Below are 144,179 nucleotides of genomic sequence, written 5' to 3' on the forward strand. Positions count from 1 at the left end.
GTGCCTTGATTGGAGGCTGCTGGCCTGGGGACGCTGTAGGTTGGATTAACTAGATAATTGGTTACGGATGCATATTTGGATTTCTCTGCTTGGCCCTAGGTTGGAAGTGGGGACAGAAATTAGAGAAGCTGTCAGTAATCAAATCTTAGTGATTTGGAGTTGACTGTTGCAGACATTCCTGCTCAGCTTCCTGGTCTGGCTTCTGCAAACCTGACCTCTCGCAGGCTGCTTCCTGGGCTGGTTGTGGATAATGGCTTGCTTTCCTGCGCTTATTGCTGTGGGTTGTAAGTCAGAGTTCTGTTTTTATGTATGGTCCGTCCATTATCCATTTGTATAGTCAATCTGTCTATAGCCTTAGCCTCAGTTTTTTCTTGTGTAAAAATGATGTTAATGCGGTTCCTCCAAGGCTTACAAATTAAGAATTAGTCAGGACAGGAGACCCTGGGCGGCGCAGTCGTTAAGCGTCTGCCTTCGGCTCAGGGCGTGATCCTGGCGTTCTGCGATCGAGTCCCTGCTTCTTCCTCTCCCCCTGCTTGTGTTCCTCTCTTGCTGGCTGTCTCTGTCTGTCAAATAAATAAATAAAATCTTTAAAAAAAAAAAAAGAATTAGTCGGGACAACATTTATCAAAGTTTTTGTTATATAATTGGCTGTTTGTCTAATCTAGGCCCTCAGTGGGCTGCAGGTAGCCTTCTAACATTAAAATATTAGTCCGTAAGAATAAACTTCTTTACAGTGAATTAAAGTTATTTTCATCCATCACATTTCTTCCCCGTACACGTGATCTAATCAGGACGGAGAGAGAACGGGACTTTGTTCGGAACAGCGCTTCCCCAGGTGGCCTCACTGTGTAGATGGGGTGGCTGAGTGGAAAGGTCTGATAAAACCCTACACTGCCAAGCTTAAAGTAGAGGATAAGAGCAGGAAAACGCTATGCCTTTTTCAGTGTTTTGCAACATGAGTCCATGTGATAAGGTGAGAATGAGATCATTCTAATTGTCTGGTGTCTTCTATGTTATCAAATCCTATCGGGAGGCAAAGATTGCGTTCTGTCACTTCTCACAGTTGTGGCTGCAACACTTCTCTGACAAACGAGACTACACTGACCACGGAAGCTGCTGAAACTGCTCTGGGTTTTGTTCCTGAGAATTCATTTGTATTCATGTTACTTGGGACTCCTGTGTCTTGAATCCCAGGATTCCTCTTTCTCCACCATGACAGATTCTCAGCTGTTTTGCACTAACTGCTTGCCTCTGCTGTTTTCTTTATTCACTCCTGGAATTCCTGTTCGATGTTCAGTGGACCTCCTCATTCCATTTCCGTCCCTGTCTCTTAGTCCCTCTTATTTATCGTCTCCTTTATCTTCCTGAGCTGAGTTCTGGGTAAACTCCCGAGAGACAACGTGGCACAGTGGCTGGGTGCACAGACTGGAGATTGCCTGGAGGAGAAGCCATCACCTCTCTGTGCCTGTCTCCTTGCTTGTTCCGTGGGGACAGACAATACTATCCACCTGCCTATGCCTGGTGTGAAGACTGGTGGAAGCTTCTCAAGCATTGCCTGGCCCACATGGAACACTGTATAAGATTCCGTATTCTACTCCAGTTTACTAATTCCGTCTTATCTCATCTGCTTAATTGAGCCACTGAGGTTCTAATTTCAATTTTTTAAAAAATGTCTAGGTCTGTGGATTCTTTTTCAAATCTGCCCTTTTTCTACAGTATCTTCTTGGGCTTTGAGTCCTTCTTTTAATCATTTGAAACATTCATTTTATGTTCTCTGATTGTTCTGTTCTCTTCATCCCACTTAGAGCAGGAGCTGCTGTGCAGTGGAAGGCTCTGGCAGCGCTGTTCAGTCCAGCTTTTGCACGAGACACATTCGGAGCTGGCCAGCGTGGTACTCGTTAATTACGCGGGGCTGGGGCTGTTGGGCACCGGAATGTGGCTGGACTGACTGGGGTATACAGTTTTTATGTTATCCAACTGTATTTAGAAGTAGACAGCCACCCGTGGCTGCTGGCTCCTGTACCGGACAGGGCAAATGGGCGATCTGCCCCCTCCGTCGCGGTGCCACCCCTCGGACCTTTGTTCACCCACTCCAGCCACAGGAGCCTCTGGGCTGTCGCTAGAACCTGCCGGGGACATACCCCTCCTGAAACCTTTGGACTCGCCGCGCTCTCTCTTTCTGGAAGGTTCTTGCCCCAGATATCTGCACGGCTCAAGCTTTCACTTCAAGTCTGCGCTCCGACCGCATCTCCCGGAGCTCTTCCTTCCTCTCCCTGTCTGAAGACGAGCGTTCCTCCCCACACAGCTCTCCTCTCCTGCTTTACTGCTCTGGGTACCATGGATCCCTGCCTGGCACGGCCACGGGGTTTCCCGGCGCTCCCGCTGGACCCCGTCCCGCGCAGGAAAGGAGGTGTGCGTTGTGTTCCCGGCGGGTCCCCAGCACCTGCAGCGCTGCTCCGTTACTCTTGGCTCGGTGAATGAACGGGCCGAGTTCTCGAGGCTCTGTCCTGGTCGTCGTTTCTCCTGACTCTTGTTCATGGTGGTTTGTGTCTTTACATGGTTTCAAATATTTTATCGTGAGCCCTTCCGTAGCAGGGCGTTTCCCTCCTTGTGAAAACCTCATGATAATGGCCTTTCTGAGTGGTTTTGCGCTTATATCTGTCAGGTACACCAGGGAGGGTTGCCAGACAAAACAGAGGATATCCAGTTAAATTTGAATTTCAGATAAACAGCAAATAATGTTTTTAGCGTTGAGTATGTTCTGTGGAATATATGGGACATATGTATACTAAAAACTATTCATGTCCTGTATTTTTATTTGCTGAGTCTGGCAACACTAACACTAGGAATCTATCAGCCCTGCACCAGTTTTTAGTTTAACTTTTGGGTCGGTGGTTCCTAGAATGTGCTGAAAATGTAGACCCAAAGCCGCGTGTGAGGCACAGGCCCCGGTTTTCATTTCCCAGGGCTGACTGCGCTGGTCACGCCGGGCCGTTCATCCTTTGTTGCCAGTTTTATTGGGCAGGTTTGTTTGGGTTCACCCTTTCACTGTTCCAACTCCCTGTCATGCTGAACCCCAAACCTCGTCTCCTATCGTTTCAAGGAGGTTACCTACCCAGCACCTGAGTAACCAGCACCCTCCCACCACCCCCAGGATGCTCAGGGCCTCAGCGCCAGTGCTGGTCACTCTGTTTCAAAGTATCTTCTTTAATTCTGATACCCGGGTATTTCCCTGTATTTCTTGAGATAAGTGGGGCCTTTAAAAGAATTCTGATTTGATTTTACGTAACACCCCTAGGAACTTACAGGTTTTCATCTCATCTTGCGGGAGTGATGCCTCCCCAGCAGGCAGGAGATGGTGCAGGATTTAGAACCATATAGAGCTCAGGTTTAACCTGGGATTTAGCCTTTAACTAAATGATTTCAAGCACATTATTGGTGCTCCGTCAAACAAGAGGCCATTAGCCTCAGGGGGCTGTAATGCCGGGTGGTCTACAGGAGCAAACCGAAGTCTAAACCTGGAAGTGCCTCAAGGTTTCGGAATTGAATGCTAGGGACAACCAGAGACAAAGAGCCAACTAGGATTAAAGCTGTAGCCAACCAGATAATTTCCTTTCTTTGCTCCTACATGTTCTCGAAGCCTTTCCCCTGGCCTCTTCTTTCCCCTGGCCTCTTCGGTGCAGTGCTCCTAACCACTCCTGGTCTGGCGCCACCGGATCAGAATCTATAAATGCTCAAATAAATTTAACGTTTTTAAAAATGCCTCAGTTTATTTTTTAACATTGGTGATTTCTAAACCCACTTCTTATTCCCTAAGGCGGAAATGATTATACGAGGGCTGCTGTGAAGACGAATTTATATCCGTTTTACTGTACATAAGTACGGTAGGTGAGCAATAAATATTAACTCCTCTCTCTGCGCCCAGTGTGAAGTCTAAACCGTCCTCCAGCACCACTTCCCTTGGAGTCCCTTTCAAGCAGAGGTGGCCTTTTCTCTTCAAGAGTTGCACTGGCTGCGGCCAGGGGGCAAGGCACACCTTCCCCCCGACACCCACTTCCCACCCATTCTCACTTTCTCTCCTGCTTGCAGAATCCTCTCCGCGATACTCCTGCCCCCTCTTATTCCCGCTGTGGCAGCTGATGTCCCCCAAGCCATGCTCCCATTCACTGAGGCCTTTTGCCTGGCTCAAGGTCTTCTCCATCTTTCCCTGTGATCACACTGGAAATTCAGCGTCCGGCGGGGTTCTGATGTCTCCTCTGGTAACCTGCCCTCCGCGGATGGCCGCACTCCTGCGGTCGGCAAGAACTCCAGCTCGGAGACCTTGCTAATTCTGTCTGCTCCAAACCTCCTGTTCTTCGGATTCCTCACCTTTCATCCTACTTACGCACTGACCTCATGAAGATATTTGATGCCCAGTCATCAAACCTTTTAAGTTGCATTTCCTTTCCATCCAGCACATGAACTGTTCTCAGCATTTTCGCGCTGCTGTCTTTCCAGGAACCCCAAACCTTGAGGCCCCAACGACAGAAGTCCCCCTCAGCATACCACCTGCTCTTGTCCATCACGGCAGCAGGAAAACATTGTAACTGTTCACACCGGGGCTCTTACCAACCCCTGGGTTCCCCACTTCCCTGGGGCCCTTTACTCCTCAACCTTATCAAGCTGATCTTTGATAACTGCCCCTCTGCAACTGTTCCAGGCATGTCGCCACACTCCTTCCCCTCATGGTCCTGAACATCAGACCCTGTACCTGCCTATCCATCCCTCCTCCCACAAAAACCTGCATCCACGCCGGTCCTTTTCTTCTTCCCTCCTGTGTCAGTGGGAAAGGGTCTCAAAACCTTCGCTGGTGACCTAATCCCCATTGGCTTCTCCCTCATCTCAGATTTTGCTCTAGGAATTCCCTTCTCCCTTGTCTTCACCTTCTCCCTCTCAACTGGTTATCTTCCTCTTGGCCTATAAACTTGTTTAAATCTCAAGTGTGAAGAATTCTCCTTACGTGTCCCCTTTCTGCCCCGGGTGATGTAGCCTGGCATGTTTGTGCCTCCACTCCTGTTCGTTCCTGTCTGATGTAGTCTTTGGTTACACATGGTTATGCGCTGGCTGTACACCCAGAACGCAGTACCTTTCCATTTCCAGCCGTCTTTGGCATCCCTTTAGGGCATTTTAAATGGTTTTCTTATAAGTATTGCACATTTTTAAATTTATGCTTAGGTGTTTTCTTCTTGTTGTTGCCATCAGAAATGGTACCGCCCCCCTCCTTTTACAGATCAAGACCCGGTATGGCCTTAGTGGAAAAAAGTGTACATTGTGCAACTGGACTGCCTGTGTTCCAATTCTGGTATCACTGTGTAAGCAAGAAAGTATTTTACCTTTCTCTGACTCCATGTTCTTATTTCTAAGTGGAGATACTGGTAGAATATATTTCATGGAGTTGCGGTGAAGATTACAAGGGTTACTACGTGTAAAACCCTTAGATCCGTGCCTGACCCATGGTGGGTACCATGTTGGTATTAGCTATTATAGACCTATTTTTTTAATTAAAAATATTTTTAAATATTAAAACATTTTTTCTTCCTCTTTGTTTATATTTTATTCCTTTACTAACTTTCCTTGTTTCTAGTTTTTAGTTGATTCTCCTGGTTTTTCTGGGAGTGTGATCATGTCTGCCAGTAGTGCTCTTGTGAGCTCCTTCACAATATTCATAGATACATTTAATTCCATTGGCAGCACCTCCCCGACCATAGTAAATGCTTCTAGTGTCTCCCAGCCCAGCATGATGCTGGCTTGGGGATATCAACAGATTCTGCTGAGGTGTATATTATTAAGAAAACATCCGTTCATTTCTTTTTTTTCCTCACCAAGAATTAGTGTTGGATTTTCACCAATGACTTTTCAGCATCTGTAAGCAAATGATTTTTGGGGTGCCTGGGTGGCACATTCGATTAAACGTCCGGACTCTTGGTTTTGGCTGAGGTTGTGATCTCAGGGTCTTGGGATGGAACCCTGTACTGGGCTCCAGGCTCAGCAGAGAGTGTCTTAAGTTTCTCTCTCCCTCTGCGCACCCCACCCCCGCACCGTATGCTCGTGCACTCGTTCTCCCAAATAAGTCTTACACACACACACACACACACACAAACACACAGCAACTGATTTTCTTGCCTAGGACCCCTTTCTAGACCCAGCCATATGATTGATTATATCAATGGATATCCTAACAGTAAACATTTAGTTATGGTGTGTGAGTCTGTTAAACTGCTGCTGAATTCACATCAATAACATTTTATTTAGGATTTTTGCATTAATGTTCTTTCAAGAGATAGGCCTTTTCATTTTCTTTGTATCAATCTTAATCAGGTTTATTAGCTTGACAAAAACAATTTCATTTTCTCCTACTGTTAGTTCTTTTATTAGGCATTGAAATTATCTGCTCTTTAAACATCTGGTAGCGTTGCCTGTGAAATTCAGCATGTATTTGTGATAATTTGGGGAGGAGGCAGCACTGACAGTTTTTTCCTTGGAAATCTGTTTAGATTTTAAAACTTCATTCGGTTTTTTTTTTTTTTTTAAGATTTTATTTATTTATGTGACAGAGAGACAGCCAGCGATAGAGGGAACACAGCAGGAGAGTGGGAGAGGAAGAAGCAGGCTCCCAGCAGAGGAGCCCGATGTGGGACTCGATCCCGGAACGCTGGGATCACGCCCTGAGCCGAAGGCAGACGCTTAACGACTGCACTACCAGGCGCCCCCCCCCCTTTAAGATTTTATTTGAGAGAAAGAATGCACACGCAGGAGGAGGGGCAGACGGAGAGGGAGAAGCAGGCTCTCCACTGACCAGGGAGCCCGATGCGGGACTCAATCCCAGAACCCGGGGAGCATGACCTGAGCCAAAGGCAGATATTTAACCGACTGAGCCACCCAGGCACCCCAAAACTTCATTCAATTTTGGTAAATTACATTCTTAGAAAAGTTTTCAAATTTATTCATATAGAATTGAACAAAATAGTTTTTTATCACCCATTCAGTTCCCTGTTTTTATGGTTATTTTGTACATTTGCCTTTACTTTCGTTTTTCATTATTAGTTTAGCCAGCAGTTCATCTATTGTCTTTTTCCCCTGAAAATTAGTTGATTCTTTTTGTTTTTAGTTCGGTTTTTCTGCTTACAGAAGCAGATAACACATTTGTTACAGCCTTCGGCAGAGGTAAAAATGCCCTTACCAATGGTGAGACTGACACCTTCCCAAATGTCACAAATATCCCTGAAGAACGTGGGACCCCTGTGCACACAGAGTGAGGGAGGGAATGCTCCCGTCTCAAGGCTCTGCCTCTGCCACGGAATGTGAGGCGTTCCTACAATCCAACAGCCACCCAACTGCAGAAAATCAGTTTCTGGTGCAATTCAAATCCAGCTCAACTATCATTTTAAAAAATCAAAACTAAATCAATCCTAGGCTCCGTAAAACCTTGCACCATCAAAAAAACCCAGAAATAATGACTGGGGGAGAAAGACTGAAAAGCTGATAGTTTCATCTGTATTTCCCTTTCTCCCTTCGAATGTGGCCTATTAAAGTAGAATCAAGAGAGGGGTTTGAGTCCTGGCTGACACCTACTAGGTATGTAACCCTGGACGAGGAATATAACTTTCTAGCTCTCAGTTTATTCATCCTCCCAATACAAAGTATTTTATTTGACAATCTTTGTAAAACCTTCCAGCTCTAATAGGCAGAAGTAGAATACCATATTTGGGGTCTGCTGCCCCCTGCTGGCATTTTGACAAATTGCAAATATTACCATTCCAAAACAGACTCCAAGTTTGTGTATTTTACATTTTGTAGATCTAATTTTCCTTCTTATAGTTCCATTCATCTATCTTCCTATTTATAAGCCAGAGGTCTTTTACAATCAAATACCATCTTAACTTGAACTTTAAAGCAATCTTGTTACTTTTGCTGTTCAAATCTTCCTTCTCAAATTCTTTCAAAGTTTTGTTGCAACCTCCCAATCCTGTGATGGCTTTTTATAATTTTCTTGTGGTTCTGTTAATTTTTGCTTTATACAATTTGAAGTTATTTTAAATTAGTATATACAAGGTTCAAATTACTTTAATTTTGTAGTGAGTTGATTCTTTAAGAATTGAAATAGCTTTCTCTATCCCTGGTAATGCTTTTTTTCCCCCCTTGAAGCCTAGTTTCTCTGATATGAATAATTATCTTGGCTGGCCTTTGGGGAATATATGCCCAGTGTAATTTCTTTATCATTTCACTTTCAGATTTTCTGTGTCCTTACGTTTTAGGTGTGGATTATTTTTTCCAGTCTGAATTCTTTAACAAGTGAGTTTAGTCCTTGATCAAGCCATCTCAAAATCCAATCCTAGTAACACATTCTTGTCACCTGCCAGTATATGCTAGCTAATTCTTTCACTTTTGATGTCTCATCTCTTTTCTCCCTTACCAGGCCCAGCACATCCACAGCCAGGCTGTGCTAGGATTTGAGCCTCATTATTGGCCTGGCAGCCAAGAGAGGAGATGGGGACAGTTACTGTCTGAGGGGATGGGGGTGCTAGAGGGACCCACAGGACTAAGCATAGAGCTGCATTCACAACGATGACATTACAGAGAAAGAACACCAAGCAAAATCAGCAAAGGGAAAAGGCACATGAGCAAAGTCCAGAGGAAACCAGGCACAAGCTCCAAGAGTCTTCTTCTAATTAAGTCACAGAGGATGAGCTGAATTCCTCCAGCAATGATGTGTAACACATAAAATACTGTCCACCAGGGAAGCTTGCCTGAGCCTGGGCAAGCCTGCAGTCTAGGGTTTTTATTGGGCTCAGTCACACAGGCAGTCTCTGCCTAGCACGTATCAAAATTCCAGATTCCCAGAAGGAAAACAGGTGTTCAACATAAATCTTATTGTTTGTACAAACGCTTCAGGCACAATAAACCACCTATCAGTTAGGGAATGGGGGGGGGGGACACTCCGGAAATCCAAATTGCTGGATACTAGCCACAGGTGAACTTTGTAGGTAGGCCTTTTTAAGGATAACAGGCTCAGGCACAGCATCTATGAAATATTGAGTAAACTGAGCCGTGACCTCATGCCAACCACTTACCGGTTAGGAGGTCACCTCTTCAGCCTCTGGGTGGGAGATGAGCCAGTTCCTCATCTATTAACCTGTTTCCTCACGTCCCACTCCTGGTCCACTTGTGTTAGCTTGGGTCCTCCAAGGAGCAGACACCAAGACCAAGAAGGGATCTGCTGTGTAACAGATTTATTAGGAGCAATGCTGGTGAGGAAATAAGAGAGGAAGTTGGGTTTAGTGAGAAGCTGGAAGCAACCAGACCCTAATGCAGGTATGAGCTCCACTGAAGGAGGGAAGGTGGGGAGGAAGCCACTCGGATTAGAATGTAATCCCGTGGGAGCCTGGCAAGACCATCAGGGAGTCCTCAAGCTGAGGGCAAGGGGTCATAATACCCCCATCATGACCAGTCACTGGCTGGCAGCCCCTGGAGAAGCCGGGATGGATTTCAGAGTGCCGCAAGTGGGGAGCCTGGAGTCCCTGCGCTCCTGCTGGAGATCTGGGAGACGCATTCTCCTGGCCGCTACCACAGGGGCTACAGCTCTCAAAATACACCTGAAAAAGATTTAGTATCAAATACTTAGCACCAACAGCGCATGGTAACTTGCAATACTTTTAGTTAAAAAAAAAAGTTACAAAACCACCTAAAATAGAACACTGATTAAAAATGAAAATGTAAATAATCTTTTACAATTCATAAATTGAACAACCTCCTTGCAGAATTCTGGGGAAAAGACTTTTCCAAACTGCTTGATGAGCTGGGAGCTTAAGCTGACAAACAGCATATTGTATGAGGCCTAAATCAAGGTTAATCAGTGACAAAAAATAAGTATTTCTGAATGTTCCTAACTCCAGTAATTTTCTGAAATATGATTTGTATTCATCAATACTAAGTAAAATACCATGTGTAAGTTTCTCTTGCTGTTTGACCTCAGACACCCTTAAAGCAAAGGCATTGCTACACATTTTATACCTTGTCCTTAGGATTATAAGTGACCACAGGTAACACTTCTGAAGCAAAGAAACAGAAAAATGTTTACAGATGTTTCTAAAAATTATTTTACACCTATTTTGGCACTTCTCAACTATATGGGCTCAGATGATAAAATGGAAGAATGTCCTCTTACATGGTATCTAATAGATTCGGTTTTTTAATTTGTTTCAATGTTATCCTCTTAGAGAACACGGGCTATCAAAATCTCTAACACAAAACTAATCCAAGGAGACTACAGTCTTTGCCATCTGCTAAGTTTCAGCAAAACGCTGGTCCCACAGTTGCCCTGACAGTTCTTTCCAACCACCATGTTTTTAACTAACCCAGAGTAAACAGTTCCTATGATCACACAGTTAATTCCTACCAAAAAAAAAAAAAATTGTTCCACTATAGTAAGTAGGTTTCAGCCTTTGCGTGGACTTGATGGTCTGTTAGTACAAATGACAGAAACTGCTAGAAATAAACCAAAATATGTAATGTGAAAGAAACTTAAAATATTTATTTTTTAAAAAATGAGATCAATACCATTTTAATGTAGAAGATGCCATCTTTATTTACAGGCTAATAAAAAAATATTAAACTCAACTAGATATAGTACATTTGTCATAAATCCTATGGATCTGAGGCCAACCCTACGTGGAAGACTGAACAAGCGGAATGGTGGAGTACATAATAAAGATGTCAAATACTGTGCGATTTACACATGAATCAATGCATTTTATTTCTTAACATGAAAACAAAGTCCACTGTGTGGGGAGTAAAACCAGCACCAAGCACAAGCCGTGTTACCTTCTGACAGTTATAATTACCGAGACTCACAACCTTTCATTTCTCTTACACCTGTTTTAACAAGTCTCATAACTCAAATGTTGTTGCTCCATCATATTCCTAACAGATACCACAGTAGAGAATTTTAGAGGCTAACATGTAAATACACACACACACACACACACACACACACACACAACCCTCACATTGCTGAACGTTTTTTCTCAGCTCCGCTGTTTGTATGTGCATTTGTAGATGTTTCTTTTTCCTTTTTAACTGTAATGGCTCTGCAATAGTTCTCTCCTTCTCTGTTTGGTTTTGTAATAGAAACTTGGGTGTTAGGAATTTCTTCCCTATAAATATGAAAATATACAAACTGCTTCTCATTCAGTCTATAATTCCTAGCTCATCTCCCAGAGACCAATATTCTAAAATGAACTTTTAACTGGGTGCTTTCTAAACATCTGCCAGGAAGCTCCCAGTCGCATCTGAGCAACAGGGTCCTCATGCCGCCTTTGCAAACCAGGGTGAAGCAGGAATGAAAACGGAACCGACTTAGGCGATCTTAAACTCCCCAGGGAATTTTTCCTTCTACTCTTCAGCCCTTCAAAGGAGTTTATGTCATAACCATCCCATATGATCCATATTACACAGCGTCTCCAAGGAGATGCCAATTCCAGGCTCTTAAAAAATTCTTCATGGACTTTTTAGATTGTTTTCAGAAATTAAAAAGTTTTAGCTAGTATCTCCTAAGGATTCCATCTAGTAGATAAAGAATATTGTCTGGAAAAAAACAAAACCAAACCACCATGGTCATCCCATCCCAGGCTGCGTTTTAAAAAACAAGAACATGTTTTCAGATACACTGCAATGGAAATTTTTTTGGCTAAATGAATGTACTGGCTCAACTCCAGCTTGCAGATCTCATGTCATGCCTGGGGTATGTGTTTGGTGTAGGGGGACTGCATAAGGAAAACGACATTTTTCTTTTAAGAGGCCTAGCCCGTCAGGAGCAAACAATAACATGTAGCTTACTTGGTTGTACAATTAAACACTAGCTTTTGCTGGGAGGCAACGTTATGCTACAAGGTATTTTAATATCAGTAACAATATACACTATGAAGTGCACTTCTGTTACAAACTAACATGGAGATATACAGATGAACAAAACCACCCAAAACAAACCATAAATGAGCAATAGTTAAAACATAAAATTTATAAATAGCAAAACCACCAAATAAAGTATATACATTGTATAGTATACCTATGAACAAATATATAATGCATCTAGGAAAGACAAAAAAGTGTGTTCTGTATCAGGTAACAACTGAATATTAGACATGAAGATACTGGTAATACTCTAAAAGCCTTGTAGGCTTGTCCCCCACTTAATAGCCCCTTAAACATATATCCTTTAAAAAAATCAGTGATATTGGCAAAATTATCACCTCTTTAAATGCAATGTTTTCACTTTCCCCAAGCAGGGTACAGTGGCCTGCAAAGCAGGAAAAAGAGAGCAGGCCCTCCATGCTTAATCCTGGGATAAGAGAATTAACAAATCCGTAGTTTGCATATGAGAGCACTTTAGTCAAGCAAACACTGAGATGAAAAGCCAACCCAAACAATTACTGTATCAAAACGTCTTCGCCTTACCTTGCCCATCAGTGCCTCGGCTTTTTAAATGATTGGCAAATAAGTTACTTTGAGAGAAAACTGCTGTGTAGACGCAATGTAATTCACTGACAAATAAATCTGAGCTTTTACTGCCAGAAAAATGTATCGTTAAGTACCAAGACTATCACAAGAAGACAAACTTTATGAACAACTCAAAATGTATAAAACTGTCTTTTGTGGATCCCAGAAAAAAAAACACTGGAGTCTAAACATTAATAATGTAATGCTCCAATACCATGCACACAGATCAACATAATTGAGGACAGATATTTTACACTCATCTGCATTTCTTTTAAAAACCAGGAAAGTACAATGTACAATAACTTTTGAGGAAGTACTTCTAGTGCAGCATTGATTGATAAAGGATTGCTTAAAGAAAACTATTTTGTACTGCATTGAATAAAGCTGAAAGGCAAACTCATTACAATAAATGATCAAGAACTGATTTAGGTATCGGGATGCACAATAAATTAAATTAAAAAACGAAAACCATTCTTTTAGTTAAAAAAAAAAAATTAAGTCAAGCCTACATTTCTGCAATTCACTGAGTTAAGTTCTGTCTCTGAAATACCACACTTAACATTCTGGAATATATAATATGAATTCATTTATTCTCTTGTATTTAAAGGCTATTTCTTATAAAATTCCGGTTAGCACGGACCTTCTACTAAATGGAAAAGGAGCCAAATAAAACAGTACTGCTTCATTTGGTACTTAAGAGCCTAGTAATACCCCTTTGGGAAACACATGCTTTGGTGCTTTACAATTTTAAGAAAATCAAAGTCGCTTTACATGCAATAGCTAATTATGGTATACCACAGAAAACAGGGAGTTTTATGCATTTAGAATTGTTCACGTGAAGCCCTGAGGTACCCGCCTTTCATTTAGGCTACAAGCCTCCCTTGATCTTGTATAGTCTTTGTCACCGTTTCCCTAGTGCCCCAAACTCAAAAGAGTCTGATCAACAATCTTGTCCGGAGATACAGTCAGTTTAGTAGGATTTTTTGTGATACAGACTGTGCAGATCGTCTAGTTTGGAAGCACTGTCTTCGACGGGAGTTTCACTGGAAGTTCCTAGGTCTCCATTTTCATGTCCATCAGCTACTGCCTTCTTATTAAACCCTGAAAGAAAGAGAAAAAAAGCAGATATTTTCTAATCCAAAAAAAGTCTTGTAACTTTATTGAGCAAAGACAAAGGAATGCCCACTATAAGTAATGAGGTAAATAATGGGGCCCCAAATTAATCAAGTTAGTAATTTCTGACAAAGGGATGCTTCCTTCTTCTGGCAGATATCAAACACTATACAGATTTTTTCACATTCTCTATTGGACCTATCACAAAATTATATATAATTTCCTACCATACTTGCCATGAAACTTAGAATACACACAATCGTAAAATTCAGTTAATTCTACTTACACAAATATATAATGAACAGTCAACTATGTGTTTCTTTTACATTTTGCTTTCAGATTATTTAACTTAAGTGCACTGAGGCACATGCTGCTAGCTTATTGCTAAAAATCTAAGTTGTTGGCAAGACAATGTCCAGATAAAATTTAAAACAGATTTTGGTTTATCTAAAAAATAGACACTAGGCTTGCAAATAAATCAGAGTTGATTATGTCATCTATTTAGTAAGCTATGAAGTATGGACATGTGGTAAACAATAACCGATAGATACATTTTTTGTGATTTGAGTCCATTAATAGTAATAAATCATAAGAGCATACATTTTGGTTATCTGAGTCACATTTTAAGTGGTCTGCAATTTACACAGGTAACAGAGAAGTCTTTTAGCCTCTGCTGCAAAAAAGGAAAGGAAAGAAGCCTTCTAATCCAGGCAAAAAATAGTAGAAAGGGTGAAAGACAATGAAATCATAGGGAAAGCAGCCCAACAGTGTAAAGTTTTGACATATTGCCAAATCATTTTGCTCAAGATGCATGGGGAAAACAGAACTGTTACTGCTGTCTACGTGTAGATAATTCATAAAATCCAGGCTTACCATAAGAACACTAGTTCATCACTATATAACTCTATGCCAGAAATTCTCATTTTTGGTTTTCGGGATGCCTTCACACTCTTAATAAGTACTGAGGAATCTAAAGAGTTTTGTTCATGTGCTTTATTAATGTTATGTGGGTTACTGATGTAACCATATTAGTAACTGAAACTTCTGAGAAATCTAAAAAAATTACTACTTTGTTAAAATGAAAATAAGCCTAACAAATATTAACACAAATAACATATTTGTCTTAGTGAATAATCTTAAAGTCTGGCTTTAGGGGCACCTGGGTGGCTCAGCAAGTTAGGCCTCTGCCTTCGGGTTGGGTCATGGTCCTGGGGTCCCGGGATTGAGCCCCAAATCGGGCTCCCTGCTCAGCGGGGAGACTGCTTCTCCCTTTCCTGCTCCCCCTGCTTGTGCTCTGTCTCTCTGTCAAGTGAATAAATAAAATCTTTTAATAAAATAAATAAATAAAGGTCTGGCTTTATAGACGATAGCTGGATTTTCTTATTTGCCTCTACTCGATCTATTACAAGTATATAAAAAAGTTCACCCTCACACAGATACATAGTTGAAGGAGGGAGGAGTAGTTTTAATAGGCTTTTCGGATAACTGTCCATATTCTTCTTTGTTTTATACCAAAATTGGACACCACAGAATCTGAAACCATAATGTTAATATCCACTTGTCTATCTTGCCGTATGAATGGCTCTTTTACCCATGCAGGATTTTGTAACATCACACATTGGTCATTTGAAAAATATCAGATCACTGAGTTACGTAGCAATTCCACAAGTTGACATGTTTCATTTTTCCTATATCAGAAAAAATCACACTTATTAACATCACCACCAATCTTACCACACAAGTTTACTGTTGGAAGGCTGTCAAGCTCATAGTGATTGATAAATGTTTTACAAAATTCTAATTGTCACATAAAAGCTGAAATTTTTATCACTGGCAATAAATACTGTCAGTTGTTTCCCTGAAGTGATGGACTCACTTGTTCCTTTTAAAGAAAATGGCTGCCAAACAGTCTGAACAACCGTAATTTGTCAGTCGTTCTTCAAGTCAAAATCGTCTTCCATCAAAAAAATGGCCAGTTCAGCTAGCTACTTAATCCCTTAGTGCTTCTCTTTGAGACCAGCATCTTAGTTCAGCATGTAGACTCAGTGCCGTATGCATACTTCCCATCTCATAACACACAGTGTGAAAAAGACATGTATTCAAGGGTCGAGATTTAATAAAATGAACAGTTTTACTATTTCATGAAACTGGCATTTTCTTCTCTCTCTCTTTTTTTTTTTTTTACTCTGAGTAGATGGCAAGGAAGAAACAATTTAGTAGTGGTACCACTTTAATAGTGGGCAAACATGTATCTACCATCACTGCTTTTGCACCATCAGTGCAAATATCAACTCAGAAAAAACCACAAATACTGTTTTAGCATTATTGCGAACAGTTTTGAGAGGGGGGTAGTTTGTTTATTTATTTGAGAGAGAGTGTGCATGCACAAGTAGGGGGAAGAGGCAGGAGGGAGGAAGAAGCAGACTGCTGTGCGGGGAGCCCAACAACACAGGGCTCGATCCCAGAACACCCTGATCATGATCTGAGTTGAAGGCAGAGGCTTAACAGAATGAGCCACCCAGGTGCCCCTATTATGAACAGTTTTTATCTCATGAATTCCCTAGAAGGGTCTCAGGTAAGAACCACTGCTCTATGTAAAAGAAAGGGCTAGAATTTTTCTTTAAAATATGTGTAAATAAAGCAAAGGAACTAAACCAAAAATCCTCAAGATCACATATCCTAATTCTAATAATAATCGCAAGACAATGGTCTAATAACATATTCATATTAGTCCACAAACCACTGTACTATGAGAGAAGAATTTGCATGAACAAAGCAAGATGTCAGTAAGATGTATCTACTCTAAAAGGCATATATATCAGTCTTTATTTCAGAATCTAGAAAACTTGACATTTTTTTTTCAAGGATCATTTGAAGTTCAGTAACTGGTAATACACTTGTCTTAAAGTCCAAAATGAACCTAAGAGAACTTCTATGTCAGTAACATTTTGGCATAGTGACCGGTATGCAATAAAACTATAAGCAAAGGAGAGCTATTCAATCTGTTAATGATGATTTTCCCATCATTAAAGAGCAGTGTTACTGAAGAAATCTAAAATCTTGTATGTTAAATGTTTATTAATAATAAATACATTAATAATAACTTTTAGAGTGATGTTTACCTTGCAGCACTTTGATTTCCCCGCTTGTGTCTTTGCAGCTAGCACCAGGATGACTGCCCCCCTCTAACTCATCGAGGTACAAACGGTAGCGATGGCCGCTCTCATCTTCATACTCCACATTTTCATCATCAGAGTCCACTTCGGGAGCCACATAGACTACTTCAAATTCAATCTCTCCTCTCTAAAATGAAAAAAGAAAATGAGGAAGTCAGGTTACTATAATTATACTCAGAAAAGGGTTTCCAAATTCCTTGAGGTGAGTGATAGGCATGAGGAGAAGTAGTCAGACCTCAAATGTAGCTCCTTTCAAGACAACAAATAATGAAATTCCAGAATCTCAAAAGGTAGAAAAGCACACAGAGGCCATCACGTCCAGACCAACCCCATGAATCCTCAGTAATTTCCTTTTAATATTACAGTAGCTCTTAGTACTTTTGTAGACCTAAACTACAAATGAATGCTTAACTACTCAACTTACACAATTTTAGAACAAATGGTCAGTTTAAAAGTCATTCTGCCATTCTGTACTTGACATAGCAAATCCATCTAAGTAGTCAGATATTAAAGTTGCACTCAAGGGCATCACACAAACTTTTCCTTGACTGATTCCAGAAACCTCTACACAATGATTTCTTGTTTCTTACTGAAAAGGTCTTGAGCCTCTACTTAACTTTCACTGAGTACCACAGTGTTAATAGTAATTATTATAATCGTTATTTTATTTTCTGTGTGAAACTATATCCTTCAATCCTCAGAATAACCCTACTGTAATATAGTCTCTCTTACATGAATGAGAAACCTGAATGAGTTCTGGAAAGAGCAGATAATTTTTCCAATATGATGAGTGAGCAAGTAAAACAGAAAAACAGAAATTTGACTCCAAAGTCCTTGCTCTTTCTACTAGACTAAATGTATAATATTTGGGGGCACCAGCTGGCTCAGTCAGAAGAGCACGTGACGCTTGATCTCAGGGTTGTAAGTTCAAGCCCCAGGTTGGGGATAGAGATTACTTAAATATATAAATTTTTTAAGAATACTTAAATAAATAAATGTAATATTTGTACTGCTATTCTTTTTTTTTAAGAGTTATTTATTTTAGAGGGAGAGAAAGTGCAAGCAAGGGGAAGTGCACAGGGAGAGGGAGACAGATAATCTCAAGTGGACTCCCTGCTGAGTGCGATGTGGGCTGGATCTCAGACCCTAAGGATCACAACCTGAGCCCAAGCCAAGAGTCAGATGCTTAACTGACTGAGCCACCCAGGCACCCCTGTACTGCTATTCTTTAATAAAACTCATGATCAAGTAAAAAGTTACAGGTTATTTTATGTTTAAAAAACATTCCAAGTCATTTAATAAGAGACTACAATCACTACACACAAGTCTGGTAATTGCAACTCTGAAAATTATGGCCTGCCTTTGCTCCAAAGAAAGCATGCCGTTTTTTACTGCCACTCACTAAGTCAGTCTCTTTGGTGCTCCGCTTTCCCGGCAGTTTAAGGTTATGTTTCAGAATTTTAATATATGCTTAGCATTTCCTTAAAAGTTGGTGACTGCCTGTTTGTATTTCCTTTACCACAGCTGCCATTCATCTCACTCTTATGCTACTGGATATGGCCAAGTTGGGTTGAGAAAACGCTAACTGAAAGAGGTTAGGGTTGCATTCTGAGATCTCTCTTAGTAGATAATGCTTACAAATACCATCTGAGGGACAGAGAGGGATAATGAGGTAGTCTTCCATAAAGTTCTAGATTAAAGAATTAGATCTGTGGGTGGCAGTCATGGAGACAGATTTTAGGCTTAAAATGAGGAAGACCTTCCTAAAAATCAGCAATGTACAACAATAGAATGGCCTACTTTATCAACAAGTCCCCCACCCTGTAAATATTAGTGATATTGTAGAGATTTATACAACGTGTAGTTGAACCAAACGAGCTGTAAATTCACCTTCAACTTTGAGATTCAATTCTACACTGATGATCCAACAAACATCTCAATGTACTATCAACATCTTTCTAATTTCTTCAACCTTCTTCTTGAAGGAAAAAAAGAAAACAAACAAAAAAACCCATCTTAAGTAAACTTGGTAACAAATAAGACTTGTGGGCATGAATCCCAACTCTACAATGTATTCTCTCTGCAACCTTGAGCAAATCATTTAATCCCTAAGAACCTCAGTGTACTCATTTTAAATAAGAGGGCTGGGCTAAATGATTTCTAAGGATTCTTTCAGTTCTAACATTTATGTCTGTAAAACCAATCTGCTTCTACCAGTGTGTTTTCTAGAATACCTTTTATTTGTATAGTGTTTTAGTCATTACTGATGTTTTGCTTTCTGAGTACCAGGTCCTGTTCTGAGCACCTTATATGAATCAACATACTTAATCCTTACAGCTCTCCAATAAGGGCACTGTAGCAGAGCAGAGGACTTTAGTAACTTGCTCAAAGTTATACAGCTGTGGAAAAAGGCAAACAAAATCTTCTTCAGTAAATCTGGCTGAATGTCTTCTACAAGAGGCCCAAATCAAAGGGAACTAGTATCTATATATAAACACTTTACTACTTAAGACGCCCCAAATACTGGAAGTATAAAATATTCAGTAGATTCAAGAAGAAACAATTGATAGATCCAATTTCAACTACATAAAGGGAACTTACCTGCTGGGAAAGAATGGTTACAGCTTCTTTATGCTTTGTGTCCCTTAGGTTAACTCCATTAACAGCCAGAATAGCATCTCCGACGTGCAGTCCTCCACATCTATCAGCAGGTTGCCCTGGGTGGATCTCAGAAATGAGGATTGGAACACCATGTTCTTTCCCACCCTAACAAAAAAAAAAAGGCAGTCAATTAGTTTACTCTTTGTACAGAGACTATTCTAACAATAAAATATCTTCTTAAAAATAATTTCCTGTATAATTTCCTGTATAAATGCTGAGTAAAATATTATTTGCTACTTAGGTAATAGTAAATATATTATTACAAGTATCAGAGTTATCTCTGAATAAAACAGTAACATACATTGTGCTTTCTAAAACATATGCCAAAGCCAAAAAAACAAAAACAAAAAACCAAACCCAAATCAAAAACAATTGGCTAAACTCTTTTAAACATAAAAATATTTTACGTATTAATAGTCCACAGCACTATCAGATTTTATCAAATCTAAATCACTATAAGACTTACCATTGTTTTATGTACTACAAAAATCATTGAAAGAGTGCAAGAAGAATCTCAATTTCAGAGATATTAAAATGTGAAAAAATATGCAAGAATTGATAAAATGCAGTTATTTGCTACCTTTCACTTTTTAGCTTGTGATATAATTATTTGTGTGTGTGTATGTATTATTGTGTGTATGTGTGTATGTGTGTATATACATTATTATTTGTGTGTGCATGTATGTGTATATATATGTATTATTTGTATATGTGTATATATATGTATTATTTGTGTATGTGTATATATATGTATTATTTGTGTATGTGTATATATATATGTATTATTTCTTCTAAAATTCATGCTCTTTGAGGGCAGTGCGTTAAAAAAGGTAGGCAGGTGTTCAATGAATACCTATCAAGTAAACTTCCTATGATAAAAATAATTTCTACAGTGAGCAATACCAAAAAGCAAATGAACTTATGCAGTATCTAAGTATTACCAAATGAAAGACAGAGTAAAGCCATCCTATTCATTCTTCTGGAGAAAAGCACTATAAGGACAGCAAAATGACTTCAAATATAGGTACTTTATAACAGGCTGCTCTCAGAAATGTTGCCCAAGACAACTGTTTGGAAAGGCACCAAATTTAGAAAGGAAGAGTATTTAGACTCAACCGCCAGTGAAATCTGACAACAAAGAAATGAGACAAGAGAAAGATAACACATACTCGAGAGAAAGGAACAACACAATCTGGAGCCATTTAATATAGAAGAAACTGTCATATCCATTCTCAAAGGTCCTAGAGGCAATCAGAGCATATTGTACAAAACTATAACCCAAGTCATAATGAAAATGCTAAATTATGCTTACTAAAGTAATAATTTCACTAAGTAATACTTAATAGTCATTAGGAAGATTTACATACAAAAAAAAAGTTTACACAAAAGTGTTCGTGCCCAGGGGAATAAATTTAGTTATTTAGAGAATATATCCAGAACACTCTGTGTCCCAAGGATGCCCAACACAGAAGCATGACTATACTAGTTAACTACAGAAGAGGAGACTGGAAGCACTACTTCTTACTGTAATTGAAATGCCAAGGCCTTCATGATCTTCCTTAAGGAGGAGAACTTTTCTAATTGGACCAACACCCTGGCTTTTCTTTAAAGAGTCTTGATCCTTATTGGGGAGAAAAAAAAGAAGAAAAATTAGTACTATTTAAATGAAATATCAAATAGAGTAAACCCACACTATATAACTCGCTTTTAGAAATCTTCATTAATTTCCTGGAATGGATACACAGTAAAGTGTTAGGAAAATAATTAACAGATAAAATGAAAATAGTTGTTCTGTTAATATAGTGAAACAGATGGATGATTTTCTCATGCTTTTGTCAGTTTAATATTGATTCATCTCCTTTTAAACTGTAGGACATTACAAATGAAACTACTTCTAGGAATTAACTGATAAGCAAATATCTTCCAGAAATAAAAGTAGTAAAATGTTTATTTTCACTGGAAAATATCATAAAGATCTACATCATTTTTTTATAATTTTTATTTTGTTATATTAGTCACCATACAGTACATCCCCACTTTTTGATGCAATGTTCCATGATTCATTATTTGTGTATAACACCCAGTGCACCATGCAGTATGTGCCCTCCTTAATACCCATCACCGACCTATCCCAGTCCCCCACCTCCCTCCCCTCTGAAGCCCTCAGTTTGTTTCCCAGAGTCCATAGTCTCTCATGCTTCATTCCCCCTTCTGATTACCCCCCCTTCCTTCTTCCCTTTCTTCTCCTACCGATCTTCCTGCTATTTCTTATGTTCCATAAATGAGTGAAACCATATGATAATTGTCTTTCTCTGCTTGACTTATTTCACTTAGCATAATCTCCTCCAGTCCCGTCCATGTTGCTGCAAATGTTGGGTAATCCTTTCTGATGGCTGAGTAATATTCCATTGTATATATGGACCACAACTTCTTAATCCGGTCATCTGTTGAAGGGCATCTCAGCTCCTTCCACAATTTAGCTACTGTGGACAATGCTGCTATGAACATTGGGGTGCATATGGCCCTTCTCTTCACTACGTCTGTATCTCTGGGGTAAATACCCAGTAGTGCAGTTGCTGGATCATAGGGTAGCTCAATTTTTAACTTTTTAAGGGACCTCCACACTGTTTTCCAAAGTGGTTGTACCAACTTGCATTCTCACCAACAGTGTAAGAGGGATCCCCTTTCTCCACATCCTCTCCAACATTTGTTGCTTCCTGCCTTGTCAATTTTTGCCATTCTGACTGGTGTAAGGTGGTATCTCAAGGTGGTTTGATTTGAATTGATGGCTAATGATTTTGAACATTTTTTCATGTGTTTGTTAGCCATTTGTATGTCTTCATTGGAAAAGTGTTTATATCTTCTGCCCATTTTTTGATTTGATTATTTGTTTCACGTGTATTGAGTTTGAGAATTTTAAAGATCTACATCATTTTAACTAATTTGTAGAATTAAAAAAACAAATTGCCAACTGGATCATTAATTACTTTTCATTCTGTTGAGCTCTGGAGTCTACCTCTTAAATAAAAGACTTTGCTCCATAAATTATTCTATCTCTGGTACCTTTATTCTTTCCTTCTCTGCTAAGCTCCTCCCTTGTCCAGCATATAAATAAATTCTAAGCCTCTTCTACCTTTAAATACTGACCATGTGAAAACAAAAACAAAATTAAAAACATGTCAATTATCTACCCTCTTCTTTAGCTACCACCTTCCCTCCATCTCTCCTTAACCTTCACACAAAGTTAATCCCTACAATATCTTCTTCCTTGCCTCCCACAATCATTATTCCAGTCACTGTAATTAGGATTTTACCCCCACCTGCTTTATTAAAACTGTCTTCTTTACAAGCACTGGCAACCAACATGGCTATATTCAATGTATGCTTTTTAGTCACTATCCTACTTAAACCTTGCAGAAAGTTGATATTGTTCACTACCCCCTTCATGAAACCCTCTTTTCCTTGGTTTCTTTACTAGATGGATTATATCTGACAGCTCCATTTCAGACTCCCTCCCTTGGTGATCATTTTTTTCCCTCCTCACTCCATATAGAAGTTTCTTTCCATCCTTGGCCTCCTATTCTTTTTATTTTCTATATACTTCCCTAGGTTGTTTAATCAATTTTGTGGTTTGGTTATAACAGATAGATGATTTACCTAATATTTCTTCAACTCAGACTTCTCCTAAATTCCAGGGTCATATATCCAACTGGATATATTTTGTTTGTCCCAATGGCACCTCAAATACTACATATCTAAAACAAATCTCATATTTCCTTTTCCTCTATTTGCTTTATCAATGAATGTCATCATCTCATTCAACTGCCCACACCAAAAACCTACACTCTTCCTTCTCACATAAGCAAAAGCAGTTAATCACTAGGTCCTCTTCATTCATTTTTTTTTAAGTAGGCTCCATGCCCAACATGGGGCTTGAATTCAAGACCCTGAGATTGAGAGTCACATGCTCTACCAACTGAGCCAAACAGGTGCCCCCAACTCTTCTGGATTCTAATTCTCTCAAACCTACCCTTCCTTTCAAATATACTTCCCCTACGTTCAAGATACTATAGTATCTTTCTCATGTACTTTCTTGACTCCAGTTAGTCCCTTTCCTAGTATAGCCTCTTCACTATACAAAAGTAATTTGTCAAAATAATGTTAAATCTTGAGTCCACCATTTTATTAAAAAATCCCCTGATTATCACATTAAAAGTTCCCACTCCTTTAGGTAGCATGAAATAACTTTTGCCATCTGGCCACTGCTTGGAAATTTAATGGTCCCCAATGGTCCCCAATGTGCCAGAGAAGACAATGGCATAAGTGCTTATTGCAATCCCCACTCTTCTCCCACCAACTTCACGTACATGTCAATTCTTACAATAATCTTCGCAGAGGCTACAAATACTTGAACTTGTTTAAGGCCATGGTTTATCTGGTGCTAAGATATGTAAGCCACCAGGAAGGAGTCAGACATGCTTTTCCTATGGAAAGGCTTATATTATCAGACAGCTGTAGTAATGAAATTTAATAAAGATTTATCCAGATAGAAAAGCTCTTGTACAATGGTGGCTACAGACGCAGACAGTTGGACGTGGATCTCAAATTTCATCTTAATTCAAGACGAAACAGGTGGAAATGTTCATTCAGAAACGAGAGTTGAATCTGGTTACCAAAAATTTCCTTTAAGAACTAGCCCCAAAACACTTGGCAATTTATCAATATGACTACATGTTCTCTGCTAAGCTTAAAAAAAAAAATTTAAACATGCCTAATCATGACCCAGGAAAATTCTAAAATATGAGCCAAAGTCAGAGCAATATGTATTTGCCAGCAACAGTTCAGTTTTCAGAAATACCACTTTCAGGGCAAGTCAACCAAGAACTTTCTGTATCTGTTCCAAATACATTTAATTCCACTTCCCCTTTTTAAATAATGGTTTTAAATACTATCAGAATAAAAAACATGGAAAGGACTTCTGACTACAGGAAGAAGGAAGAGGGTGAGTAAGTAAGAAACAGTAATGAAGCAAACGTACGTGGCCTGGAGGGGCCTGCATTGGTCGCTTCAGGTCATTACGTCCCCTACAGGCTCTGATCACAGTTTTGTGACGATGCAGATGTATTTCAGCTTCCAACTGGTTCCAAAGTTTATCATGAGCCGGTCCCTTCATATCTCGTCCTAGTAACTGTATTTGTTGGACCCTTTATATTGAAAAAAGAGTTAATTCAGTTAGTTTTCCATTATTATAATTTTTATGACAGAGAGAATTCAGAAAAATTACTGAACACAAGTAGCTTTTGCATAAATCTGTTCGTCATAAAACTAGTACCTTCAGGAACCTCCTGAGGTCTCTCAGATTTGTAAAGTACCTAAAGTCTGAAAAGAACAGATGTCTTCAAGAAAGAACTAGTGTTTTTAAAAAAGAATGAATGAGACCTTTTCTAATCATATACTTAATTCAAATACATCTAAAAACAATTCTTGAGACTAATGTCAATGAACGTGTTTCATGGCTTACACACAATCAGGGTAGGTCAACAAACTTAGATACTATTGAATACTAGGACTTTACAAGAGTCTAACTGTACAAAAACATTTCTTTTAATGATTGTTTTTACAAAATTATTATTTTAAATACAGCAAAAGTTACTAGAAAATGTGAACTTCAACGTAATTTAAATTATTTTTATTTGCTCCATATCAGTTCTTAATGTGATGTCAAAACAATGAGTAAAAAAGTATTTACCAAAAATAATAAATTACCAAAGTCTGTGAATAATTAACTGTAAGAAATTAATGCAAGCAGAACTCTGTATTATTATGATAAAGTCACTGTCATTCCAATGTGTTTGGAGGTTCAAGAAAGATTACGTTTCAATGATCACAGAAAGAATTCCTTATGGAAGTCATGCTGCACGTGTGAACGTCACCTTTTACAGTTTCAAGGCAGGAAATGGCTGAAAAGTGCAGATCTAAAGTTATTAGCATTTCCAAGTAAGTTCCTATCAGTGTGTATGTGTGTGTGTGTGTGTGTGTGTGTGTAAACCAGAAATACTTACGTAGTATGGGTAAATAAATCTGCAATATATAATGCTATCAATATTAAGTTAACAACAATAAGCTAAAACCAACTGTAAAATAACTCTTAAAATAGGATTCATGTTTCATTTACCACAAGAGGTAAGAGTCAACCTCATTAAATATTCAATTTGTTACCTAAGAGTACAAGGTACTCATTTTTTACACACCTTCCCGCCAGTTCCTTATCCAAGTACTTGGCAGCCAGTCTTGCCCCATAAACTTCAGCCTGGAGAACAGCTATATGTCTACGAAGGGCTTCATTCTCTTTTCTCAACAACTTCACTTCAGCTTCAAGTTGAGCTTCTTTCATTTTTTCTTTTTTGTTTGCTTCAAGCTCTCTCTCCTATTTTAATTTAAAAAAAAAAACAACACAATGTGATGAAAATACTTTTAAGGCTTTTTAGCAACAGACCATGTTCCTTAAAATACATAAAAGCGCACACAGTCTACAATACCAACAATGAAAGCATATGATAAAAGTTACCACTTCATTTCTATAAAATGGAACACACAAACAAAGATTTGGATCCAATTCTTTTTAACTAGTACCAGAAGGTGTTGGAACCCCTTCCACATAAGATAATTCCATGCCTTGGGATACTCCGACACTGAGAATACTAAGACAATTAGTCTTCTCTAAGCTCATGTCATCATATCCTAATAGGAGTGGCTTCAGTGAATAACTGAATGTGCTCTCTGTTTACTTTCTAAAAATGACTCAAGAAACTAGACTAAGATAAAAATGATCACTCTGGTGGTTGTACCCAAACATTTAATTAACTTTAATGCAACAACTCTTTTTTGTTGTTTTTGTTGTTTTTTAATTATTTTTTTTATTTTTTAAAGGTTTTATTTATATATTAGAGAGAAAGCACAAGCAGGAAGAGCGGCAGGCAGAGGGAGAAGCAGGCTCCCTGGTGAGCAAGAAGCCCAATGCAGGACTTGATCCCAGGACCCTGGGATCACGACATGAGCCAAAGGCAGACATTCAATGGACTGAGCCGCTCAGGCATCCCTAATGCAACAATTCAGTAAACAAGTCAAAATCCTTCAGTTACACAGATAGATTCTACAGCTAATTTACCTTAGAGGACTATAAGAAACTTATACTGTTTAAATTAGAACAGATACTCTAATTTTTTAAAGAACGTTTAATGGTCGTGGAAAAATGCTGGTAACAATGCATTGGAACATTTACACATTAAAAAAATTCTCTACTTAGGGGTGCTTGAATGGCTTAGTCGTTAAGTGTCTGCCTTCCGCTCAGGGCGTGATGGGATCGAGCCCCATATTGGGCTCCTCCGCTGGGAGCCTGCTTCTTCCTCTCCCACTCCCCCTGCTTGTGTTCCCTCTCGCTGGCTGTTGTCTCTCTCTCTGTCAAATAAATAAATAAAATCTTTAAAAAAAAATTCTCTACTTAAGCATATCTATGGTGTAGATTATCATTGAATTTGGGGATCTGATACATCTATCTGTCCATATGTCAAAGTGAATGAAGTTAAAACGAATGTTTGCAGAGGAAAACAAGGCCCCACCTGGCTCCAATGAAGTAGGATGGACATCCATTTTTAGCTCTCATAAAAGGATGCCATCCTATGCCCCACTTGGGAGATAGTCCATATATGTGAATTACAGGTGTTAGCCAGAGTATAAAACCTCAAGATCTTTGCCATCTAATTTTTATCACAAGTTTACACATGAGAAATAATGTTCAATTTACCTTAAAAGTATAAAGTACAGTATGTCTATTCCTATAAATCAGGAGTGACAAATGTTAAATGCCTTTAGGACCCAAGCACAAAACACATAGGCCGATACAGGACGAAGTAGAGTGGGAAATGGAAGGTACAAACTCCTGCCTAAAGGCAGTCGAATTCAAATACACAACTCTGTGGCCAAACAAAACTCTTCTGAGAGCTGAATAAGGGCCCTGATAGATAGATATTTTAAGTGTTATTTTTGGATCAAGAAAACTATCCAAACACTGTAAACTTCCATTTATCCTAAGAAGGGTTTTCACTGCCTTACGGAACTTCTTTTACAGACTCATGATACACAGAAGCTACAAACCTTGTGAAATGTGGCTGTATTTGTTGACGAGATGTGGAAGACACTGTTCGCTGTGTCCCCTTTGTGAGACTTAAAGATCTAGCTCAGCACCAGAAAAAAATGTTTCTCTTGAGCAAATGGCAAGTGATACTGTTTCTATTGTATGGGTACTGATTATTGTAATTATTTCCCTTTTTATTCTGGATATTAAGAAGCTGAGAAACAAATTTAAACAAACTTCTAACAATTCTGGAATATATGTTGGTACTGATTTAACTATGTGCTTTGGTCTACTGTTTTGACAATAAGTAGATCAATAAATGATACAGTTAAACATCAATATATGATATATTTAAATACAAGGCAGTGAGTACACAGTACACACACAAAACATATACAAGCTAAAATGAGTAATTACCAAGCAGCAGATATATTTATTACCTTTGATTAAAAATATTTGTTACTATTATAAATAGAGGAAGATTAATTAGCAGTCTTTTTCAACTTCTGTAAAAAATATAACCATTAGACCATAATTTCTAGACACTGTTTTTCAAGAATTTGAAGAACTAATAATCTAGAATCCTCCTTTTACATCAACTTTGGAATTATTAAAATCGCAATTTATTTCAGAACCTATTTCCTAAAAGCAAGTATCAGCTCCAAAAAAACCCCACAGTTTGGATAACATGAACAAAAATCTTTTTTATGACATTTACTGAAGTTAATGCTGTTTGTTTCAGAAAAAGAGTTCCCAGAAGACCAAGTATTCTTTGGTTTATGGACTAAATAAACTTTAGGTTGAGAATTATCTACTTACAATTACTTTGATGAGCTATTTATTACAATATTTATGAAATCTGAGAAACACATATTGAGTCACGATTCAAACCCCTAATGAATCTGACAAACTCTCAGGCCTGAAAATAACATTTGCAAGCATGACTAGGACTAAGAAAACTGAAGTTAATCACTTTTAGTTTTAAAGAAAAAATATATATCTTTGGTTAACCTGTTTAATAGGTAATAAGCAAGAAGCTCATTTTGTATTTAGAGAGCCAAACAGTATTTTTTCAAAAGAAATAAAGCCATAAGACAAACTGGAACCTGATTAGGTTAGGATAGTGAGGATAATACTAAGTATTTATATATTGTTATTTTCTAAAATAAGTTCTGGTAAAGAGTTTTAAAATTCAGTTGTTTCAAAGGCCACACAATTATTCCAAGACTGCTAAAGAATTATAATACATGCAGTGGATAAGAAACCAACATGCACATTCTTTCTCTGGGGATAAATTCAAATAGAAAAAGAGGAAAAAGGTGGGTCTGCTTAATATATCTTCCAAATACTCAAGTGGGAAAACCAATTGCTCTTTTGAAATAGAGGTTTGCGCAAGTTACAAGGCTCAGAAGTTGTCATTAATTGATGGGTTCTGCAAATAATGGTTATAAATCACAAACAAAAGAAAAATCTTTGACAACGTGTAGTGAGAAAAGAGCAATGGGCCACCAACTGAACTTTTCAGGTACAGGCAGATTAAAAAACTATCATCATGAACGTCATTTCCAAATACAAAGTGACAACATGTAATACGCAAGTAAGACACTAAGAACACTTCAGCATGACATATTAAAGCAAAACAGAAACAACATACTTACCAGTTCCTCCACAGAGGGGACAGACTTAAGATATAAGAAAAAAGTTCGATAATTAGAAAAATATCAAACAAATGAATTTATCTAGTGGTATAAAATTATTTTAAGGAAAATTCCCATATGTTGAATATCATTTGAGTAAAGTTCATTTAGAACAAATATATTTGCAAATCCATAAGCAATAATAACTACATAGTGTTAGATTGAAACTTTTTGTTTCACCAAAATTAGTCCAACCTACCTGGTTCAGTGCCTTTCCATTATAGCACCTGTTTCAGATCTAATGTTAAAACTTCAAGTAAATTCTTTTCTAGTGAAAAAGTACATTGTTTCTCAATGTTAACATCAAACATCCCAAAGAGGCAGCGAGAAATCTGACTCATTTCAGTTCACAGAACAAGATTACTAACTTAGATTCATAAAATTTCTGAATTTAAACGGTTTAAGGAGAATGTACATATTCAATTAAATAAATTCTAACATCAGTATTAGAAACCAATCAAATCAAATGAACTGAAATCAAATGTATGACTTAAAAATGTATGACTATCATCATTTCATCTCCTGCTCTCCCAAGCTGTATCTGTCTTACTGCTGTGTCCCCTGTGGTCAACAAAGTATCTGGCACATAGTGCATCCTTAATACACAGGAGGTTAAGCTGAAATGAGACCAAAAAAATTCTACTTAACCTGTATTAAGAGGGCAAAGGTTAATTGTGGAAAATGTCTATACTGAGTATTATACAAACATTACAGAACATTCAGTGGCAGGAAAAATGCTTATAAGAGCAACAGAAAAAAATGTGCCACTGATTGGCACCTAATTGCATTTTCCCCTTCTTCCTTAATAACAGAACTCCAGTTTGACTGTAGGTGGCCATGTGACCAACTGAGAGGCTGAAATGCAAGTTGGGATTGCCAATGAGACGGCTAACTGGATGGGCAAAAATCGCTGAGGAGGACTTCGTGAAAAGTTCTTTAAAGAAGGCTAATGCAGCCTGAGCGTCCTAATGCAGCAGAAGCGTCCTTTTGCCCTTTTCATCCTTCCCTCTTGCTGCCTGGAATGAAGAAATCCTAAGGACGGAAGCCATGAGCTAAAAATGGCAGAGCACAACAACAAAAAGCACCCGGGATATACCTAGTTATATCTATAGAGCTTTCATATCAGCTCTGGACTACCTATCTCGGGACTTGAGAAAAAATAATTTGCACTCTTCAAAAATAATTCCAGTGTTATTTAGATTTCTGTTATATGCAGCTGAACTTAATCCTAACTGATCCAATACGGCAAAAAAAAAAAAAAAAGTTTACATGTTATAATCACAAATATCTTTTAAATGTATTTACATAGATATTTTCAAAGTATCAACTGCTTATCAATTGGTATTATCACTTCTCACCTCTAGGTAATGAGACTGTGGATGACCATAAAGATCTTTACATTTCCTGCGTTTTCTGAATTTCCCACAATAAGCACATATTACCTTCTATATTCAGAGCCTCATTAAAAACTGTCCTTTTCCCCGTCTACAATACACGTAAGTATATTTACCTTCTAAACTACTTACCAGTTTTGCCTTAATGGTACCAGAGTCAACACTCTGACCAGTTTTAGCATGGAGCTGAAGCTGGATAGAGTGCAGCTGTAAAAGCTGATCGTGGACTTCCTTCTCCAATACAACCTTCTCTGCCTGGGTCTCTGTCAGTTCAGATTTCAGATCTACCAACTGGGCCTTTAAAACAATAATGAAAAACATCAAGTAAGCTAATTTCCTTCATTTTGACTCTAATAATTATTCAAAGAGGACACAGAGAGACCTTTAAAATGAACAGATGAACACCAGAATGAATGATGAACTGAGTTATGAGACATCCAACTAAATAGTCATAAATTCAATAGCACAGGTAGGATGATTTGAGTGGCAAGAGAACCAACTCCACCATAAACGGTATCTTCTTTCTTTAAAATAAAGTTTGTTTGCTTGTTTGTTTATAATCTGTACATTTATTTATAATCTCTACATCCGTGTAGGGCTCACACTCAAAACCGCGAGATCAAGAGTCCCATTCTCTTCCAATTGAGCCAGCCAGGTACCCCCTTAAACAGTATCACCCTAATAACAAAGAATGCTACTTCCATTTTACTTTGCCTACTTGAAGAGGGCTTTTCACTGTTTCACCTTTACCTACAAAGTTTATGTAAATATAAAGGTATCAGATGGTTCATCATCCTCAGGGATAACATATGTGCCACAGTGGTCCACTAACATTAATGGTAATTAAAGGAGAGGCAAGTGGCCACCCCAGAGAATACTAGTGCATATCAATCAACCCACTAACTAGTTAATTATTTTAGGTGCTAAGGTGGGAGCCACTGAGGTCACAATGAGCCTAAATATCAGAATTAACTGTAAGTAACAGTTCTGCTATAGCAGAACAACTCCTCAGAACCACTTAGCCATTCAAGTTGAATTTTTATTTTTCACAATTGATGTGTTTTACAGTTGTGCACGGGATGTGTTTCTTGTGGGTCTGGTCTTCCCAACTGGCCGATAGATTAAAGCTCAAGAAAAGGCCTGAGTTTTCTATTTAATTCAACATAATTATACTAAGCATCAAGGGGCTCAATGAGAAAAGTGTGGAAAATACATTTAAAATTATAGATGATAATTATATATGTCTTGGAGAAGCTTTCTTATCAACTGAGGTGATGTAAATGCAAGCCCACTAAAGAAAAATGTGGCAAGTTACAGATATATTTAGAATGGGTCATCCCAAGGAATTCAAAGCAAAGGAAGGTTTGAAGAGGGTCAGTGAGGGAAAGAGAGTTCAGAAGTGCTTTGAAGTGACAAGGACAAAATAGAAGCAGTAAAGCAGTCTAGAGATGGAAAGAAGACTAGGAGAGGCAGAAAGAAACCAGAAGCAACTTCGGTTAATTCTCTGGGTATAGCGACCAAAGGACTGAAATACATCTCTACATCCCAACAGCACCAATCCGTACCTAGTACATAAAAGATGTTCAAGAAATATTCTTGAGTTGAAATGAATTCTAAAACTAGCCCTGTGCTTCCAGATAAATCACTCTGTCTTCACTGGTTTCCCCAATTTTAAAACAGGGATAATATCCACGGCTTTGACTAGTCTCATAAGATTATTAATCTTAGGCATGAAAGCACTTACTACAAATATGAAGATGTTACTATCAAGAAGATTCGACTACTCCGAGAAGTCCTCTATTGACAGAATGCCCAAGACCGGACAGGAAAGTGAAGCTGGATAAATGACTAGCTCTGGATGAAAGACCAAAACTGAGATTTAAGCCCACTGAAAATCACTACATGCTCTCAATGACATTTTTGCTTTTGTTTTAATGACGGCTTTATTGATATAATTCCCCTACAATAAAATGCACTCTTTTTAAGGTGTACGATTGAGCAGTTTTTAGTATATTCATAGAGTTAATGCAACCATCATCACTGGATAACTTTGAAACATTTTCTTCCAATGACATTTTAGCAACATGCTATTTGCAGGAAAGGTGCAGATAGGGACATTACCAACACCCTATCGTAGCTTTCCAAATGACATGATCGTGGTAATTTAGTAAATGAAAACAAAGCATTTCACGATGCTGAAAGGAAATTGTTGGCAACACAGACTGAATGTCCAGTGGAAAATTAGATCAACAATGACAAATATTTCAAGCTTAGAGAACAGTGAAGCCATTGAAGGAAATAGTAAGATCAGGATGGTAGCTTATTTAGACATGAGGGAGGAAGACAGATGAGTTCAGTTTTACACGTTTGATTTTTGTGTCAGCCATGACATAATCAACAGGAACTATCCCACGGAATGTTGGAAATAAAAAAACGAAAAAAACAAGTGATTAATCGGGACTAGGGTTGGCACAAGAAGCATGGAGACAGGAATTTATATCCTAAGACTGAATTAGAGAGAAAACAGATGGCCAAGGACTGGGGCTTGGGTAACAACCAGAGGTAGAAGAAAAGAGGTGGCATGCTCTAAATATAAACCAAAATGTTTCATAATATAAACACTGCTGCATCTTGCTTGTGTTAATTCTTAGAGATCGCTCCATATCAGAAGAACTTCCTCATTCCTTTTTATAATATTTTCATTTATGTATAACTTACATCAGAGAAGTACACACACAATGAATTCCAAAAAATAAATGTATCTATTGAACTACCACCCAGATAAAGAAACAGGGCAGTACTAGCGCTCAAGGACTCTCCTTGTAGCTCCTTCCCAATCACTACCTTCACTTTCACCCACAGACATAACCATTAGAGTGATACTCTGAACTCTAACATCACAGCTAGTTTTGCCTGGTTTTGAATGTTATATAAATAGAATCATATGGTACGCATTCACTCATGCCTGGCTTTTGCCTTAAGATTATGTTTATGAGATTCATTCATGTTTTGTACAGCTGCAGTTCATTCATTTTCACTATTATATAGTGTTCACTAAATGATTATACCAAAATTTATCATTTTCATTCTTTTTGATGGATATCTATGCTGTTTTCCAGTTTTTGACTATTAAATTGATATTGGTATGAACCTGTCTTTTTGTACATACGCAATACACTTCTATCAAGTAGATATCTAGGAGGGAAACTGCTGGTTTACAGTGTATGTATATGTTAAACCTTGATAAATAAGGCCAGTTTTCCAAGTGATTGTGCAACTAACATGCCCCCCACATAGGAGAACTCTGACAGCTTCCCATCCTTGCCTTCACTTGGCACTGTCAATCTTTTTACTTTTAGCCATTCTGGCAGGAATGCAGTGGAATTCCATCACGATTTTAATTAAACCTTCTTGATTACTAATAAGGTTAATCACCTTTTTCATATTTTTATTGGCCATCTGGATATTCTGTTTTGTGAAATGCCTATCAAGTCTCTTGCCTATTTTTCTACAGGAGTATCTATTTTTTTCTTATTCTTGCAAGCCCACTCTCTCTCTCCCCCTCCCTCCAAACACACACACACACACACACACACACACACACACACACAAACACATTAAGAGCAGGGGAATGGGCAAAAAGGGGTGAAGGGGAATGAAAGGTACAGGCTTTCAGTTATAGAATGAGTAAGTCACAGGATGAAAGGTACAGCATAGGGAATATAGTCAATGGTATTATAATAGCACTGTATGGTAAAAGATGGTAGCTACACTTAACGCTGAGCATGGCAGAGCATATAGAGTTGTTGAATCATTATGTTGTACACCTAAAACTAATGTAACATTGAGTGTCAACTATACTTCAACTTAAAAAAAAAGATTCAAATGCTAAAAGAAATAATTACGCTAATAGTTGACTCTGTTCTCTAAATATAAAAAATATACACAAGAGATTAAAGTAGAACGTCATTTCCATTGCCTTCTAAAAGTGTATGTAACAGTTTTCACACCATGTCTTTCACAAATACTCCTAACTGAAAAACTTAGAAAAGAAAACAAAAACCTTACATGTATGATAAATATGTCTTACAGATCTTCTTCCATTTAATAAAAACCATGCCTACCAAAAAACTTACAAACATTTAAAATCACCTCTTACTTGACAATGTTCAGTACATTTTGAAGACTGCTCCTTTAAAGTACAAATAAGTCTTGGGGCGCCTGGGTGGCTTAGTTGGTTAAGCGTCTGCCTTCGGCTCAGGTCATGATCTCAGGGTCCCGGGATGCAGCCCCACATTGGACTCCCTGCTCAGCAGGGAGTCTGCTTCTCCTTCTCCATCTGCCCCCTCCTTGTTCTCTCTCTTTCACATTCTATCTCAAATAAATAAATAAAATCTTTTAAAAAAATTAGTGTCTGGGGGCGCCTGGGTGGCACAGCGGTTAAGCGTCTGCCTTCGGCTCAGGGCGTGATCCCGGCGTTACGGGATCGAGCCCCACGTCAGGCTCCTCCGCTATGAGCCTGCTTCTTCCTCTCCCACTCCCCCTGCTTGTGTTCCCTCTCTCGCTGGCTGTCTCTATCTCTGTCGAATAAATAAATAAAATCTTAAAAAAAAAAAATTAGTGTCTGGAAAGTCCTTCTTAGTTCAAAAAGAATAAAAAACTCAAAAACCTATAGGTTTTTATAGTCTTTGAAACAAAGTAATCACAAAAGGAAAACAAATATTTGAATAATACACACTCTTTTTGAACAATATGAAGCTTATGCTAAAGTGAACCTATACCCAGAAATAGTTTAAAATAAGCCATTTAATCTATCACAACCCTTACCTCTTTTTTCATTACAGTGACTTTTATTCTGTATTTATCTTATTCTTTACAGTGTTGTTTAATACATTCCTCTATGCAGATCTGGAATATATTCCTCTATGTAGATCTATAACTGAAAGTTAGATCTAAAGGTTTAGTTAAGGGTGCCTGGCTTGCTCAGTCATTAGAGCATGTTGACTCTTGATCCTGCAGTTGTGTGAGTTCGAGACCCATGCTAAGTATAGAGATAACTTAAAAATTTTTTTTTTAAATCTTTAAAGGTTTAATTAGGTTTACTTAATTAAATCTTTGTGACAAGGGGTATGCAGTATGTTTCAAAAGGCGAATACTGCCTGGTCATCCCAATATGATTTATCTTTCAAACCAAAAATTTCATGAGTTATTAATAACTGAGTAAAACAAGTTAACAAAGAAGTTAAAAAGGCATAAGTGGTATTCATTAATTAATTTGGCAGACTAATATTTAAGTCAGAAATGATTATAATTTTAAAAGGGCAAGGAAAACAGGGTAGTACAGAGGTCTTTTGAATGTGGCCTATTACAAACATGGACTCTTCATTAAGATAAATAATTTTTGAAGAGGTTACCTAACTTAAAAAGTAAGTAAAAATTCTTTACAAAGAGAAGCCCAGGCTCTCTGTTTCTCCTTGTTCAACAGACAGCTGCATCTTTTTGTTCAGTACCAGTGGGATTTGGATTGGGCCATCTTGGGTACCTGGTCACCACGACTGCTTTTAACTCTTGCAAAGTTGACACTGTTGCCATCAACGACCCCTTCACTAACCTCAACTACATGGTCTATGTGTACCAGTATGACTTCGCCCACGGCAAATTTAAAGGCACAGTCAAGGCTGAGGACAGAAAACTTGTCATCAATGGAAAGCCCATCTCCATCTTCCAGAAGGGAAATCCCTCCAGCATTAAATTGGGTGATGCTGATGCTGAGTATGTTGTGGAATCCGCTGGTATCTTTACTACCATAGAGAAGGATGGGGCTCACCTGAAGGGTGGGACCAAGAGGGTCATCACCTCTGCCCCTTTTGATGATGGCCCATGTATGTGATGAGCATGAACCATGAGAAGTATGACAACTCCCTCAAGACCATCAGCAATGCCTCCTGTACCACCAACTGCCTGGCCCCTCTGTCCAAGATCATTCACGACAACTTGGGTAACATGAAAAGACTAATGACACAGTCCCATGCCATCCATGCCACCAAGAAGACCGCGGATGGCCCCTCTGAGAAGCTGTGGCGTGATGGCTGAGGGGCTGCCCAGAACATCACCCCTGCTTCTACAGCGAAGGATGGAGGCAAGGTTATCTGGGACCTGAATGGGAAGCTCACTGGTTTGGCCTTCCATGTCCTCACCTCCAACATGTTAGTCATGGATCTGACCTGCTGCCTAAAGAAAACTGCCAAATACAATGATATCAAGAAGATGGTGAAGCAGGCATCAGAGGACCCCCTCAAGGGCATCCTGGGCACCACTGAGGACCGCGTTGTCTCCTACAGCTTTAACAGTGGCACCTACTCTTCCACCTTCGGTGCTGGGACTGGCATTGCCCTCAATGACCACTGTGTCAAGCTCATTTCCTGGTATGACAATGAATTTGGCTACAACAACCAGGTGGTAGATCTTATGGTCCACGTGGCCTCCAAGAAGTAAGAGCCCCCTGGACCACCAGCCCCGGTGAGAGCACAAAAGGAAGACAGAGCCCTCAGCTGCTGGAGAGTCCTTGCCCCAAATTATCCCCCAATACAATGAGAATCTCTTGACCGTAACAAGTTTCCCTCCTAAATCCTCTGAAGAAGGAGAGGGGCTTAGGGAGCCCTACTTTGTTATGTACATCAATAAAGTACATTGTATCTACCAAGAAAAATAAAGTAAAATAAAATTCAAAGCCCAATTTTATTTTTCAAACAAGTATTTCAAATTTACTCTAAATTTAGTAATATTTAAGTAACTCTTTTCTTGTCTAAGATGTAAGCATTTTAGTTGCTAAGAAAACAGTCATTGATAAATTTTATGTCAAGATTAGAAATTTCCATATTTTATTTGATGGTTACATTCCTAACATCACCAAATTATAGAAGTTAAAGAGATCTTAGAGAACATAAAGACTATGATTATGACAATTACTATTTTCATAATGAAACCAAGGCCAATCAAAATTGTTTTTATATCCAGGACTACCCAACTGGTCAGCAGCAAAACAGCACTTTGAACCCAATTACTCACAGGGCAAGGCAGTGGAAGTGTTATCAAGCAGCTGGCCATAAGGGGAAAGAATGTGTTTCTATAGCTACAATACACATGTTTAACTTACTAACAATATTCACAGCTACCACAAAGCAAGTATCTATATACCATATGGCAGGCATATACACACCATACATTAACTGTAATTCTTACTCTCCAAGTTTTTTCTTAATAGTTAAGGAAACTGGAAGTCAGAGTTTAAACAATTTGCCCAAAATCACACAGCTAATAAGTAACAGACTCAAAATCAGTCTGATCATAAAAAAGCCTGAGTATCTTTCACCTGACTGTCTTACCCTGGCAACACTAGAACTAGTAAAGACTGAAAGTTGAAAGGAAACAGCTGATTTCAACATTCAACTCTTACTTAAATTTTCAAGCAATATCCCAAAAATGCTTTAAAAAGCAAAACCAAAAACAGTTAAAAACTATGTTAAATACAGCCTTAATTTGGGATAAAATTTTCACTTTCCTACATTTGATCTTGAAGATTCATTTACAGAAAAAATAAAACAAAGCTGACCATCAAGACATTCTTTTCCTCGACAGTAAGGATAAAATGATCTTATCCTAGGAGGGTCTCCGGGCCTTACTTAATACCACGGCCTTCACTACACCCAAGCCATTAAATCAACCACTGATGAGATTTTCTAAAGCAGTGATTCTCAGCGTCTGGTCCAGCCCGAATGGAGTGTGGAGACAGATGAAAATTTAAGGCATATTTCGCAAGGTAGGAATGAAGTATTCCCAAAAAAGAAAAAGACAGAGAAGTAGTCTATCTAAATAACATTACAGCATTATCACCCCCACTTATCTGTATTTAATGGAGCTGTTACTTTTCTATTTGTCATCTCACACTCTTTCAAACACCCAAACTTTTCCAACAAGATAATTCCTCTCTAAAATAATCCGTCACTACTGGATTCCACTGTGTGGCACCAAAATCAAAGGAATTTTTGTATTTTAAGTTTCCTATTTTTCCACTTTGTCTAGACTTTAATCCTCTGTCCATGTTCTCTTCTAAAAATACACAAGTTATATTTTTTTCTTTCTAAACATAAACTAGTTTTTATTTAACAGTCTTATGGATAAAAATGCCAATTAGTTTACCTTAAGCACTCCCCAAAAACCTCTAGCTCAGGAGAAGATCAAACTGAGACAAGGAACCAGCAAACCTCATATTGCACGGCAGGGAACTTGGATCTAGATCAATCATTAGTTTCAGCATGTCCTTCAGCTCTTTCAGTAACACATTTTAGAGGGCCCAAATAAGAACCTAAAAAAATCTGGTAAAACAACTTCATTTTGCACATGAAGAAACTAAGGCCCAGAGAGATTACGTGAGTTGCCCCAAATTACAAATGGCATTAAAACGCAGACCTCCTGACACCCTGTGTAATCCTGGCAGTAATAGGGAAATGGTGACAAAGCAGCGCAGGAGCTCCAAATGAGATCACATCCCCAAATCTCAGACAGACAGGGCTTTAAGCAAGAGACTCAGAACACCCTCATCTAGCCAGCAACCCCCCCCCCCACACACAGGGGCTCATGCATATGCACAAAAAGACACACACGCAGGCACAGACATGCATGCACACAAAAGCATACATTCCCCAAGTTGCTTAAGAATTACAGAGAAAATAGTTGACTCCAAATAGCAGTTAACTGTAATGAACAACAGCACAGAAAGCTGCTGACAAAGAAGTAAATATAATTTCACATTTACCTATAAACGTTTCCACACCTTCTGTCTTAAAGTACGTGTACGAAAGGTCATCACTAAAAGGAAACAAGTATGCTTTTAAACGTCTATATTTTTTTTATGTTTGGAAATGGAGTTTAGGATGACAGATTAGAATTTAAATCTCTAGCAATTATGCCATTTAATACCAATATCTAAAATGGATCATCTATACCCACCTACTTCCCAAAAGGCTTTAAAGCTCATAAGATAAATAAATGTAAAAAACAAACAGATAGACATGGCACAATATCACTATAAAAATATCATCCTAATACTGTTTTTGTGTATTAAATTTAATACTAGTTTCCTATAAATAGAAGACCCTTTATATATTATATAATTCTCCTTGTCTCATTAAAAGAAGCAATGCCATTTTATCTGGTGAAACTCTCTCTCCCAGACCTAAACTTTTAAAAGAAAGTATCACAGAAATTGTTGCATAAAGGATCCTGCCCGACAGCAGAAGCAGAACAGAACCATATTCTTCACGTGGCCTTTTCTCCTGTGACAAAAGTCAAGGGGATAATGTAGCTTACAAAAGGATTTTGATCCATTCCCTGGTTTTTCTTCTTCTCCTTCCACATAGCAGAACAAAGTCTTAGAGCTAATATGAGTTAACACTCAATCTCCCTCTGTTTTCTCTTTCTCCGTATGCCTAAGGTGGTCAGCATTGCTCCTACTACCCAAGATTACAGAAAGCCAAGAAGTCCTATTCTAAAACAAAGACTGTGACCAAACAGAAAATATATTCACAGGTCAAATATAAAAACCTCTGCCGCCCCTTGAGATAGGAAATAATGTTCCTCTTGACTGCAAGTCGGCTGCTGAGACAGTCTGCTCATCTGGCTTACAAAAGTTCTGTGAGAAAACGCCACCTATTTGTTCTAATTTCCTCTCGATCTCAGCATAAGGACCACTAACTTCATCTGTCATCATATCTCTCCAAACTGCTCTGCAGCTTAAGACAAGCAAACTTATTTTTATTTTTAAAATACATTCGTTCAAAAAGTATTTATCAACCACCAACCATATGTCAAGCACTTGGCCAGGTTCTGGGGATACACTGGTAGATGAAACATATGTGGGTCCTGCCCTGCAAAGCTTATGGTGGCCTTGTGCAGGAGGTGGTACGTAAAGAAAATGAATGCCATACGTAATAATAGCATAACTAGACGCCAGGCACTGTTTTGAACATATGCATATTTTAATTGTCTTAATCCTCATGCTAAGCCTCGAGAGAGACAATTTTTTGTACAGAGAAGGAAACTGGAACACAGAGAGGTTAAGTAACTTGTCCAAGGTCATCACAAGCAAGTAATATAATATATAATTACAAAGCATAAGCTGTATGAAAGAAACAAAAAGAAGGGAATTAGCGGGGTGGAAGAGTATGGTCCTTCTGGGAAGTGTTCCCTTTACTATCAGTGCAGCAGTTCTCACAGGTCTGTGGGACCTTTCCAGGGCATCCACAAGATCAAAACTATTTTAATAATAATAAAACACTATTTGCCTTTTTCACGATGCTGACATTTGTACTAACGGTGCAAAAAGCAATGATGAGTAAAATGATAGCACTTTAGTACAAGTCAATGCAGTGTTCTCTTCACCACTACGTGCTCACAGTTTAAAAAAAAAGTTCATTTAAGAATGCCCATGATAAAGCAGTATAAATTATTAATTTTTAAAGTCTCAACCCTTGAGTGCGTCTTTTTAATATTCTGTGTGATGAAATGGGAAGTGTCTGTAAAGCGTATATGCTGCATAGCAAACCATGTTGTCCCAAGAAAAAGCACTTATGCAATTGCTTGAGCTGCAAAACCAAACATTTTTTTTCATGGAACATCATTTTTACTTGAAAGAAGAGCAAATACAGTTACTAAGATTAATGTATTTAGTGGAAATATTCTTTTTTTAAATTTTTTTTATTATATTATGTTAGTCACCATACAGTACATCCCCGGTTTCCGATGTAAAGTTCGATGATTCATTAGTTGCGTATAACACCCAGTGCACCATGCAATACGGGCCCTCCTTACTACCCATCACCGGTCTATCCCATTCCCCCGCCCCCCTCACCTCTGAGGCCCTCAGTTTAGTGGAAATATTCTTGAGAATAATTAAGTGAATCCGTTACTTCAAGGCAAACAACCAGCAGCAATGATAAAAATCTGTGTTTTCAAATGAAAATTAGAATTTTGGAAAAACTGAATCCATCACCATGAGCTTGAGAGATTCCAAACACTTAAAGATTTTTCTAATAAGACTGGTAATATTAACAAATGTGACTTTTATTTTATTTTTTTAAAGATTTTATTTATTTAATTAATTTATTTGACAGAGAGAGAGAGAGCGCGCACGCACAAGCAGGGGAAGCAGCAGGGAGAGGGAGAAGCAGGCTCCCCACTGAGCAGAGAGGCTGATGTGGGGCTTGATCCCAGGACCCTGGGATCATGAAGTGAGCCAAAGGCAGACGCTTAACCGACTGAGCCACCCAGGTGCCCCAAATGTAATTTTTAAAATATTGTATAATGAGATGTGCCCACATTTAGAAAATCTGCATAACTCAGCAAACCAGTATTTTCAAAATGACCAATCCATAATGTCAACACCATGACTTAGTAAAAGAGTCACTCAATGACTACACATTATTTTATTCTAAGAGTGGATGAAAACTTCACTGAAAAGAGTTTTAGACTCCACACACTATAACTAACCTTTAAGAAATTACCTTTTCAAAAAAGATTTTACTTATTTTGTGTGAGAGAGAGAGAGTATGCATGGACTGGAGGTGCAGAGGGAGAGAATCTCAAGCAGACTTCCCACTGGGCTCAGAACCCAACTCAGGGCTGGATCTCATGACCCTGAGATCACAACCTGAGCCAAAATCAAGAGTTGGACGCTTAACCAACTTAGCCACCCAGGCACCCCAAGAAATTACCTTTTAATATCAAAGAAAAATATCCACAACTATCTGAAAAGGTTATTAAATACTTCTCCCTTATCCAACTATTTATTTCTGGTGAGGTCAAACATTCTTTCTAGGCTATAACCCAAACCTTGTATCACAACTGTTTGAATGCAGAAGCACATATAAGAATCCAGCTGCCTTCTGGTAAGCCAGATATTTAACAATAATTTTTACATGTAAAACAATGCTACTCTTTTTTTGAAGTTATTTTCTCATTAAAAATGATATTTATATTAACATCTCATAGGCTTACTGTTGCTATTTTTAACTGATGCAATAAATATTTAAGGTTTTCTCAGTTTTAATTTCTAATACCGTAAACACCAATAGATATAACTCATAAAAAAAAAAAAACACCTTTTTGGGGACCTCATAATTTGTATAATGTAAACGGGTCCTGAGACCAAAATGTTTGAGAACTGTTGTCTTAGAGTCTGAAGAGAGGCCCATGTGCCTAGACCACACAAAACAAGAGAAAAGAATAGTAAGATAGGTCATTGAAGACATATCCACAGGTCAGATTATACAGAGCTTGTCAGCCATAATGAGGAGTCTGAATTTTATTCATGGTATAATTGAGAAATTTTAGGCAGAAAGACATGATCAAATTTATGTCTCAAAAAAGGCAGCTGTGTGTAATAAAGGAGACAAAGTGAATGAACTAGGATGGGGGTGGATTTGAAATAGAAACAAGTAGATAAATCCGTGATGTGTTTTTGAAAGTTAAATTACTTTGATGTTAACCACAAAATGAAGTCCCAACAACATGAAATGTTTCTTGTTTCCATTTTAATGTTAAAGAACTCAGTTGCTCTATGAGCAAACTGGAGGTAGGGTGAGGAGATTCAACTCACCCATTATTTTAAAAATGTCACAAGCACACTAAATCCATACACAATACTCTCATATAATGATGTTTAATGTTATTTTAGTCACAGTTTCAATTTTTTCTTCAAGTGGAATACCATGAAACATTAACTCACAAATCATATCCTGGTGAATTACATACAGGGAATTAATGAACTTGCAGATTCAGTCATTCAGCAATGTGGTGGACACTGCATTAGACACTATGGATATTATAAGACAGACACCAGCCTGGCTCTCATGAAACCTGTATTATAGAATGATTACTGGTAATCCTGGGACGATTCATGGCAGAACACTAAAAGTGTTTCAAACAATTTATTCATTCAAATAAACATCTATTGAGTACATGCTGTGTGCTGGGATCCGGAGACAAAAAGATGAATAAGACATGAATTCTGCCCTTAAGAATTTCACTGTCTGATAAAGAGATAAAATGACATTTCTAATTATGATGGAGAGTGTCATAAACACTATTTTAGAGGCATGTGTGATGTCCCAATTCAAAGAGAAGTGAAAAAAAAAAAAGGAAGTGAAAGTCTGGGTGATGTATGCAAGTGCTGAATCACTATATTGTATACCCAAAACGAATATTACAATGTATGTCAACTAACTGGAATTTAAATAAAAACTTAAAAAAAAAAAAAAAGTGAAAGGGTCAGTCAGAGAGGAGAAATTCACCCCAGTACTGACTGGAGATCAGCTAATATATAGAGTAGGGAAAGGTCTGAGAAATGAAAACCCCTCACAACTGAGAAAAGGACGTAAAAAGGTCAGAAAGGTTGGTATTTAATGTGTGAGTTTCAAATTTCCAATTTTAAAAAGGAGCCAGCAAAACACCAATTCTGTAATCCACATGTAAGTCAACCGGATAGCCATACGCAAAGGAATGTCACTAGTCAATAAGGTTTGAAAGTACAACAGGGAAAAAACCAACCAAATGTTAGAAACCAAAATGGGTTCACGAAGAGAAAATGTTCCTACCTGAAGTCAGCTTTCACAAAGCATCTGATGTTGAGATTATTTTACCTAAGCCATCATCCTGACCGTCAAAGAGCTTACCTTCTAGAGGTAAAGAGCTGTGGCAACCACTAGTGAGAGCGCAACGTAACCAATTTAACAGTCCGAGTTAAAGGTGTTGCCAGCCTCTGCCTATAGAGAGCAGAGATAAATGGGGTGAGGACAGCCTTCAGAGATGGTGACGTAAGTGGTACCTTGGCAGATGAGTGGGTGTGTGATACTGTAGACAAAGGGGACAGAGAAGGCATTATACACAAAAGCCTATGTTAAAGTCACGATGCCATGCAAGAGCGAGGCCTATTTAGAGAACTGCACACACACCAGTTCTATGAAAAGGCAAAAGCAACTACAAAGGGGTGACAAGGGATAAGGACACACACACTGGGTGGGCACTGACTGCCATGCTAGAATTTGAATTTTAGCCAGTGAGTAAAAGGGGAGTATAAAAAGAAGAGTGACCAGAATCAGAGTTGCCCTTTTTTTGATATGAACCGTTAAAATGAAACATTTTAGAATGATGTTGACAATGAAAGGATGGTTTGGAGTGGGTAAGAAGCAACTAGGAGACTATGTTAGGAATATGCAAGAAAGGATAAGGACCTCAACTATGCACAATCTCCTAAATTCAACTCATTATCTTTCCTGCCAGACCTGTTCCTTCCCCTGGATTCCTTACTTCAGTAAAACGGTCTAAGTCTCCTAGGGCTATCATAACAAATCCCCACAAAGTTGGTGGCTTAAAAGAACAAAAATTTATTCTCTCACAATTCAGGATGCCAGGGGCTCACAATCAAGGATTGGTTCCTTCTGGATGTCCTCCATGCCTGTCTCCCAGTTTTTGGTGGTTGACAGCAATCCTTGGCATTTCTTGGCTTGTAGACATGTCATCCCAATCTCTGATTCTTTCTTCAGATAGCCTTCTTCTCAGTGTCTCTGTGTGTCCTGAGTGTCTCTTATCAGGACTATCTCATTGGATTTAGGGTCCAGTCTAATTTGCTATGATCTTATCTGTACATACATAACTATCAAATCCTGTTTCTACTTCTTTAATTGAAGATTTTCTCCTTTTCTTCATCCCCATTACCATTTTCGTTTCAGTAACACTCTTGTCTACATACCAAACTCCTTGCTATGGCATTGGATTATTACTGTCATCTCTGTGCCTATTACTAACCAAGTAAGCATTGCTGGAGAAAGTCCCACAACAGGGCAGACTGGTTGTACCATGAATTTATGATAACTAGCTCCAAGTAAGTCCCCAAGGTTGCCTGGCAGTCCTATTTCTCTGGCCAGCTGGCTCTCCCACTCTTCCCTAACTATTTCAAATCTTTTCACTCTCTCCAAGCTCTTATTACTCTCACCCACTTACAGCTGTTGTCCCAGGCTCCAATTTTACAGAGAATAAAGAAACCATCAGACAAAAACTCTCAACCTCCCACCCTCTGCTCTCACTGTTTCCCTCTCCTTCAACACCGTCTCCCTCTGCCTTAAAGTACAACAGCTGTCCTTTCAACGTACGGCCATTCTCTCTACATGTATCTTGGATCTTCTCTTTGTTCAGAAACCTTACTAATACTAATTATCCCTCTCTTTTGCTAGAATATTCAGCTTTCCTCTCAATTAGATACATCTCATTGGCTTATAAACACGTTTAATTTTTATAACAATACGTCCCCGTAACCCCATACTCCTCCTTCCCGCTATCTATCCAGCCACATTCACTCTTTCTGCCTGCTTTTCTCTCGACCTCCTCCTTCACCCCACCAGGCATAAATGCCTGTGTTTTGGAGAAACTGATTTCTCTAGTTCTGGAGGTTCCTTACTTAATTCTGAGTAAAATGGGAATAATAATAATAATACTAAACCTATCACACAGGACTGTCATGGGAATTAGATTAATCAATATAAGCAAAACACTTAAGAGTTTGGCCATTAGTAATTAATTGATCAGTAAGTTTAGCAATATAGTTATTGTTAATAATAACTCACATACATCTACCCATTCAGCCAACTGACATCTTTGGAGTCATCCTAAACTCCCTCATCCCTCCATTCCAATCCACTTCTAGACTGTTTATTTTTACCTCTCAGGTCTCTTCTGTTCTGAACACTCGCCTCCATCCCACTATCCTACCCTGCACTATCCTTCCTACCCTGCACTATTCTACCCTCACTACCTCTCATATGGATCAGAATAAGAACCCCCTAAGTGATTCCCTGTGTTCATTCTGTTCATTATCCAAAACTCTCTCCTTACCCTAGCTTAAGTAAGCTATTCTAATCTCATACCCGAGGTTACCATCTAGTTTAAAACATTTCCCAATGCTATGATACAGCCCCCCAAATCTACTGCATGGCCAATAAAATCAAGTAGATATGGTCCCTACCCACCTGTTCAAACTGATCTTGCATCTCATTTCTCTGGCCCTCTGCTCTCGTTATACCTACCAACTCTCTTTCAGCTCTTCAAGTGCATTATGGACTTTCCCGTCACAGGTATCTTCCACTTTCTGTTCTCTCTACTGGAAGACTGAATGATATTCCTGTATCTTGTGGCCTAATTAATTCCTACCTATCCTTTATGTCTTAATTCAATAGTCACTTCCAAAAGGAAGCCTTCCTGATCCCCCAGAACAGGCTCTCATTATTCTATGTACCTTTCATAACACTCATCAAAGTTGGAATTTCACACTTATGTGATAAATTATTCCAATTAACTAACCAATAGAATCCAAGCTCTGTAAAAGAAATGACTGTGTCCATTTTCGCTCTCCATTGTATCCCAAATATCCAGTACAGCATCTGGTACCATAATTAGTGCTCAATAAATACATAATGAATCAATATTAACCTTCAAGTTCAATGCTACAACATGGCCTCACTGCTTGTTTAAAACCAGGACAGCTTTAAAGCAGTAAAAGAATAGTACATCATTAGTTCATTATAAACATGTCTCTAGACCAAAGTTAAAAGTTTCTCCACTGATGGCTGTGAACAGTAAATTGCTTTAAAAAGATGTATACTGATTCAGCAATTGTTGACGGAAAGGAGGATGTGACAGATGTATTGTTTTGCTGTTATTTTAGAGAAGCGGTAAAGAGGCAGAAAACTGCATTTCCAGGTAGAGAGATGGGTTTTTCTGAAGTACTGGTTCTCAATCTTTGTTCTCCTCCAACACGCTAATACTACTGTTACTACTACTCCTCTTACTACTGTCCCAATCAGTACCTGTTACTCCAGCACAGCCATCACCAAGTAGCTTACCATAGCAGGAATTCTCAAGCAGGTGGGTAGGGCAAGTAAGAGAGATGTGAGTAATTCGAAATGGCACTACCTCAATATATTGATATTCTTTGCCCTCCCCTTCCCCTTATAAATAGCCCTCTCCCCAAATATAACTTATGGCAAGCAGCAATCACATAGATGTCATTTACATTGTATTTTAAAATATAACCTATGATTTTTTTTTGCAGCTAAAATTGTTTTCCTAACTACTATATTAATATTAAACATGGTGTTACCTAAAGACACAATAACTGGGCAGAAGAAGGAGCAATCTGCAAAGACACTCAAGGCCAATTTAAATATAAGTTATCACTGGAGGTATCTGTGTTTTGATTATAAAAATATTTTATTATGGTAATATGGTTTAAAGTATTAATCTCTAAAACCACTGAAATTCAGTGCACACCTGTTATATCAAACCATAAATGTTCTCAAATGCTATACCTTAATGTCCATATCCTTAAAACAAGAGAACTAACTCAATCCACTTATTGAGAAATAAAACAGAGCTAGAAAGTATGAAAATCTTTTCTAAGATTTCAGGTGACTGTTAATAATATATGAAGCAACCTCTGAAATTCTGCAGATAATCCAACAGCAGATCTACCTTGAAAGGCACTACTGACAATGAACCTCTCTCCTCAGCAGTACATAACCGATTCCATGAAAACTGTAACACCTGCTAAATGTAGAAAGATTAACCCCCACAAACAGATAAGTCAAATGTAAGTGAAAAAGACACAAAAACAAAATGTCCCCTCCCCATTTTCTAAGATCTTTTAAGTCAAGGGTTTCAAGCATGTTGAAGAAATATGCTCACATCATGACAGGCTAGCGTTCCTTATTTTGAGAAATAACGCCACCTCCTAAGCCAGGATGTGGAGTCAGAATATGTAATTACAATTTCTGAGAAAAAGAACATACATAATTTATTAAAGCTCTGTAATACTCATCTAAAATAAAGATGAAAAAGACTGAGCACCATCCCCTACTCTCAGAATAATCCTTTCTCCAAAATTAGATTTTATATTTGACATCAAAATATCACCGTTGAAAGTGTCCTTTGGTCATTTAAAAAATCAGGTAGATATTGTTTCATTTTTAAAAAGCTTTTTATCCTCAGTAGATACTTGCAGTTGTAAATGATATGAAAGTTCTCATGTGGCAAAAGCTACTCTTGTTCTGTTATTTAAAGCTAAAGTACTATTTCTAAAAACCATTAAATGCATTTTCACCACCTGAAAAATAAACTATCTTCTAGAAATAACCACTAATCAAGAAATCAAGAAACATCTTCATATACCTAGAACAAGAAGTGATTAGCTTCCTATCAGCACTTCCATTCCAACCTTTTCAAAAAGGATAGAAGAAATGAACAGTTCTTTCAACAAAATTTCTGATTTGCATCTATGCTAATCACAGATGAATTATACCACCTTTTTCATGGCTAAATGACAGGGAAGAAAAAGAATGTTAACCACTAATCATAGAGAGGATATACATCTGATATTCATATTGATTTGAATCCAATGGGTACTCTCAGTCATTACAACTGATAGCAATGATGATTTCTTAGGAAACCTAATGTTCAAAGAGCTTTGCACATTACTGATTATCCTATTTTTATCTATTTTAAAATGCAAGATTCATTCTCTAAAATTATCTAGTTAGAAAATGCTCTTTATGTAATATTGTTAATCTCCCATGTTTCTCAATACTGTAATAATGCATTAATTTAACTTTCTGCACAGTGTAGTAGGATTTTTCGTTTTTTTTTTGGAACCACCACCACTCCACCCACAGCCACAACCACAACCAAGATTAGAGACTAAAGCAAATGACCATTCTTCACACGCTCTCACAAATAAATCCAAATTGCGAAATATAGTAAAGGACAAACAAAACCTCAATGTTATAAGTCATTTGAAAAATTGTAGAGTACTCTGGTGGTATCTGCCTGTAATTTAAAGACCAACTGTACACTGAAAAGGACACTGATACTATCCTGTTTATCCCGCTAAATTTTCCTAAGAGCTCTGATAGAATTTCCCTAAATTGTTCCTGCATGCAAGGAATAGTATGTCTGTGTGCAACAACAAATGTTGATCTGAAATAGTTAAAAACAATCAAAACTCTGTCTGATGATACACAAACCTAGTTTATCAATGTGAAAATCCATAGAAGCACTCAAATGTTGCAAGGTGGGCTAAGATATTCTTAGGACTGACAATCTTTGAGCTGAAGTCTTCGGTTTGTTAATGTTATATGCACAGTAGGATGGTGTAATCAGTTCCTGTTTCCTCCTCATAGAGATAATAGGAAGGTGGTTGACAGGACCCCGGGACACTCACAGGTCGATCTACACCCCTTTTTCTACAACTTCGCCTCACTCTTTTCCTTTACACATACATACACACGCACTCCCCTGTCACATTTGAAGCCCAGGTGCCCCAGTGGGTAGTTTTCTAGGGTCGTTTCCCCGGTGCGTTAAATGGGATCTGATGACTGGGGCTGAATACCACCTCCTCCAGGGCCCACAGCTCACCTCTAGCTTGTGGTTGATTTGGGACACTGTCTGGGCTTTATGGCAAAGCTGCGCAAAGCAGGAACTCAGGCTGGTCATCTTCTGTCTCCCCTCATAAGTGATGTCCGCCTGGTCCGGATCGATCTCACCCAGGAGCAGATCCACATCCACGAAGGCCTTGTCGAACTCCTTCTCTAGCACCTCCAGCCATCGGAACATGGATACCCCGCCGGGGGAGACCCCCACGGCGCAGGAGGCGCCCCCTGGGCCCCCTCCAGCTCCTGCCGGGCACGGGCCGCCTGCCGACATGGCGCCGTCTAGGGCCTCCCCCGACTGCTACTGACCCCCGCCGCCCAACCCGCGCGAGAGGAACTGCTGGGACTGCGGGGACCCCCGCGCACGCACGCTCCGTCAGTCCCCTCCTTTCCCCTCGCGCGGCTAACGCCGGCAATGCAGCCCCGGAGTAGCAAGAGCAGTGAAGCTAAGGCGGCGGCGGTGGCACACGGAAGAATCGGGCCGTCCCACCTCCCGGCCCACCCCCGCTGCGCATGCGTAGCGAAGACCTAGGCGGACGCAACCTGGAGGGATGAAATGGGCGGGGCTAGGATGCGACCTTGGCCTATGAACAGCCTCTGCTTGGGACCGGCCCGTCAGCGGCCATATTGACAACTGGCAAACTCCTGGTTGAATCCCCGAGAAACGGGAACGCATCGTGTTTGCTTCCAAGTTGGAAAGGCCCGAGGAAGAGAGGGGTGTCCACGTCGCAGACATGAACGGCTTCCGCCCACTTGGGCGGGAGCCGTTCTAAAGTCCTCCGTGACAGTTGCTGCAGTGACGTCCAGGGGCAGGGAAGGGAATGTGAGGAAGGGCGGTGTGAGCATGCGCAATGGCCACGTTTTACCTTTCCATTACAGTTCCTGTGGAGGGTGAGGTGGGTGGATATACGGGCTCTTCTTGCTTAACCAGACACTAAATTCCGGGTGGAAACTGCCTGGAGCTGCGCGTTGAAGGACAGCGGCCGACCAGGTTTTGCTGAATTTATGCGAGACCTTTTGTCTTGTGATTAAGAATCCGGCAGACCAGGGTTCAAATTTTACACCCTGTCACCTATTAGCTGTCCCATTTGGTTGTATTCTTTAACCTCAAAGCCTTAGTTTCTAAAATTTATTTCACTCAGTAGTAAGGTTAAATGCTTAACTTAAGTGATTGGCACTTGGTATTCCTTAATATTGCACCACAGGTCATACGTTTCTAAAGGAACTGTTTTTAAAAGTGTACTTATTTCAACAACTGAAGTGTTCCCACAGTGACATTTCATAAAAACAAAACGATGAATATTCATAAATTGATAAATATATTGAATGCAGAGCCCCGTTGAGGCTTTGGAGACACACAAGTGAGATGTGAGCCTCACCCAGGCAGAGCTCGTAAGCTAGTGAGTTTAACCCTCACAGCTACAAACTGTATTTGAATTTTGTAGTACTTTGGAGGGTTTACAAACTGCTCTTTGCCATTAGCCCTATTCACTTCTAGAGTAGTCCAGTCTTAGAAAGGGAAGGAGAAATCAGAGTACGCTGGTGAGAATGGTCTGTCTTGCATTGCCTAAGGAAATAATTTTACTAGCCTACTATAGACTCCTGTGATATGGAACAGACTCTTCCAGTTGATCACCACCAAAGCCTGCATTGTGTACCCCTCGCCAACGCAATGACATTGAGGAATAAGAAATCATAGCTCTAGTTTGTTCTCTGGGTACTGCAGGGCACACTAAGTAACATTGGTCAATAAAGTCCTTTGGCTTCAACAAACTTAGCTAAGCAAAACTAACTGTGAGATATTTGCCTTTAGTTTAAATAGGCACCTTCACATAGGTTTTAATACACAATAAATAATATAAAACTAAAATATGCATCTTTTCTCATTTCATTCCAAATTAACTTTATTTTCATCTGCAATATTTCCAAGAACATCATCACTACAGTTACCAAGGTCCCAGCCACTTTCTCTGTACATATTATAGTTAGCAATGCATTTTCAGGAATTTGAAGTAAATAATTTAAAATTGGAGGGAAGCACATACATGGAATCACATTAAGAACAGCTTTCAGTTGTTGAATACATACTGTGTGTAAAGCATTATGCTATTTGCTTTAATTCTTTGACACAAAATCATATGAGGTAGTATTATTCACTTTTTAATAGATGATTTAACAGATGAGAGCTTAAGTATCTTGGTAAAGTTGTACAGCTAATAAGTGAGGTGAGATTTCAATCTAGTGGTCTCTTCCTCCAAAGTCTTAGCTATTAATCATGGAAGATAGAGGGATGAGGGAATATATTTCTTTTTGTATAAGTTACCAGCATAATAAATTGGCAAATCAATCCAAAAGTTTTTCTCTTTTCTTTTCTTTCTTTTTTTTTTAGAAGGCAGAAGGAGAGAGAATCCTAAGCAGGCTCCATCCCAGCACAGAGCCCTAGTGGGGCTTGATACCAGGACCCTGAGATCATGACCTGAGCCAAAATCAAGAGTCAGCGCTTAACTGACTGAGCCACCCAGGTACTCCTGTCCAAAAGTTTTTCTAAAAAAATATATATATATAATTTATTCCCACTTATAAGCCATATACAAATCTATTAATATGTAAGAAATATTACCAAAAAAGTAATTATAATGCTCATTTTCTGTTATCATTCTCTTTAGTTTGTATGGACTATCCTTGGAAATACATTCAATTTCTTTAAAAAGAAATACCATTCAACTTCCTATAATACTTTGTGGGTATGGCTGAAATGCATTTTAAGTGTTTATGCTTCCTGTGCTCTGATCCTTGGTGAATACCCCATTTTCAGGATTGTGAACCCAGTTCCAGTTCTGTTTACTACCTTCACAATTTCAACAAATCACACTCTCTGCGTCTCAAAATACTTTTATCTCATGTTGTCCCTTCTCATGATCCCACTAGGTAGCAGTTGCCACATCTCTGTGTGCTTGCTATCTTGGTACTATGTGACTATTTCAATGTTCACAAGGTGCCCTCTATGTAGACATTATCTTTGGCCCACCTCTACTGGGGAATTTGCATTTCTGCAAGTCACAACCTAATATGGAAGGGAAAAGCAGGGTTTGACACTCAAGTGCTGCCATCTGTTGTCAGAGTGCTTTGCCTACATTTATTGCCTTCCCCCACCCCCATTGATAAATTTATTTATTTACCTATTTATTTATTTTTAATTGACTTATCTTGACCTACTCTAGAATTTGGAATTGTATGTAATCTCAATTCCTGTGGGATTTGTTTTCCTAGAAATAATAAAATGTTGATGCTTCTGTTTGCATTTGCATTGGCAGAAACTTCCAATAACTGTTCCATGAATCATGCTAATGTGATTAAAAATGTCTAATAGAACTTAAATGTGACAGTTTTGTTTTAGGAACTTATCCCTCCAGAAATCTGCCACAAGGTATTTCTGAGAATAAATAGGGTGGGAAATGAGGAAACTGTGAAAAAGAGAAGGTGCTAAGGATTTCTTGGGTGAGTACTGGTACTTAAGCTGTGAGGTTAGTGTAGAGTTCAAACATGTATCAGAGCATCTTCGATCGCAAGTCACTGTGTTGAATGGCCAGAGAAGATCCACTCTGGACCAGAGAGGGAGACTACCATTTATTAAACTCTACTGTGTGCCAGGCCCTGTACTAAGCTTTGCAGATTTCATTTAGTCTCTAGTAACCCCACCAGGAAAAAAGAAAAGGTAAAGTAAATGATGTGGGTTGCTATAAACAGTTGTATGATGAATAAAACCAAGGAAAATCCACTACCATTTTACTTGAGCAATGTGGATAAAGTCTTGGAATATCATGTTCATACGTATTATTTATAATATATTTATTCACATTTAATAACAATATGAAATTTCGAGATAGGCATAGTGAAGAAGTAAATCTGGGCAACCAAAAGTGATTTCTGAGCCTTATTCTCCTTCATAATTTCTTTTCTATATACATATAGAAAAACTGTTTGCCCTCTTCTTAAAACTTGAGAATTTTGGGACAGTGATTTAGGATTAGCTCAGACACCTCTTTCAGGAAATCTTCCTTTTTTCTTCTCATGTGGAGCTATAGATACCATCACCATTCAGTTTCTAGCAAACACCTGCTACAACACTCATCATATTTTTTTTGGAGCCCCTTAGACTGTGAGCTCCTTGCAGCAGTAACTGTATCTTACTTATCTTTGAATTTCAGGTCCTAAAACCGAACATAGAATATGGTTGGGATGATGCAAGTATTTGTGGAATCAGTTTAATAATTAAGATATTACAACAGTCTACTTAAGAATCTAAAAACTGTCACTCTTCAAGACATAGCTTTGATACCTGCTGGAGAGCATAGTTAAACATATTTTTATATTGGCACAGGAGTTAGGAATATCTACAAAATACAGTTTGTCTTTATTGGAGTAATGTAATTGGAGTAAAAATTTGTCTTGAGTGTCAAACCCTGCTTTTCCCTTCCATATTAGGTTGCGACTTGCAGAAATGCAAATTCCCCAGTAGAGGTGGGCCAAAGATGATGTCTACATAGAGGGCACCTTGTGAACATAAGGAGTATTTTTTCTCAACCAAAAGAGAAAGGTTTATTTAACAATGATCTGGTTGATTTGACTAATAATGCACCCAGTATAATTTAAGCTTTGAGAATTATTTTACCTATTCCATAGTTAAAACTTATGAGTGACTACATTTTTATGTTGCGTACCCAAACCTAAAGACAAAACATAACACAAAACAATTTTTGAAATCTCTAGTACTATGTTTTTTCCTTACTCAAGACCAACTACAACTGCTTTTCCACTTGTTACCTGATTTACATTCTTTATTTACCCTTTCCCACAACTCCAGGTTTGATTCAGCATTATCTAAAACCACCATTTATCAACAAAGGTCTCAGTGTTTACTAATCATTGATTCTTCCTCTTTCATCCACTGTCAAGTCACTGTTTATTTCTCAGATTGTCTGACTTTACAGGTCATACCTAGACTCCCCCTCATTTATGTTTCTTATAGATTAAGTCTACAAGAGGCCCAAAAAATTGCATTCTGAACACCATTTAACATTAGTTATCTTTTTTTTTTTTGCACTTAGATTAACAAATATAAGAATACCTTAAATTATCTCCTTAGAATTTTTATAGTCTTCCAAACGAACCAGTTAGAAAACTATAGGGAAGCAATCATACAAAAGCCATGTCACAAGAGTTGTTGGAAATGGAATTTGTTTGGCCCCAGTTGATTGTAACTCGTTCAGAGGTAATGAAGATGAAAAGACTTTTATAGTGGATGTTCATCACTATACATGGGGGGCTGCCCATATTTGAGCCCCCTTTCTCTGTTTAGAGAATTCCCTACCTTTTGTAACTTGGATATGGTAAACAGAGTCTTCTTCCCGTAACGAACTAAAATTGTCAGACAAGCACACTCTCCCAGCTCTGTGACAGGGGGCACATGCATATGATCTGGGGTCAGCTAACCAAAATAATCCACCTGGAATTTTTACCTTGGAGACTGAGTCAAGGCTTGGGACAATTCTTAGTTGGGAGGAGAGATGGGACTGGGAGTAGCAACATCCTTTATCAGTAGCAGCGGGGACACACAATTTCTGGTTCGGTGGTAGAAACCTGGGCATCCATGTTCTTTGGTGACACTAGATGAAAGTGTGATTTTTGCCTGTGATTCTGGCTATAAAGTCTTCCTTTTATTCTTGCCATTTCCAAATCTGGTTCCCTAGGTTTTCACAATTCTGTGTGCAATCCAGTTTTCAGTAATTCCCTTTTCTGCTTAAATTAGTCAGAATTGTTTTTCATTGCTTGTAACTAATGACCCGAACCAATACAACTATCATATACTGAGGCTTCCTTTTCACCCATGTCACCCTTGACATGCCTTAGTTCATTTCATCTATTCCTTTCTGTAGAATGGAGATTATTTCCCTTCATTTTATCTTCACTCGTAGAAGAAAAAATTGAGATAAAGAGAGGTTAAGTAACAGAAAAATTATTTTTTTATCTTACTTTAAACAGGCTCTTTTGTAATATTCTCAAGAAGGAAACAAGTCTGTTTGTTTGTTTGTTTCAAGATTTATTTATTTATTTATTTATTTGAGAGGGAGAAAGAGAGCAAGGGTGAGGGACAGAGGGAGAGAGAGAGAACCCCAAGCAGACTTCCTGCTGAGCGCAGAGCCAACACAATGGGACTCGATCTCACGACCCTGAGATCAAGACCGCAGGTGAAATCAAGAGTCTGACACTCAACTGACTGAGCCACCCTGGCATCCCAAGAAGGAAACAAGTTTAAAAAGAATCATACTCATAATTTTTTGATTCTTTAAAATTTCTTTTCTTTTAACTCAGAAGAAGATTTTCATAAATTAAAGCCTTCTATTTAGCTCTTGGTTGGTCAGTTTTATAATAGGAATCACAAGCCAGTGCTTACAGACCCACGTGAGGGAAAATTTGGGTTAGTCAGTTACTTCTCTGGAATTCAGTTTCCTGTCTATAATGGGAACTAGCTGTTTGCTTTTAATAAACCAAGGAAGGCCAATATCCATTGAATTGAGACACACATTTGTATTTATTGTGGGATTTCTTTTTTTTTTTAAAGATTTTATTTATTTATTCGACAGAGATAGAGACAGCCAGCGAGAGAGGGAACACAAGCAGGGGTAGTGGGAGAGGAAGAAGCAGGCTCCCAGTGGAGGAGCCAGATGTGGGGCTCGATCCCATAACGCCAGGATCACGCCCTGAACCGAAGGCAGACGCTTAACTGTTGTGCCACCCAGGCGCCCCTATTGTGGGATTTCTTAACGACGGCACTGTTGACATTTTGGATTTCTTGGTTCTTTGTTGTGTGGCTGTCCTGTACATCATACAGTGTTTAGTAGCAACCCTGGCCATTACTCTCTAGATGTCCCTGATACTGCCTATCCTCTCCCCATCACGACCACCTTTTATTGTCATAAAAAATGTCTCCAGGCATTGCCAAATTGCCCCTGGTTGAGAACCACTGGGTTATAGAAAGCAACAAATGAAGGGAGGCAAAGAGGGGGGATAAAGATAAAGAACAGAAGAAAACAAGTCCGGGAGGATCCTGGCTCAAGCCTCTAAACAAAAGACACAAATGTAATTCAATCCAAATTCAAATGCAAAGTATATGCTTTGAGATTGCAATCTTTCTTGTGCTGAAAGATTAAACCTAGATGCAGGGGTATATTCTGAGCAGTTGCTAGGTGAATCATTTGAGTTTCCATTCTTGAAAAAGACACCCGTGTTTCTTTACTAGGTTTCTCCTTGCCCAAAGAAGCCAAGTAATAATGATCAGATAAGGTGTTGTTAAATCTTCCTAAGACAAAAGTGTGAGATCTATGTCTCACACTTAGCCTTAGGGATCCATAAACTCAAGACCTAAAAACACAAGCTAAAGGTAGAGAAGTTTACACCTGGGGCCCTTGGTCAACATGGAAAGACTCCGCAAGTCTGCCAAAATCATGTCAGGAGCTGCGCAGGGCTGGCAGACTTTGTGGCTGCTTCTTAGCACAACATAACCCAGAGGGGCCTGGCGCCTCTGGAGCAGGTACCACAGAACATGCGGGTCCCTCAAACACCCAGGCTGTACATTGGTACTTTACTTTCTCTGCAGGTTATGCTATCAATAAGACTTTGCCTTCTACCTGAAAAAAAAAAAAAAAAGACTTTTTAGCTTCACTCTAAATAAGTAGGCATGGTCTGGGGAACAAATGGAGCTTTTATTCTTCAAAACATTTTCAAACTTTTTATGCTCCAAATTATAAATATTTGTCATGTTCAAGTCAGGAAACAACCAAAAAATCCAACACTTAGTAGTTAATCAAACTGGGACGATACTCTTGATGGACTCTTAGACATTTAAGTTTTTATTTATGAAAACTATAACATCACATGAAAAATATAATAGTAAAAGGTGCAGAATATAAAGTTGTACATGAGTATGTTTACAACCTGATTAAATAAAACAGTGTAAAATAGGAACAGAGATAATGCCAAAATTGCAGGAAAGCTATGGAAATACCATGGAAGAAAAAAACGTTATACGGTATAATTTCAGGGCTCAGTCAAAGCAAAGGGTCTCCTGTGGTGACCAACAGAGGATAGGAAATGGAACTCATCTCTGTGCTACGAAACAGAAATATTAGCTGTCACTGATGGCAGATGACAGCATAGGGCTTGGGAGGCATTTCCTTTTACGTAGCCATGAATTTACTCTTGTAGCAACACCGAAGAAAAAAAAGTGTTCCGTGAGTATTTCTCTTTGTTTTTTCAAAGTCTGGGCAGAGAAAAGAAACTGGAAAAATGTTTGATTGGGGCACAAGAGTAACGCTGACTTTTTTTTCCTCCTCCTTGCTCTTTTTTTTCCTAAATTTTCTCTTATTGAGCATGACTTTCCTATTTGAAGATTCTAAAATTAAAAAAAAAATTAATTCTACCACTAGACAAGAGAAATAAATGATCAAGTTTGTCGAAAATCAGGATATTGATAGAAAACAAATCCCTTATCATTCCTTATCTCAGATAGTAAAAGAAAACAGAGGAAAAAAAAAATCAGAGAAAAGGAGCAGACAAGTCTTTTGAGAAAAGCATATAGAAATCCTTACTCTGGAAATAGAATGAACTGATTATTAGAGCAAAGAAACTTTTGGCTTCAAAATGAAAACTGTAGCAAAGGGAGGTGGATTGAAGAGCACATCAGAAAAGCTTTTCAATATTAGAAAGGGTTTCTTTCCAGCCATCGGCTCAGGCCAACCGGCGTGGGGAAATTCAGGTCTTCCACCTGGCAGGAACAAGCTTTTCTATATAATCTTTTGCTTGAAATGCTTTTTAAATTCCTCAGCAGGGATGAGCCCAGCGAGTAGAAGAGCCTCAACAAAGGCATGCCTGGGACAAATGAAGCCTGCCTTCTGCCGTCAGCAGCACAAGTTCCTCTGAAGAAGCTAGAGGCCTTTTCTTCCATTATGACAAATAGATGAAGGTTAGGGACCCATTCTGATGTTTCATTCCCATCTGAGTCAACAATATTTTTGAATGGCAAAAATATTGTCAAAATATGATAGTGGGGTGGATCGAGTGATAGATGAACTGAACAAGTTATCTGTGGCTCTAAACCTCTCTCCTTGGTTTCACCTAGCAATAAAATGTGACTGGAGCACCAATAAGAAAGAGAAAACCTGCCCATTCCCCGCACTGGTTAATGGGAAAGAGAAAACCTGCCCATTCCCCGCACTGGTTAATGGGAAAGAGAAAACCTGCCCATTCCCCGCACTGGTTAATGGGAAAGAGAAAACCTGCCCATTCCCCGCACTGGTTAATGGGAGAAGAAAACACCTGCCTGTTGCAGGCCTACAAAAATGGTTTTAATACAGGGTCACAGAAAATGCAAAGGTTTATAGCCCACTATAAAACAGCTCTTTGTCTTTTCCCTCTAATTCCCTGGTGTCACATTTAACAAAACAAGGAAACTACAGATAGTAGAGGTGTTTGCAGATTAGCCTCCCAAGCCATAAATAACAGAGGGTTTTGCTCACCTACAAATATTAAGGCAGCTTATCAATGTTTAAGCCCTTTGTAATGGTTGCTAACATTTTAACCCAGGCAAATTGAGAATTTTTTCTTTCCTGTCTTCTTACATTGACAGAGCACACATTCATAAGATTCTATTATCAGATTTCATGGTATAAAGAGTGCGACATCACCGAAACACTCGCCTGCTGTCCGGGAGGCCCCGTTGTGGAAGATGCATCTGCTTTATGCTTCCCTTGTTCTGCTTTCTCTTAGCGCTGGTTCCCATCCTACCTGTCCCGGCCGATGTAGCTGCGATTCCAGGCAGTCGGTGCAGTGCTACAGGCTGACTGACGTGCCGTCAGCTCTTCCTTCCACCACCAAGAAGCTCTACATTAGCCACAGCAAGATTCAACACCTCCAGGTAACCGTTCTACGGTCAAGCTGCCACAGTCTTATTTTTTGAGGCTGGGTGAGGGGTGACTGTGGGGCTGTTAAGCTTCATTTAAATGATGAACACTTAAAAGTGGTGGTTATCAAGTTTGGGTTGTGGCACTAACTATCTGCTTGCCCTTTACTGCTGAGATGGGTATATGCCTCTGGATATTTCTTTTTAAAGAAGCAATCAAAAACCATTAGAATCATAATGAATGATGTTTTATTTCAGTTTTTATTTTTCAAAAAATGTAATTATGTTGTTGCAAAGTAAAAGTAAAGAAGTGGCTCTTTCTTAACAAAGAGAATTTGAGTGCAAATGGCATACTTAAGAATGAGTGCTTTCGGGGGATAAAAAGTAGTTTTGTTTATGCCATAGAAAGGTGATCCTCAAAGCATTGCAAGACTATCAAGATGAACCCCAGCATATGAGAATTATTTATAACAGACCCTACCTACCTGCCAGGCATCAGGGGCTTTGTGGAAACATCTATGGACGAATTATGTGTTTTTGTTTTGGCGCGTTTTTGCAGTACTGGTTCTATGAACTTTTAATTGTGACTTTTTAATTTATGCATACCTATTCAGAGTGCTGCAAAGAGTGCTATATAAATGTCTGACTTTTATAATACAAAGAAACTTTTGTTTTTGGCCTTTGATATTCTGGAAGATGTGGAGAGACAAGGGTTCTTATCCTAATTTTTCCCTAGCCAGAGATATAATCATCTTAAGCAAGCAGTTTAAAAAATCTCTGGGCCTCATTTTTTACCTTTGTGAAGTAAGAAGGTTGGGTTAGATTGGGGATCCCGGGCTCCTTTTACCTGGAAAATTCTATGGCTCGCTGATTTTGTCTTTACTAGTCACTGCTCTTCCCTCCTAGATCCAAATCCCAAGATAAGGAAATACATCTCTGGGGTGCAGGTGCACAGAGTCAGCAGGGGGATGTACTTTCCCTTCAAAGAGAGACACCATCCCCTTTCATTTGGTTAAGAAATTTGAACGTAGGTGCGCCTAAACACGGAGAGTTTCAAGTATGTGGCGTGGTATTGACTTCAAGGCTCAGTAAGCAAAATTGCCTTGTGGACATGTTTACTTTCCTCTTGTAATCCAGTACTGCCTAATGCCAGAGAGCAAGTCTGACCCCGCCAGGTCTCAGCATTCAAGCAGGACAGCTGGTTAAAGGGCAAGATGCTTCAATATTTGTTCTGAGGGCCTGAGATGCCAAGAGCTGAAGTGTCAACTAAGCCCGGTAATGATCCTACCCTGTTGCTTTGCAGCCAGTAAGATGAAATTTTCCCTCTCATCAAGTTCAGTTACCAAATGAGTGCATTTGTCATTGGTTTACGTTCACTGAATGGCGATACTGCCACTTCCCTGACTTTAACCCAGTTAATTGTCTCTCGGAAGGACAGTTTCAGCAAAGACGTTGATGAAAGACAAGATTGTTTTGTGAAGGAAATAAAAAGCTCTAAGCCATAATACATCTCTTTTAAAAACCCTTAGGTTTTAAATGACTATATTTTACCTGTTTTTGGTGAATATAATGTATGTTCTACAGAATCAGGTGCCTGTATTTCAAGAAAAAAAATACGTTAAAGTATCTTCAGATTAATAGCAATAGAAATTATATACATATGTATATACACACGTATCTACATATACACACACACATACATGCACACACCACATACAAACACACGTGTACACCCATGAATATATACACACATACATCTCAATTAAAAATGTTTCTATTACTTCTTCATATAACTTGTGTTGGGGACTGCGAATGCTGTGTTTGAGACTAGGGATAAAAGATGGAAAATTCACGGTTCCTGCCCTCAAGACATGAGGGCCTTTATTTATCCATTCATCTGTAAAACTGCCTGCTTGTGAGGAGCCGTCGGGCTGTAACACTCCTTGTTTCTTCTTCCTTTGTCTCATACGGTGCCTCGGCCCCTTCCCTCCTGGCTTCTGTCTTGCTCTCCATGCTGAGTCCTGCCGCTTCTTGGTGCCGTCACCACAGCTGTCTACTCGGTGATATCATAATCATTATACCTGAAACTCCTCCACTCGGAAATCTCGAATTCCTCCAGTCTTTGGTCATTATCTTCTGTGCTTTCAGCTGCCATACTCTGTACTTGTCTTACCACCTCATGGAGACTTCTAACCCTACATCTACCCCTGTTTTCCTCAGATCATTAGTTTATTTCTTGTCCATCTTCTTTCCCATCCCCCCCTTTTTTTTGCATCCCAAATTTAATTATCTCAACACCTATCCAGCAAAGCCTCAGTCTTAGATCAGGGGGATCACTTCCCCTTGTTTCTCTTATATCTGGATAGCCGGGTGCCGCTGGAGAGGATCACACAACCTCTCTTGTATGTGTATATAAATGTATGGTTTGGAACAACCAGAAATTTGTAGAAACACTGCAAATGTAAGGTCTCTGACCCCATCTGGGTCTTCAGTGTCACCCGTCTGTCCTTTCAGTTCTTCTTCAGGCTTTCCTACATTCCCTGCACATCTTCCAGAACTTCAGTACAGTTTGGGTGATCTTCTCAATCCCTGCCAGCCTCATTCTCACCCATGGTTGGCCTCCCATTTTACTGACTAATCCTGACAAAACCGAGGCCATTAGTCTTGATCTCCTTCAACTCCTGCTCACTGTGGACTAACTTGTCTCCTTTCAATTCTGCAAACTCAGGGCAGCCCCCCACCCATGCCCTGGGGTCCATCCTCCTCACCTCGCCCTGGAGCTTACTCCATCATTCTCCCCACACCCATATCTTCAGCTATTCTTTCCTTACTAGGGCCCTGTTCTAGCCTATAAATAGGCTCCTTTCATTACAATAAAAATAAAATTCTTTGGGGGCATCTGGGTGTCTCAGTTGGTTGAACATCTGACTCTTGATTTCAGTAGGTCATGACCTCAGGGTCGTGGGATTGAGCCTTGCATCCGGCTCTGCACTCAGCAGGGAGTCCGCGTGAGATTCTCTCTCTCCCTCTCCCCACCACTTGCATTCTTTCTCTCTCTCAAATAAATAAATAAATAAATAAATAAATCTTTAAAATAGAATAATTTTAATGCTACATCTCTTCCTGCTACTGTCTCTCTTTATTTGCAAAACTCCATAAAAGGATAATCTGTACTTACTGTCTCTACCTCCTATGTACTCTTTAATTCACCACTATCTGGTTTCTACCTACTCCATACAGTTAAAAACCTGTTCTCTCTAGGACATTGGCTCACTCCTATTTCTTGAAATTCTCACTCTTATTCCATGACACCACGCTTTTATGTCCTCATGATTCCTCTCTGATCATTCTTTTCTGCCATTTTTATAGGTTTCTTTTCCTCCACTGCCCCTTATTTTTTTGGCTTGTCCAGAGGGTCTCAGTCCTCAGCCATTCCGTTTCTCACTATGTACACTCTCCTTAGGTGACTTCACTTTATGTAAGTAATGATGGCTCCCATAACTGAATGTCTAATTCATGCCTTTCCCCCACGTTTCAGACTTATCCAGATGCATACTGGACCTCTTCGTATATGCATATCATCTCAAAATAACAAGTCCAAAACTGGAGTCAAACTATTCCCCTAGACCTGTGGTCTCTTGTCACTGGCTTCTTTCTCTTAAAATAATGCCCTCAAGGTTCATCTACATTGTAGCATACGTCAGAATGTCCTTCCTTTTAAAAACTAAATAATATTCCATAGTATGTATATACCACATTTTGTTTATCCCTTCTTCAGTGGACAGACACTTGGGTGGTTTCCTGTTTTTGGCTATTATGCTCCAAACAATACTCATGTACAAGTTTTTCTGTGGACATGTATTTTCATCTGCCTTGGGTGTATACCTAAGACTGAGATCTCCAGGCAATATGGTAACTATGTTTCACATTTTGAGGAACTGCCAGACTGTTTTCCAAAGTGGCTCCATTGTTTTGTATCCCTAGGGTAATGTATGATGGTTCTAGTTTCTCCACATTCCTGCTAACATTTCTCATCTTTTTTTGGATCATAACCATCCCAGTGAGTGTCTGGTAGTATCTCACTATGGTTTGACTTTCAAATCACTAGTGGTTAATATGTTGAGCATCTTTTGGTGTGCTAATGGACCATTTGCATATCTTTGTTGGGGAAAATGTCTATATGAATCCTTTGCCCATTTTTTAAAAAATTGGGTTCTTCATCTTTTAATTATTGAGTTGTAAGAGTCCTTTATATATTCTAAATACAAATCTCCTATCAGATCTACTATCTGAGAAAATTTCCTCCCATTCTATGGTTGTTTGTTGTTGCTGTTCATTTTCTTAACGGCGTCCTTTAAAGCACAGAAGTTTTTAATTTCCAGTAAGTTCCATTTACTATTCTTTGTGTATGTCACTTTTGGTTTTCGTATCATACCTAAGCTAGCTTTTACCAAACCCAAGGTCATGAAAATTTATGTCTGTATTCTCTTCTAAGAGTTTTACAGTTTTGGCTCTTACATTTAGAGGACAAATAGGAGTGTCTTTAATGGCAGTCAATTAAAACGATTGTGCTTTACATCTTTTGTGGAAGGGGAGAAGCTACCTCAGATTCCTCCTGGGTAAGAAATAAATAAATAGAGTGGATCACCAGGTTGGGAGGATTATGGATTATTTTTATATTCTCTTCATACTTCCCAGAATTTTAAAATTGTTTACAGAGAACAAGTATTGATGATCAGAAAAAGAAGTTCCAACATTGTTTCACAGACTCCTTACTGGCTTGGTGCACACAGGTCTGCGGCTGTAACTATGAGGGTTTTTCGGTTATCATGTGGATGATGGACCTATAAGCAGCCCAAGAAAGTCTGTGGCCCTCTAATGTTTGCAGCGGGGTTACCAAGAACAAACCAGAAACAAAGCCTTTCATGAGAAAGACAGCAGGCCTTGCTTCTCTGTTCTACCTCGTTTTACTTGCCTTGCTTCTTTTTCACTTTTTCTATTTTATTGTAACTTTTATCTACATATATATTAGGTTCACTAAACTGTAAGAACGTATGACAGGAATTATACTTAGCTAAACTTCCTATACCTAATCATTAACACCAAGCCGTGCTTGCCTTGCTTTTTAAGCCACATTGAAAAAACCCACAGCAGCCTCCAGGTTAGCTTGAGGGCAAAAGCATCTCTCTCTCTTTTTTTTTTTTTTTTTTTTATATCTCCTGAGCACAGTTCAGCTCAGTCCAGGGAAATGGAAAAAGCTGGTCTAGCAGAATTATTTTCCTTTGTCAGCTGTGTAAATTCAACTGAAAAGTTGAAAATCAGCGAGTATCTTCCCCACTGTTTGTGGTGCCAGAATTCTATATTCTTCTGCCAAATGCATGTCATAGCACTAAGGTTAAAACAAAAATATGTATGTTGGGATAAGGTAAATCTGAGTTGGAAGCTCAACCTTTCCACTTGCTAGCAAGAATACTTGGGCCAGTTATTTTACCTTCTTAAGCCTTAGTTTCCCTTTCCAAAAAGGGAATGATCATGCTTACACACAGGACTTTATAAAGATAACCATAGTGAATACTTAGAAAATGGTAGCCATTTTTTTTAAGATTTTATTTTTAAGTAATCTCTACACCCACCGTGGGGCTTGAACTCACAACCCTGAGATCAAGAGTTGCGTGCTCCTCCAACTGAGCCAGCCAGGCGCCCCTGGAAGATGGTAACCATTTTAATTAATAATAACCAAAAGTAATCTGCATTGACTGACAAAAAGAGAAAAGAAAAATCTCTATGCCTAATAAAAGAAAACAACTGTCCACTGGATTCAGTTAAGAACACGAATTATGTTTACTGTTTAGGACAATCTGTACACTTAACGAATAGAAATGAAGACAAATTGACGGTCTGATACCATACTTTGTCTAGTTCCCAAATAAGTTGCCCATTCAGATCCATGTCACCCCTGAGACTTGCTGCATACTCAGCAGTCTTTTAGGGTTTGTGGAAGTATTAATAGCTCCAAGTTCTTATGGGAGATCAGCAATCTAAGAAGTGAAGATCTTTATCTAGAGTCGTTTCTGACTTTATATGAAAGAAAGCCTAGAAACGGCACTTTGAATGAAAGTGTATTAAAGAACAATCTTGGGCAGGTCTTTTAATTTGCGGGGGGAGGCTGAAATTCTTCATCACTTAAATGGGAGATTTGAACTAGATAATCTCTAAAATTTCTGCTTTTCTAAATCTCTATGATTTGTGTCTAGATTTTGTCTTTTTTTGGAAAATAGTAATTGTAGACCAGATGCAATAGAAAATAGTAAGTTGAGGAAGAAAGAATTTAGAGTTCAGTCTGTTTAGAGTCCAACAGACCATGTTGAAATTCTCAACTCTTTCAAGTTAGATAATAGCAAACTTGCAGGGTTATTAGAAGAATTTGTGATAATGTACTGTTAATAAACAAAATTCAACTGAGTACATTGAAAGATCTAATAAATAAGTGACTCTTGAATCAGGCAGCTTCTCATCTAGCGGCAGAGAGATGCTCCCAGAAGTTGTACCAAATGGGAGGATTTATAGGCAGGAGGGTGGAGCAAGGGAGTTATTAACAAGACAGTAAGTAAGGTTGGTTTCAGGTCAGGTCAAGTTCCTTTTGGGGAGAAGGGAAGGGCAGGGTTTTTATCATGATGGTATGTCACTAATGCTGACCAGCAAATTTCAAATTGACTGTTAGAAGGTCACAGTCTTAGGAGAGGTTAAAACAGTAATTAAGTCTTGGTTTGCTGTCATGGGTGGGGGCAAATGACTCCATTTGGGGCTTGTGTTTTTCTTTTTTAACAATATAGAAAAGTACTTGGCACTTGTAGATATTCAACAAGTGCAAGAAAAAATGATTATTATTATTGGGACTAGGACTAATTAATACATCTGACAAATCATTAAGAAAATATCACACGTTAACAGCAATATACAAACCAAGGCAGCTGCCAAAACTATTATGATTAAAAACATCTATTTATGGAAATTTTAACATGAGATTCTTCTAAAGGAGTATCATATAAGGAGAATCTTTAAAATATACCATAATTCACATCACACGTCCTCCTAGGATATATGTGATGTAAAATTAACCCACCTTGAAGTTGTTAATCATGCATTGATTTTACAAAAGGGCTCAACTAAATAATTAAATCAAACATTTAAAAACTGTGGATAGTAAGACATAAAATTGTACATTAAAAAAACTTTTTTAGAGATTTTATTTATTTATTTGAGAGAGAGAGCATAAGCAGGGGGAGCTGCAGAGAGGGAGAAGCAGGCTCCCCATGGAGCACTTTGGAGCAGAGAGCCCAACTCGGGGCTCCATTGCAGGACCCTGGGATTATGACCAGAGCCAAAGGCAGTTGCTTAACCAACTGAGCCACCCAGGTGCTCTGTGCCCTGAAAATTTTAGTTCAATTGAATTCTAAAGCAGGTTGAAAATTTTGTGACTCTTTGTCAAGCTGAAGAAAACTTGGAACGATTCCTCTTTCTGCCGAGAGATGATCTTACTCCAAGAACCAAGTACCAAGGATTACATCATCCTGGAAAAGACATAGATGGCAAGGTAGGAGGTTGACAGATATGTGAAAAGATAGGAGTGCTTGAACTTGCAACACATGGAGAAAGTATAACAGATCTGATCATTTCTAAAATCAAGGAGAGGAGTAGCATTAGGTCTGAGATATATGCACGAATGGAGTCTTTGCTCTACAGACATGGAGACACATGTATCCTGCTTGTTTCTTCATGGATCTTTTTCATCAGTGGAGTGCAAATTGAGGGGTAGGGAATAAAGAGGCTAGGCTAGTTTTTCAAACTGTAATATAGCTGAAAATGTTTCTCTAATAGGCCCATCCCAGTGATAGCAGTGTCTAGCACATTTAAAATTTTTACTTTTAATGCTTAAAAATTTTTTAATGTAATTTATAACTTAAAAAAAATCTAAACAATGCAAAATGAATATAGTAAAAATCTCTTGTAATTTACACTATTGAGTTAGCAACTGCTAATAGTTTGGTGAAAGATTTCCAGATTGTTCCCATTCTGGGCTGTTAGAAGATGGTGCCACGAAGAACATCCTATTGTATAAATCACTGTGCAACTTGTAAGTACTTCTGGCTAGAAATAAACTTGCCGGGTCAGAGAATATGCAGCAAAAGTTGGCTAATATTATGTCTACCAATACTGTGTGAAAGTGCTTAATGTATTTTTGATATCTTACACTGTTAACAATCATAAATAAAAAATAGTCAGGACCTGGGACACCGGGCTGGCTCAGTCAGTGGATCATGCAACTCTTGATCTTGGAGTTGTGAGTTCGAGCCCCACATCAGATGTAGAGATTACGTAAAAATAAAATCTTAAAAAAAAAAAAGTCATGGGGCACCTGGGTGGCTCAGTCAGTTAAGAGCCTGCCTCTGGCTCAGGTCATGATCTCAGGGTGCTAGGATCGAGCCCCGTGTTGGGCTCCCTGCTCAGTGGGGAATCAGCTTCTCCCTCTTCTTCTCCCACTGCCTCTTCCACCACTCATGCTCTCTCTCTCAAATAAATTTTTAAAGATCAGGACCTGAGTTTCCATCCTTTTCCAAGAGATCATTTTAAATAGATCCTGAAGAGAAATCTGCAGTATCATTAGTATTGAATGATAATGTATAGAATATTTTTTTCCACAATAATCTTAATTTACTGCTTCTCTTTCTTTGTGACCCATCCCTGCCTTTTTTATAGATGTCTAGCTTCACCAGAATGTTGGCTTTAGAAGATTTTGTTCTGATGGCCAGTGGAACAGAGTCTGTAGAAAATGACACCTTCAAAACTCTGAGTACCTTGAAGACCTTGGAACTCTGGAAAAATAAGTTAAGACAAGTCCCCAGGATTCTCCCAGCCAGTCTCGAAGTGTTAAAACTAAACGACAATTCAATATATGTCCTACACAGATCCGATTTTGAAGGACTGAAGGAATTAAAAATCCTTGAACTGAAAAACAATCTGATCTCTTCTCTGTCTCCCAGCACGCTCTCCCCGCTTGTCAGTTTGCAGAGTTTGATGGTAGACGACAACAGGATCGAATCTGTCGCCGGACCGCTGGCACTTCCCCACCTGAAAAGTATGAGCATGGAGAATAACAGACTCCATCTTGTACCAGCTAGCTTCCTCACTTCTCTCCAGTCTCTGCAATTTCTCAGCTTCAGTGGTAACTTCCTGACAAAAATCCCCATTAATCTGCCCAAATCTCTGCTCTCTTTAAAAATGGAGAGAAACCGGCTCAAAGTGGTAAGGTTTCGAGATATGAAACACTTGGAGAATCTCTCCCACCTTTACCTGTCAGCAAACTCACTCTCCTCCATCGATGGGGCGCAGATACTTGCCAATTTAACTACTCTTGAGATGTCCCAAAACCAGGTTCAAATGTTGCCCTTCAGACTACCAGCAAGGCTACAGAAACTAGACATTAGCGACAACCTGATTCAGAGGGTTACAGCACAAGACTTCCAGGACCTCCGAGACTTGAAACACCTGTTTCTGGACAACAACATTGTTAGCTTGTTTGAAGCTGGAGCCCTGCAGATGTGTTCCCAGCTCTCCAACCTGGCGTTGGAGCAGAACCTGCTGCTGTCTATACCTCTAAGGTGAGTGGCAGTTATTATTTATGGTGACTATTTCAAACGTTTTCTGAAGGTCAGGGCAATGAAGCACACTATGCAAGCAAGAAAAAATAGCGCAAATATAAATGATCTGATCAAGGCTGTCCTAGGGCTCAAGGGTAGAGATTTTAGACAGGGTTTTGGAATCTCCAGCCCTCTAACTAAATCCTACACTAACTTAATTTATCTTGCCTGTCGGATAAGACAGCAGCAGATGAGATCTATGTTTGAAAATAGGCAATGCTACTTTAGTGAAGTATGCTAACACATGTAATATGGGATATTTCCTGTAAAAGTGTGTTTTGGTTTTTAAGTATGTGGCCTGGGATCCAGCAACAGGCAGACTAGGTACATGCTTAGCCACTAGCAAAGCGAGGATACGAAAAAGAAATGAAGGGGAAATGTAGTAAGATATTTGTGTTTTTAAAAGTGTTGAAATAGTAGTTATGAAAAAAAATCACAAGGGTATAATCTAATCTTGTATTCACTTTGAATTGTGTATTTGGAAGCCTCATGTGCTTCTCAGCACTGTGATCTTTAAAGGACTTAAACTGGGCTCTGCTTGTTTCTCTGTGGGTCTGCCTGTGGGTACGCGAGTCCATCTGGGTTGGTCTCACCTTGTGTTTTGGCTGTCTCTCTCATAAACACATGGGCACGTGCGCACACAGACACAAACACACACCCTCACACTCTGACACTTAATTTCTCTTCCCAAATATCCCTCCCTCTGCGCCCAACCCACTGTTCTGTTTCCTCACCCAGTCATAATCTATAACTAAAGTACATGTTGACATTAACTGATCCTTTTTTATGTAAACCTTATTCCATGTTCTACATGTATGAAATAGATAAATTAAAAAACGGTAGAAGAAAAAAACCCTATTACCCTCTTAGGAAGAGAATGTTGTTAATTATACATGCCTATCAGTGGATTCATTTTCCTTTTGGTGCTTTATAGGAAAAGAAAGGCACCTTGCTCTGTTGATTATCATTATCAAATTGCTTCTAATTAACATACCAACTTCTGGCTTCTATGGAATCCTATGGCACTGCATTTACTTATTTTCATTTTGTTATCAATGAGAAAGGGAGAAATTATCTTTGATGTGTACAGATGTTCATTTTTTCTAGTTGAAAAAAAGATATTTTATTATATAGTATGGTAGCTGTACCCAATGCAAAACACCAGAAAGTAATTTTTATAATGGAAAACAGTATTTTAAAATATATATTGAGGGCTATTTGAAATTAATCCATTTTTTTAAGGCATAAGCATGTGCATACAATTAATGTACTTTACCAGGCACGTGGGATACACCAGTGCAATAAAAAATAAAACTTCTTGTTCTATACAGCTTAAATTCCAGCAGGGAAGTAGTAACAATAAACAGAATGTGTAAGTACATAACACTGAGATGGTGTTAAGGGCTATAGTTAGCAACAACAACAAAGGGCAGGACTACCAGGTTCAGGAGAGTGGGGGTGGCTAGCTGCAATTTTAAATAGGGTAAGCATGGTAACTCTCATGAAAATGTAAGCTTTGAGCAAAAACTGGAAGGAGGTGAGAGATTTAGCTGTGAAGCTGTTTGGGGGGGAAAGGAGGGAGAAGTATTCGGGACAGAACAGCCAATACAAAGGCCCTAAGGCAAAAAACATGCCTGCAGTGTTTCAAGACTCTAGTACTTGTTATTTCAATAATTTCTCTACTATGTTTCAAGCCTTATTTTCTAACACTATATACCCCTACTCCAAGAAAAAAAAAATCATGTATAGAGTAAAACCTCATAAAATAGGTTGAGAAGTGAATGCTATCATCAGGGATTCCCAATGGGCTGCTACAGCCTTGGCAAAGTTGTGAACGCAGTGGACTTCTCTATTCAGGTGGCTTTTAGAAAGCATTTGGTTGAGTAATCCTGCTAAGTTTAATGAGTGAAAAGTAGCTTAATTATTTACTCCTGCCAGGGCATTTGTGTGTTTTAATAAGTGACTACAGAAAGCACAATGCTTTTGCCCAATGGAGTGTATAATAGAATTGCAAGCCTGAGCTAACCATAATTCTCAAATCTGACTCCATATTACAATTATCTGGAGAACTTTAAAACAAGCATACTTATGCCCAGACCTCACTTCAAACCAATTAAAGCAGACAATCCAGGATTGGTGCCCAGGCATCAGTATTTTTAAAAAGCTCCCCGGATGAATTTAATGTGTAGCCAGGGTGGAGAAGCAATGAGCAAGAACAATGAGCAAGGGACATGAGATGAGAGTGGGCTTTTCCTATGAGGCTTAAATGAAGCAGCACAACTGTCTGTTCTGTGAAAGAACTTGGCCAGCTATGAGAGCAATGTGTTCCTTGTAGAAAGTGATTTTTAAATTCCTCATCAAGCCCCCCTCCCGCTTCCAGGCTTTTCTTTGAATTTTGGAAAGTGGGAATGGCCCAGAAAAGTTTTTCCCTGATTTTCCTCTCATAAAACATTAAAACACAATACTGTTTTTTATTTTTGAATGTTAAGACTTTAATTTATGAGCTTAAAACTGTACACTTTTATTTGCATGGGGCTTATTCATACACAAAATTGTACTTTAAAATTCAGTTTCGTATTAATAAGCTACAATCACAGGCAACCTATCCACAGCTAGTTGCTAACCTAACCTAACTTGTTGCTAGTGGTTACCATCCTACCACAAGTCACAAATCCCTTCTCTTGCCTACCATCCTCCATTCTACATTTCAGCAAGGAAATGATAGCAGACAGTTTTAGGTACACAGATATTCAAATATCTACTACATTTGCCTCAATATACTAACTGAGATAGAAAATAATACCTAGTATTAAGTACTGACTAACCCAGCAGTGAATTTATATGCATGTGTTATTCCCCGTTACTTCTTAGAATAATCCTGTGAACGTAGGCACGTTTTTAAACTATTATTTTATGGATTAGAACATTAAGGTATCAGAGAGGTATCAAGAAACTTCTCAAAATCACATCATCAGTAAGTGGGGGAGTCAGGATGAAACATGGTCGTCTAACTCCAGAGCCAGGAAATTTTAGCCACCCCATGATCCCCTGCCCCTGAGATTTACTCTGGTCTAACCAATACCTGGTACTACTTAAAAACTTAGAACACCCAAGACCTGGGTCTCACTTTTGCTGTTTCATTCTTATTTTACCAGTCTGCAGCTCAGTGAACAACTGTAAGTTACATCATCTTTTCTTTATCCACAATTTGGATCATTCAAATCCAGAATAGCTTTCTGCAACCTAAAGCAGGCATAGCATTTTATCTTACTTATACTCAGGTGCCCTCTACTGGTAAAATGAGGTATACCCCTTTTTACTCTAAAAAGCAACAGACTCAAAGAACAAATAGCATTTTGAGAAGCAGGTTTGTCTTAAAATCAGGGGTACCTTTCTCTATAAATCAGACTTAATAAAGACAAATTCTATCAAAGCCATATATATGACTGCCCTCAGTTCACAAAACCAGGATATTGGTGATTTCTCTTACAATGTCATTTTAGTTAAAATGCCCATCGAAACACGAAAGAAAAAAAATTGAGGAAGAAAGGTACAAATTTTGGCTCCGCAGCCTAGAACAGATCATTGTATTTGTATAAAAGGAAACTTGGCTTTCTCATTTTCATTAGCTAACATTTATTATGTGATTTCTGTGTACTGGGCACTTTCATCTATAGGGTGGAAAATCAGAAGCTTTAAGCTCAGTAACTTACCTGAAGTCACGTACTGGAAAATAGAATGGCCAAAGTGAGAACTCAGGTCTTAGTTAGTAGACTTGACTCTCTGGTTTACTTTACCATATCTTTCCTCACTTGCTCTCCCTTATGCTTGCAAGGGCAATAGAATCTTGCTTACTGCCACACCCTCTGTTAATAATCCATCTTTTCTTGCAAAAAAAAAAAAAAGCTATACATAAGATTTTTCCGTATGACTTTGAGGGATGTACCCTATATCAGTTGGTATGTGCACCAAATTGCATTGTCTTGGGGACTGACTTCAAATTAAATGTAACTATCAAATGGTTAAAATGTATGAAGTGATTTTCCCTGGTCAATCACTTTACTTTTTAAGGTAAATTTTATTCCAGCTAAGGAGAAGTCACTTTAAATAAATAAGACTATAAAATACTCAAAAGCACAAATACTATATATGTATATGCACTGGCTAGCTTAGGATATAAATATAAAGTGTGTAAGCATCGGATGACTGACACCACAACAATAAATTTCACTGAATACTCAAAGGCAGGAATGTACGTTCAGTGCGTTCACACTCTATGAAAATAGCAGCCAGATGGTATTTCAAGGACCTTTTTTTTTTTCTATACAACTTTCCCCCTTCTTATACTTCACAAACAGAATAGCACTTAATATGGAGCTGTTGAATAGCCGAAAAAATTTCAGGTTCACAATTGTAATTCTTTTTTACTTTTTATCAATAGACATTAGCATGACATTTTTCAAATTTGTATCCACAGTTAAAAAAAGTTTTCTCCTGATTACAAAGCAATACCCATTCAAGGTTGAAAACTTTGTGGGCTGGAAAATGAAAAACCATCCATAATTGCTCAACCAGAGCCCATGTCTAGACATAATTTGTTTTTATGTCCTTGGGATCATTCAGTTTTGTTTTCTGTTTTTTCTATTTAACATTATAGAGGATTTTTCTTTCCCTTTTCCACTTTTCCCAAGTATTACATTGGACCCAATGTAATATAAATTTATTTATTTATTTTTATTATTTATTCAGTGTGTTGCAGTCATTTAAAGTTGCTAGTCTCTTTTGATTCTCAAATTGTTCCATATTCTTCTAGTGGGAGCCTCTCCAAGCTGGTCCCTGGGTTCATGAGACATGCTTCCATTAGTTCTCTTTTTTAAAAATTGTGGTAAAATACACATAAAATTGACCTAACCATTTTTAACTGTACTAATGCAGTGTTGTCAAGTACCTCATATGGTTGTGCAATTGGTTTCTGGGACTTTTTCATTTTGCAAAACTGAAACTCCACACTCATTAAACAACTCCCCATTACCTCTTCCCCCAGCCCCTGAAAACCACTATCATGCTTTCTGTTTCTATGAATTTGACTATTCTAGTTATGTCATATAAGTGGAATCATAATAGTTGTCTTTTTTTGTGAGGCTTTTTTCACTTAGCGTAATGTCTTCAGGGTTTATCCATGTTGTAGCATGTACCAGAATTCCCTTCCTTTTTAAAGTTAATATTCCATTGTATGTACATATTGTGTTTTGCTTATCCATTCATCCGTCAATGTGCTTCCACATTTTAGCTATTGCGAATTCAATGTGGGTGTACAACATGTAAATAATGTATAATATTATTTAATATGTAAATACCTCTTTGAGACCAATCATGCTTTCAGTTCTTCTGTGTATATACCCAGAAACGGAATCGCTGGATCATGTGGTAATTCTGTTTTTAATGTTTTGGGGAAGCGCCTCATACTGTTTACCATAGCACCTGCGCCATTTTCCATTCTCACCGACAGCACACGAAGCTTCCAATTTCTCCACATCCTCATCAACACTTATTATTTTCTGGCTTTTTGATAGCAGCCGTTGTGATGGATGTTCCATTAATCTTGGAACATGCTTTTGCATTCTGGCTTAGATGTTCTGGCTTACCTTGCCCCAGACATGGAATCAGTCATTTCTCTAGGAAGCCTTGCTTCTTTTAAGTGGAAACTGGAATTCTGAAATTAAAATCTGGGTGCTCAGTGAGCTCATGCTCTTGGAGTAGCATTGCCATTTGGGTGTAATATTACTTCTAGATCCTTCCAGTATGCACAACCAGAAAATAAATTTTTAAAGGGATGAATTCACATTAACATCTCCAGTTCATAGTTAACATTAGAGGGCTTTTCTTATTTTATATTTGTATCTTTTCTTTTACAATGAAATTTTGGTTCTTAATGATATGACTATATTTACTTATTTGTTTTGTCTTAGAGTATTCATTGAAAAGGTTTCAAAATTTCATTACTAGCAGCAGTATGAATAATAAACGTGGTGAGAGAAATTTCCTTGCAGATCCTTTTGTCCTTAGTGCCTAAGGCTTAGATAGATCCATGAAGGTTATTCAGTCCGAGTAATTTTTCTTTCTTTTATGTGGTTATATACCAACATTACCATTTGATTAATTAATTAGATATGTTTGTTTCTGTTGGTGTTCAGTTTTAGGGCTTGATTCTGTTTTACCTTATTTGTTTTGTGAACATGTGAAACATTAACATGATTCAAAAGTTAAAACCATATGCATACACTTCCTATAAGTAACCATTTTTATTCACTTCTGGGTTATCATTCTTTTTTTTACTCAATATAAGCAAATATACATATATATATGTATTCTCATTTCTCTCTCACACAAAAACTGGCATACTATACATACTATTCCACTTCTTGCTTTTTTCCCTTTAACAATATTTCTGGAAATCATTTTATGATAATTCTTAGGGATGAGTCCCTTTCTTTTTTAAGACTACATAGTAGTTTTTACTGTTGAACTGGGTAGTTTCCAATATTTTGCTATTATAAATACTACCATAATAAATGCACATATGCTGTTCTGTATTTAGGGAGTCATATCTTCAGAGTGTATACCTAGAAGTGAGATGGCTAGGTGGAGGGGAAATGCACAAGTTATTTTGTTAGCCTTTGCTAAAATCTCCTCCATAGGGTCTGTGCCATAAGACATGCTCCATAGTGTCCCACCAAGCAATTTATGAGAATTTGCCCACAGAATGTATTGCTAAGGATTAAGGTTTGTTTGTTTGTTTGTTGTTGTTCTGTTTTGTTTTTACCAATCTGGTAGATGAGAAATGGCATCTCTGTGTGGCTTTATTTTTCATTTCTCTATTCTGAGTATGGTTGAAGACTTAAGGGCTTTTTTTCCTGTTTATGTACTTCCACTCATGCCTTTTGCCCATTTTTTAGTCTCATTTTAAAATCTTTTCTTCTTACCTTTTAAGAGTCTTTTACATATTAGGGAGATTAGCTCTTTGGGTTATAAGATGCAGATATTTCCCCTAGTTTATCATTTATCTTTTTTACTTTGCATATGTCTTTTGCCATACACCATTTCTTTTCTTTTTTTGTTGTTATTTTTAAATGTAGTTGATTCATAGAATTAGTATTTTAAAAATTATTTAAATATATGATTTTTATTGTCACATAATAGTCTATTATCTCTTAATTTCCATATTAGTGGACATTAGTCTTTACCCTTTTTTTGCTGGTATAAATATAATTAAATATATGACAAGCATATATGTAAATAAGTCTCTATTTGCTTCTACTATTTCCTAGGTTGAAAGGCATGATGTTATTTTTTTTTTAAGATTTTATTTATTCATTCGACAGAGAGAGAGACAGCCAGTGAGAGAGGGAACACAAGCAGGGGGAGTGGGAGAGGAAGAAGCAGGCTCCCAGCAGAAGAGCCTGATGTGGGGCTTGATCCCAGAACGCCGGGATCATGCCCTGAGCCGAAGGCAGACGCTTAACGACTGAGCCACCCAGGCGCCCCAGGCATGATGTTATTTAAATTGGATACGTGTTGCCAAATTGTTTCCAAGGTGGTACCAAGTTAAATCAACAGAGTTTAAGTTCTTACCTCACAACACCTTCAGCAAGAATAAATTTTAAAATTTAAAACCAAAACGTTGCTCTAATTTCATACATAAAACGTTGCATCATTTTTTCATTGCCTTTTATATTCATGAAGAACCATACTTTTGCATGTTTTTATTCCATACTTTTACTTCTCCTATACATTATGGACTCATGGCCTTTGCCAAGTAAAAATTGGCTACTTTTTGCTTATCAATTTGTTTACATGATCCTGTCTGACAAGACAAGAAATGAGAGAGTCTTATGGCTAGGAACCAGAACACTCAGAGGGTTAGAAGACAAGACCTATCAGAAAGGTTAAAGACCCATATATACTTAATTTTTCAAAACGAAGCTTGTTTTCTAGCTTCTCCCAGGGCACAACGGTACAGAGAAGGCTGGTGTTGCTCAAGCTGAGTTGCTTTGGTAGGTATGGAATGGTGGTGATGGCTCCGTCTCCCATCCTGTTTCCATGCTTTTGCAGGCTTCCAGGGACCTTAGCCAGGCTGGACCTAAAGGGCAATGCCATCCAGGATATTGCTGAGAGAGAGCTCAAGGATCTAAAGCAGCTTCAGGTTCTCAACCTTAGGAACAACAAGATTTCTGCCTTAGACCTCAACGTCTTGGAGGGGTTGCCTCGCCTCAGACACCTGTATCTGGACGGAAATCCATGGAATTGCACCTGTAGTCTCGTAAGAGCAAGGGAGATCCTGAAGGCCAAGGGCACGGATGTGAGGGGAGGACAATGTGCTGCACCAGCCGAACAACAAGGAGAGAGCTGGATGTCCTCCAAGAAGATCATGAGACAATGTGAGCATCACTTACAACTGACCGAGAAAAACAAAGAGACCAAAAAGAAATCAAAACCGGAAGAGCATTCCAGCATCAGAATCAACATGGATGATGATTATTATGATTATGAAATAGATTAAGTATGAGCTTTGTTTACAGTTTAGGAAAAGGTTTTTTTTAATAGACTTCATTTTAGAGCAGTTTTAGGTTCATAGCAAAATCGAGAGTAAGGTGTAGAGATTTCCCATATGCTTCCTACTTCCACACCTCTAGGGCCTCCCCCATTGCTACATTCCCCTTCAGAGTGGGACGTTTATTACAACTGAAGAACCTGAATTGACACATCATCATCACCTAACGTCCATGGTTCACACTAGAGTTCGCTCTTGGTGCTGCACATACTGGGGATTTGGACAAATGTATGATGAGATGTATCTATCATTATAGTATCACACAGCATAGTTTCACCGCTTTAAAAATGCTCTGTGTACCAGAAAAAGTTTTATAGTGCTCAATCTCTTAAGCAGAAATATACAATAAATTTAGATACGCAAAACTTTTTTTGTAAGTTTTTTTTGTTTTTTTTTTTTTAAAGAATGATGTGAGATTTAAGATAAGGTGAGGTGGGGGAGGAAAGGAGAAAGGGACAGTGGTAAAAAGACATAAGATTCTTTACACTTAAAAGGTAATGTGTGTCTTATACTGAAATCTACATAAATAAAGATGCCAAATACAATTGCCATCCGGTTAAGTTCCTGCAAATAGAGTAGTTCTTTTTATCACAGAAGGTGATGACTTCTGTGTATGAAGCTGGTGGCTGTTGTCCTACGCTACAGGCTTTAGACTAAGCAACAGAAACAGACTCCAGCTGAAGCAGGAAAGAAAGTATTGGAAAGATTGGGAATAGCTCACAGAATCAAAGGAAAAGCTGAAGAATCTGGAAAGCACAGGGATCAAAATTGCTCCAGGGCACCAGGCAGAAGGACGTAATGGAGGGGCCCTCAGCTTCTTCGAGGTTCTCTGTGCAGAATGAAGAGCCCCCACTATTATCAGTGTTAGCTTCCCTCTTCTCCACATTCTTAGCCTCAGAAGGAGAGGCCAATTGGCCTAACTCGGGTCACATGTTTGCCCTTGGCTAAGGGACAGTAGGTCTTGTCTGACAGTCTTATCAAGACCAAGGGGAAACCAAAAAAGGAAGTGTAAACTGGCACCTTATGTACTGCGGATGTCCCTACAATGGCCTTCCTAGTAGAGTTGTATTCCGAGTTACATTCGGGGTTCCCTGAGCGGACCACAATCCCCACACTCCTTTCCTTTTGATAAACTGCATGCTTTTGAGAGTTGCCCATCTGAGGATAGAGGTGTATATGATCTACTAGCATTTAAATCTGAAACCCCATCTAAATTGGCTTCTTTTCTAATTAGTAAGACTTACCTGTTGCAGTAGTTATTTTAGAAAGTTTTCCACCAAAATGCTCCTAAAGGCAGAGAAAGTAAATAGTAGGGATTGAGCAGAGGAGTACTATACCCACCAGAAGCCTGAACTTTCTCTACAGTGTCATGCTTTCAAATTTTATGCAGAATTTGTATTACTTGCTTTATGTCCATATTTTCTTCTCCTAAAGTCTTTACGACATGGACATCCCTTGAAAAGAGTCTGATTTTTACTGTGGCTACTAGCACTCCTTGGCACACAGACAGATATCCCAACTACATAAAGAACAGAAGAACAGAAATAAGGGAACTTGCATATGATTTTTCTTGTTATTGTGTGGATTTCAACTCTCGTAATGTGTCAGACCTACCATCCTAAGAAAGCCCATTGATTTGTGATAAGTAATAACTTATACCTACTGCCATTGCCTGGATATTAATAATCAGAATTCCCGAGTTAATAGGGCCTTGGGAAAGTATCTAGTCTTTTACAGATGTGAGAACGCAGTCTCAGGGGTGAGGTCGCAGTCAGTTTCATACACAGAGAAAGTGGCAGAACCAGTACTTGACTGCATCTGGGTTTTTTACTTCCGTCCAGTACTCCTACTACAGCATTTGCTGTAAGATTCACTTAGGACACTCTACTCACAGACAACGTCCAGAAGAGTAAAATGTTCCATAAACTATGGGAATTTATCTGCTTTGGTGGTCATAACAAAATACCACAGGCTGGGTGCTTGAATGACAGAAATTTATTTTCTCACAGTTCCAGAGGCTAGAAAGCCCAAGGTTAAGATGTCATCAGGGCTGGTTTCTGGTGAGGCCCCTCTTCCTGGCACGTAGACCACTGCCTTCTTGCTCACGTGGCCTTTCCTCTGTGTGCGTGTGGGCATGTGCACACAGGGAAAAAGTGACAGGGATCTATGGTGTCTCTTCTTCTTATGAGGATGCCGGTTCTATTGGATTAGGGCCCCACCCTTATGACCTCATTTAATGTTAATTACCTTATCTCCAAATACAATCACATTGGGGGTTAGGGCTTAACATAAGAAATTTGGGGGACACAATCCAGTCCATAACAGTATGTATATGTATGTATGCAAGTATGTATGTATGTATCTACCTACTTATACTATCTATCTCAGTTTTGGGCTCTTGATTAAGTTTATTGATAAACTTACAAAAAAAGAAATAAGGAAAAGGTAAAGGTGGGGGCGGACAAGGTAGGAAAGGATAAGGAAACTTTAAGGCCCGGTTATCACACATTTATACTTACGTAGAGATTTTTAAAAATCAGGTATTTAGCTACTAATCTGAGAAGGCGCTAGAGGGCACCAATGAGCTATAGGGCAGGTGAAACTTGGAAGGAAGGGTGAAATACAGACTATGAGATCATGCTTCGTGATCCCGGAAGGCAGGTGTAGGTTAAGTGTCATTGGAGTTGGAGAAGGGGCCGTCATCTTGGGCACACGGGTCCATTTAATGCCTGAAAAAAGGGATCCCTTGGTGGTAGATAAGGAAAAGGGGAGATAAACTTACCGAGCCTAGTTTTTCCTATGTTACCTTTTAGCGCCACTGTTCCCTCATCTGTAAAGTGGGGACTGTAGTAATCGCTCCTTGCGTTAATTCTTTTGAATTAAACCCATATGGAAGAAAAACATTTTCTTAATTGCCCCCATGATTTGCAAATCTTCCTCTTTCTCTAAATGGAGACATTCATTGTTCTGTATCCCAGATGCCAATCGCACAGTGGCATATGTAAATGACGCGTCCTGCGATTACACGGCGGATAGCATGTGTCCCTCCTGAAAGCGTTTTTATTCTCTCGCTGCTTTCCCTCTCCCATTTCAAAGCATGCCTGCTTAGACCCGCCAAAAGTCAGAATTGAACCACTGCCTGGTCATAACCCTCCCAGTGGCTGCTCCCTTGGTAATACAAATCCTGGTTGAAGCCTTTATATTGCCCCTGTACGGGCTTGATTGTTCTTAGATGAAAGACAAGTCTTCCACTCAGCCTTGGGAAAGGGAGTGAGAATAACCAAAATGAATGAATAACCGCAAAGAATGATCTGACTAGAAGGCATGGGTGCTCCTTTTTGGCGCACACACAGGGTCACACACGAAAGTACTACTTTTATCAGAGCTGACAGTCTTGTTCAGGAGCATTCTTAGTTTCTACCTGGAAATGCTCAAAATGTACGAACTTTAAAGAGTTTTTCCTCACAGAATTTATAACTTTCTGTTATGCGATATATGCAAGAGCAGGAACTCTGGACTTGCCTTCTTCGGATGCGTAGGCTTTCTGCTAATGCCTTTGCAAAGGGGCTCACAAGTCTCAAATTCTCCGCTTTGTTGCACCTCTGAATCTCCTCCTTGACTTCATGGTTCATGGACGTCCTGGTTTTAGATGAAAAAGATGTCTCTAAGGGCAATGCTCATGGAACTCTCCTTTCTCTAAAGAAGTCCTTTAAAAAAAAAAAAGTCATTTTTCCCCCCTCTACTTGTTCATTATGTTCCCTCATCAAATAATGTGCTGGTGTTGAGGCTGTAACCAAAAATTGTGGTTTCCTCATTATAAAACAACCGTGTGGGGGTGGGGGGCGTCAGTTGACATCTAATGCTTTCATGCTTTTAAAATACAGACTATGTAGATTTCACCAGCCCTGAGACACAGAATAGTCATTATCCTTTTTAAGCTCTACTGTGCCAGAGGTCACAGCTCAGTTATGTCACTCATCATTTAGTCAATTAGATATTTTACTCTTAGCCAAATTGGCTTAAACAAATGTGCACATAAATGAAAAACTACTATCTTTACATGTCAATCAGAAATTCAATCGTTTTCCATCGTATAATGGTGTAGTAAATGTTAAAAATTGGATTCTTGCCAGCTTATTTGTCTGAAACCTCAGGGAATGGTTAAAAGTCCCAAAGCATAGCTTTGTAAGAATGAACTTTGTGGAACTGGTATCACCCAATGAATTATCTTAGCAGTTTGATTTAGTAACATTACTGGCACTGTCTCTGAACTCTAGAATTGCCTTTATTCTGGATGGTATCTCTTTTTGACAGGAAAGAGCTAGTATGATGGATTTCCCCATCTTTTTCTAAGGGAGAATATTGTTCTATAGGCTTTCACAGAACACTGTTTTTAGGATCCCAATACAGAGGATTTTATTTAATAGCCAGTCTTCAACTTTTAAAACAGTCACTGACAATTGCCTCTACAGTGTTCTTATCCCAAACTATCTTTGTTTCAGAAAAATACCTAGCATATAGTAATTCCTTCCCACCTATGCTGTCCCCACAACACAAACCCCCCACAAGCTGCCCTACCCAGTGTTGGATCATCGTTATTCAGGCTTACAGTACTCATTTCTGCTTTAGGATTAATTTACCAACCACTTTTTTTTTTAAAGATTTCACAAATGCCACTAAAAATAATACTGTCTGATAGACAATCAATGTCCATGTATTATATGAATAGTAGCTCATGATAATTGTTCACTTGGAAATGTAATGAAATTTCAAAATGGGATCCCTGTTTTTCGGGCTACGTGTATTGTTAACTATAATCTATGTATCAAGTCAGCAGCCATGTTTGTAGATACCTGTTTCTATATGGTCATCAGTATTTACCCTTGGTCTTTACTTTTTGTCAGTCTGATGAGTGAAAAGACAGTATCTCATTGTTTTGATTTTCACTTTGAAGATGACTTGTGAAGTCGAGCACGTTTCTATGTATTTGTTAGGCTTTGCGTTTCCTCTTCTGTTAATGACCTATTCATCCACTTTGGCCATTCAAAAAAATTCAGGTGTCTTTATAAAAAGCAATTTGTAGGATTTCTTCATATTGTAGGGATATTACCTTTATTTTGTCAGATATGTTACGAACATTTTCTCTAGGATCGTTTTTCTTTTGATGTGGTTTATGACGTCTTTGGTCTTATAAAAAAATTTAACCTTTACATAGTCAATTGCCCAATCCTTACTTTTTTAAAGATTTTATTTATTTATTTGAGAGAGAGAGAGAGAGAGAGTGAGAGAGCTCTCGCGCATGACTGTGAGGAGGGGTAGAGGGAGAAGCAGACTCCCTGCCAAGCAGGGAGACCCATCCTGGGTCGATCCCAGGACCCTAAGATCATGACCTGAGCTGAAGGCAGACGCTTAACTGACTGAGCCACGCAGATACTCCTGGTCAACCTTTTATATATGAAGTACAAGCTATGCACATTTATGTATATACACTATGATATATTTTAGTGTATATATGTGTGTGTTTAAACAATATGTGTATATGTGCATATATATGCATAGTGTACACATAAGATACCTATCTACTCTGTGGATAGATATATAACCTGGTGACATATGTTTCACTATTCTATATTACTTAGAAGTTTTCTATGTAACTCATACCAATTAATCAATTAACCTGATCTGATATTCTTTCCAACTGTTAAAGTCAACTAAGGATCTTGGAAATACTCTCTAAAATGACATACTACAGATCAGAATTAATGTTGACATAAAAAGCTCATCAGAATTTATATAGTGCTAAATTGTTGAACATATAATTTTACATTTTTCCTAACTTTAAGCATTACACAGGAGTAAACGTATCTGATCAATAACACAGTGCAAGAACTCAGGAAGTTTGGACTAACTAGTGTCTTTATGAGAAGACAAGTCTAGGGAATAATCTTACAGACTTTTTAAAAACCCGAACTGTCAGAAAAGTGTGATTTACCCAAAGATTTTGGATGCTTTTTTTTTTTTTTTTTTTTTTTTGGATTTTGGGCTTAGCAGTTTCTGTGAGAAAGGGACTTTTTTTTTTCTTTAAAAAGCTAGTACATAGTTTTTTGGGGGGGGGGAATTCTAGGAAGATTAGACTTATGTAAGTACTTTATAGCTCTAGAAACCAATCAGGATAAGGTGCCTTTTGTTTAAGTAATTTTGCAATCTAAGCCAGATTGACCAACTTTTAATGTAAATGACCTAAGAGTACATATTTGAGACTTCATGGGCCTTGCAGTCTCTTTGCAACCACTCAACTCTGTCATAGACAATTCATAAATAAATGGGTATGGCTGTGTTCTAACAAAACTTTTAAAAACTAGTAGTAGACATATGGTTTATGATCCATCATGTAAGGAGCTTGGGAGCCATCAATTTGTTGTAACAGCAAATAAAAAAGCTGAACAGACTCAGAAATCAACAACTCTTTTTTGATCCACAAGAGAAGTGAGGTCACAAGGCAGACTGCCGCTCCCCAAATTAGAGAGACAGTTGAATGCAGAGAATCACAATTTATTGGAGCCAAAAGCCCTGAGCAGAGAGCTGGGCAGGAACCAGTGCTATGGCAGAAAAACCCGAACTGTAATTGATAAATTGCTGGAGGCTCAGAGTGGACAAGTCTGAGAATTAAAAACCCCGGGGGGGTTTGGGGAGGGCAAACACGGAAGGTCTCCCACACTTATATACGTTTTCCCTTCAGGAACTCACCCAGGTTCTCAAGTGGATATTAGAGACAAATATCACCACATGCTTCTGGCAGCAGCAGGTGGAAAGGAACCTTTGAAATATGCCAGAGCATTCTGTCCTCAACCAGGTGTGCTCTCAAGGGAAACTATTTTACCACAGTCTAAATATTGGGGTTTTATCTGGTCTAGGGGAAGGGAAACACCCAACTCCAGCCCTGTCTTGCCCTCCTGGCCCACATAAGAGGGGGTGGGTTAGGGAACTGAAAACACTTGTGAGTTCACAGACCAGCGCACAGGCTCACCTGAAAGATTAAGACCTGATCGTGGAATTATAGAACCCTCCCCGCCCTCTGCATCTCACCTCCGCATTACTAAAGGACTGTTCACAGCAGTTCCTTTGCCCCAGTACATCTAATCCTCAAGTAAAAATTACAACACATTCTAAAAGGCAAAAGCAAAGAACAAAGCAAAACCAGTTTGAAGAGAGACAGCAAGCATCAGAACCAGACTGAGATATAGCAGGGACGTTGATATATGACATATCAAGAATGTCATATGCTTGGAATCACACAGTATGTATGTCCCCATAATGTTGGAGACTTACTAACTTTCTGAGGCTGTGGAAGTCTTTCTGCATTTTTCTGCCCCTGGTAGAACTTGGGTATTGGGAATTATGCTTAAGAAGTCCAAAATTTATATTATATTTATATGAACACCTAACATTCCTAGAAGTGTCACATTCACTACTTTTTTTTGAAAATGACAAAATAAGAAATCCTTTAGAAAAGAGAGAAGTGCAAAAACTTTGGATTGAATGGATATATATAACAGGATATTATTATGTTTTCCTGTTATCCCAGAATTGTGGCAGAAAACAAAAGGCATCAAACCTATCTCCTTCTTTTTTTTAAATTTTATTTTATTTAAATTCAATTAATTAACATATAGTGTATTATGAGTCTCAGAGGTAGAGTTCAGGGATTCATCAGTTGCATATAACACCTAGTGCTCATTCATCACATACCCTCCTTGAGGCCTATCACCCAGTTACCCCATTCCCTCACCCACCTCCCCTCCAGTGAGCCTTGGTTTGTTTCCTATAGTTAAGAGTCTCTTATTTCATTTTTTGATGGCTGAGTAATATTCCTTTACATATATAATCCATTCATCTGTCAATGGACATGTGGGCTCTTTCCGTAGTTCGGCTATTGTAGACATTGTTGTCATACACACTGGGGTGCAGGAAACCTACCTCCTTCTAAGCGCAGAGAAGTAGTCAGAATTTGAGAGCAACCACCAGACACTTCCATCCCTAGCCTACTGAAAGATGCCAAAGAAGGAAAGTGAGGGCCCCTTCTCTACTCCCTTGTAGAGGCTGAATATTTATTTATTTATTTATTTATTTATTTATTTATTTAAGAGAGAGTACAGGGCTCATTGCCGGGCTCGATCCCATGATCCTGAGATCATGACCTGAGCTGAAATCAAGAGTCAGATGTTTAACCGACTGAGCCACCCAGGCGCCCCAGGAGGCTGGACATTTTTAAGCCAGGAGACCTGTTAATCTACCTCTGGTTACTCTTGGAGGAAAAAAACCAAACAGTTAAGGAGAGGAGCCAGGATCTGCATGTTGGGGGTGGTGGTGGGTACTGTCAGATGGAGATGGGGCCAGAACCCCTTTGCTTAAGTTTGCAATTCAAGGAAGTACGAAAGTTGTAGCCCCCATGTGCCTGCGGAGCTGGGAGTTGGCCATGGGGAGATGAGATTGATGGCTTTAATCTTGAGAGAAGCAGCAAACACTGGGGCACAGAGTACACCAGAGAAATGTAACCGTGTGTGTGTGTGTGTGTGTGTGTGTGTGTGTAAGGGGATGTCCTTCGGAATCCACAGCCGCATTTCAGAAGCAAGCTCGTGCCTGGGAGCTTCCTTAGCAGAACATCTGGAGTCACATAAACAACAGCGCTGGCTAGTGAGGGAGAAGACTGCAGCCTTTCCTGGTCACTGCCTTTCCCGTCCCCCTCTTCTTTGTCCGGCACCAGAGAAGCAAGTGCAGAGGCCACCGAGAGAGGTAGAAGTATGTGAAGGGTGTGTCTGCTGCCTAGCCTTCGCTTCCTCAGGCTGAACTGCCAAAGGGAGGAGAACTTTGAGATGGACATGAGATTCCAGTTTTAAAATAAAGTGAAGTGAGTCTTAGAAAAATGAGACTGGTCCAAAAAGTGACAATGATTGAAACATTAAGGTATGTAGCCAAGGTGTTAACAGATGTTTCCCAGGGGAAGGGGGCTTAAGAGAACAAAGAGTAGGTAGGCATTACACAAATGCAATTGTTTTATATATATTACATATAACATGCAATAGTATTATATATATATGCCCACATGTACATTTAATCCTTGAACAACCCAGGGTTTAAACTGTGCAGGTCCACTCTTGTGTGTAGTTTTTCTTTTCTTTTTTTTTTTTGGATATAGTACAGTACTGGAACTTCTCTTCCTTATCATTTTCTTTTTTTGTTTTTTAAAGATTTTATTTATTTATTTGACAGAGAAAGAGACAGCCAGCGAGAGAGGGAACACAAGCAGGGGGAGTGGGAGAGGAAGAAGCAGGCTCATAGCAGAGGAGCCTGATGTGGGGCTCGATCCCAGAATGCCGGGATCACACCCTGAGCCGAAGGCAGACGCTTAACCGCTGTGCCACCCAGGCGCCCCCCATTTTCTTAATAACATTTTCTTTTTCTAGCTTATTTTACTTTTTGGAGAATACAAATTATAATACATATAAAATACAAAATATGTGTTAATCAACTTTATGTTACCGGTAAGGCTTTTGGTCAACAGTAGGATGTTGGTAGTTAAGTTTTTGGGGAGTCAGAAGTTATATTCGGATTTTTGACTGGGGGGACTGGAGTTTGGGCACCCCTAAACCCCTACATTCTTCAGGGGTAAACTGTATATGAAAATGGAAAGTCCTACAAATAGAGCCATGAAATTTATAAGGAATGGTGAGATTTACAAGGAGGAAGAAATAACTTCTGGCTAGGGGAATCGAGGGAATTTTCCTTGAGGATTTGGCAAGTGAGATGATGGTTGGGAAATGGGTTGGGGCTTGGGGAATACTTACTTGGGAAACAGAAATTGAGGCAAAGGGAAGAGAGCAAAAGGAGCAGAAATGGGATAGGACTGCTGCAGGAAGTACAGCACTGGCCTGGAGGAGGAACACTGTTGTAGTCCAGATTGGCTGAACATTAGGCGGCGCGAAGGGCATGATGTGGCTACACGCGCATTTTCCACCAAATGATGGTTATTAGGGTCCGTCATACTGGTTGTCGGTGATCACTTGCTGAATGAAGAAAAGAATAAACTGAATGGATTGCCAGGCCTTGGAACCCCCTTTTATGTATTAAGTAACGGACAGGCTGTAAGGATTCCGCTTAGAGGGGAATGACCCAGGCAAAATTGTGTCTCAAGAGCATTACTAGAGATCCTCATTCACTCTTTGGGGAAGAATTGACCTCAGGTACAAGGTTTGACCAAAGAAGCTCTCTAAGGGGCGCGCTCCTGTCTCTGCACGACTTATTTTTGGGAACCCTCGTTGATCCCCAGCATCAACACTTGCTGCGGGCTACATTCCATTCCAGGTTCCTTCTGGCGTTTGTAATTTCCAATCCAGTTGGGCCACTTCTACTCCTTGGAAACCGCTTCTGGCAGGGCCATGAAAGGAGACAGTATAAGACGCCTAAGGCGCCCAAGGAGGCGGAATCCCTGAAATCGCCCATTCCAACCTCCAAGACATGCACCTTTTTGGGATCCTGCAGCCAAGGATTGGTGGCGTCTGCACCTCGCCCTCCGCACGACTAGGGGGCGCGCTCGGTCTCCGGCCCCCTTAGTTCGCAGGCGCTCGCTCTCCCTCGCCGCGCCGGGTTAGGCCACATCTTCGGACCTAGAGGCCGCGTCAGAGTTCCGCACCGGCCAATCAGAACTGTCCATGTACTAGCGGGGGCGGGGCTGCCGAGGCAGGAGGAAGATGGCGGCGGGGGCGAGGTGAGGTGTTGGCAGTAGAAAGGGGTTCGGGCGTGGGGGGCGGGGGAACGTGGAGCGATGGCCCGCGCCGGCCGCAGGGCTGGATAAGAAGCCGTCGCGCCGCGGGTGTGGGAGGGAGGGAGGAGAGGGCGCCCGGGCGCCACGAGAGTATGACGGGGCTGTACGAGTTGGTGTGGCGGGTGCTGCACGCTCTGCTCTGTCTGCACCGCACGCTCACCTCCTGGCTCCGCGTTCGGTTCGGCACCTGGAACTGGATCTGGCGGCGCTGCTGCCGCGCCGCCTCCGCCGCGGTCCTAGCGCCGCTCGGCTTCACGCTCCGCAAGCCCCCGGCTGTCGGCAGGAACCGCCGTCAGCACCGGCACCCGCGAGGGAGGCCGGGTCCGGCCGCCGCCCACCGCCGGCTGCGCTGGCGCGCGGACGGCCGTTCCCTGGAGAAGCTGCCAGTGCATATGGGCTTGGTGGTCACCGAAGAGGAGCAGGAGCACAGCTTCTCGGACATCGCGAGTCTCGTGGTGTGGTGTATGGCTGTAGGCATCTCCTACATTAGCGTCTACGACCACCAAGGTGAGGTCCGGCGCGGGTAGGGGGGCCGGGGCGTCTTGGACCGCGGGGACCGCACATCCGGCAGATGTATCCGGGGCGTGCCGCCCACCGCCGCGTTCCCGGCACTTCCAGTTGTCAGGTCCAGAGGTCCTTAAGTGCATATTACTACGGTGCCAGCGCTTTCGAGGAAGGGAGATAAGATTTACTGAACACCTACTAAGCCCCTGTATTCGATTCAGTCGTTTTCTATGCGTCAAAAAAAAAAAAAAACAACCAAACTTTAGTATTCTTTATTATGTCTCAGTAAGGTAGATGGTATTTGTATACCCGCGTTTCACAAAAGAGGGACGTTGAGGATCACCAGCATCTGTGCTTTTCCACATATTTGCCCTTTGTCACACCACAGTGTTTCTTCAGAGACATTCAAGGAGCTGCCCTTAAGTCCCTGTCAGGCTGTGAAGGATTTAGGCATAAGCTGAGGGGTTGGGGCCAGGTAGCATTTGAACTGGGCCTAGGAAAAGTATGCGAGAGACTGGGGAGCTAGGTACCTAGTCTTCAGAGGTCTGGGATAGTGTGCAGCCCTTGATCCTTAGTGGCCAACACAGCACTTGATAGAATAATTCCCTTCTTTAAGTTCTGATCGAGGGAATGAATTTCACCATGGGGAATTTGGTTAAGTGTAAGAATTCAGCACTTAAGTGGGTGGCTACAAACCTTAAGCACTGTGCTAAGCACATTCCTTGTAATTTTGCATTTGACTCCATGGACTCTCAGGCTTATGGGGAGTAGACACTTACGTAGGTGACATGGTTAATAAGAAGTGTCAAGAGTAAGTGACCACTATGATAATGGGGGAAAGAAATCCCAAATGGAGGAACTTGAGATGTTCAGGCAGAGGAAATGGGCTTTCAGCTGGACATTGAGTTATAAGCTGGAGGTAAGGTTGAGGAAGGCTCTAACTGTCAGGCTTGGGTTCAGTCAGATTCGAAAGCAGTGTAATTTTCTTAGCGACAAAGATGTGGTAACAATGACTTAGATGTACTGGGGTGAAGGAAAGGAAACTAATGTTTTATTCTCTGTTCGTAATGTAGATTACTGGTATGCTCCACGGAAGCTACAGTTTGATTTTTTTCCTTAGACTCTTTGTCAAATAGTTGGATGTAAGTGTGGAGTTTTGTCAGAAAGAGTAGGTCAAGGTCAAACAGTGACTCTTAGAGGGTATTAATCTTTGACCAACCTGTTACCTTCCTTGCAGTCAGCAAAGAATATGGTGAATCAGTAGCCTGTCATCATCAAATGATAATTTAACCTGTAGGGTAACGTTTAATAGGGGCCGACATTTTATGCAACTTCCCAAAGAAGTCAGCGGATCAGTAGAAATCACAAGACTGTTAGGAAGGGACACAATCTTTGCTTAAACCAATGCAATAGAAATATTGCCCGGGGAAAGAAAGAAGGGAAGCAGAAATGGGAATTAGTTGAGGCCATTAAACAATGTGGCGAATTGACTTATAAGTGAATCCCTTATATACAGGTGATTCTTTTCAAGCAAGTACATTTACATTCCAGAAGGGCAGGCGGATGTATAGCTAAACAGTTGAACTTGATGACTGTGCCTCCTAACACAGATTGTAATATTGCCACACTTCCTTGTTTCGGTAATTCCTGTTAATGAATTGCTGATGTGGTTCAGAAATACAGTGTGTCACATTCGCTAAAAGAAAAATGATTGTTAATGAAAAGGAAGAAGTCAGGCTAACCAGGTATTGACAGAAAACAGAAAGGAGGTTTTGTTTTGTTTTGTTTTTAGATTTTATTTATTTGAGAGAGAGAGAGAGTGAATGAGTGAGAGAGAGAGCACGCACATTGGCAGGGGGAGGAGCAGAGGGAGAGGGAGAAGCAGACTCCCGGCTGAGCAGGGAGCCCAACAATGTGGGGCATGATCCCAGCACACTGGGATTGTGACCTGAGCCAAAGGCAGACGCTTAACCAACTGAGCCACCCATGCGCCCCAGAAAGGAGTTTTAAGGTTATTTCCAGTGACTAGACCTAGGGTACTTTGTGCCCTACTGTAAAAGCAGTTTTAATTATTTTTTCGGGGATAATTTCATTGAAATAAGAGACTTTTGGTTTACCCATTCTTGGTTTTGATTGATTGATTCATTCATTTATTCAACAGTGAGAATTGCATGTCTATTAAATATCAGGTACTGGTCTGGTCATGAGAGTACCAATGAATAGAACAGACAAAAATCCCTATCCTCATGGAACTTACATTTTAGTAGAAGCCTGACAGATATTTTAAATGAGTAAAAGATGTGGTAAGTTAGATCATAAGTGAAATGAGGAAAAATAAAACGGAAGGGAAATAGGAATGTTGGAAGACAGTGGTAGAAGAGGAGGTGCAGTTTTAAATAGGGTAGCCAAAGAAGGCTTCACTGACCTTTGAATATAGACCTGAAAGGTGAGGAAGGAAGCTGTGTGGATATATGAGAAAAGTTGTCCTTTTCAGGGGAAGTTTTAGCTACTTAAGGTTTATTCAGTTTTCCCAAACAAACTTTTATTTAAATCTATTTCTGTATAGGTATTTAATTTTAAAATAATCACAAATGCCACATTTATTGAGTACCTTACTATGGATTAAAGCACTGGGATACAAAGAAGTATAAGAAATTGTGTCTCTCAGGGAGTTAAAATATCTCAAGTTAAGGTTGTCTATTAAAAATTAATATATAAATGCTGAGTGGCAGAGATTTCATTTAAGGAAGGAAAAAATCCTGGTAGAGCAGGGTTACCCGCATATGCCTGTAATGAAGGAGGTGACACTTGAGCTTGGCCTTGCAAAAATAGGTAGAATTTGGATTAGCATGAACAGTAGTGTTCTCCATCCTCCACCGCCCCCACCTGCCCCTGGCCTCCTCCCCATCTCTCCCACCCTCCCTCTCTGTATGTGAATAGGGAATTCCCTATTGGTAGCATTCCTATTAGACAGGCTTGAACAACAGTACCAAGTAGTGTTGGGAATAGTAAATATAAGTAAGTTTCTGTAAAGAAAAAGTTGAGAAATGAGGTGGGGTGAAGGTTTGGGCAACTGTTCTGTTGCTTTGTAGTCTACTCCAAAGCATAGTATTTTAAAACAACTTATGTGTTGACTCAGGTCATTTGGTCAGTTCTTTTTTGGGATTGGTCACTCATAAGGTTGCAGTCACATAGTGGCTAGGACATAAAAATTTCTTGTTATAAGCCTTACTCGTGGTTTGTGATGGCTGGAATGAATGAGGGCGGGTTGGTTGTGTCTTCACATAGTCTTCTACAGGGCTGGCTTGGACTTCTCATTTTAATAGTGACCTCAGGGTAATCAGATGGTAGTTGCCTTCCCTCCAAGAGTGTTCCCAAACACCTAGCCAAAGGCCAGAGCTTACAAGGCTTCTTTGACCGAGCTTAGGAAATCTTGCAGTGTTACTTTTGTTATATTCTCTTGGTTTGAGAAGTCAGGGGTCTGCCCCAAGTCAAGAAAATGCCGAAATTGACTCCACCTCTCCATGAGAAAATAGCTTGTGCAGAAAGGGAGGAGGGAGCCAGGCATGGGAAGAATGGGGGATAGGCAGGGAATTGATGGCAGGCATCTTAGAGATAAGCTACTGTACTATCTTATATTTTTCCCTGTCCTATACCCCTTCATCTAAAAATTTGAGTTTAGGGGCGCCTGGGTGGCGCAGTCCTTAAGCGTCTGCCTTCGGCTCAGGGTGTGATCCCAGCGTTCTGGGATCGAGCCCCACATCAGGCTTCTCTGCTGGGAGCCTGCTTCTTCCTCTCCTACTCTCCCTGCTTGTGTTCCCTCTCTCTCTAGCTGTCTCTCTCTGTCAAATAAATAAATAAAATCTAAAAAAATAAATAAATAAAAATTAAAATAAAAAAAATAAAAATTTGAGTTTAAGTAAGTATTCATTCTAATTAATTATAATTGGGTCTAGATTATATTTTGTCCTTAGACTAAAAAAACAAAACAAAACGGTATTTGGTTTGACTGCCAGGAAAACTGAACTTTTTTTCATTTACCTGCCATATTTTTTGATTATAATAATTTCTGCCAGTAATTCTTTCATATATTAGAAATTGGAGTTGTTTTCTCAGGAATTTCTTAAGATCAGAACTCTAGTAAAGAGATTTGCCTAACTTGTCTCCATTTATAATTGAAGAAATGACCATAATTGGGATGGCACAAAAACTGGAGTTCAGGGGCTTTTGGGTGCTATGCTTGCCTGGGTCTCGCTTGAAGTATGCTTAGCTCCACGTTATCTGGGTGTGTATTATTGTCTTCAGTGATGGGACCTGTTCTTATTGCCCAGCTCTATTGCTGCCATGCGGAGGACCTTGCTGTGGGGCTGTTTTTCAAAATGTGGCCTATGGGCCATCTGAGAATGAGTCATTGGGGATGCTTATAAAAAATAGAGATTCAGGGGCACCTAGGTGGTTCAATCAGTTAAGCGTCTGCCTTCAGCTCAGGTCATGATCCCAGGGTCTGGGAATTGAGCCCTACATTGGGCTCCCTGCTCAGTGGGAAGTCTGCTTCTCCCTCACCCTGCCATTCCCCCTGTGCTTATGCTCGCTCGCTCTCTCTCTCTCTGTCAAATAAATAAATAAAATCTTAAAAAAAAAAAAAAACAACTAGAGATTCAACACAGTTATAGATCAGACTGAATTGGAGTGGGACCTGAGTGTCTCTGTTTTTATCAAACAGGAAATGCCTTAATCTGGATCACTCCAATTTACGCTAATACTAAAACCCTATCCAGATTGCCTCCCTCATGAAAAGGAACATGAAGGATGAATAATTTGAAGTTAAGGCAAGTAGCAGAATATCCCTTAATCTGTGCTAGCCTCAAACTTCAGTGTACAGAGGCCTCTGTCTGAAATTGTTTTTGGGGACAGCTTTCTCACTCTGGCGTTAAAAATGCCTGCCCAATGTACTCCCAGCATCCCCAACCTACTTCTCACTATTTTATATACCTTTTGCTGCATCCACGTTTAGGTTACTTGATGTTCCCTCCCACTGGAATGGCTCTTTATTAAATCTTTAGCAGTTTTACACATCGAGAAACTGACAAGTAGAAAGCCAAGCACCCATATCTAGTAAGGAGCAGATTTAGAATTTGAACTAGAGTTTATTGCAAAGGTTTTGTGCTTAACCTTTTGCTATACTGACTTCCGCTGGTAAGAGAATGTGACTAATACAGTCACTTTTAGTACTACTCCTAATTATGTTGGGTTAGCTTAAAGCCATAATTAAAGTGGTACTTAACTACAGGTAATAGAAATGATTTGTAACATATTTGAAGGCAAATAGAATTTTCTTCATACCAGTAACACAAAGGTTAATCCTGCGAATCATAGGACATACTTTTTTAATCAACTAAATTTGGTTTTATGGAACTCCTACTCTGTGTTGAACTATTTCTTTGTCAGGGAAGCAGAATCTGTGAAGACGCTCNTCTCATTGTTAAAATGTGCACCCTGAGGCTGTGAAAGCCCACGTGGTTTGTTAATTTCACATCTCTCTGTTGCTGAAGAGCTGGGACTGAAAGCACAGCACCTGTTGCATTATGCTTTGCCACTGTCCCACATGTGCCTTCCCTTTCTACAGCGTGCTTATTCCAGTGTAATCTTGTTCTGTGACGTATCCTGGGGCTCTTCCTGAAAGTAAAATTGTTTAGTAGCTTATAAGATTTGTTTTGTTATGACTGCTTTAGTCATTAAAAAAATTTTTTTTAAAGATTTTATTTATTTATTTGACAGAGATAGAGACAGCCAGTGAGAGAGGGAACACAAGCAGGGGGAGTGGGAGAGGAAGAAGCAGGCTCATAGCAGAGGAGCCTGATGTGGGGCTCGATCCCATAACGCCAGGATCACGCCCTGAGCCGAAGGCAGAGATGCTTAACCGCTGTGCCACCCAGGCGCCCCTAGTCATTAAAATTTTAATGGTATTTTTAAAAATTTTAAATAATTGCTTCACAAGTATATGCTTTCTTCTCTGAAGATTGCCTCTGATGGTGTAATTGAGTTGTTAGAGAAATTAAATGAGGTAACCACTAGGTAACTTACTTAGGTGTCTAGTTTATTTTTATTTATTTTTTATTTATTTATTTATTTATTTTTAAAGATTTTATTTATTTATTTGACAGAGATAGAGACAGCCAGCGAGAGAGGGAACACAAGCAGGGGGAGTGGGAGAGGAAGAAGCAGGCTCATAGCGGAGGAGCCTGATGTGGGGCTCGATCCCGGAACGCCGGGATCATGCCCTGAGCCGAAGGCAGGCGCTTAACCGCTGTGCCACCCAGGCGCCCCTAGGTGTCTAGTTTAAAAGGATAAAAGGTAGGCCATTTTGAAGGATGGGCATTTATAAGGAAGTATTACATTAATTCCATAGCTGGTTAGATGCTTTATAATTAGGAGAGATTGTTTTAATGTTTATCCCACTTTTCTCTCTTCCCTTCCCTTGTTTTTTTTTTTTTTTTTTTTTTTTTTTTTAAGATTTTATTTATTTATTTAACAGAGCCCAAGCAAGGGGGAGCAGCAGAGGGAGCTGAGCAGGGAGCCCGATGTGGGACTTGATCCCAGGACCCTGGGATCCTGACCTGAGCTGAAGGCAGACGCTTAGCCAACTGAGCCCCCACATGCCCCATTCCTTGTCCTTATAAAAACTTGCTGTTAGATGTTTCTTGAAGCCTGTTTCTATAGAAGGGAGGGGATAACCATGGTAAAAATTCTAATTTCAGATTTAGAAGAAGATTAAATATGTGCTTTAAAAGTCTCATTTTATGGAGTTGATTATTCATTTCACATAAATTTTAAAAGAAGCAGTGTTTAAGGAATACAGATAAGATTTGCTGACTGAATACTAGTCTAATTAAACTCCTTCTTACTTGGTTCCCTTAATTTGAAAAAAGTATGTACGTCATGGTTGTATTACCAGTGCATGTATGCGTGCTTGAGTGGAAGGGAGTAGACTAAATATTGAAACCTATAATTCTAAAATGTCAATTAATGTAGTAAGGGTCCTGAATACAGTATATAAGGCTACAGTAAGGGTCCTGAATACAGTATATAATCTGATGGGTGGATAGAGTATACTTAATTCCACTCTCTTTGAAATATTTCTCTCCTGGCTTCCATGACATCATGTATGCTTGGATTTCTTCCTGTCTTGTTCTCTGTCCCTTCTGAGCCTTCTGGCTTCTCTTCATTTGTTCCACTTTTAAATGTTGGGGTGTCCTAGAGTTTTGTGTTGCTTGTATGTATGTATCCCGTTGTCATTCTCTTGTTCATTCTGTCTCCTAGGTCAAGGGTCAACAAGCTTTTTCTTAAAGGTCCAACTAGTAAATATTTTAGGCCTAGTGGCTTAGAGGTCCCTATTATAACTCCTCAATTCTGCCAGTGAGGCCAAAAAACAGTCATAAATGAGTGGGTGTGACTGTAGTTTGCTGACCCCTGTCCCAGGTGATGTCTCCACTCTTATCACTTTAGATATCCTTTAAATGCTCCTACCCAGATTTGTACCTCTAGTCCTGATCTCTCCCATAATTCCAGACTCCTGTATCCAACTCACTGCCTAATAGGTTCACCTTTATTTGACATCACAGATACTTAACATGTCCAAAATAGTACTCTTGAGTTTCCCCCTCACCCCAGACCTGTTTCTCTAGTTTTTCTTATCTTAAAAAAATACTAGTACTGGCGCGCCTGGGTGGCTCAGTCGTTAAGCGTCTGCCTTCGGCTCAGGGCGTGATTCCAGAGTCCTGGGATCCAGCCCCACATCAGGCTCCTCCGCTGGGAGCCTGCTTCTTCCTCTCCCACTCCCCCTGCTTGTGTTCCCTCTCTCGCTGGCTGTCTCTCTCTCTGTCAAATAAATAAATAAAATCTTTAAAAAAAAAAATACTAGTACCTTCCAGCCAATTGCTCAACTAAAAACTTAGATGTCCTCTGTGAGTCTCTTACATCATATTCTACCTGTAATGTATCAGCAGGCCTCTTTGGCCTTACTTCTAGAATATGTTTCAAATTGGACACTTCTTTTAGTTGTCCATTACAGCCACCTAAGTTTGAGTTATTATCTTTCACCTGGATTATTGCTGTAGCCACCTGATCGGTCTTTTATATTCTGGCTCCTGTATAATCCATTCTTTACTTACCAGCAAGGTGATCTTTTTTTGTTAACATCATTTGAACTCTGAATAAAACCTTCCAACAGCTTCCCATCGTACTTGGAATGTTTTCTTAGCTCATTACTAAGGCCCTCAGACCCCTTTGTATTGCACTTTTGCCTACGTCTCTGTCTGACCTCATAATGCTCTTCCACTCCACTTAATTTCTGTGTTCACCAGTTATACCGGCATTTTTCTTTTCCTTGAATATGATGAAAACCTAAATGCTGAGAGAATATGCAGTAGCTATAGTAGTAATGATCTCAATTCTGAAAGTATTGATTTTTGTCTTTTGAGAGCTGAACAAAATAGCAAAGACTTTTTTGTTACATAATGCATTGTTATAATAATCATGAGATTAGCACTAAGGAAGGATGCATGTTACACAAGTGAAAAAAACAGGGTACACAATTGCATGATCATATAAACCAGGATTACACATGCATGATCATATAAACCAGAATATAAAAGACTAGGAAATACTAAAAACTGGAAGTGTTATGATGGTAAGGTTGGGGACATTCAGTTTAGGATGAATGGTTAGGGGACGTTACCTTACTTTGTTGACTTAACGTTGAGCGTTGTAAGTAGATTTGAATACTAGAATTTAAAATAGATATTTCTTAAGACTATAAAAAGTTTACATTTGGCCTCCGAAGTGCACAGCTAATGTTTATCAAATACCAAAAACATTGGAGCCTTTCTGAGATCCAGTTTTACTGGCATAATATTTTGGGTTTTTATGGAAATTATAGATGTGCATATGTGTGTTTCTAAAAATAGTTCTTTCATATATCTCTTCTATTTACATGTAGTTTGCACTTAGGAATTTGAGAGTACATGAGATATACTTGTAGAGCAACAGAACATAATATAAACTTCTTTAAATTATTATTATAAAAACTTATTTTAGATTCCTAAATCATTCTTATTAAATCATTCTTAAAGAATTTAAATAACTGTTAGTCCTGTGAAACCTTCTTAAAAGCCTTTTAAAAAAGAGCTCTAGTCGTAGTTTTTTTTTTTTTTTTCAGAAAATGCTGCCTACTTGTAAAAAGGGTAGTTGTATATATTTAATAGAGTTCAACTTTGGAGGAGGGGAATTCAAAATGTAATGAGTATATTAGTAAAGTGGGTTTGGCATTGTGAGTTTATCAATGTTAGAAATAGTTACTGAACTGAATAAGTAGAATCCAAGAGACGTGGATTTCAGGCTGAAGTCTTAAAAGACTCTTGACCAAGGAAAATTGCTTGACCTTTTTGGGTCTATTTCCTCATCTGTAAAAAGATGGGATAAAATAATTATTTCAGCCTATTACTGAAGGATTCTGTAAGGTATAATTTTCTTAAAAATATATTTGCAATTGTTTTTCCCTTGGGTCAATTATTTCTGAATGAATGTGGTCCCAGCTTCCTTTTATATAAAATGACTTTTGTGATAGTTTCTTTTATTACAACATTTTGGCTTTTGTTGAGATTCTGTGAAGGCAAACAAGATGAATTATGATATGAAAAAAAGAACTCCATAAGTATAAATACTTGTGTAATATCATTTGTGTAATATCATACTATGATATTACTAGAGGAATTGCCTATCTTAGTCAAAGGCACTCTTACATCTTGTTGGATTTCTTGAAATCACATGAAATATGTGTGGGTATACTTTGAGTCCTGAAGAAAATTTTAAGTTGATAGTATTGCTTATAGGTAAGTGAGATAGGTACAGTATATAATCAAGATTTCTGGATGGGGCAAGCTGCGAGGTATCAGGAATCATTTTGCTGATACTGTACTTCGTCTATGTATTTAGCACTTCCCGGAAGCTATACTTGTATATTTGATTTCTCCATCCAGATCAGCCAAGACAAAGGTTGTGTTTAAAATAACTTTATGAACATCTTTATAAAAGATACTTTGTAACTGTACCTCTATAATCTTCCTTTTTAACAGAATTTCTGCCTGTGTGCATTAAGGAAGTGCCTGCTTTTATTTTGAGAGGTTCCTGGAAACTTCTTAAAAATTCCATTCAGTGACATGTCCATTTAGGTTTTGTTAGGTGGCACTTTGTGCACTGATAATTCAGTTTATTAAATAAACGTTGAACTCCTGCTGTGTGGAAGGTGCCTTAGGGGAAAAGAGATGAGTAAGACCCAAGTTCATAAGTAAGACTACAGTTCAGTAGGGGGATTAAGTTATAATTATAATAAAAAGTAGAATATTACTTATTATGGAGTTTGAAGGGAGCGAGGGTGAGTCCGAGGAGAAATGGGGCATATCTGGCTGGGGGATTGGGAAGGGCTTCTTGAGAGAAAGTGACATTTTAGCTGGTCTATGAAGAGTTTTAGTAGGTGTGGGGCTGGGAAAGTAATCTAAAGGATGGAGGTTGGACTCACATCATATGTTTTGGGGGGGAACATAAGCCACAGCCTTAGCCTCCTGCTCTCCCCCATATGTGCTTCCTTACCTTTGGAGATCTTATTTCTCACTTCTTGTGTGTATGTTTGACTTTCACCTTGAGGAGGATGACTCCCAAATGTATGTCTCCATCTCCATCCTCCCTCTTGTGTTAGGTTATCTTCCCAACCCCGCCCCTGTAGTATTCTCCTAATTTTTCATGGGCCAGCTGAAATGTCATGTACCCTAAAGAGGTCTTTTGAAGTCCCCCAGCCAGTGTCTGACCTGTTGTCTTCTTTCAGCAGACATTGTTGAGTGTTTGTTGTGTGCCAGGTACTGTGCTGGCCCCTGGTGAGCAGAACAGTTAAGGTTTCTACCCACGTGGTACTTACATGACCTCTTTTGAATGTCATTCCCTCATGTGTCTTAATCACTTTTTCAGTACCCCCTGCCTAAATATTCTATCATCAGCTGTCTAAAACTAAGCTTATTTTCCTGCAAACCAGTTCTCTGCTAGAATTTCCCCACTTTAAAAGTTATTATTTTCTATTAGCTAGGATTAAAGCCGTGGAATTTTCTGTGTTCACCTCTAATTAAGTCATGCTCTTCATTCTCTCAGTTTTTTTATAATGAACTCCTTCCATTGCTTCTTCAAGTTATGAGTACTCTCCTGCCTGACTTTCTCTGTAGTGTTGTCAGGTTATTTTCCTAAAGTTATAAATTTCCACCATTCCCACATTGCTTAGAAATTGTTGGTTGCCTGTTTGGTAGACAACATGAAATGAAAATTAGGTCTGTCCCCTTTTCTTAAATCCTTTGCACCGGCAACATTTGTCTGTCTTTTGAGTATTCAGTATTTTTTCTTAAGAACAGTATCCTCTCCATTTTCTTTAAGTTGCTCAAGTCAGCTCAGCTCAAGTCTTGCTTGTTTTACAAAGCCTTTCCCTACTGAATAAAGGAGACTGCTGTTACACATATACCACCAAGTTGACATGTGTATATAGCAGATTCTGTGTTATTTCATGTATATTTATTGTGTTCTCTCTCCCAGTTAATCTTTGAAGTGCTTTAAAGTCAAATCTGACTGAGAGTGCAGAGTAGGAACACTTGATAAAGGTTAAAAAGCCAATGGCCCCTGGAAAGCTGCCCCTCTGAAAACAGCTAAAAACTTGTCAACTTGTTTTTAGAGCTCCCTTATATTAAACTTCTGTCACATCTTTCTCAATGATTATTAATTATCTAATAATCTAATAATTAAAAGTTTTAACTTTTCTGTGCACAGTTGAAGGATCAAACACAGTTTTATGTAGTATATTTTCCATGCTTTGAATTTACTAAATTTTGGTTTTGTTACTTTTGTGTATTCTCTCTACATTTTACATAATTTGTACTAGTTCCTCTTATCATTAAAAAAACAAATCAAGGGGCGCCTGGGTGGCTCAGTCAGTTAAGCGTCGTCTTTGGCTTAGGTCATGATCCCAGGGTCCTGGGATCAAATCCTGCATCAGGCCATCTGCTCAGCGGGGAGCCTGCTTCTTCCTCTCCATTGTCGCCCCTATGCCCACTTGTGATCGATCTCTCTCTCTGTCAGATAAATAAATAAAATCTTAAAAAAAAAAAAAAAGAATCAAGGGGCACGTGGGTGGCGCAGTTGGTTGGGCGTCTGACTCTTGATTTTAGCTCAGGTTGTGATCTCAGGGTTGTGGGATTAAGCCGACGTTGGGCTCCACGCTATGCCCAGAGTCTTCTTGAGACTCCCCCTCTGCCCCTCTCCCTGCGTGCACTCAGGCTCTCTCTCAAATAAATAAAAATCATAAAAAAAAAAACCTAATCAGATTAAGGTAATAGTGTTGAATGCACGTAGTGGATCTGCAAGGAAAGTTCATTGGACTAGGAGTCAGGAAGATAAGGGCTCTAGATCACTGCTGCAGTTTTTAAATTCTAGGACAAGTCTCTTCAGGACTTTGGGTCTCAGTTTCTTAATCTGTAAATTAAGGTTTCAAGTAAACGATTTCTTAAAATGTCTTTCTCAGTCTAATTTTATCATATTCATACAGACTCTAAGTAATCACCCTGTCCTTTTCTTTTCTTTTTTCTTTTTTTTTTTTTAAACATTAGCCTGACTCCAGACTCTTGTGTTAACAAAATTTTGTTGTGTTTTTCTTTTAGATTCTAGTTAGGTTCAGTCAGTCACTGCTTCATTTGGAATTTGTTCAGTTCTGGGAGTAGTGTTGTTTTCACAACAAATATCCATTAATTGTTGAAGAGGATAAGTTAACCTAGATGGGATTTACTTGCTTTTTTTCTTTTTAAGGTATTTTCAAAAGAAATAATTCCAGATTGATGGATGAAATTTTAAAACAACAGCAGGAACTTCTGGGCTTAGATTGTTCGAAATACTCACCAGAGTTTGCAAATAGTAATGACAAAGATGATCAAGGTAAGCATGAGTGTAAAATTGAGTATCTAACTTACGCAGATATGTTTTGTATTTCAAGGCAAATTCTATCACTTGTTCATTCATTTTGCCCTGTAGGTCTTTATTGTCACCATCTTTAATCATCAGATTTAGACTTTTCTTTCTTCATCGTGTTCAAAGATGATTTTCAGAAAAAAATAAAATTATGATTTTCATAGATACCAAAAAAAAAAACACATGTTAAAGATTTTATTTAACTCATAAACCACCAGGAACCAGGCAGATTTTGTAACCAGTTCAAAAAAGAGTCCAGAGAGTGGACACACAGATCAGGAATACTGAAATGACTATGTAAATGGAGGCAAAACTGGTTTTTCTATGTGGTCACAGATAAGATAATTGAACCTCTACCAGACGAGAGAGAATTTGCATGTCGATAAATAAGAATTTGGCATTGCTGTCAGTTACCTAGAATCCTGTCAGTTATAAAATAGGTCCCTTAGAGTCAGAGTCTGATAAGGTGGACAATACCTATTCCACTGAAACACATTGTTTTCCCTACAGTCTTCATTTTGATCTTCTCTCATGTTATTGCCAACTGTACTATGATTGTAGATGACATTTTAAATGAGTGAAAATTGTAAACTAGCCTATAATTCCTATTTTCTAGAGGATTCATTCAGAGATAACAAAGGTCTCTGAGCACTCTAAAAGGAAGGCAGTGTATATATATATACACAAATGTGATGTGTGAGGCCTTTTAGAGGAGAGTAGATAGGTATGTTTTGATATTGAATTTGAAGGACTTAAATGATTCTTGTTTACTATAAGAACTATACTTTTATTTTAGTCTTAACTTAATATTTCTTGAAACAGATTTTGAAATATGTCTGGAACAGGATGTTTTATTTAATAACTTGTTTGTTTTTTCCTCCAGTTTTAAATTGCCATTCGGCAGTGAAGGTGCTCTCCCCAGAAGATGGAAAAGCAGATATTGTGAGAGCTGCTCAGGACTTTTGCCAATTAGTAGCCCAGCAGCAAAAGAAATCCACAGATTTGGATGTAGACATGTTCAATAGTTTACTTAGTAAGTCGTGTGTGTGTGTTTATAGTTTTGTCCCACCAGGGTATAGTATGAAGGAGAACATCTAGGTTCCATTTGCACGATAAAGCGTGATTTTGTTGTTGTTATGCTTGTAATGTTTCTGAAATTTTAAAGACCCACACGTGAAAATGGTTTTGAGATAATGAAATTTGTAGTCAACTCACTTGCATGAGGACTTACTGGTAAAGGAGAGGATATGAGAGGATTTGGGGAGGAAGTGATGACTATTCTTGAATATATTGTTGTCATCCTTCTTCTGGATTCTTTCCTATACCATCAGTGAGTTCTCCAGTTCTCCAGACACCACATGGGTGTCCAGCAATTCATTTCACTTCTGATGCTAACTTCCCAGAGTCCATGTTTGGTTCTCCAGGTTTAAAGGCTCCGTCCCACAAGACTGCGCCCGCTTCAGATGCCAGGTGCAGTTCTCAGCCACCTGTACTGGCCACCTGTGCAGGCCACCTGATCAGCTGCCTATAAATAGGGGGTTCCCATGATTCTCTCCTAAGATCTGCTCATTTGCTAGAATGGCTCACAGACCTCAGGAGGGAACTTTACTTCTGTTTACCAGTTGATTGGAAAGGCTCCAGCTCAGGAGTGGTCCAGGGTAAGAGAGGCTAAGGCAAGGTCTCGGCAGGGGCGGGTGCAGTCATCTTCCGTGCCTTCTCTGGGCGAGTCATCCTCTCAGCGCCTCATTGTGTTCACCAACCTGGAAGCTTTCAGAACTCTGTCTTTTAGGGGTTTTTATGGAGGTGCCTTTATGTTAGCCTGATTGATTAAATCAGTGCCTATTAGGGTTTGAACTCCGTCTCTGCTTCTTTTCCCCTCCCTACCTGGAGGTTGGAAGGGAGGGCTGAAAGTTTCAACCTTCTTTTTTTTTTTTTTTTTAAAGATTTTATTTATTTATTCGACAGAGTTAGAGACAGCTAGCGAGAGAGGGAACACAAGCAGGGGGAGTGGGAGAGGAAGAAGCAGGCTCATAGCAGAGGAGCCTGATGTGGGGCTCGATCCCAGAACGCCGGGGTCACGCCCTGAGCCAAAGGCAGACGCTTAACTGCTGTGCCACCCAGGAACCCCTGAAAGTTTCAACCTTCTATTCATGTGATTGGTTTCTCTGGCAACTGGCTCCCGTCCTAAAGCTGTGTATAGGTCTAGAGGCCCACCAAGAGTCATCATTAACATAAACTCCGGTATGGTGGAAGGGGGCTTATTATGAAAAATACTCCTCTCACTCCTATCATTCAGGAAATTGTGAGGATTTTAGGAACTCTGTGCCAGGAACCTGGACAGGGACCAAATATATATTCTTTATTATATTACAATATCATACTCCTCTCACTGTGTCTTTTTAGTTTGACCTCTCTGTTAAGTTTGAATTTAACAGCTATTTAGGAGGCATTCCCAGAAAATATTCTTATTCATCGCTCTATTTTTAATATTCTTTCTATTATGTGATACCAGATATATTCACTATATTTTTCATGTTGTACCAAGTGTAACATTATATGTTTTTTTTCCCTTTATTTATAAAAAAGTCTTTAATTTGCTTATTCTCTCTGGAGCCCCCTAGGAACTTTTTGCCTTAACTTTATGGTCCTTCTTCTTACTGGCATTATCCTTGGTCCTTTTGAAGAAAGGCAGTACTTTAGAGTTCATGTCCATTGGTAGCTTCTGTAGTCATACAATTTTAGACATATATTTTCTGTTCATTCACATAGAGTTTCCATTTACCTTACTCATTAATCATGCATTTTCTAACTCATTCATTTATTTGACTCTCCATTCTTTTTTTTTTCATTTTCTTTTTTTTTTTAATAATATTTTTTTATTATATTATGTTAGTCACCATACAGTACATCCCTAGTTTTTGATGTAAGGTTCCATGATTCATTACTTGCGTATAACACCCAGTGCTCCATGCAATACGTGCCCTCCTTAATACCCATCACCAGCTTATACCATTCCCCTACCCCCCTCCCCTCTGAAGCCCTCAGTTTGTTTCCCAGAGTCCATAGTCTCTGGCCATGTGGTCTCAACTAACTCCTGATTTTCACTGACTACTCACTTCTTCCCCTACTCTACTATCCTCTTCTCTCTTATTGCCTGTTGTGTTCAGTATTCAGGCTGAATGAATAGACTTAAAATAGACCATTGTAGGGGTTATTGTAGGTTATTGGAGTGTTGACTGTTTCCTGGATTCTGTAAGGCCTCAACCAGAGAGTAATTTATGAGGGTGTTCTGAAAAGGATGCAGGGACCAAAGGTGGTCCTTCAGGTAGCCTGTGGAGACGTGCTAAAGTGTTGAGGCCATGTTTTGTCTTCAGGGGTAGTAAATCCACAATAAGTGAAAATGTACACAGTCCATAAGTTAACTTACTAATCCAACAGAAGCAAACCCTCTGACTCCTGTCACCCCAGAAGTTCTCTTGTGACTGCAGTTAATCACCATTCCTACTCCAGCACAAGGCAACTACGTATCTACTTTTTGACTATATTTTTGTCTTTTCTAGAAATTATATATAAATGGAATCATATATAGAATTTAATGTCTTGCTTTGTTTCTTTGGCATATTATTAAGGTTCATCACGTTGCATGTATTAGTAGTTCATTACTTTTTGTTGGTGAATAGTATTCAGTTTTATGATTGTACATTTTGTCGATCCGCTGATCAGTTGATGTACATTAGGTTTGTTTGAATAATGCTTGTGACCATTCACATACAAGTCTTTGTGCAGACATGTTGTCCTTTCTTTGGTACATAGCTAATAGTGGAGTTGCTAGATTGTGCAGTGAGTGAATGTTTAACGTTTAAGAAATTGCCAAACTATTTTCCAAAGAGGCTATCCTATTTTTACATTCCACCAGCAACGTAGAGGAGTCTAGATTCTTCAAATTCTTACCAGGGCTTAGTATTGTCAGTTTGTGTGTGTGTGTGTGTGTGTGTGTGTTTAATTTTAACCATTCTAGGGGGTGTGTAATAGTATCTCATTGTGGTTTTAATTAACATTTTCCTAATGACTAATGACATTGAACTTTTTTCATGTGCTAATTTGTCATCTGTATCTTCTTTGGTGAAGAATCTGTTCAAAACATTCTGCCTATTTTTAATGGGTAGTTTGTTGCCGTATTGAGTTTTAAGAGGTCTTTATATATTTTGGTACACATCTTTTTTCAGTAGTAAGGTATGATTTATGAATGAATACTTCCTCACAATCCATGGCTTACTTTTTTTTCTTAATAGTTCTTTTAAAATGTTTAATCTTTAAGAAATCCAATTTATCATTTTTTTTCCTTTTCTGGATCACACATTTGGTGTCATATTTAAGAAATCTTTGCCTAACCCAGAGTCACAGTTCTTTTCTTCTAGATTTTTATCACTTTGGCTGTTAAGTTTAAATCTGTAATCCACTTCAACTTAGTTTTTGTGAATGGTGTGAGGTAAACCAAAGCAGTTGTTCTTCTACCACCATTTTTTTTCTCTCTTGAGTTACTGTGACTCCTCTGTTGAAACTCAGTTTACCATAAATCCTTGAGTTTATTTCTGTACTTCTTATTCTGTTCCATTGGACTGTATTGTCTGTCCTTCAAATGCCACACTATCTTGATTACTGAAGCACCTACTATGGTAAGCTTTGGCGTCATGTAGGGTGAGTCTTTCAACTTTGATTTTCTTTTTCAGAGTTAAACAACTTTGGCTACTTTCATTTTCATGTAAATTTGTTGGTTTTTTAATATTGATTTTGTATCTTGCCACCTTGCTGAAATTCATTTAATAGTTCTGGTAGTTCATTTTACAGAGGCTTAAGATTTTTTAAATACAAGAACATGTTTTCTGTGTATAAAGAAAACAACTGCTATCTCTGCTCAAATTTTCTATTTTTAATTTTATTTTTTAGTCTGACTGCCTGTGTCTGTCTAGTTTTATGTGTCAGACAATGATATGCACACTGATTGTGCTCAAACCCTGAAGTTTGTAAGGCTTCCTTGGTCTCTGTGTGATGTGAGAGTGCATTCAGAGTTGCCACCAGTTCTCAAGTCTTCTTGGCTGTTCCTTTTCAGTGGGCTTTCTTGCTGCCCTCTTCCCTTGCCCTCTTTCCTTCTTTGCATGTGTGGAGTTCCCTGGTCAGCCATGGATGTGTGGAGAGCTAATCTCAGCCCTTGTTTCTGGGATCTTCCTGGTAAATTTCTGACCATTACACTGCTTGTCCTCACTGGGACTACAGCATCAGGCTAACAGGCTGTGGATTTTCCTCATTTGTTCACTTTTGAGTTTGCCGCTCTTAGCTGGCAAAACCCTGCGTTTTCATCACTGCCCCCTCTCTCTGGCCCCAAATCTCCAGTTCCAAATTGAGTCCATATCTTTTGGCTACAAGCAGCAAATCTGCTAGTTTTGCTCTCAGCTTCATGCTGGTAAAACTGTAGTTCTCCGTTTGTTTGGGGGTAGAGGCATGGGGTAACAGGACTATTCCCAGGCAGGAGAGACAAAGACCCTTACCACTGTTCTTACCTGAACCTCTGTCTGGTGTTTCATCTTTTTTTCTCTCTTGTTATTAAAAGAATAACTGTCTGCTGCTGGCCAGTATCCAGTGCCCTTAAATGTTTGGTTTTGTCCAGTTTAATATGTGTTTCTTTGTGGGGAGTATTCATCACCTTCACACCACCATTAGCGAGAAGTTCCTTCTTGCCATTTTTGATTGATTGATTGACTGATTGATTTTAACTAAAGAGAATTTGCTTTTTACCAGGCCGAGGAATATATTTTCTTTCTTTTTTTTTTTTTTTTTTAAAGATTTTATTTATTTGACAGAGATAGAGACAGCCAGCGAGAGAGGGAACACAAGCAGGGGGAGTGGGAGAGGAAGAAGCAGGCTCATAGCAGAGGAGCCTGATGTGGGGCTCGATCCCATAACGCCGGGATCACGCCCTGAGCCGAAGGCAGACGCTCAACTGCTGTGCCACCCAGGCGCCCCCGAGGAATATATTTTCTTCTTAGTCTCCTTACTTTACCAGTGTGGACTTTAAAGAGACTTTGTTATGGAAATAATTCTTTATTTCTGCTGGATGGGCCTGTCTAATCTAGTCTCCTTATTTAACAAATTGAAAGAACTAAGCCCTGGGGAGGTTGTGTGACCAAAAGTTAGTGGCAAAACTGAAGTTATTAGAAACTGTTAGGGCCTGGGTCTCTTGGATTATAGCATCTTTTGTGTTCTACCAGTGACTATTTTAATATTTATTTTATTTTTTAAGTAGTTGCACTATCCTTATCCCGTCTTTTTCTCAAACCAGGTCTTGTATGGAAACCAGTTTGTGAGACCAAATGGCCATGCCTTTGTTGAGGCAGGTATATGGTGTTTTCCCTCCCTAGGCAGGGACTCTGGAGAAAACATTTATACTGGATAGCTAGGAGTTGGTCTTTCTAGGTCCTTAGCTATAAAAGGAGGGGTATTGGGGAAGGGAGGATAGTAGTTACTTTTATAGTTCCTTTTCATCTCTGAAGTTATATGATTCTATGAACATAGTGATTCTATAAGCATTTGTGCCCCTAAAGCAGTGTGGTTCCCAGAATGCCAGGAGAACTCTTATGTTGAAAGGGTTTAGAATGGGAGTGGGCGCCCTTCTTATCGGGTAATCAGTTAAATGGTCTTTAGAAAAACGTTGACATATGGAAATAACACAGATATCTTAAAGTATATGTTGGGCAGTGAGGTGGGGGTTGGAAACATACAGATGAACCTTCTGAAGGAAACATACTCAGAGCTTAAAAAGCCAATTTGATTAAAAGATTTTGCCCTTGGTCATTTTATTTGTAAGTAATGCATGTTAAATTCCTGTGTATTTCTTTTAAGGTTCAGCTGGTTTTCCTGATCCTGATTTAGTATTGAAGTTTGGTCCTGTGGACAGCACGTTAGGCTTTCTTCCCTGGCACATCAGATTGACTGAGATTATGTAAGTAATTAAAGTGTACTGACTTTGGTTCAATTCAAGTGTTTCTCGAGCCTAGCACTGTACTAGGTATGGTGAGAATTCCCAAAGACTAAAGAGTACTGGTCCTTTCCCTCAGGTATTTCACAGTATCAGTGGTAAGATAAAGACATATATAAATGACTCAGACACAAGAGAGTATGGTTGTACAAGTATTTGACATTGATACAGATTGTCATAGGAGACCAGAAGTGAGGGATACCTCTGGGGGCCAGAGTTGTTGGTTTTGCAAAAAAGATGTGACTTGCTCTGGGGCATGTAAAATGGATAGCATTTTTATAATTAGAGAAAAAAGTAAGTGTAGGGGATGATGGACAGGGAAAGAAAGAAGATCTGGGAGGTGAGGAATGAATATCTCATTTTTTTTAAATGATTTTTTATTATGTTAGTCACCATACAGTACATCCCTGGTTTTTGATGTAAAGTTCGACGTTTCATTAGTTCCGTATAACACCCAGTGCACCATGCAATACGTGCCCTCCTTACTACCCATCACTAGCCTATCCCATTCCCCCACCCCCCACCCCTCTGAAACCCTCAGTTTGTTTCTCAGAGTCTGTAGTCTCTCATGCTTCGTTCCCCTTTCTGATTACCCTCCCTTTCTTTATCCCTTTCTTGCCCTACCGATCTTCCTAGTTCTTGTGTTCCATAGATGAGAGAAATCATATGATAATTGTCTTTCTCTGCTTGACTTATTTCACTTAGCATTATCTCCTCCAGTGCCGTCCATGTTGTAGCAAATGTTGAGAACTCGTTCTTTCTGATAGCTGAGTAATATTCCATTGTATATATGGAACACAACTTCTTAATCCAGTCATCTGTTGAAGGGCATCTCGGCTCCTTCCACGATTTAGCTATTGTGGACAATGCCCGGTGAACAGTCTTGATCTCCTTATTAGTTAAGACCTTCTGTATGATATGGATAATTTTCATTTTTTTCTTCATAAAAGATTCATGCATTCTTTGTTAGGTTAATTTCTAGATAGTTGTTGGTTGTTAATGTGAATGGTATTTCCTATTGTATTTTTCTAGTTAGCTGAGTCTCTGCATCTGTTAGCTGAGTCTCTGCATCTGCTAATTGAGAGATAACACAGAGTTCAAGAAAAATCTGCCACCTCAGACACTGGCTGAGAAGCTAGAGAACCAGGCCCTCATGTTTTTCAACTCACCAGTCTTTTCGATACATAGTCTCAGAGTTTAGAAGCACACTGATGGCCTGGAATGTGCCCGGGGAAGCAGAAGCTAGCCCCAGAGAGTCCCTGGGCTGGCCTGTACTGGGCTGGGCTGTGACGGGTTCAAGACCCATAAGAGGGCACCTGGGAAACATAATAATGTGGGGCTGGAGTGGAGGGAAGATGAAGCTGCAGTGACCTCCCTTCCTTCTGAGCTTCCCCTTAGCCCTAGTCTTGTACGGAGGGAGCGCTGCTGGACCACGGGGCCCAGGCCGAAGAAAGGTCAGTGTATCAGGGGACCAATACAGCCTTTGCTGGTTGTCCCAGAGCTAACAACGTGGCTCCTGAGCAGAACGATGGTTCGTTTCTACTTAGGTTTAGGAAGATAGTGAAGGCTTCAGAGGCTGTTTGAGCTTTGCTAGAAAAAGGGACCCAGGTAGGGCTCACAATAAGTAACAAGGGTGCTTCTCTAGCTCAGCTCCGGTGTGATAAAATCTGTTTGCGTTTCCGAATCACGTAACGGTTTAGGTAATGACGTAAGCAGAAGAAGATCGCAGTACTAACTGAGCGGACATCCAATCAGCCAGCAAACATTTACCAAACCCCCATATCTGTCCATGTCTGTTTTTGTGCCAGTACCATGCTGTCTTTGTGATCACACTTTGTAGTACAGCTCGAAATCCGGCATTGTGATGCCCCCAGCTTTGTTTTTCCTTTTCAACAATTTCTTGGCGATTTGGGGCCTTTTCTGGTTCTGAATATCTCATTTTTAAGAAATAGTGAGGGAACTGGCCATACCAGAGCAGAGACTTAGCATTATAGCATTAGATGGAACAGTGTGGGTGTTATGGGGGGAACCCTCGTGTGCAGTCAAAAGTGTGCATATAACTTGACTCCCCAAAAACTTAACTACTAATAGCCTACTTTTGGCTGGAAGCCTAACTGAATAGCAATTAATACAATTTTGTGTGTTGTATGTATTATATACTGTATTCTTACAATAAAGTCAGCTGGAGAAAAGAATGTTATTAAGAAAATTATAGTGAAGAGAAAATACACTTATAGTACTATACTGCATTTATCGAAAAATATCTGGGTGTAAGTGGACCCATGCAGTTCAAACCCATGTTGTTCAAGGGTGACCTCTGTAAGGTGAAAACAGATAATTTGGGAGTATTGATTCTGGGCAGGCTTTTAAATACCAGCACAAAGAATATGTATAACAGTTTAGACAGGAAGTAGGAAACACCGAGCCTGTGTACTAGAGTAGATTGGATTTGGGAAAGGATGAGGTAAAGAGACAAGTGAAAAGGCCGTTACCTATGATTTAGGGGTTCATACAGTGATGAGAATGAAATTGCTTATTTAGAACAGAGTTGGCCAAACTTTTTGTATGAAGCGCTAGGTGGTAACTGTTTTCAGGTAACTATGTGGGCCGTACAGTCTCAAAACTACTCCTCTCTGTTGCAGCCACTCAACATGGGTAGTGTAGCTAAGCGGCCAAAGACGGTCCGTAAACAAATGTGTGTGACTGTTGCAATACAACAGTATTCACAAAAACAGGTGGCAGGCTCGTGGGCTGTATTTGCTGACCCCTGATTTGATTTGATTTGATTTATTTTGTTTTAAAGATTTTATTTATTTATTTGACAGCGAGAGTACGCACACAAGCACACAAGCAGCGGGAGCAGCAGAGGAGAGGGAGAAGCAGGCTCCCCGCTGAGCAGACTAGAAAGTGAAGAGAACATTGATTTTTGAAGAGAAAATGTTGAATTCAAGGATAAGGTGATTTTGAGACCATAGTCTGTTTAGTGGAAACACTTAGGAGAGCAGATGAAGATGTAGAATAATTGGTCTGTGGATGAGCAGTCAAGGCAAAAGATGGATATTTGGAGATTGACAGTACCTAGGAAGTAGTAATAGTTGAACCTGTGAGAATAGAGGAACTATCTCAAGTGTATGTAGAAGAGCACAGTACCAAGGGGTCTTTTGGGCTTTAAAGAAATGCTTCAAGTTCAGGGGCGGACAGGGAAAAGGTTTGTCAAATCAAAAGGCAGAAAAGAACACATAGCGTGGTAGAGTCAGAAAGAGCTGTAAATCATATGGTCCTACCTCCTTGTTTTATAGGTGAGGAAAAGGGAGAAGAGGCATTGCTCTTATTATTGCTTGTAAGAAAGTGGAATTAGAACCCGCATCTCCGTACTCCGGGTTTCCGTATGAGGGGTGTGTGTTTCTCTCGTTTCTTTTTCTCCAGGTGTTTTCTGAGTTTGATTTCACGGGCCTTTTAGGTTGGGCTCCAAGAAAGGTAGCAGTGATCTGTGGTGAGGTTGAACGTATCACTGCAGTAGAGTGAATAGGATAAAAGATTGAGGGCAGAGGTTATTCAGAAATAAGGAAATGGAGGGAAAGGAGACTTCTTTCAGAATTTTGGGCATTTAAAGGAAAGGAAAAAATTATAAGTCAATTGTATTTCAGTAAAGCTAGGGAGGGGAAAAGGAAGGATAAAGAAAGCATAGCTATGAGTACCACAGGGTCAGGCCAGGAGTTCATTCATGGTAGGTTTGCTCAGTCTTTTTTTTGTGGTGCGTGTGACTGGAACTCTGAATGTGGCTTGTACTCTGACGACCAGGTGTTTGGCTCTGGTACAGTTTGGAATTTCCAAAGCCTCATAATAAAACTGTATAAATTAGAGAATTGTTTGTGTTAATTATTGAAAATTATATTAAGTTTTTAAAATACTTGAAGGGGAACCCTCTGGCTGTACGTTCATGCTGCCTTTAAAGTGTTTGTTGTCACATGACACTGTAATTGCCTCCTCAAGCAATTAGAACTGGCAGAGATAAATATTCATTCATTGGTTGCTCACCACGTGGCTTTAACATACAGTCGTAGGAGGGTGCTGTGCTCTTCTGCCAGGGCTAAGCCTGGCTTTCATAGACTGTTCAAGTAGTACTGGCTTTACTCTGACAGAAAAGAGTTTGTGTGGTTTTTTTTTTTTTTTTTTTTTAGATTTTATTTATGTATTAGAGAGAGAGAGAGAGCATGAGCAAGGAGAGAGGGGCAGAAGGAGAAGTAGACTCTCAGCGGGGCTTGATCCCAGGACTCCGGGATCGTGACCTGAGCCACCCTGGTGCCCGCCAGAAAGGAGTTCTTAAAATGAATTTGAGTGAGATTCTTTATAAATAGAGCTCCAGTTTTGTATTAATTAAGACTTAGGCTTTAATATAGGTGCTGAATCTCTATGTCACTACAGGTTGCTCTTCCCTCTTTATGGAAAGAAAAAGAGATCGTCTTTTACTTAGACTGTTTCACAGTGAGTTTAGCAGTCATTTAATAGAAAAGGTTTGACCTACTCCATGCTTATAATTTACTTTCTTCTGTTCGTAACCTCTTTTGGGTTATTATCCTTCTGGTTCCCCCTCCAAATCACAGCATATCGTTTAATTGCCTTTTTTCCTCTGTGCTTTCTTTTCAGCTCTTTGCCTTCCCACCTGAACATCAGTTATGAGGACTTTTTCTCTGCCCTTCGTCAATATGCAGCCTGTGAACAGCGTCTGGGAAAGTAGTGATCCCTGGTTGTGTAATTTGATTTCAGGCTTTTGGAGAAAAGGACCCAAGTGACTCTGATGTTTACAAAGCGCCTATGAAACCCTGTACACAACTAGTTCATAATCCTCATAATTTATCAACAAACACAAAAAAGTGTCTTACTTGAGAGTAAGAGTATGTGTGAGTATGAGTGCGTGCGTGCGTGTGTGTGTGTCTGTGTGTGTGGAAATAAATTTATAAATGGGGGAAGTATTGGAGAAGGAAAGACGTGGGCCTGCAGTTTAAAAATAGCAGCAATGTTTTAGAAGTTGAAATTTCAGATTTCAAGGTTTCAGCCTCCACTACTTCCCTGTTTTTGTGGGGAGCAGAGGGGGTGACTAGAGCTATTTGGTTGTTTTGGGGGGAAGGGAATAATTTTTGTTCAGTCTTTCCTAGTGACCAAATTTAATTTTTAAGAATAATATATTGACTTATTAAATGGAACTGTTTTGAGTTTGAGGGATCTCCACAGGAATGGAGTTCTGTGATGGTCACATGTTAAAAGCTTAATCAGCTTTGGAGCAGAGGGCATACCTATGTTCGGATATCCGTCCATTTCCATCTCATTGTAGTTGAACAGTGTGACTTGCGAGTGTTGCTCTGGTGTCTGTGTTCTGGATTGTGAAGATCATCTGAAAAAGAACTCTCACTACATTGCAATGCAGAATTTAAAAAATTTAAATACTATATTAGTCAAAAAAAGGTGAAAAGGTGATAATCTTAAAAGTGAAGCTGGAAAATACCCTAAAATAGGAAAGAAAGTGTTTTCCTTTTTTGTTTGGTGGGCAGTGTGTGCCCAAAGTTGGTTTAAAAAATATTTCCATTAACTATTTTTATTTAAAATAAGCACTTGAGGGACGTTATCAAGGCAGCTCTTCAGAAGTAGTAACCTGTTCCTCTTTGGAATAGCACATTTTGGGCCATGTTAGTACCCAGGATTTTTACTCATTTTACTCAGTAAATCCGGACGGTGACTTTGCCTAAAAGATCTTTAAGTAAGATTGAGGCCTGTGTGGGTAATAAAATATCACCAAAGTCTACAAAAGTAATTAAAATTAATTTTACATGTTCTCTTTCATGACAGAGAATAGCACTGGTTCTGTTATTTTTTAAATGAATAAATGATTTTTCGATAGGTATTTAATATTTCTTCCCTCATTGCTGATCTTTGGACAGAAACCATTCTTTATATTTGATGGACTGTTTTCAGAAAAATCTTAAGTGTAAAATAGTTGTCTAAAACTGTATGTTTAGAATGGAGTAGCTTAAATACCAGGACTCAGAAGTCTGAAAAATAGCAAAGAACACTGGGTTTGGAAAGTGAGGTCTGAAGTTGCTTGTCATATTCTGAAGCTATGAAGAATAAATGTTTCCACTTTGGATTACAAAACCCCATTCATGATTTTTAAAAATTACACTTGAAATAAAACGATTAAACTAAATTTTGGTCCATTGACATTACTTTGCACTTCATAGTCCTTTGTACATTGTAAGACTTTTTTTTTTTTAAGTCTTAATTTATTGCTGAAAGTTTTGTGTGAAACTGTAGCACATCTCTGAACTTTACTAGACCATTTCTGATTTCTGTCCCCCGTACTGTGATCCGTGTTCTATTGAGGCTTTTTTGCCTTAGTTTGGGACTGAATTTATGTCTTTTATAAACACGATATGTGTCTTTTATAAACATTCTGGAATATGTATGGCTTTAATGAATTAAATTTAATGGGCCTGATTGAAGTGAAGGGATTTAATATTTGTTAAAATGAAGTTAGTCAGATTACCCACTGGGATATAGCCAAAGCTGCTAAAAGTTTAATGGTTGAGTCTTTACACTTTTCTCCTTCCATTTCATAGCAATGTAGTATTTAGTATTACACATCAAAGTAAATCTATAACCTGTGACCTGAGTCTATTACAGTCCTAGGAAGAGACCCTTAAAGCAAGTTGCTAAGGATTCTGAATTCAGATACAGGCATTTCAGATACTTTTCTTCATGAATTTAACTGCTGGTATCAATCTCCACAACTTGATTGGCATTGGTCATTCTGTAATTCCTGCCAAAATCGTCACGAGTTACGCATCATCAGGGCTCTGCACTCCCAAGAAGAGCTGATAACCTTAAAGAGAACTGTTATTGGTCTTTATGTGCGCTCAAAGTGTTTGTCTTTACATTGTTTCTTCTTGACACTCCCCACAATGGAAAAATCAAATTAAACCGACTGTAAGGATGGCAGCTCGGAGCTTAGCAAACACTTGGAGTGTTTGAATTCCATTCCCAATTCTGGTTGTATTTTGTTTCTTAAAAACTGATTACTGTTATAACGAAGTTTGAAAGCTGCTTTTGATGTGAATAGCAAAATTCTAGTATATTGGGGCTAAGGCTTAAGAATACTTGTCTCTGAGAGAAAGCTGTTATGATGTTGATGAACAGTGCCAAATACACTGTGCGTATCTACAATTTAATCTTTGAATGTCTGTTACTTGATTAGCTCCCTCCTGCGTGATGGTACCCTGCATAGAGTCAAATCCTTGTGATGTTTTGTATGGCTGTAGACTTTGGCAACATGTAAATAATGTGTAAAGCAAGTTTTTATGATTGAGGAATCAAATTTATTGAATTTTATTATTGAAAGTTGAAACAACATGTATGAACAAAAACAATAAAAGAATATACTCTTTTCATGGACTATAGTATTATGTGAATGCTACATTTATTCTAAACATTTAGGGCCTGCAGAAATATACTGAGAAACTCATAAATAGATAGCAATACTGTTTTGGGGGGGTTTTTTGGATGGTATGTTCTTGATTGAAATATATTCTCATTTTTACCAGGTTAAACATTTGTAATCTTAATGGTATTTGCTTCTTGTTAGATAACAGCAAGATAAAATTCAGCTTTGCCATTGCTAGAGTTGTCAAAATTCCACAATAAAAATCTAAATTGATTTTTATTGAATATGGAAAGCCAAATTAAAAATGTATATGTGTACTCTTCTAAGAAATTTGACAGTCCTTGTTAAGCTAGAAAATAGAAAGGTAAGAACCCTGGTTTGTCTTACATTGCATAGAATATTCGCTTTCTATGTATCTAGTTACAAGACAGTTGACTTCTATGCATAATTTTTATCTGAAATCAGGATTTTCAAAGGGTACATTTTAACTTTGGTTAATAAGAAATGCATTTAACAAAAACTAGGAAGAGTTCAGTATAGTTTGAAATAAAACCCAGGAAATAAGATTAATGTCAGCAGTTGTCCAAGAATCCTACTTGATAGACCATAAACTGTGATAAAATTGGTGGGAAAAGGGAGTACAAAAAGAATTTTCTTACGGTTTTAAAAGAAACACACATTAATTGTAAAAAAAATAGAAAATTCAGAGAAGCAAAAGTAAAGGAAAATAATCTTTAATACCATCACTCATTGGTTACACTTTGGTGACAATCCTAGAATTTTTTTGTACTTATATTTGAAAAAATTGAATTCTACTGTAACAGGCTTAATAAAGAGATTCTTTTTAAGCCACAAACTATAAATTGAGAGTCTTGCCTTCTGTTCTGTATTTAGTTATTGTGTCTGGAAGTAAACAATTACATGAGCACATGAAAATAAAATGTTTGGAAGAAATTGAAGTCCACATTCAGTTACCCTTAATGAGTATTTAGCCTTGGTCCAAGTTCTTGTTTATACTCCTCTTTTTTCCCCTCCATCTGTCTTATAGAGATTCAGGACCTAAAAATAAATGTTAGCATCTGGATTCATACACACAGATGAGTGCAAAAAATAAAAATGAGATATACTCCCAGATCAGACTACTTGGGTCATCTGCTATTGACCATGTTTGTACTTTCCCATCAGCAGTAGTAATAATTTAAGTTGCTTTAATGAGGACAAGGAAAAAATAACGCTGTTTGGTTCAGAGAAGGAAAGCCTGAGCTAAATGAAAAGATTTGAATGTAGGTTAGTCATTAACAGCATAGTTGTACAGAGTATCTCATATTTCCATTCCGACGAAGATTGACTTAACTGCTACATCTTACGGATTTGGATTGATGAACACTTTATTTTTTTTTTAATAAATGTGTATTTTGCAGTGTTATTCCTTGGTAACTGTTACGCATATCTGCCTTAAATTTCTTATTTTTACAAAAAATAGAATGGAGAAGTAAATAGTGGTAATAGTAATCCACTGTTTTCACCAGAGAGGAACCAATATTTTAATTAGATTTCAGATATTTAGAAAATGGGGAATCAAGAAAAACGTGGGAGGTACTTAACTGGAGATGTTGACAGCATTTGTCTAGTGCTGAGGTTCTCAGCCGCAGTGACGACACCCCCCAGTGGACATTTGACAACAGCTGGAGACATTTTTGTCTGTCACAAGTAGGGGAATACTACTGGTACCAAGTAGAAAGAGGCCCAGCTCGGGGTGGCGATGCATGTCGTCCAAAAGGTGCTATAGCACAATTTTAAACAACCATTCGAGCTTGTTTAGATGTGAATCTATAAATCATGGTTTAGAGAAATGAAATAAACATTCACTTTTATGTGCATAATTGAAGCGTGTGAAATACACATATTAACTTTTTCCTACTTGTGAGTTCTAGCCATTATTTTCACATTTTCCCTTGACGTTTTGAGACACCAGTTTTCCAAAGCATGTCAGCTTGTTGTCTAAGCTTATTTGAAAGAAAGCAGTGTTTTTTGAAAATGGTAAATGTTTTACCCATGTATGATGTTACAAGAAATCCCATGCTTCAGAGTACCCATTGTATAAACCTCAAGTTAGCAATTTCTTTCCTTCATCCTGCAGGTGGTTCATTTCCACATTAGAACCACTTACGTTGTTCTGGAGAATGCTTGTCGTAATATACCCTATGCGTGCTTTGGAGGTCATATATCCAAGAATAATGACTAAACATTGTTAAATTTCTTTTTTTAAATATATTTTTTAAAGATTTTATTTATTTATTTGACAGAGACAGCCAGCGAGAGAGGGAACACAAGGAGGGGGAGCAGGAGAGGAAGAAGGCGGCTTCCAGCGGAGGAGCCCGATGCGGGGCTCGATCCCAGGACTCTGGGATCACGCCCTGAGCCGAAGGCAGACGCTTAACGACTGAGCCACCCAGGCACCCCTTTTTTTTCTTAATATTTTAAATAATTTATCTGGTAGCCCTAAAAAGGGTATTCTGAAAGTAATATTGAAGTGGCTTCAATCTAATGTGATCGTCCTAAATATTATCTGTGATTCAAATACGTAATTAGAGTGCTTCTCATGAAGAGACTTTGGTTGGCCTGGAGAAAGATGTCTTTTCTGAGGGATGATTACAGAGAAATCCTGCTTACGTGGGATATATATGTGTACGTGAAAACAGTCCTGACTAGTCTGTCACCGACTTTGGAGTTTGCGATGCAACACCAATATAAAGCATTCGGATTAACAGGAATGCACAAAACATCTCCAGGCAAATGATTTCATTAAATATTAATTTATGAGTTCCTTGGAAGCAGAAGCTCATCTCCACATAAATATGCAGAATATCTCATTGCTTGCAAAATCGGACCCTATCCGCTGTCCTCTGAGGTCCTCAGCTTATCAGATGGGTAAGGCCAGCCACGATGCTCACAGCATATCAATTGGTGATGCTTTTAATTAATTTAAAAGAAAATCGTGGCTTCCCTGCTGCCTACTCCTGTGGGCCCAGAAAAAGAAAAACGAAGTTAAGCGTGCTTTGGAATGTGAGTTTTTGTCACGGGAAGAGAAGAAACAGATATCAAGCATAAACTAGTACTACTCCTTGATTTCTGAACTGGTGATTATATCCAAGAATTTTCTGTATTTTTTTGATCTAGCCTGTTGTCCAAAAAGATGGACCTAAAACTTGGTGTTAGGCCTGGCATGGGGAGGGCTTCTCCAGTCTAGGTGTCAACATCATTCCTTTTTGTCTCAGAATCTGTCTGTCTTCACCCTGTGTGAGGAAAAGACATTTCTTCTCCATGTCACAGCTACCGCCACACTGTACCTCTGATACCGTCTCCTCCTCTCTCCAGGACTTGGATTACTGTTTCCTTCCCATTTCCGGTCTCTGCTAAATATGGGGGATTCTCGCCCTGAGGCGCACATGTGCTCAGGTTTCCAACCCCTCGAGTGATGGCCTCCCTCTTACCTTCACCACTAACTCTCGTGAAAGCCTGTAACTGCCCATCTCCTTATTTCCTTGGGATTCCTCATCCCGCTACGCTGCTCCCAGTCCACTTATCAGCGTCTAACACACCATGTGACTGACTTACGTTTATTTTTTGTAGCCTGCCTCCCTGTAGGGTGTAAGCTCAGTCGGGGCAGGAATTTTTGTTAGATCTTTATTCACATACCAAGGGCTCAGTAAATATTTGTTTAAGGAATGAATATCTACTTTAAAAACAAAATTGTTCTAAGTAGGCTCCCCACCAACGTGGGGCTTAAACACAAGACCCAGAGATCCAGAGTCACACGCTATACGGACTAAGCCAGCCAGGCGCCCCTCTACTATTTTTTTTTTAATGTTTATTTATTTATTTATTTATTTATTTATTTATTTATTTATTTGACAGAGAGAGAGGCAGAGAGAGGGGGAACACAAGCAGGGGGAGTGGGAGAGGAAGAAGCAGGCTCATAGTGGAGGAGCCTGATGTGGGGCTCGATCCCAGAACGCCCGGGATCACGCCCTGAGCCGAAGGCAGACGCGTAACGACTGAGCCACCCAGGCACCCCTCTACTATTTTTTAAATCTAACTTTTGCCAACCTGCTCTGTTAAAACAATCATCCTGAAAGTTAACGGATGTCAAATCTAATAACTTACTATTGTATTTTACAATTCTTAAAGTTAAGCTTTTTTTTTTTTTTACATTTCTAGTTTCTGGGATTCTATACTCTCCCACTTACTTGGGGTTTATGCTTCATTTGTTTAAGTTTTGTGCAGTGGCAGTATGACAAAAGGCGGCACTCTGACCCCAGAGACAGGTCAAGATAGGCTGCGGTCGTGGGAAATGGGTACCTAGACGGATCATCGGGCTGGGGCTGCAGTGTGATAAGCAAAATCACGGTCCCTGCACCAGTCTGGAGTAAGGCTACCTACTCCAGTGCGGCGGGTGGAGGGATGGGAAAGGATTCCCAGTAGTGGTGTCTGAGCTGCATAAGAAGTGCTTATTGACGGTAAAGGCAGCCGGGCCAGTACAACATCTCAGGAAGAACAACAAGAGGAAGTGAGCATGGGAGCCAACAGTTGGTACTGGAATATAAAGTGTGAGGTAGGAAGTAATGATAGGGAGGCTCCAGAGGGACTTAGTCTTGACTGCCGAGTTTCAAAGCTTGAACCTCTCCTTTCGTAGGTGGTAGGGAGTGAAATGGCCAGAACTGCACCTCGGATCACTCAGGCAGCTGTGGGAAGCAGAGACGTGGGAGGGACGCTACAGACAGAGCACTCTGGGGAAGGAAACCAGTCTTCGAGCCCTTCTCATGTCTACGTGTGTTCTTTGAACCATCTCACCCGTTCTCATGGCTTCCACCACCACTTTACATAAATGACTCAGTCTGTGTTTCTCCCCACTGTCTCTACAGACTCCCAGGTGCCTAATTCTACCACATGCTGAACATCTTCACGTGATGTTTCCAGACACCTTACCTGTCTCACCCAGTCTTCCCTTATAGCCCTTGCCCCCGCACACTTTCTGAAGTCGGTCTCCCCTAGTTCATCCCAAACCCACCCAGTCATCCTCTCTTCAACATCTCAGAGTCACGTTTATAATAACTATTTCTTTCTTTTTTCTTTTTAAAGATTTTTATTTATTTATTTGGGGGAGAGAGAGAGAGAGAGGAAGTGCAGGCAGAGGGAGAGGGAGAAGCAGGGTCCCCGCTGAACAGGGAGCCTCATGTGGGGCTTGATCCCAAAACCCTGGGATCATGACCTGAGCCAAAGGTAGATGCTTAGCCGACTGAGCCACCCGGGCACTCCTGTAATAACTATTTCTTTGCCCCCCAATTCACTTAAGTTTGATCAATTCTTCATTCTCCAAACTTCTGGCTTTTCAGTTTCCATGCTCAAGACTTTTTCTAAATCATTATGTCTGCTCACTAAACTGTTACACTAAACTCCCAATAATTATCCAGCCTTACATCTCCTTTCCTCTGTCTTCTACAGACCAGCTTTGGAAGAATCTCCTAAATCATCGTTTTGCTTTCTTAGTTCCCCAGCTTAAGGCCTCCTATTCTCTGCTCAGTAAGTTCAGCTGCTATACTGCCATTCGAAACTCCTATATATGAGTCCTATAGGAGTCCAGGCATTGTGTCCAGCTATATTTCCTCTTACTTTCTTTAAAAACATCCAATAGTCCAACCATGAGGTACCACTTTCTATCTCATAACAACCTGCAACGACCTCCTACTTCCTTGCATTTGCTCAAATTGTTGCTTTTAATTCGAATGCCTCCCTTCTATTTCTGCCTGTCGCAGTGTTTTTCGTCTTTCAAAACCCATCTCACCAGTGCTACTTCCTCTGTGATGTCTTGTCCATTTTTTCAAACTAGACACAATCTTGTCCTCATCTGACTACCCCCCCAGAGCATTTTCCTCCTTTTTACTGGAATTACTTTACAATGATATAGTAATTTTTGTATTCTTTTTGTCCTGTTCAAATGTAAGCTTCATGAGAGCTGGGACATTATCTGTCTTGCTTAAACCCACACCTGGCACATACTAGGTTCTCAATAAATATTTTTAATGAATTATAAGTATTTTGCGAACAGAGATTTAATGTTATTTTTCTACTTCTTGCCATATATAATGTGGTGCTTGGCATACAGTAAGAGATCAAAAAACTGTTTAAAATAACTTGATGCCTTGGGATCTCCTGTGGTTAAACTACCATGTTCATCTTTCTAAAACGTTCTTTTCAGGGGGGCCTGGGTGGCGCAGTCGTTAAGCATCTGCCTTTGGCTCAGGGCGTGATCCCAGTGATCTGGGATCGAGCCCCACATCAGGCTCCTCCGCTATGAGCCTGCTTCTTCCTCTCCCACTCCCCTGCTTGTGTTCCCTCTCTCGCTGGCTGTCTCTATCTCTGTCAAATAAATAAATAAAATCTTTAAAAAAAAATAAAATGTTCTTTTCATATCACTTTCCTCCAATCTACAACGTGTATATCCAAAATCCTGGATACCTAAGTCCAAGTTCTCCAACTCTTCGAAAGTTAATCTATGCACCGATGACACCATCGCTGTCTATTGGTGGGCTGGTCTCTTCCTTGCTACCTAAATAAGTCACGGCCAACTTCACGACTGGGACGTCACAACATCTTCCATGCCTGTGCCCTTCCAAATTCTATTCATCTCCAAAGTTGCATCCAACTCAAGTTTTATCTCCGTTACATTGTCTTGCCTGACCATTTTAGGCCACTTTTCCTCCTCTTCAGGATGGTTTAGTAGAAATAGGAGGGACTCTGGATCCAGTTAAACCAAAGTTTAAAAACCAACTTTACTGTGTGATTGTGGGCAAGTTACCTAATCTCTATGAGTCTCGTTTCTTATCTGTACAGTAACAACATAGTGGTCACGAAGTGTGGCTATGGGTTTAAGTGAAACAGTATACCTAATCTATCTAGGTACTTAATATCTGCTAGTTTATCCCCCTTCTTTTTCCAATCTTTCTAGAGAATGGACATTATTGCATTATTGGTCATCTTTTTTTTTTTTTTTGAGAGCAAAAAACATTTCCCCAAATACTTTCAATAAAAATTTTCAACCTTTAAAAGTGTTGAAAGAATGGTACAACAAACATCCATGTACTCTCCATTTAGATCCAACAATTGCTAAATATTTTCCATGATTCATGTAAATATTTTCCAGGATTTATCTATTTATCCATCTTGTGTGTGGATAGATAGATAGATGTATGTATACATACTTACAGTATATGTGTGTGTGCCCATGGGTGTGTGCCCATGGGTGTGTGCCCATGTGTCTGTGCCCATGGGTGTGTACCCGTGTGTGTGTGCCCGTGTGTGTGTGCCCATGGGTGTGTGCCCGTGTGTGTGTGCCCATGGGTGTGTGCCCATGGGTGTGTGCCCGTGTGCGTGTGCCCATGCGTGTGTGCCCATGGGTGTGTGCCCGTGTGTGTGTGCCCATGTGTGTGTGCCCGTGTGTGTGTGCCCATGGGTGTGTGCCCGTGTGTGTGTGCCCGTGTTTGTGTGCCCGTGTGTATGCCCATGGGTGTGTGCCCATGGGTGTGTGCCCGTGTGTGTGTGCCCGTGTGTGTGTGCCCATTGGTGTGTGCCCGTGTGTGTGTGCCCATGTGTGTGTGCCCATGGGTGTGTGCCCATGGGTGTGTGCCCATGGGTGTGTATACAAGTATATACAGTATTTCCCCCTTATCTGTGGAGTATACACTCCAAAACCCCCAGCAGATTCTTGAAACTGTGGATAGAACTGAACCCTACATATACTATGTGCTTTCCTATACATACAAACCTATGATAAAGTTTAATTATAAATTGGGCACAGTAAGAGATTAATAATAATAATAATAACTAATAATAAAATAGAACAATTATAACAATAATGTGTAATGAAAGTTATGTGAATGTGGTCTCTCTCAAAATCACACAGACTGACCTTGTGATGATGTAAGATGATAAAATGCCTATGTGGTGAGATGAAGTGAGGTCACTACAATGACATAGGCATTGTAATGTGGGGTTAGGCCACCACTAAGTAGTACTAAGTACTTTGTGACCGTACGTCAGAACGATGACCGGCTTCCAGATGGTGGGTGACTGCCAGGAACTGAAACTGTGGTAAAATGAAACCACGGATAAACAGGGGCTACTGTACTTTCTTTTGCTGAATAATTTGAGAGGAACCTGCAGACGGAAGACACTAGACGCATAAATACTTCGGCAAGTTATCTCCTAAGAAAAGAAACATTCTCCCACAGAACCGTAATATTCTTCTTATGACTCCCTGACCCATACCCACAATGCCCCAACTTTGAGTGGGCCTGGTATTTAAAAACCAAGAAATGGACAAGAGATGTGCTATGATTGCTGTCATTACCTCTAGGTCCTTTTAGTAAACAGAGCAAGAAAAGAAGTTTGCTTTATTTTTTTTAATCATGAGGCAAATCATGATATTGGTATTTCCAGTATCAGTGGGTTTGTTCTGCATCTTGCTATTTTGACTTCTCCTGGAAATATTTCTTTGCTGTTACATAGAAATCTTCCTGATTATGGCTAAATGGTACTGTGTGGTTTGGATGCTCCATAGTTAATTCCAGTCGCCCCTAGTGATAGATCTTTGGGTTGTCTAGGTCTTTGCTATTACAAATAATACCACCTATATTCTTGTTATTACAAAATAATACCTGGGCCATATTCTACTCGTGGAGGTAGAAGTAGGAGTATGATTGTGTGTCAAAGTGTAATGATTGCCAAATTCCCCTTCTTGGCACCTCTCACTTGCAGTATATGAGTGCCTATTTCTTCAGAGTCAGTTGCCACCTTGTAGATTTTTGCCAATTTGATGAATGAGAAATTTTTTTGTAGTTTTAATTTACATTTTATGGTAGATTGTGTTTCCAAAGATGGCTGTAATAATAGTTCCCACCCCACATGCTTTTTAAACAATGTTCCCTTGCCAATTTCCCATAAGGAAGTAGAGTCTGTTTCCCCTTTCCTTGAAACTGGGCTGCCCCTGTGACTATGATTAATCACCAGTATGTGCCAGAAGGGACGCCCTGCAAGTTGCAAGGCTGCACCTTAAAGATCTTGCTTCCTTTTCCTTGGTCTTGGAGTCCTGAGCTATCACATACTGAGGTCTATCTTCCTGGAGAGGGCAGGCGGAGGGAGAGGGGGAGGGGAGAGGGAGGAGACTAGAGAATAACAACAAAATAAGTCTTAATACCAGTTGATGAATTAAAAAATAAAAACCTGCAGCAAACAAGGAATAGAAGGTGGCTCTCTTAATCTAATAAACAGCCAACATCATACTCAATGGTGAAATATTGCAATATTTCCATTAAGACTGGAGAAAAGATAAGGATGTATACTCTGTCTAACATTGTACTGGAAGCCCTAGCTAGTTTGATAAAGCAAGCAAAAGAAATAAGAAGCACAAGCATGGGAGAGAAAGAAGTTAAACTACCCTTAATCACAAGTGGCATAATTGTACATAAAGAAAACACGACGGCATCTACAAAACAGCTAGTAAACTAATAAGTGAAATTAGCGAAAGCACAGCATACCAAAAAACATCAATTATGTAGAAATAAACTTAATAGATGTGCAAACCTGTGCACTTAAAAAAACACAAAACATTGCAGACAGAAATTAACAAATATCTACATAAATAGACAGATATGCCATGTACATAGATTGGTAGTCTCCCAAATTTTAAGATTTGAATTCTTCCCAAATTGATCTGTAGATTCAACGCAATTCCAATCACAATCCCAGGAAACTTTTTGTCAGAAACTGAAGAGCTGATTCTAAACTTTATATGAAAAAACAAAAGGTCTAGAATGGCCAAAAAAGCTCGAAAAAGAACAAAGTTGGGGGAATTACACTCTGTGATTTTAAACTTAATATAAAGTACATATGTCAAGACAGTATGACATTGGTATGAGCTTAAATAAGATCAATGAAGCAGAACAATGAACTTGGAGAACAATCCACGTGTATATATAGCCAATTACTCTGATCAAAGTGCCAAGGTAATTCAATAGGAGAAGAATAGTCTTTTTAAAAAACATGCCTGGGGCAACTGGATATTCATATGTAAAAAAATGGACCTCAGGCTTTATCTCACACAATATTAGTTCAAAATGGAATTTCAAAATTAGTTCAAATGGAAATTGACCTAAATATAAAAACTAAAAGCATAGAGTATCTACCAAAAAAGTTGGAAAAATGCCTTTTGTGACCTTAGACTATTAAAATATTTTTAGATGACAGAAAAGCACTAACCATTAAATTAAAAATGTGTAACTTGGATTTAGCCAAAATAACCATAAAATTAAAAATGTATAGCTTGGATTTAACCAAATTAAACATTTTTGCTCATCAAAAGATATCATTAAGAAAAAGAACAGGCATGCCACAGATGGGATAAAAATAATTTTAACACATAGGGCTGGTATCAGAATTTATATGTAAGAGCTATAAAAATGGGTAAACGCCTTAAAGATACTTGACAGAAGAAAGCATACAAATGACCAATAATTACACACAAAGGTGTCCAACATATTTAGACATAAGAGATGCAAAAATAAAACTACAGTGAAACATCATTTCATGTCCATTAGAATGCCAAAAAGACTGGCAACGCCAAATGTTGCTGATAATACAAAGTAACTAAAATACCTCTCATCATTGCCGTTGGGATTATACCATCACTTTGCAGAATTCTCTGGCCATTTATTGTAAATTAAATATACATTTACCCTTTGACTCAGCAAGTATGTGTATGTGTGTAAGAGAAATGGAGCAGATGTGTATGGCATCCTTATTTATAGTAGCCCCAAAACTGGAAACAACCAAAATGTCCATCAGTTGGAACGTTATTATAAGGAACAAATAATAAAGGAACCAGCTAGTAATACCTCAACTAAACAGATGCATTTCAGTTCTGGTTTTCCACCAGTAAATCTGGGGGTGCTTCACTATGAGGCAGTAAACAACGGCAACACACCTCACGGGATAAGCTCCAGGGGGAAAGTTGGGGCCAGGAGGAGAAGGAGGTAAGAGACAATTGGAGAATGAACAGAAAGTGAAAGAACAAAGGAAACTGAGGCAGATGGGTGCTTCCAAGGAAGCAGGAGGATGCTGGAATCATAGCCTTGTGCTTCAGAAAATCTACTTCACCGATGTGATAGGCCCCCAGAGGTCAACTATCATTGGGTCAAAGTATGGGACAAGGACAGAATGGCCTTAAAAGCCAGCTATTTCTACCAGTTTGACCGTGAAACCCAAGCCACACTGACTTCTTAAAAATTTATTTTTAGTCTGCACCTCTATATTGAGAGTCTCCATATGGTTTTCAGCTGAGCTACAAAATGGAGATTGCCTTAAGCAATCCCAAATGATTTTCTAGATGAAGGAGGTATTTCTTCAAAAAAAAAATGATATGTGAAGATAGCACACTATTATTACTTCTAAATAATCGTTGTATCTGTAGCAAGTTAAACTACAGATTCATTTTTGAGATTCTGCAGTTGACTTCAATCTCCATCTGCTCGGCCAGCCGTACCATCTCTACCTGGTGCTGTTTGGAGAGCACTTAAACTGTAGATAAAGGACACAAAGTCTTGCAGTGATTGCATTGTCTAGACCTGGTTGCTCCTGAGAAGTCAGAAAGTCTTACAGAGCTGACTTACTAAACTGACCGGTTAAAGTTGTGAGCACTGGGGAATAACAGGACTGTCGACCGCCCTCCTCACCGCCCCCTCGTTTTACCTTTTCCCAGTGTCTCCAATTTCTTGGAGAATAGGAATTTTAATGGTACCTGTCTCATAAGATTACTATGAGGATTAAATAAGATAATATGTTTCTAATGTTTCAGACAATGACTGGTATGAAGTATGCATTATTGGATAATAAATCTAATCTATTATATTGTTTTGTTAATCAACAAAAATATCTTATCACCTTTATCTTATATAGATTAAGTATCAAGTAGAATTCTAATTATCCTGAGGGATAATAAGGATGTTAAAACACTTGCTAGCTTGTCACGAAGACCTGTGTAGATGTTTCAAGTACCTTATTCATTTTGGTATGTCTTGAAAAGATAATCAACATTAATAATTTTAGGGCTGTACTTTCACTATCTCTGAGTTAGAAATACTATTTGGATTAACGAAGCCTGAACTCCTAAGAAAAAATTAAGATATGAAGACAGATACGAAAATACTAAGAAAGACCACATTGTATCTGTTAGAAACCTCCAAACTGGAAATAACAGAAATGACGCCAGTTCTCTCGAGTAAAATGGGAATTTATCGGAAGGATATTGGGAGCTCTTGTCATTAGTGAGATTCTGGAAGACTGAACTTGGAATATGGGTGAACACCAATGCAGTGATGAAGGGCAGAAGCAGGAAGCTTTGGGCGGAGATGGCCGCCCCTGCTGCTCCGACTCATGCCTCAGTGTCCCTGTGTGTATGTCAGTCACTCAGGAGTCAGAGTCCTAGGCGGAAGGTTTGATTAACTAAGCCCGGGTGATATGACCACATCCTGGCTCCTGGGAAAAGAGGAGAGTCGGGCCATTTTGGTAACTATACTGGGAGGGAGGACCCTGTGTTCCATCGAGACCAATGGAGGCTTATCCCAAGCAGGAGCAGAAGTTTGGAGGGTGCACAGCCGTAGACATGCGGTGCTGACCATCCACTACAGCTTTGAACTTCAGACCTAGCAACGTGAGGCTGGCATCCGCCTTATAATTAGTTGTTCAAAAAGTAATTTTCTCTAACTGCTTGTCGGTTCAATGACCTTTGAGGGCAAGCCACACGTACCTTACTGAGAAAGCCAAATTCACGTTCCCCTCAGCCTCACATGAACTCTGCCTTTGAAGCAATTTGTTTTAAAAACTTTAAGTCTATATCAGTGCAATAGTTTGAATCAATTCAGAGATGGTATAGATAAATAGTTACAGGTTATATAAATATTTTAATGTTAGTTACCCCATAAAACAAATGGGTTATTTATAAATTTATTTGACACCCCACATCAGTTGACACACCTACGTTGACCAAGTCAGGCTATTTCCTCCCATCATGATCATTTTAATGATTACTTTAGTAACTTTTCCATTTTTTCCATCTGTACTAGTTTCCTGCAGCTGTTGCAATAAATTACAAATTTGTTGGCTTAAAAAACAGAAGTCTCTTCTTTTGTAGTCAATGAAAATACCAAACACATTTGATTTTTTTAAACTGCCAATCAACAAAAACTACAAAGAAAACTACAAAACTATAAAAAAGAACTTTTAAAAATAAAAAGTATAAACCCCTGTTTAAGTAAAAGAAAATACATACCATACACAGAAAATATCAAACCCTGGCTCTTTTAATATAAAATATATTTACTAGATAGGTATTCATTTATAAAAAAAATAATACACATTATTGAAAAATTAGGAAGCATGAAACAAAGAGGATTACCAATATTTCATTTTTAATTTATATTTTACTTTCAAATATATGAAGAAATTACTTAAAAAACCATCCTCACCAGATCCCCACAGTGTCTTCCTTTCTGATTTCTTATCCTGAATCAGTTTATACCTTACTGATTTGTCAAAATTGTTTCACCTACTACTGTTTGTTAGATCAATTGAACACAACAAAAACTAGATTTAGCAACTTTACAGAAGCATATTGTGTGCAGAAAATTAGTTGCAGTAAGCACACTCTGTTTTGCCCACAGGGAAGCAGATTCGCTATCCAAGGCACTTACTGCCTGTTAGAGATAACTTGTATTTTTCTCTTTTTCCATGCTAAAAACATTCAAATTCAAGTGTTACAATAAAAATAATTTTCTCACATTGACTGGATTCAAAGGATAAGATGGTGACTTACATTGGAAACCATTTCAAATTTTTAAGAATTTTATATAGACATATAGTGAAATAAATACTAAATGATAACATAATGGTCTTTGTTAGTTTTTCTCTTATTTATTTCCTAGAGATCTGCTCCCAGAGAGGGAATTGGAACATGAAAATTCCACAGACACTGGCTATGCCTTGTACTTAAGGCAATCATTCCTAGTGAACCCCAAGTCTTAGACCCCTACGTCCCAATTATATCAGGAGAGACACAGGTAAATCTTGCCACTAGCTTACCACAGAGGACTTAGACCAGCCCTTGAATATGAAAGAGGAGAAATACTTCAACCCACACCCTCATAAATGCACCTGGACTCAAGCCTGCGCTATTGGGATAAGACTGATATTAACATCCCCTTTCGCCCTGATCACGCCAATGGAAAGCATAGTACTTTCTTACTTATGTCACCTATAGGCTAAGAAAACAAATTGTCCTTTTCTGGAATACAATTTGGCAATTATTACACTTTGACACACAATCATACTCCTACTTCTACCTCCACGAGTAGAATATGGCCCAGGTATTATTTTGTAATAACAAGAATATAGGTGGTATTATTTGTAATAGCAAAGACCTAGACAACCCAAAGATCTATCACTAGGGGCGACTGGAATTAACTATGGAACATTCAAACCACACAGTACCATTTAGCCATAATCAGGAAGATTTCTATGTAACAGCAAAGAAATATTTCCAGGAGAAGTCAAAATAGCAAGATGCAGAACAAACCCACTGATACTGGAAATACCAATATCATGATTTGCCTCATGATTAAAAAAAATAAAGCAAACTTCTTTTCTTGCTCTGTTTACTAAAAGGACCTAGAGGTAATGACAGCAATCATAGCACATCTCTTGTCCATTTCTTGGTTTTTAAATACCAGGCCCACTCAAAGTTGGGGCATTGTGGGTATGGGTCAGGGAGTCATAAGAAGAATATTACGGTTCTGTGGGAGAATGTTTCTATTCTTAGGAGATAACTTGCTGAAGTATTTATGTATCTAGTGTCTTACATCTGCAGGTTCCTCTCAAATTATTCAGCAAAAGAAAGTACAGTAGCCCCTGTTTATCCGTGGTTTCATTTTACCACAGTTTCAGTTCCTGGCAGTCACCCACCATCTGGAAGCCGGTCATCGTTCTGACGTACGGCCACAAAGTCAGTAGTAGCTTAACACTATCTATAGAGGAATCCACCCGAGTTTTCTTCTACTATTTCTATAGTTTTTCACTCTCCCTCCTCGCCTCTTTTTCCAAATGGCTAATCAATTGTTACATTTTCAACAGGTCCATCTTTTTTTTTTTTTTTTAAGATTTTATTTATTTATTTGACAGAGAGAGAGACAGCCAGCGAGAGAGGGAACACAAGCAGGGGGAGTGGGAGAGGAAGAAGCAGGCTCCCATGGGAAGAGCCTGACGTGGGGCTCGATCCCAGAACTCCAGGATCACGCCCTGAGCCGAAGGCAGACGCTTAAGGACTGAGCCACCCAGGCGTCCCTCAATAGGTCCGTTTTTTGTCCAGTGATTTAAGATGCCATCTTTATGAGGATGAACACTGGAAACCCCTACCTTACCATTTTGCTGATGTCACTCCAAACTATTTTAAAACAAGACAAAACAAGGGCCATTTTTTGATGCAGTAATCTTGTTGCTATCCATGGTTTATTGTTGGAAATCCCATTTCTCAGAAAGAGTTGCCACATGAGCAAATTTTGACAAATTGGTTATTAAGTATATTGGCTCTGATGAAGGCAGATTTATTTCCTGATGATCTTTATCAGACTGAAACCAGCAAATCTTGAGTATGTTTGTCTTGGTGCAGTGAATATTAATGTTTCCTTTATTTTCCCAGTGTTAGAGTATCAAATAGCTTTTGACAAAATCAGTCAATTGCAACAAAATTCTGAGGTCACCTTAATGTCCATGCATTTCATTAGAGGTATAGTCATATATATATATGTGTGTGTGTGTGTGTGTGTGTGTGTGTGTGTGTGTGTGTTCGTTTTTTCTTCTTTTGTTTTCATGGCAAGACACATGATTTAAGGGAAATTTACTTGGAGAAATCACATTTCTATTACATACACTACATGAAATAGGAAGGAATGAATTCTTCCATTGGAGTATGGGAATTGGTTTCATTATCTATCTATCTATCTATCTATCTATCTATCTCATTGGAGAGAAAATATTCTTTTGGTGTCTCCTGAGAATATTCAGGTATGGGGCTTCTGGAAAGAATTTGTTGTACTTCCGAGTTACTAGTTAGTATTTTCCTATCAACACTGTGCATCTTCATGCACTAGATCCTGTTTCTTCCTTCGCATTAGCTCCTAGGATGCTCAACATCAAAATGGGTGTTCCACTTTTATTAAGTATTATTATTAACTCCGCCTTCATATTATAATTTTTGGCTTTATTTTTCATGAAGCCTAATTTTCTCATTTGCTTATTTTAGTTTTTGAAAAGTTTAACCTGTCACATATAGGTTGTGCTAAAAAAGTGGGTCTAACTCTGCCTACATTAAATCAAAGAGTATTGGAGATGGGGTGACGGTGTTACCCAGGCTTCAGGAACTTGGGGAACTATTCCCACCTGCAAAGATAGCCCAGGTCTCACTGGCTCCTGCCCCTGACTTCTCTCCACTGGGCTCTGACACCTGTGCACTGCTCCGTGCCCTCTCCCTCCCTCTCTCCTCTCCTGTGCACGTGAGCATGTGCTTCTCTAAGCACAAGTTCTCTACCCCCTCTCTCTCCCATTCAGAGCAACTCATGCAAATAGATATCACAGGCTTGCAAATGCACCACTTCATTAAAGTTCCTGAAATCCTTTAGCTCAACCCGGATTCACACTACAAGTTAATCCAACCTAGGAAGTCAAGAAATGGACCACAGAGCACAGGAGAATGACCCTACTTGCTATATTTTCTTCCCCTCTGGTTTGTTTCTCTTCAGCCCCAGGGCTATATCCCATGCCAGGTAGTCCGGACACCCCCTGCTCTCTTTTCTACCATTATTAGGTCACAGTGTCTCTGCCAGAATGCACCCATGCTGGTGATGACCTCTCACAGCGTTTTCCCCTCTGTGATTTTTTTTTTTTTTAAATCCCTGACTTAGCTACTGTTGGATATAGTTGGAAATAGCTCAGTTAATTTCTGGACTCGTGGATGAATAGGTGGTTCTTGAGAACATAGTGTGTGCTGATAATTCATTGCGACACCTACGAGGGTCCTATACCCTTTACGGATTCAAAGAAAAGAGCATTGATAAAGGAAATTAGTCCTCCTTTTTAATTTGAGTCCTTCCAAGTTATGTTTCTTCCCATTCATGAATTATTCCCTCTAGCTATTTGATTCAAGTTAGTTCAATTAAATATTGAGCTATATGTAAGCTATAAAATAAATAAGACACTACTCCTACTCATATGAGATTTTAGAGTAATACATTTTTACCTCTCCTTTGGCTGCACAGAAGAATCACTTGCCGAGGACTTAAAAACACTGTCAGTGGTCTGTTGGCAGGAACTGACAAATGGTTTGGTGTGGCATCTAGGACATTTTTTTAAAGACTCAAATAAATTAATTAATTAATTTGGGGGGGGAGGTGGGGGAAGGGGCAGAGGGGTAGTGACAAGCAGACTCCGAGCTGAGCCCCACACGGGGCTCCAGCTCACGACCTTGAGATCATGACCTGAGCTAAAACCAAGAGTCAGACGCCATCTGAGTCACCCAGGCGCCCCAAGGACATTTCTGTAAGGTGATCCACTATGCAGCCAGAGCTGAGGACCCCTGAGGCAGGCACCTGAGCTATACGCAAACTGGCTGTGCTACAAAGCAGAATATAATTTGACGCTATAATTATAAGACAGACACCATCGCTAAGATCGTAGCACCTGGCCCTCTCCCCCACTGTGTTCTGGGTTAGTTGCTCCACCAATCTTGTTCCATAAATCCCTACAGTTACTGTAGACATAATATTTATCACTAACCTTTTTTTTTTTTTTCATTTGTCTATAACCAGTGTTTTTGCTGCTGGACTAGGTTCCCTCCGGTCAGGGACCAAGGTTTGCAGTCAGATTAAAGTGATTTCACATCTGGGCACCTCATGATATAGGCAAGTTGCTTAACTTCCAGGTACCCTACTTATTTATCTGTAAGATGTCAATAATAATAGTGCCTAACTGAGAGGGCTGACATGAAGAGGTAATAAAATATTTCCTGTAAAGCATTTCGGTCAGTGCCTGTAACATGAGTGAGCCAGAAAAGCGAACTATTGTTACTACTAGTCTGTCTCGCCCCAGTATCTGGTGCACTGATCCGTACTTGTTAAGTACTTAATTAATAAATATACCACTATACTTGACTTCACAGGCCAGATTTATGGAACCCCGATGAACGTGTAAGCACTTCTTTAACAAAAGGCAGACTGCCGTTGGTCCAAAGTGTACCTCTGTACAATTTCGGGAAAGGACACTGCCCTGGTTTAGCTCTGTTTTGTCTTTTTCTGGGACCAGTCGGCCGTGGTCGGTGTCTCAGGTGGCTGACTGCTCCTGACTGTATCACGTGGGCTCCCTTGTCAACAGACTTGAGTTCTGCCAATGGGAGACCGGAGGAGAGTGAATGGACAGAGGGAGAGATGGAGCAGGTATTCCCGCTCCTCCCTGCTCAGGGTTGCCCTTCTGGCAGGGACTGCGGCTGCCCACACCGCCACCTCCCGTAAGGAGTCTGGAGCTCAGCTGAGCACCATTTCCTTCTGCGCTCTGGGTTCTAGGAAGGGTGATGGCTTCCACTCTTGCCAGTCTCCAAGTGCAATATCCCTCATTGGTCTCCTTAGCCTTGTCCACACACGGGAAGGGTGGGGAGGTAATCTCTTCATTGAAGTCTTTCGACTTGAATGCTGGACTCAGTTTCCTATTAGGTGTCTGCCTCATACCAGCTTTTCCCTCAGTGACGTTTTACTGCCCTCTGCTGGAAGTTTGTGGTAAGCAAAATACATTTATTAGGTCTCCAAAACGAATGCGACGCTTTAGATGTGGATTGAAGTCAACAACTCAAAGCACAGCAAAGTCAGAGGCACAACGTTGATGATTTAACATAACTATGGAGCCATGGTTGCCTCAGCAAGGAACCCCAAAGCCTGTTCACTTAGTTATTCGGGGTGTCACTTGTGAGCGCTTCTTTATTCTGTTTTTCTCTTCAGCCTCTTTCAAGCCCTCTTATCGAGTCTGCCCTTCCTTGGGGAACTCCACTCTTCCCCACCAAGTGAATCATAAGAATTGGGGGCGGGGACATACTTATGTGAAAAAGTGTTCATTGTTTATCTGAAGTTTAACATGTAATTGGTCATCCTGTATTTTTATATGCTTAATCTGGCTACTCTACTCCTCGGACCATTAGTGATATTAGCAGCACCAACATCGTAGAAAAATGGGGTCAAAAACATGAGAGCGACCTGGTTGACTCAGGGTCACACTTCTACAGGGCAGGTCTGATTTGACCTAAAAACCATATTCCTTCCCATTGCTTGTTTGTCCCTTGAGGAAACTTCTCTTTATTAGCACTGGTATGTTTGTTCCAAGTGCAGCTATGCCCTTCCTGGGATGTGAAAAGAACAAATATTACCATTTACAGTTGTTTTTTTAATTAATTGATTAATTTGAGAAAGAGAGAGTGCCCGTGCATACAAGCTGGGGCAGAGGCAGAGGGAGAGGGAGAAGCAGACCCCCCGCTGAGCAGGGAGCCAGATGCAAGACTCGATCCCAGGACCCCGGGATCATGACCTGAGCCGAAGGCAGACGCTTAACCGACTGAGCCCCCAGGTGCCCACCATTTACAGTTGCAATGTCATTTTACTTGTTTCTGTAAGATCCAGATTATGAGCAATAATAGAAAGTAAAGGGGTGTGGCGCCTGGGTGGCTCAGTCCGTTGGGTGTCCAACTCTTGGTTTCAGCTCAGGTAGTGATCTCATGCACAGGGCTCCGAGCTCAGTGAGGAGTCTGCTTGAAGATTCTCTCCCTCTGCCCCTCCCCTCACTCTCTGTCTCTCTCTCAAATAAATAAATGGATCTTAAAAAAAAAAAGAAAGTAAAGGAGACATTTTTGTTATGATTTGCATAATTTTCAGTCTCAACTTTACTGTCTTAATGTTATTTATTGATGATCAATAATAAATATTTAATCACATCATTTTTAATTAATTTGACATATTGCTTATACCCTGGTATAAATTTTCATATATCATCATTTATCTCAAAGACCTTATTGAAACACTGCTAGTTATTCAGTTTTTGACCAGATCAAAAAATTATGAAAATACCCAAAATACCCTTACTCAAAGTCTTTGTGGTGTACCTATCTCTTTGTTATGTTTTCATTTACTCTTCATTTACTAACACATATTTTTAATACATATAATGAAAGTGACATTTGATAGGCACAGTGCGCAGTGTAAGACGCCCTCACTGGCTCTCAGCTTCATGCTTCGACAAGGCACCACCGATGCTTGCTGGTTTATATTCGTTACTTCTATTTAACAAATTAATCCAAGTCAACAGCATTCATATCTCACAGTTTCTGTAAAAATGATTCAAATATTTAGTATTACCTTTTTCCCCCCTTCTGCCCTGCACCGCCTAACTACCCCTCCCTTCCCAGTGCTGCCGTCCAGGTGGGAGCCAGCCCTTTCTCTCTGCGGATTCCCACCAGAGCCTCCCAACAGCTCCCCGTGGCCACTCCGGCCCCCCAAACACCCCCTCTGCACAGCAGGAGAGCGATCTTAAAACGAAGCCAGATCTTACTACTCCCTTCTCAGGACCCACCCAAGATTTCGTGCATTTATAGCTCACGAATCTGGGTACAGCTTGGCTGGGTCCTTGCTCCAGAGCCCCCGTTGGCCAGGGCGAGAGTCACACCTCAAGGCTTGAGAGGGGAAGGAGTCGCTCTCAGCCCCCTCTTGTGCTCGCCGGCCGATTCAGGTCCTCCGGGGCTGTTGGGCTGAGGGGCTTAGTTCCTCACTGGCTGTTGGCTGGAGGTTGCTCTCAGTTTCTTTTCACATAGGCCTGTCTATACTGCAGCTCAGAACATGGCAGCCAGTTTCTATCCCAGAGAGCAAGCGAGAGGGCCAGGGAGTGCCAGCAATAAACTGCAATCTTTCGTAGCTCGATCATAAAAGTTACACCCTCATACTTTTGCTATATTCTGTTTGTTAAAAGGAAGCCTTTAAGTCCAGTCCTTAGGAGAAATTAATTTTAGGAGCAAAAACTGAAGTCACCTCTACTGTAATTTCTGGCGTTGTTTTCTAGAAAGTCTGACGTCATTGAAGTGATTACCTTGACAGAATGGGATAGAGGGGAACGCTTTTTTTTCTTTTTAAATGATTTTTTGTTATATTATGTTAGTCACCATACAGTACATCCCCGGTTTGAGGGGAACGCTTTTTAAGTGAAGGAGAGGGTCGGGGAGGCAGGAGAGATGTCCCAAGTAAAGAAGTTGGCAGCCAAGGAACCTGGTGAGCTCTGCTGCTCTCTGGTTGAGTGGGGGGAGGGGTCGGAGTTGGTTTTAGCTGGATTTAGAAGACATTGAGTGGATATGTCTTACACACCCATGTAGATTTGTGGGCTGAGAGTCAGTCACTTCTGATGTTTGTTAATGTTTCTTCACTGTGAGAGCAGACACATGATGGAGAGAGGACCGGCACCGACAGTTCTAGGAAACACATGGTCAGTTTATGGATTTAAATCTTGGTGTGTCTAATTTAAATTGGTGTTTGTAGAATTCTGTAAAACCTATTAAATCATGTTAGGTAGAATTAGTTCCAGAACAATTATTGATGCTTGCACCAGACTTAATATTCCTTTTCATAATTATTTTCCAATACATGAAGTTCTGAGAGAAAAAAAAAAAAGACCAGAACAAATGAGTTTTTGCTAATTTCACTTTCTATTTTTAGTTATCAGAATATAGTGTTTATTGGACTTGGGAGATAAAAATGTTACAAATATTTTTGGGTTTGAGATAAAATCTTAGTAAAATGAAAAAAAAATAATGATACATTCCATGCTTCATTTTTAATTCTCTTGCTTCTTCCATTTGGGGGAGGGAAAAAAAAAGAAGAGACATTGGCAAAAGCAAACACTTTGGCGCAAGAATCAAGAATTCATACGATGACTGCCACCATTGTATCGCTGGAGTTTCGATGTAAAAATGTCCCTCCACCCCGCAAAACGGAAAGCTGTTTCAAACAAATTTATAGTAAAATAAATAAATAAATAAATAAATAAATAAATAAAGGTATTGTATTGGTCTCTTTTGGACAAGAAAGCTACGAGAATAAATGATATACTGTGCTTCAGTGTAATTCCTTTTTACCATGTAAAAATTATGATAATAAACATTGTTCCTCAAGAAAAAAAAGAAGAAAAAATTCTTCTACCTGGAATCTCAACAGTCAGATCACAGGACTCTTTTCTCAAGACCCACCCAAAGTTTCTCATCTGGCTTTGAACAAAGCACAAATGGTTCAGGTCTCCCCAGCCAGCCTCTCCAACATCAACCCCTCTCTCTCCCACTCTCCTCCATCCTGTGTTCTGGTCCTCACATTTACTAACTTCTAGAGCCTAATTCAGACGAGTCAAGCCCACTGAAAAACAAACAAATGAATAAACAGAAAGCAAATCTGCTGGAGGTAGTCAAAGTATGCACACTGATGATTTTCAATAGGCGAATTTGCTATTAGCTTTTGCCTGGATCCCTTCAGGCTCTGTCTCGTGTTACAGCCTCTGGTTCATTCTGTCAAATGACTGAATATAATTGAGGACTTACTGTGGGAAGCAGATTAACACAGCCTTCTCTGCCATTACTCTCCAAGGTGAGTGAAAATGACCTGTTTGGCTGTTCAGCTAATCCTTTGAGGAGAATTAAAAGGTTCATAATATATCTGTTTGATGAAGTGAGCAGTAATATCTGTGGGCCAGATATTTCATGGTATTTAGAGACTAGGCAGTGGACTGTGAGCTTGGGGGCAAATTGAGTTGTTATTGAATTCTCTCTCTTTCAGCTCATCAATCCTCATGAGCAGACAGGTAGTTTTCAAAAATAGCCTGTCAACAACTTTGGAATCCCCCAGTTGGGTAGGGCCTCAGAGAGGAGATACATTTTCTTGATTAAACAATATACTGTCACACCGGGCAGACTTGAAAGGGATGGGAAACAATGGAGTTATTAATCATTCTCAATGCTCTTTGGAAAATGCAATTTCTATTTCAGCAAAGCAAATCATTTCTCTTTAGTTAAATAACAAAAGTGGCCTGTAAACTCTCCTTACCTTTGGGTCATGCCTGAGAACTCAGGTCTGTGAAGATTCCATAGGGCCCACTCCCTTCTCCCAGTTGTCTGTGCACGGTGGGCAGAGTTGAGGCCAACCTGAGGTCACTTTTCCTGGACGCTTTATGTTAGGACTCTCTGGAGCTCTCCCAGACACATCCTGCCTCCTTGGCTTCAAGTTCTCAAAAGAAAATATAAGACAATGTGTAAACCACGAAAATATATGTTAACGAGATGAGGAAAACAAACACGATGGTGTATTAAAAGCTGGCACATTTTCCTCCAGAGTCAAAGAAATGCCTCTCAGGCACCCGCAAGGTGCTTAGCACGTGGTTAGGATGGATTAGCCATTTACTGGGCGTTCAGTGATGACATATATGCAACAATGATAATATGAGTCAAATACAAAGCATGACGGAAAACAAAATCAGAGATCACAGGAGTCAAAAGGATGGCGATGAAGAGAACTGAGGTCAGCAGCAAAACCATTAAGAGTCTTCAATGATGAGAGGATTTGCAGAGCAGCCAAAGCCTTCATTGTTTTCCCTGTGGAGCCAGCACGATAGCTTCCCTGACTGGTTTTTTGTCAGCCAGCATTCCATGCCCTGGGCGATGTGATCATTCGGGCCACAGCAGGCTCCTTCGACAGATGCCTGAGTCCTCCTGAGCGCGTCTATTTACCTGCGGACGCCAGGAATTTGCAGCGTATGGTCAGGCTTATGAACCATCCAGTCTCATCTTGGCCTTCAAATCTGGACTCAGGTTTCTTTAGAGACAACACGATTGTTTCTTACCAATACTCTGCTTAGAATCTGGAAAGGTCTGATTGCCACAGGACTCATCAGTGTGCTGTGTCGAAGCATCTCAGGATGGGGGCAGAAGGGCATTCTCCCAATTGCCAGCACTCCTAGTAAACCGCTACTCCTGCTCGCTCCTGCAAAAGCCTTTCTCTGAGGGCTCGGCCCTTTCAGCTCTCTCTTCTTCACAGTTGTCATAGCTGATCGCTCTCCCACACTCAGTAATGGCTGTGGCTCACTGCCCCTCTCTTTCCCTTTCTCTCTTCCTCTCTTTTTTTCTTTCTTTTTTCTTTCTTTCTTCCTTTCTTTCTTTCCTCTCTCCCTTCCCCCTCCCTCCCTCCCCTCACTTTTTCTCCCTCCCTCCCTCCCTCCCTCCCTTCCTTCCTTCCTTCCTTCCTTCCTTCCTTCCTTCTTTCCTTCCTCCCTCCCTCCCTCCCTCCCTCCCTCCCTTCCTTCCTTCCTCCCTTCCCTTCTTCTTCGAAAAGCTGTATTGTTTCCATTTGGTTCAAGGCTTGGGAGAGGGTTCCCAGGTGGTTAAAAGGAAGCCTGGTGCCTGCGGGGAAGGCTCACCCACAAGCCCTGGCACCGACGGATGCCAGAGGGAGCCCTCAAAGGCTGCTGGGCTTCAGAGGCTCCCAGTCATGCTCAGGTGAGCCTTTGGAAGAGAGATACTTGCCCAGGCCAGCCTGGGGGCCAGCCAGCCTGTGGAGATTAGTCAGGTGGTCGCTCATCTCCTTGATATGCTTCACCTGCTTCACCCCCTCATCCAGGAAGTGGTTTTCCAGGAAGTCACAGAGCTGGAGGTCTGTGCAGGCAGAGCCCAGGGCCTGCAGATCCAAAAGGGCCTGGTTCAGGTTCTTCTCCAGAACCAGGGTGGTTTCCATGGCATCCAGGGTCTTACCCACTCATCTTGGAACAGCTTCTGCACATCCTGGAAGAGGGAGTGGCTGCTGTGCTGGGTTTGCGTCTTTAAGAGAAGCTCAGTACCCTCAAGCTTCTCAGCCGACTGGTGAAAGAAGTGGCCCACAGCATCCAGAGCCAAATCCTTGCAGTGGAAATAGAAGCCCAGAGAGAGGTAGGTGTAGGAGGCCCGCAGATGTGTGCTGACCAGGGAGCTGACCGTGGCCTCCACCCTGGAGGAATAATACTGACGAATCTGGGAGCTCATGGTTGATGGGTAATTAGGAACTAAGCTCGAAATAGGGTGTTGGCTGGTCTTGGAGGCACGGGGTGGCAGAGATGATGGTTCTGAAGGTTGAGACTGGAAAAAGGTTGGAGGGTGGTCAGAAGCTGGAAGAAGGGGCATCCCTGGGTCTGTTCCATCCACATACTGTTAAAACAAGAGAAAGATCCGTGGGACCGCTGGGTGCACTGGCTCATTGTCCCCCTTTTCAACTCAAGCCCCACCATCACTGAAGGAACATGGGCTTTGGAATCAAAGAGAACTTGGTTTGAAACACAGCTCGGCCTACTACCAATTGTGTGACCAGAGGTGAGTGGCCTAACTTCTCTGACCCTTAGTTTGTCACATGTAATGCACAGCAGTGGTGCTTACTTGAAGGCTGTGCGACTAGGCCTGTAAACTGCACACCACAATGGGAAACTCACAGAAAGGGATAAATGGTGCTTGGGAGGATTGCTGTGATGTGGACAGCTTACCCAGCACCCTGTCTTCGCAGTTCTTGCATCATGCAGCGCTATCACGCTCCCCAGCATGCAGTCACTTTCAGCTTTGGACCACCTCACAGCACTCAGAATGGCCACCCCAGCAAAATCCTAAAGATCTGCATTTTTTCCATGACGTTTTCCTATTATTCTAGCCCTCTTACTTTTATACTCAGGTTGTGCCTATTCTCCAATTTTTCTTGATCCTCCGTTCCTCCTTGTTCTCCTCATCTCTTTTCCTGTGTCTCAAAGTAGAGACTTTACGATGTCATTAATAACATTCTTTGACACCTTTCTTGCTTTCCAGCAGAATTCCACTGCTAAATCAAACCAGGTGCTTGCCTCCTGTTTTTATACCCAGTCTCTAGAGAGCTATTAGAAAAACAAGATTCAACTTTGGTGAGATCTGTAAGTATACATTCTGCAGCTTAGCTCTGCTAGGTTTCCTCCGTGCTCTTCACATTTCGACCTAGGACATTGCTTTTGAGTTTCCTACACATCACCTTTCTGAAAGCTCCCAGCTCAAACTCTAGCCATCTGCATCGTGAGAGGAACTTCCCTAACTTTCTGCTACATCCCCTCTCTCCATCCTTTCTCACCATCCTTTCTCAGTTCCTCCCCCTCTAATGACAAAGACCCATATAGTAGAAGGTTCTGTACCTCATCTTTTCCTATTTCTTTAAGGATGTCATTCTATCGTTCATCTCTGCTCTCTTCTGTTGCATCACCCTTCCTCTACCTACTTACTTTCTCTATAAAAATATAAATGTGTTTAGGGTCTTCTCTCCTTCATACGCTCCCCTTCCCCGGACACTACTGTCTCTCAGTTTGAAACATTCCTCCTGGTGTTTACTGTTCTAAATCTCCAACCTCTCCTTCTTCCTCCTCGCTCCCCCCCCCCTTCATCTTTGGTCCTCTGGTAAGCCCATGCACATTTCGTACGGTTCCATCCTCAAACCTTTTCTGTGGTTATTCTGGATCATCCCCTATAGAGGTGATAGTCACCATATTTAGCACCTGGCATGGGTGGCCACTGACGCATCGGAACGGATTCTGGCCATAAAGCATCTGCTAGAGCCATGCTGGAGCACAGCAG

The 144,179-nt window shown here is 39.6% G+C and overlaps 3 protein-coding genes and 2 pseudogenes across 5 annotated transcripts; 3 read left to right on the forward strand and 2 right to left on the reverse strand.

Moving 5' to 3' along the window:
- Positions 1 to 10,604: 10,604 nt before the first annotated feature.
- Positions 10,605 to 50,764, reverse strand: GOPC (golgi associated PDZ and coiled-coil motif containing). Of its 2 annotated transcripts, XM_040627692.1 has the most exons (9): positions 50,228 to 50,764; positions 30,842 to 31,006; positions 29,277 to 29,300; positions 25,736 to 25,911; positions 24,523 to 24,688; positions 21,010 to 21,105; positions 19,425 to 19,589; positions 16,770 to 16,950; positions 10,605 to 13,635 (listed from the first exon to the last, which is right to left on the reverse strand). In XM_040627692.1, exons 1-9 carry the CDS (start codon positions 50,513 to 50,515, stop codon positions 13,505 to 13,507), a joined length of 1,392 nt encoding a protein of 463 aa, XP_040483626.1. In that variant the 5' UTR covers positions 50,516 to 50,764; the 3' UTR covers positions 10,605 to 13,504. The 2 variants fall into 2 exon arrangements, with proteins under 2 accessions (XP_040483626.1, XP_040483627.1); XM_040627693.1 differs by lacking the exon at positions 29,277 to 29,300.
- Positions 35,840 to 37,204, forward strand: LOC121102271 (annotated as a pseudogene).
- A 1,958-nt stretch (positions 50,765 to 52,722) lies between the features above and the next one.
- LOC103663461 (nephrocan) lies at positions 52,723 to 79,950 on the forward strand. Of its 2 annotated transcripts, XM_040627695.1 has the most exons (4): positions 52,723 to 52,763; positions 60,067 to 60,214; positions 68,957 to 69,858; positions 78,010 to 79,950. In XM_040627695.1, the coding sequence occupies exons 3-4, from the start codon at positions 68,957 to 68,959 to the stop codon at positions 78,455 to 78,457; spliced, it is 1,350 nt and encodes a 449-aa protein (XP_040483629.1). In that variant the 5' UTR covers positions 52,723 to 52,763; positions 60,067 to 60,214; the 3' UTR covers positions 78,458 to 79,950. The 2 variants fall into 2 exon arrangements, with proteins under 2 accessions (XP_040483629.1, XP_008689393.2); XM_008691171.2 differs by lacking the exon at positions 52,723 to 52,763 and having other exon boundaries at positions 60,026 to 60,214.
- A 9,259-nt stretch (positions 79,951 to 89,209) lies between these two features.
- NUS1 (NUS1 dehydrodolichyl diphosphate synthase subunit) lies at positions 89,210 to 117,368 on the forward strand. Its single transcript, XM_008691251.2, has 5 exons — positions 89,210 to 89,837; positions 102,726 to 102,851; positions 103,768 to 103,917; positions 109,782 to 109,881; positions 114,565 to 117,368. Exons 1-5 carry the CDS (start codon positions 89,423 to 89,425, stop codon positions 114,653 to 114,655), a joined length of 882 nt encoding a protein of 293 aa, XP_008689473.2. The 5' UTR covers positions 89,210 to 89,422; the 3' UTR covers positions 114,656 to 117,368.
- A 24,658-nt stretch (positions 117,369 to 142,026) lies between these two features.
- LOC103663528 lies at positions 142,027 to 142,586 on the reverse strand (annotated as a pseudogene).
- Between the last annotated feature and the right edge of the window lie 1,593 nt (positions 142,587 to 144,179).

This window comes from Ursus maritimus, unplaced genomic scaffold (assembly GCF_017311325.1).
Source record: "Ursus maritimus isolate PB19 unplaced genomic scaffold, ASM1731132v1 scaffold_13, whole genome shotgun sequence".
NCBI lineage: Eukaryota > Metazoa > Chordata > Mammalia > Carnivora > Ursidae > Ursus > Ursus maritimus.

What these genes read in the sequence shown, in the direction of transcription:
- LOC103663461 (XM_008691171.2), top strand. Translation starts at nt 60,026, where the DNA reads ATGCATCTGCTTTATGCTTCCCTTGTTCTGCTTTCTCTTAGCGCTGGT. An exon ending in GCAAGATTCAACACCTCCAG is followed by an intron (nt 60,215 to 68,956) that starts GTAACCGTTCTA and finishes CCTTTTTTATAG; the next exon opens with ATGTCTAGCTTCACCAGAAT. An exon ending in CTGCTGTCTATACCTCTAAG is followed by an intron (nt 69,859 to 78,009) that starts GTGAGTGGCAGT and finishes ATGCTTTTGCAG; the next exon opens with GCTTCCAGGGACCTTAGCCA.
- GOPC (XM_040627692.1), bottom strand. Translation starts at nt 50,515, where the DNA reads ATGTCGGCAGGCGGCCCGTGCCCGGCAGGAGCTGGAGGGGGCCCAGGG. An exon ending in AAATCAACCACAAGCTAGAG is followed by an intron (nt 31,007 to 50,227) that starts GTGAGCTGTGGG and finishes ATTGTTTTAAAG; the next exon opens with GCCCAGTTGGTAGATCTGAA. An exon ending in GATAAGGAACTGGCGGGAAG is followed by an intron (nt 24,689 to 25,735) that starts GTGTGTAAAAAA and finishes TTCAATATAAAG; the next exon opens with GGTCCAACAAATACAGTTAC.
- NUS1 (XM_008691251.2), top strand. Translation starts at nt 89,423, where the DNA reads ATGACGGGGCTGTACGAGTTGGTGTGGCGGGTGCTGCACGCTCTGCTC. An exon ending in TAATGACAAAGATGATCAAG is followed by an intron (nt 102,852 to 103,767) that starts GTAAGCATGAGT and finishes TTTTTCCTCCAG; the next exon opens with TTTTAAATTGCCATTCGGCA. An exon ending in CATGTTCAATAGTTTACTTA is followed by an intron (nt 103,918 to 109,781) that starts GTAAGTCGTGTG and finishes ATTTCTTTTAAG; the next exon opens with GTTCAGCTGGTTTTCCTGAT.